General features: G+C 38.5%; 5 protein-coding genes and 1 long non-coding RNA gene across 6 annotated transcripts; 4 read left to right on the top strand and 2 right to left on the bottom strand.

Moving 5' to 3' along the window:
* The first annotated feature begins 34,214 nt into the window (after window positions 1-34,214).
* Window positions 34,215-35,165, top strand: LOC134476681 (vomeronasal type-1 receptor 4-like). Its single transcript, XM_063252278.1, has one exon. It carries the CDS (start codon window positions 34,215-34,217, stop codon window positions 35,163-35,165), a length of 951 nt encoding a protein of 316 aa, XP_063108348.1.
* A 43,927-nt stretch (window positions 35,166-79,092) lies between these two features.
* On the top strand, window positions 79,093-83,242 carry LOC134476683 (zinc finger protein 766-like). The gene is made up of 3 exons (XM_063252282.1): window positions 79,093-79,182; window positions 81,868-81,994; window positions 82,438-83,242. The coding sequence occupies exons 1-3, from the start codon at window positions 79,168-79,170 to the stop codon at window positions 82,575-82,577; spliced, it is 282 nt and encodes a 93-aa protein (XP_063108352.1). The 5' UTR covers window positions 79,093-79,167; the 3' UTR covers window positions 82,578-83,242.
* A 4,146-nt stretch (window positions 83,243-87,388) lies between these two features.
* On the top strand, window positions 87,389-88,662 carry LOC134477084 (zinc finger protein 83-like). The gene is given in 3 exon segments (XM_063254032.1): window positions 87,389-87,437; window positions 87,440-88,055; window positions 88,057-88,662. Coding segments are annotated over 3 exon segments (1,119 nt in total). The 3' UTR covers window positions 88,511-88,662.
* Window positions 88,663-90,689: 2,027 nt separating this feature from the next.
* On the bottom strand, window positions 90,690-96,521 carry LOC134476685 (uncharacterized). The gene is made up of 3 exons (XR_010048484.1): window positions 95,832-96,521; window positions 92,946-93,824; window positions 90,690-91,852 (listed from the first exon to the last, which is right to left on the bottom strand). It is a non-coding gene; the product is annotated as an uncharacterized LOC134476685 (long non-coding RNA).
* Window positions 96,522-104,515: 7,994 nt separating this feature from the next.
* LOC134476677 (zinc finger protein 347-like) lies at window positions 104,516-123,675 on the bottom strand. The gene is given in 7 exon segments (XM_063252270.1): window positions 104,516-105,971; window positions 105,973-107,455; window positions 109,370-109,498; window positions 110,047-110,173; window positions 114,377-114,450; window positions 120,737-120,827; window positions 123,382-123,675. Coding segments are annotated over 5 exon segments (2,106 nt in total). The 5' UTR covers window positions 114,428-114,450; window positions 120,737-120,827; window positions 123,382-123,675; the 3' UTR covers window positions 104,516-105,655.
* A 3,884-nt stretch (window positions 123,676-127,559) lies between these two features.
* On the top strand, window positions 127,560-138,235 carry LOC134476678 (zinc finger protein 415-like). The gene is given in 5 exon segments (XM_063252275.1): window positions 127,560-129,169; window positions 131,836-131,962; window positions 132,544-132,672; window positions 133,612-134,299; window positions 134,301-138,235. Coding segments are annotated over 3 exon segments (1,368 nt in total). The 5' UTR covers window positions 127,560-129,169; window positions 131,836-131,962; window positions 132,544-132,605; the 3' UTR covers window positions 134,914-138,235.
* The last annotated feature ends 5,944 nt before the right edge of the window (window positions 138,236-144,179 follow it).

The raw sequence follows: 144,179 nt of genomic DNA, 5'->3' as shown, positions 1-144,179 counted from the left end.
TACAATACTGGTGAGATGTTGGCAACCAACACCACTGTCCATGGGATAATTAAACTAGATTTATGTGCTCTGTTAAGCAAGATCCTAGTAAAAATTAGACAAAAGAGGATAAAAATAGGACAGTATGCCATGTAGCATGTTCGGCAGATTAAAGAAAGACAAACTGGGCCTTATAAAGTTCTAAATAGTCAAATAAAATTACAGTCCATTGGCTGGTACCTCTGCCCCCAGATACAAAAACCAGCTACTGAATTTGCCCATATTAGAGTATCCAGAGATTATCATACCTAGAGGTGTTCACAGTCCTTAGAGATAAAATACTTTCATAGATATTGGGTTGGCAGGATCGATGGGTGTAGCAGTGTCCACCTAGAAGTCCAAGACCAAAACTAGAGGCACTTAAGTGCTATTATTGACCAGGATCTAGCCACATTCAGTGACTGTCTCCAAGCTAAAATGTTGAGTTCCCTGGCTGAGATGGTTTTTTACCAAACCAATGGGGACTAGATCTCCTATTCTTAAAAGAAGGCAGTCTCTGTTTGGCTTTAGGAAAAAACTACTGTCTGTTTGTCAAGTGTTCTGGAGTCATCGGACAAAGCATCACTAACCTCAAGAAGTGATTGCAAGAACGAGAGAGAGAGCAGACAGGCAAAAAAAAAAAGCTAGTTTGAATGTTGGTTTCCTTTCTCCCCTTGGTTAACAACTTTAATAATGACAGCCTCAGGAGCTTTGTTAATCCTCATCTGTGTAACTATTGAGTGTTATATTATTAACAAATTGACAAGTTATGTTAAAGACTGAGTTCAAGCTATTAAATTAATGATCTTAAGAACACAAGGCTAAGCCAAGTGTGGTGTCTCATGCCTGTAATCCCAGCACTTGGGAGGCTAAGGTGGGAGGATCGTTGGGAGTTTGAGACCAGCCTGCACTACAAAGTGAGCACAAGGCCAGCCTGAACTGCATAGTGAGACCCTTGTCTCAAAAAAGACAAAATAAATAAATAAATAAATAAATAAATAAATAAATAAAAAAGAACACAAGGCTATGAACATACTCCTAACTGAAACCCCTTCCATAAGTCAATAATTTGACTCATGGACAAAAATCAGTGAGGAATGTTGTGCTCTAACCAAGAGGCACTGCCATTCTGTCCTGTATGCACCATCACCTTGGTAACCTGTTTGCTGTGGTAACATTTGTTCCCTTTGTGAAGGACAATTGTTCCAGACAATTGTTCCTGGAATCAGTCAACCTCGAGTTACTTATATTCCTCTCAACTTTTGTTCCCCTTTTGTGAAAGACAGTTGTTCCAGGCATTAGCTGACCACAAATCACCAAATTCCTGCAAAGGAGAAACTCACTGACCACTAGCTGCAAAAGTTCCTATAAAGGCAACTGATTAAGCAAAGAACTCTACTCCCAAACCAAATAAGAGAACAAAAACCTTCTCCACCTTTATCCCCTCCCACCCCTTCCTTGCAGTTTTTATCTTTATAAGCCTCCCAAAATCTAACCTAGTTGCACAGTTTTGCAAATTCCAATGCTACTGTGCCACTGGCGCCAGCTTAAATAAAGTGTTTCTTTTTCCTTTAAAGACACCTTGCTGCATTTTTTGGACATCTTGGTGTCTCGTTTTGAGGGTACAGCACCTTCCTGTTTACCAAGGCCAGCCATGGGAAACAGAAAGTGAATTAAGAACCCAAGCTATGCCTTTATATGAGCCAAGGCCAGCCTTGGGGGAATGGGGAAACAATCAAGAAGTTAAATAACACCTTCTCATAAACCAGGGCTAGCCATGTGGAATGGAAAGAGAATCAAGACAAACCACAAGTTCTCCTGAGCCAGAAACAGCCCTGAAGAATGGAAAGAGAATCAAGAAGCCAAACCATAACTCCCTGTGGCTGTGGGCCAGCCATTCCAAATGGAAAGAGAATCAAGTCAAATCACATCTTCCTTTGAGCCAGGGACAGCCATGTGGGATTGAAAGAGTATTAAGAATCCAAACCAGGATTGAAGTTATTGGACCCACCACTCAGCCATGAATACCTGACAGGCCCCTGCAGGGCCTAGCAGCCTGTGGACTTCCGGTGGGCCTTCCTCTCCACTCCAACACCTAGGCTGGCCTGGCAGGCCTAGATCACCTGAAACTGCAGCTTCTGTGCCCCACTGCCTCGGCTATGAACACCTGAGAAGCCCAGCAAGACCTAGCCTCCTGAAACTGCTGCTGCTGGGTCTGCCGCTCCATGGGAACATGTGGGCTGACTCTGCAGGTCTGGGTCACCTCAGACTGCTGCCTCTGGGCCCACCCATTTGCCTTGAACACCTGGGATGCCCAGCATGGCCTAGTTGCCTTGGACTGCCACAGCTGGGCCTGCCCCTCTGCTGGAACATGCTGGCTATCCCACCAGGCCTGGGTTGCCTGGGTCTGCCACAGTGGGCCCATTCCTTGGGGAACCCACTCACCTCCTGGACCTAGAATTGCAGGGGATCTTTGGATCCAACCCCTTCTCCCAGAACTTTGGACTACAGTGAGTTAGAGTGCTGGCTGGATGGGAGACTCAGGAACTCCTCAGCCAAACAGAAAACCTCAGCAGGCTTCAGTGTGGTGAGTATGCCCCTAAAATAGAGGTCTGCAATGGGTAAATAGGAGTGGAAGTGAAACTCACTCCAAATATAAGACCTTAATGAACCTGGCAAGAGAGTAGGTGTTGTCGTCAGGGGCTATGCAGAGAATAATCAGATTCAGAACATAGAGTTTATAATATTATCTATGATGGTCACCTACAGTTAACACAAGAAACTGCAGGAAATCTATCTGCAACACCAAAGACATAGACTATTTAGTGAAGAGTCTAAATCTCACAGCAATGTCCCATATAAGTCCAAATGAAAACCCAGAACTCATATCAATGCCTCCCATGAGTCCAGAGCCCACAAGAATTCATGCCATTCTCTTTTACAGATCCATGCCAGGAAGGCCCAAAGTTCAGCAGTGAAAGTCAAAAAGTCCATGCCAGCAGGGTAAAGGACCTGTGCTGGTAGGATGAGGGTTCTGTGCTGAAGCCAAAAAGCCACACTCATCACAAAGACCAGGGGTGTCCTGAAGATCACCCCAGCCATCCTCAGCTACAGGGAGGCCTTGAGCTTCTCCAATGACAATCACAGTCCAGTACATGCCAGGAAGCCAATGTGATGAGTTCATCCTAGAGACCAAGTGGCACATGTCTTCCTCTCCAGAACCAAAAAGCATTGCCCAGGGTGAGAACCAGAGCTTCTCCAGGAGAACCAATGGCTCAAATGGCAACTTGTAGGAAAACCCACAATGCCTCAGTGCAATAGCTTCTCCTCTACATCTCTATTTATGCTGTCAACTTTCCTCAGGTGGAACATCTGTGCTCAGGGCCATGCTGATGTAATCTATCCTGCATTAAGTTGACCACCAGTTCTTAATCCATAACAGTGGGTAATCACTGCTCCATACAGAGAACATCAGACAGTTTGAGGAATGCACCAATAAGGCCTCCACCAACGTGCAGAACATTAAAAGAGCTTGTGCAATCCCCAGTGACACAGTAGGGCTTCATCTGATACAGACATTGTAGACAGTAAGGGCTGGTGACCTGAAACAACAGGAAGACATAGCAACAGCAGGAATTATGAGTTGACCTACATCAATACCTCTAGGCTAGTTAGCCCAGAAATAATATAGGACTCACCCAACCGGCTGTGTAGGAGGAATTCAGGTGACTGGCTCTCCTCTACATTGTGATACACAGAAATTTAACAAACATCATCCACGCAGTAGGACCCTAAAACTCACATTATGAAGAGTTGAGACTGTTGGAATTTTAAGGCCACCCGAAAGGTGAAAATGACCCAAAAATGGCAAAATGCAATCACAAACATCTAGTCCATCAAAGTCAACAAGTACAGGTGACATTGAAATAGAGGACTATAAAAGTCATATCAGGAATCTCTGAAAAGACAGCAAACGAATTAAAGACACAATCCCATGAGGCTATAGAGGAAATAAAATAGAAATAATGTCTTAGGTAAAGGCAGAAATAACAATCTTAGTAAATAAAGTTGCTCAACATAGCTAGAGAACAAATAGATTTAAAAAAATAGAGGACTTTAAAAAAGAGCTCTAACAGATATAACAGCAAGTGTGTTTAGGGGTGTTAAATAGCTGAGTATATTAATGTTTTTGGATCATTGAACACAGCTGCTTGCAGTCTCCCTGTTTGAATGTCCACTTTGTATTCTTTGATACTGTGATTTGAGCAACTATTTTCAAGATGATAATATGTAATCTGTTAACAGGTGATTTCTTACTGTTATTTTTTTTTTGTAGTTCTGTATTACATGTACCCTTACACCGCTTTGTTTGTTTTGTGTTTTTCTCTTTTTCCTCTTAAATAAAATAAAATAAAAAATAAAAAAATAGAGGAGCATAGGAAATTGATTGAAACTTTGAATGAACAATGCAGAAAACAAGCAGAATTCATGAAACAAATTCTAAGAGATATTCAAGAAACAATAAACTCCATTGAAAGCTGGAAAAACCATTTAAATGAAGCTGAGAATGGAATTTCAGACCTTGAAGACAGGATTTCATATAGCAATCATGAAAGGGTAGAATTTATAAAAACAAGAAAGCAGCATGAAATGACAATCTCGCAGCTTCAACATGATGCCAAGAGAAACAATATAAGGCTGATAGATATCAGTAAAGATGCAAGAGTCAATGCAAATAACATAACCAAACTATTCACAGAAGTAATAACAAAAAGTTTCCCCCACATAGGGAAAAATCTGATATACAAATAAATGAGGCATACAGAATACCAAACACTCACAACCAACATAAATCTGCACCCAGACATATAATAATTAAGGTCTCAGACATACAGCATAAAAACACAATACTAAAAGCTGTTAGAGAAAAGAAACAGCTCACCAATCAAGGAAAGTCTATTAGAATCATGGCAGACTTTTCAACACAAACCTTCAAGTTAAGAAGATCTTGGAGTTAGCTCTTTCAAGCTCTGAAAGAAAACAACTTTCAACCCAGACTGATATACGCAGAAAAACTGTATTTCAAATTTAATGGAGAAACAAGATACTTCCATGACACAGAACAACTAAAGGAATTCATGTTCTTGAAACCAACCACAAAAAGAGTATTGAAAGACTTGCTAGATAGAGATAAAAATGACCAAATCTGAAGAGCAACACCAGAAATAAACCACCAGGCTGGACAAGAAAATAAACAAAGGAGAAAAGCCAGAAATCATCAATAGGAACACAACATGGTAAAGTCAAGCCAGTACATATCAGTGATATCCATAAATGTAAATGACATCAGTTCTCCTATCAAAAGAACTAGGTTGTCAGAATGGATTAAGAAACATGATTCCACATGCTTGTATATGCTATATACAAGAAATACATCTGACCCAAAAAGAAACCCATACATTAAAAGTCAAGGTATGGAAAACAGTATTCCATGCAACAGGAACCCAGAAAAAGCAGGGGGTAACTATTCTATTGGAAAGCGATGTGAATTTCAAACTTAAAATGATTAAAAGCAATAAACAAAATCACTACATACTCATTAGTGAAAAAATTCAAGAGGAAGAGATAACAATTCTAAACATATATGCACCAAATACAGGAGCACCCAACTATATAAGACAAATACTAATAGACATGAAAAACCAAATACACAAGAACACAATTATAACAGGTGACCTTAAAATTCCATTGTTTCAAAGAGATAGATCAACTATACAAAAAGTCTGCCAGGAAATAATAGAACTGACTCATACCTGTGAGCAATTGGACTTAGTAGATGTTTTCAGAGTGTTCCACCCAACCACATCACAATACACATTCTTCTCAGATAAGCATTGGACATTCTCCAAAATAGACCATATATTACCCAAAAAATTCCTTAAGTAACTGGAAAGATACTGAAATTATCCCATGTGTAATATCTGAGTATAACACACTGAAATTGGAAATTAATGGCAAAAGAACTTGCAAACTACATGTAAATTAAATAACAACCTTTTGAACAACCAGTGTGCTATGCATGAAATTAAAGAAGAAATAAATCAATACCTACAATTCAATGAAAATGCAGAAAAAACATACTGTAATATGAAGGATGCCATGAAAGTGGTCTTAAGAGTGAAACATATAGCAATAAATTGTCATATCAAGAAAACAGAACAGAACAAAGAAACAACCTAATGCTTCACCTCAGGCTTCTAGAAAAAAAAAGAGCAAGTTAACCCCAAAGTTCATAGAAGAGGGGAAATTGTAAAGATTAGAGCAGAAATCAATGCAATTGAAACTAAAATAAATACAAATATGAGGAATGAATGAATGAAAAAGCTGGATCTTTGAGAGAATAAAATTGACAATCCTCTAGTTAGTCTTGTCAAGAAAAAGAAAGAAAAGGCCCAAATTCATGCAATAAGGACTGAAAAGGGGGAAATTACTGTAGATCCATCCCACTGAAATACAAAAGTTCATGAATACGTACTCTGAAAATCTCTATTTACATAGAGTGGAAAACCCAAAGGAAATGGACAGATTTCTAGAAACATATGAACTACCAAAGCTCATTCAAGAAGATATAGCAATTTTGAATAACCCAATATCAGTGATTAAAGTTGAAAACATAATAAAAAAAAAGGACTTACAACAAAGAAAAGCCCAGGTCCTGCTGGATTCATGACTGAATTTGACAAGAAATTTAGAGAAGATTTAATGCCAATACTCCTTAAACTCTTCAATGAAATTTAAAAGGAAGCAATCTTCCCTAAATCATTCCTGAAGGCAAGTATTACTCTCATAACAAAATCAGAGAAAGCCCTAACCAAAAAGGAGAACTATAGGCCAATCTCAATAATGAAGATTGATGCAAAGATTTTAAATAAAATATTGGCAAATAGAAAGCAGCAAAGATTATACATCATGACCAAGTGGGATTCATTCCAGGAATGCAGGGATGGTTTAACATACACAAATCAATAAATGTAATACACCACATCAACAGAGCCAAAAACAAAAACCACATGATCATCTCAATAGATGCACAAAAAGCTTTTGATAAAGTCCAACACATGTTCGTGATAAAAACTCTTCAGAAACTCAGAATACATGGTGTCTACCTCAATCTTATAAAGGCCATCTATGACGAACCAACAGCCAACATTATACTAAATGGACAAAAACTGAAAGCTTTCACTTTAAAATCAGGAAGAAGACAAGGATGTCTAGTATCACTACTCTTATTCAATATAGTTCTGGAAACACTAGCCTGAGTAATCAGACAATAGAATTAAAAGGAATAAAGATAGGAAAAGAAGAACTAAAATTATCACTATTTGAAGATGAAATGATAGTCTCTATAGAAGACCCAAAGAACGACATTAAAAGACTTCCAGAGGTAATAAACAAATTCAGCAGTGTAGCTGGATACAAAGTCGAGGCTCAAAAATCCATAGCATTCCTGTACACAAACAAAACTCACTGAGAGAAATTATGGAAATATTGCCTTTCACAATAGCATCTTAAAAAAAGAAATATTTAGGAATCAACCTAACCAAGAAAGTAAAAGACCTATTTGCTGAAAATTATACTACTTTAATAAAGGAGACTGAAGAGGATATTAGAAAATGGAAGGATATTCCTTGCTCTTGGTTAGGAAGAACCAATACTATGACAATGCCTACACTCCCAAAACTATTATACAGATTCAATGAAATACCAATCAACATATGATTAACATACATTACAGATCTAAAGAAAATATTCCTAAAATTCACTTGGAAGCAGAAGAAACCTAGAATAGCAAAGGTTATTCTGGACAACAAAGGCAAGACAGAAGGAATCTCAATTCCTGAGTGGAAGCTATACTACAAAGCCACAGTGATAAAATCAGCATGGTACTGACAAAGAAACAGACCTAAGGATCAATGGAACAGATTAAAAGATGCAAATACAACTACAAAGACACTTAGCCACCTGATATGTGACAAAGGGTCTAAACATGTTAGCTGGAAAAAGTATAGCCTTTTAATAAATGATGTCGGAAAAACTAGCTCTCCATATGCCAAAGCCAAACTAGAGCCATACCTATCACAATGCACAAAACTAAATTCTAAATGGATCAAAGACTTAAATATTAAAACAAAACACTAAATCTGGAATACAAGGTAAGTAGAATTCTTGGAGACATAGGGGTAGGCAGAGAATTCATGAACAAAATGAAAACTGCATAGGAAACACTTCAAAGAATCAACAACTGAAATCTCACATTATTGAAAAGTTTCTGCACTTCAAAATAAATCACCAACAGAGTGAAAAGAAAACTCACAGAATGGGAAAGAATTTTAGTTAGTAATCCCTCAGACAAAGGACTTATATCCAGAACATATAAAAATTGAAAAACATCATGCCCCCCAGATTCAAAGACCCTTTCCAAAAATGCACATCTGAGAGGAACACAAAGTTCTCAAATGAAAATATACAAATAGCAAATAAATACATGAAGAAATGTTCACCATCACTGGTCATTTGAGAAATTCCAATTAAAACAGCATTGAAATTTCATCTCATTGCCAAAACAATAGCTGCTTTCAAGGAAACAACTGATAACAAATGTTGGCAAGGCTGTGGGGAAAAAGAAACACTGCTTCACTGTTGGTCAGAGTGTAGGCTGGTGCAACCACTGTGGAAATCAGTATGGAGAGTTTTCAGAAGAATAGGATTAGAAGTTCCATTCAACCTAGCTATTCCCTTCCTGGGTATTTTCCCACATAAATTGAAAATGTCATCTCACAGTGATATATGTGCAGTCGTGTTCATAGCAGCACAATTTGTAATAGCTAAATGTTGGAAACAACCAAGATGTCCATCAACCACAGAGTGAAGGAAAAAGATGTGGTATTCTTATGTAGTGGAATATTATTCAGCTATAAAAAGGAGGATCTTGAGGCCTTCATGGGCAAATGGAGACAATTTGAGGCCATCCTCATTAGTGAAATAGATAAGAATCATTTTTACACTTCATATTGTGTCTCTAGTATAAAAAGTAATATGAACTGTAGGAGTAATAAAACCTAAAATGTGTAATTGCTAGTATAAAAATGATGGGAAAAGAAAGTGTTCTGAAGGATATAACTGCATGTATGTTTAAGTGTGTAGGATTGATAACTGTATTACTAAGTTTTTCTTGGATAGTTGAACAGAACTGTTTGCAGTCTTGCTATTTGGATGTGCACTTTGTATGCTTTACTTTTGTAACTTAAACAACTATTTCTTTTTAAAATATTTTTATTTTAAATAGATTAAGACAAAAGAGGACATATTATTTCTTTTCTATTTTTTATTTTAAAAAGATTAAGATAAAAGAGAAATAAAAAACAGATCAAAACAGTATAATTTAAGCAACATAGTATATCACCACAAGACAACCTGACATAGCAATAGTTACCATAGAGTCTCTTTCCTTGAAATATGAGAGTATACCTTCATACACTATAATACCAAACATAACAAGGTCGTATAAAACCATTCAAGAGAATGAAAGTATTACAGGGTATTCAGAGCCAACTAACAGAAAATGAACAATGTTTACTACATTATCTCTTTGTCCAAAAAATTTTGTTTAGAATATCACATATAATAAAATCCAATAAGGTACAACATGATAAAACCAATGGAGACAGAAGAACAAAAGCTTGGTAGGACTTCACAACAAGATGATATTAAATCATCACTAGCTATTATAATGTCGTGTTTTCTTCAAAATAGCTGTTCGTACCATCACAGACAAAAAGAAATCAAAATCAAACAACCCAGAATGAAACCACTCAATCTAATGAATTAAAACAATATAAGGCTTCAAAGCAATATAAGGGGAGTCATTATTACCACATACTTTTATTTACTCTTACCATTTCTTACACTAGGGAAACTATTTGGTATTTATACATGTGAGTTTGATTTATTTCACTTATGAGTATGCTCTCAAGCTTTGTCCATTTATAAATATCTCAAAGTGATATTTCTTTATAGCTTAGTAGTACTCCATTGCATAAAAGTACCACAACTTTTTTATCCATTCCTCAGTTGATGGACATTTAGGTTGTTTCCAAGATCTGGCTATCACCAATTGTGCTGCTATAAGTATGGGTGCATCACTGTTGTATGATGTTTTCAGTTCTTCTGGGAATATGCCTAGAAGTGGAATAGCTGGAACAAATGGGACTTCCAATCCCAGCTTTTTGAGAAATCTCCAGACTGGCCTCCACAATGGTTGCAGCAGTTCACACTCCCATCAGCAGTGCAGGAGAGTGAAGACATATTATTTCTAATAAAACAATATGTTATTATCAACTAGTGACTTCTTACTATTTATTTTTTTGAAATTAAGTAATATCTAACCTTTTTCTGTTTTTTATTTCTTCAAATTAAAAAATCCAAACCAAGCCTTCCCATGAGCCAAGGCCAGCCATGCAGAAGGAAAAGATAAAAAGCCAAATCTCACCTTACGATGAAAAATTGCCAGCCATGTAGAAAAGAAAGGAATTAAGAAGCCAAACCACACCCTTCTAAGCACTAGCCAGTGCAAAAGCTGGTAGACAAGAAAAGACTCCCACCACCTGAGTAGCAACTGGCTGATTGCTAAGGAATTAATAGTGAGATGACAGCAACTGAGGTGAAAGGAGTCACTTGATGCTTATATTATTTGATTGACTTTGCAGGTCTGGGCATCTATCTGCAGAATGGCAGTGCACATTGTAGCAACTGTGGGGATTTACTTTTGTCTTCTTTTTGAAATGCAATGGGGTGTTTCATTTGACTGTTTTATTTCATTCCTGTATCTGGTAATCTGGACAACTCTTGAAGATAACAATATAAAATATAACAACACTTGCTAAATGTCTATGATCTTGTTTTGAAAATGTACATAGATATAAATTTTTTGTTGCACTTTTGCTTTAGTTGTTTTCTTTGGTTTGTTCATTTCTTAATTTTCTCTTAAAATAAAAGATAAATAAAGAAATATGGCAAGCAAATAAGAGAAGAGATTGAAGTATTTCAAATCCTGAAAGTATACAACTTCAAACCCAGATTGATGTACCCTGTGTAACAATCTTTCAGAAGTAATGAAGAAATAAAATATTCCCATGAAGAACAACTGAAGAAATTTATAACCACCAAACCAACCCTTCAAGGAGGGCAGAAGCATATTCTACACAGAGATTAAAATGACCACAATTCCAAGAACAGAAAGGAACCATTGGGTAGGGCAAGCAGTTAAACAGAGGGGTAAAGCAGGGAACCAACAGCAGAAAATAAAATAAAGATAAGCCAATGTATATGAGTTACAACCATCAATGTAAATGGCTCCAATTCAACAAGAAAATGAAACAGACTGGCAGAGTGGATCAAGAAACAAGATCCAACATGAGCTATATACAAGAAATGCATTTATTTCATAAAACAATTCATAGACTGACAATAAAAGGTTAGAAAACAATATTCCATGAAACAGGAACCCAGGAAAAATCATAGGTATTTATTCTGATTTCAGAGACTGAACTGCAAACCAAGAATCATCAAAAGAGATAAATAAGGTCACTACATACTTATTAGGGGATGACTTCAAGAGAAAGAGGTAACAATTGTAAATTTATATGCACCAAATATGAGAACACTCAACTAAATAAGACAAATTCTAATGGGCATGAAAAATCAAACATGCAATAACATAATCATAATGGGTGACCTTAACACCCCTTTGTCACAAAAAGAAAGATCAACAAGACAAAAAGTCAGCAAAGAAATAACAGAACTGAATCAAACCTGTGAACAAGTGAGTTTACTCAATGTTTACGGGGAGTTCCACCCAACAACATGACAATACACATTATTCTGAGTTGAATATGAGTCATTCTCTAAAATAGACCATATACTAGCATATAAAATATGCTTAAGTAAATTTTAAGGAATTGAAATTATCCAATGCATTTTAGCTGACCATAGTGTAATGAAATTGGAAGTTGATAGCAAAAAACCCCCACAAAAACTCCACTAAAACTTTGAAATTATATAATACTCCCCTGAACAACCAATGGGTCACAGGTAAATTACAGAACAATTAAACTACTTCTAAATCCAAGTGAAAATTCAAGCAGAATATATCAGAACTTGTGGGATGCAATGAAAGCCTTCCAAAGAGAAAAGATAACAGCAGTGAATTCTCACATGGGGAAAAGGGTGAACAGAAATAACAATCCAGTGCTACACACCTAGCCTCTAGTAAAACAAGATCAAGTCAAGCACAAAGACCATAAAAGCAAGTAAACTGTAAAGATCAGAGTGCAAATTAATGAAATGGAGACTAAATAAACAATACAAAGAATTACTGAGTTAAAGAGTTGGTATTTTGGAGGAATATACACTTGATAAATACCTAGATAACCTTATCGAGAAAAGGCCAGATAAAAATTCTAATGCATGCAATGAGAAATAAAAAGGGTAAAGTTACTACAGATCTTGTGGAAGTTCAGGAGATTGTCAAGAACCACTTCAGAAATTTTTACTCACAAAAGATAGAATGCAAGTAAATGAGACGATGCCTAGAAATACATGAATTATCAAAGCTAACAAGATGTAACACTTATGAATAACCCAATATCAGTTAGTGAATTTGAAAATGTAATTTTAAAAACCTTACTAACAAAGAAAAACCTAAGTCATTCAGGATTCTTGGCTGAATTCTACAAGAAATTTAGAGATTTAATGCTGATACCAGTAAAACTCTTTAATGGAATTGAAAAGGAAGCAATTCTCCCTAGCTAATTCCTAGAGGCAAATATTACCCTGATACCAAACTAGAAAGACCCAACCTAAAAAGAAAACTACAGGCCAATATCTCTAATGAGCTGAGATGCAAAAATCCTCAGTAAAACACTCACAAAGGGAATATAGCAACTCATCAAGAAGATTGTACACCATAATCAAGTGGCATTTATCCCAGGGATACAGGGATGTTTCCACATATGCAGATCAATAAATGTAAAACACCATATCAACAGAGTGAAAGGCAAAAATCATGTGATCATCTCAACCAAGGTTAAAAAAGCTTTTGCTAAAGTCCAAAACTTATTCACGGTAAGACCCTATAGAAAATCAGAATCAATGGTTGTTACCTGAATCTGATAAAAGCTGTGCATGGCAACCCAACAGCCAACATCATACTGCATGGAAAAAAGTCAAATTTTTCATTCTAATATCAGGAACAAGGCAAGATTGGCCATTATCAGCATTCTACTCAATATAGCTCTGGAAACATTAGCCAGAGCAATTAGATAAAAGAGAAAAATAAAAGTAATAAGGATAAAAAAGGAAGAAGTTAAATCATCATTATTTATAGATGACATGGTACTCTACATAGAAGACCCCAAGAACTTCACCAAAATTCTACTAGTTTATAATAAGCAACTTCAGCAGAATAGCTGAATGCAAAGTCAGCAGTCAAAAATAAATAACATTCTTGTACACAAAAAAAGTTACAGGGAGAGACATTAGGAAACATCACATTTCACAATAGCTTCTATTAAAATGAAATATCTAGGAATCAAACTAACAAAGAAGAAAATATTTGCATAATGAAAATTACCATTCTCTGAAAAAAGATATTGAAAAGGATCTCAGAAAATGGAAAGATATTTTCTGCTCATGGATAGCAAGAACCAATATTATGAAAATCATCATACTTCCAAAACTGTTACACATATAATGCAACTCCCATCAAAATACAATTAGCATGTCTCACAAATTTAGAGAAAGCATTGCTAAAACTCATCTAGAAACAGAAGAGACCTAGAATAGCAAAGGCAATCATGGGCAACAAAAGCAAGGTAGGAAGCATCACACTCCCTGACTAAAATTATACTATAAAGCTACCATAATAAAATCAGCATGTTACTGGCAAAAACAGACCTGAGGAGCAATGGAACAGAATAGAAGAAACAGAAGTAAAAACAGAAGAAAACAGAAGGAAAAAAGGAAGGATAAAATATATACATATATATGTGTGTGTGTGTGTGTGTGTAAATTTATATTTTTCATATATATATGAATGCATGTTAAGATAATTGTACTAATTCTATTAGTGGAAAACAGTCAGTAGTGTTCCTACTCAGCCACATTATCTTTGACAAGTGGGCAAAATATATTCACTGGAAGAATGATAGCGTTTTAAATAAAGGGCCCTAGAAAAACTGACTTGCCACATGCCCAATACTTAAAATAGACTCACAACCATCATTATGCACTAAAGTAAAAATGAATCAAGGATGTATATATTAAAACAGAAACACTAAATTGGAAGATACACTAGACAGAAAATCTAAAAAAACATAGGAGTAGCCAGAGTTCGTGAAGAAAAACTACACTGCAAGAGAAGTAATTCAACAAATCAGCAACTGGGATCTCATTAAAAAGTTTCTAAACATAAAAAAAATCACCAACAGACTAAAAAGAATTCCAAACATTGAGAAAAATTTTGCCAATAGCACTTCAGGCAAGACTTATACCTAGAATATATAAAGAATTGAAAAAAATTAAACCCCCCAATTCAAAGACCCCAATCCAAAAACAGGCATCTGACATGAATATGCAATTCTCTGATGAAGAAATACAAATAGCAAACAAATACATGAAAATATGCTCAGTATCATTGATCATTCAAAATATATGAATTAAAACAACACTGACATTCCATGTCAATCTAGAAACAATGGCCAATATTAAGAAATCAACAAATAACAAATGCTAGAGGATGTATGGTGAAAAGTAACCTTCCTCCATGGTTACTGGGAGTGTAGACTGGTCCAAAGACTGTGGAAATCAGTGTGGAAATTTCTCTAAAAGCTATGATTTGAGGTTCCATTTGACCTAGCTATTCCATTTCTGGGTATTTTCCCAGAATTAACAATATCATTCCACAGCTATATATATATATATATATCAGCCCAATTTGTAATAGCAAAATCTTAGAAACAACCCAAATACCCATCAACTGAGGAATGGATAAAATATAGGTGGTATTTTTATACAATGGAGTACTACACAGGTATAAATAATGATCATCAGCTCAAGGCATTTTTAGATTATGGTTGCAACTTAAGACCATCCTCATAAATGAAATGAATCAGGCTCACATGTCTAAATACCACATTGTCTTTCTACTATATGAAACTGAAAAATACATAAGATCAAAAAGCTATAATAGATATTGCAAAAGGGTAAGAATTTCCTCAAAGAGAAAGAACTACTGGGAGGTGAGAAAGGAGAAAAGATGGAAGGGAAAAGAAAATATATGAATTTGTATACGAATTATATTTTCTTACCTATCTTTTATATATGTACAAAATACACACACACACACACACACACACAAGATAGGTAAGATAATTATAGTACAAATTCTACTACTTCATGGAAAATAACCTTCAGTTTTGTGCTGTGTGATAACTTTTGCATGCCTATATCTGGTAATCTGAACATCTCTTTTTCAGAGATAACAATATGCACTATAATAATCATCATTACATCCCTGTCTTCCTGTTTTGAAATCCTATATCAGTATTCTATTAGGGTTTTTGTTATTGTTGTTATTGTTGTTGTCATTTCTTACATTTGTTTAATTTTGGTTTTTCTGGGTTTTTATATCATTAAAGTAAAAGAGTAAGATAAATTGAAATTAGTAAAAAGTCAGAAGATATGACAAATAAAATAAAAACTCTTTTTTTTAAATTTTATTTAAAAGGAAAAAGGGAAAAACACAAAACAAAACAAAGCAGTGTAAGGGAACAAGTAATACAGAACTACAAAAAAAAACAGTAAGAAATCACCATTTAATAGATTACATATTATCATCATAGAGACAGTAGCTCAAATCACAGTATCAAAGCATACAAAGTGGACATTCAAACAGTGAAACTGCAAAGAGTTGTGTTCAGTGATCCAACCAAAAACATTAATATGGTCAGCTATTTAACACCCCTAAACACACTTGCTGTTGTATCCTTTAGAGCTCTTTTTTCCCCTCTCTTTTTTACAACAAAATTTGCACATTTTGGGTTTTATTACTCTTTAGTTTTTATTACTTTGGGGGGGGGAATAAAGTCAACTATGGCAAAACAAAGCTGTCAGTCAAAACCAAGGACAGACATAGCACATGATGTAAAACAGAGTACAAGGTTATCAACAATGGTTATCAACAATGTCTCATAAGAGTAATTCCTAAGTATTTCATTTTTTTGCTTGCTAATGTGAACAGTGTGGTTTCTCTTATGTCCCTCTCTGTGATTTTGTTGTTCATATATAGAAATGCTATTGATTTCTGAGTACTGATTTTGTATCCAGCTACATTACTGAATGTATTTACTGTATCTAAGAGTCTTTCAATGGAGTTTAGGGGGTCTTCTATGCAGAGTGTCATGTCATCTGCAAACAATGATGATTTAACTTCTTCTTTCCCTATCTTTACCCCTTTTATTTCTCTGTCTTGCCTAATTGCTCTGGCTAGTACTTCCAGTACTATATTAAATACGAGTGGTGATAAAGGACATCCTTGTCTTGGGCATGATTTTAAAGTAAAGGCTTTCAATTTTTGGCCATATAGTATGATGCTGGCTGTTGGTTTGTCATAAATGGCCTTTATTATATTGAGGTAAAGACCATCTATTCCAATTTTCTGTAGAGTTCTTATCATGAATGAATGTTGGACCTTATCAAAGGCTTTTTCTGCATCTACAGAAATGACTCTGTGATTCTTACTTTTGGTTTTATTGATATGGTGGATTACATTTATTGATTTACGTATGTAGAACCATCCTTGCATTCCTGGGATGAATCCCACTTGGTCATGATGTATAATTTTCTTGATGATTTGCTGCATCCTATTTGCCAACATTTTATTGAGGATTTTTGCATCTGTGTTCATATGGGAGATTGGTGTATAGTTCGCTTTTTTAGTTGGGTCTTTCTCAGGTTTGGGTACTAGAGTAACATTTGCTTCCAGGAATGACTTAGGAATGATTCCTTCCCTTTCAATTTCATTGAATAGTTTGAGGAGTATCAGCATTAGGTCTTCTTTGTATTTCTTATAGAATTCTGCAATGAATCCATCTGGGCCTGGGCTCTTCTTTGTAGGTAAGGACTTAATTACATTTTCAATTTCATTAACAGAGATTGGGTTATTCAACAGTTTTACATCCTCTTGATCAAGCTTTGGTACTTCATATGCTTCTAAGAATCTGTCTATTTCTTCTGTGTTATCCAACCTTTGAGAGTAGAGGTTTTTGTAATAGGTATTGATGATCTTCTTTATTTCTATTGAGTCTGTAGTGATTTCAGCTTTTTCATTTCTTATTGCATGAATTTGAGCTTTTTCTTCCCTTTTTTTCATAAGGTTGGCTAGGGGCTTATCGATTTTATTCATTCTTTCAAAGAACCAACTCTTTGATTTGATGATTCTTTGGATTGTTTTCTTAGTCTGTATTGCATTGATTTCTGCTCTGATTTTTATAATTTCCTCTCTTTTGGCTTTGAGCTTGACTTGCTCTTCTTTTTCTAGCTGTTTGAGGTGTAGCATCAACTTATTTATTTGTATTCATTCTGATTCCCTAATGTAGGAACTCAGTGCAATAAATTTTCCTCTCAGGACGGCTTTCATTGCATTCCACAAATTCCGGTAAGTTGTATCTGCATTTTCATTTTCTTTTAGGTATTTTTTAATTTCTTCTTTAATTTCTTTTGTACCCACTGATTACTCGAGTGTGTTATTCAGTTTCCACGTGTTTGCGGGATTTTTGCAGTATCTTTTATCATTAATTTCTAATTTCAGAGCGCTATGATCCGATAACATGCAAGGGATGAGTTCAACTCTTTTGCATTTGTTTAAATATGTTCTGTGAGCTAATATATGGTCTATTTTAGAGAATGATCCATGTACTGCTGAGAAGAATGTGTATTCCGATGTTGGGTGGAACATTCTGTATATGTCTATCAAATCCATTTGTTCGCAGGTGTGATTCAGTTCTGTTATTTCTTTGCTCATTTTCTGTCTGGTTGATTTGTCCCTTGGTGTCAATGGTGTATTAAGGTCTCCTGTTACAATTATGTTACTGGTAATTTGCGTTTTCATTTATGTTAATAGTTGTTTTATATAACTGGGTGCTCTGGAGTCTGGTGCATATATATTTAAGATTTATCTCTTCCTCTTGGAGTTTTCCCCTAATGAGTATGTAGTGACCTTCTTTGTCCTTTATGGTCATTGTTGGTTTAAAGTTCACGTTGTCTGCAAACAGAATGGCTACTCCTGCTTTTTTGGATTCCTGCTGCATGAAATATTGTTTTCCATCCTTTGACTTTCAGTCTGTGAGTATCCTTCTGGGTTAGATTGGTTTCCTGTAAACAGCATATGGTTGGATTTTGTTTCTTGATCCATTCTGCTAGTCTGTTTCTTTTGATTGGTGCATTGAGACCATTTACATTGATGGTTATTACTGTTAAATGCTGGTTTATTGTTGACATGTTATCTCTGCTGTTGCATCTTTATCTTTCTGTTCTGTTTAATTATCTGCTTTGCTTTAGTGGTTTTTTCCTTTGTGTATCTAAACTGTCTTTCAGTATTTTTTGCAGGGTTTGGTTTGGTGTTCATGAAGTTCTTCAGCTGTTCTTTGTCATGGAAGTATCGTATTTCACCATCTATTTTGAATGATAGTTTTGCAGGATTCATCAGTCTAGGTTGGAAATCATTTACTTTAGGATCTGGGATACTTCACTCCATGCTCTTCTTGACTTTATTGTTTGTGCTGAGAAGTCTGCTGTGATTCTGATAGATTTTCCTTTATAGGTGATCTGTCTTTTCTCTCTGACAGTCTTTAATATTCTATTCTTTTGTTCCGTTTCTGAGATGGTCATTATTATATGTCTGGGTGTAGTTTTATTTTGGTTATGACTGTTTGGAGTTCTATATGCTTCACTGATCCTGATGTCAGTTTCTGATCTCATGCTTGGGAAATTTTCAGCTATTACTTCTCTAAATATCCTCCTGACATCCTTCATGTTGTCTCCCTCTCTTTCATTAATCCCTATCATTCTTATGTTATTCTTCTTTGCATCGTCTTGCAGTTGTTGAATTGTTGTTTCCTGATTCCTTGTTATTTTCAAAAGATCTTTCCTTTCCTGTTCACTAGCTGCAATCCTGTCTTCAAGGTCTGAAATTCTATCTTCACTTTCATTGAGGCGGTTTTTACAACTTTCAGTGGAGTTTTTTATTTCCTGTATATCTCTGTGCATCTGCATTACATGTTCTGTTTGTTTCTTATATTGCTCGTCTAGAGATTCTATCTTTTTGTTTAGTTCCTCCAATTTTTTATCTGTGTTTTCTTTAGATAGGTTCAGAATCTCTTTCATGTGTTTTATCATTTCTTCTTTTACCTGGGAGATTATTTCGAGTTTGAATTTCTTTAAAGCTTCCTGGAGTTGCTTGTTAATTTCAGTAGCTATTGTGTCTGATATTTGAGGTCAATGGCATATATTTTCTTCTATATACATTGTTCCTAGGGTTTCTTGAGACGGGTTGGAGGTTTGGGGTTGTAATTTGGTCTTTTATTTTGTCATTTTCCTATATTTCTTTTTTTTAATTAAATATTTTTTTAATGAATAAGGGAGAGGATGAGATAAAAGGGGGCATAACAACATAATAATACAGGTTATAGCATGACACTTTCAACAACCTAGTGATTCACCACCAAATAACCCTACTTAATAGTAGTTACCATAGTGTCTTTTTCTTTGAAATATTTGAATATAACTTCATATGCTGTAGCATCAAACATATCAAGACTGTGTAACACCATTCAAGAGGATGAACGCATTGTAGAATATTTAGAACCAGCTAACAGAAAAAATGATCAATGGTTTCAATATTATCTCTTTGCCTATAACAATTTTTGTTTATACTACCACATACGATAAATTCTAGCAAGTTACAACATGATAAAATCAATGGAGACAGAAGAACCATAGTTTGGTGCGGCTTTAAGACAAGATGTTATTAAATCGGCACTAGCTGTTATTATGTCTTATTTTCTTCGAAGTAGCTGTCCATAGCATCACCAGCCATAATATCAAAAAGCCCAGAATAAAGCCATTCCAATTAATGAGTGAAAATTTTATAAGGCTTCAAGGCCATATAATGGGGAATCATGGTTATCACATACTTTTATATATTTTATTCATTTCCTACACTAGGGAAACTATTTGGAGTTCACAGATGCAAGGTTGATTTAGTTCACTTATGAGTATGGTTTCAAGCTGCGCCCATTTATTGATAAATACCTCAATGTGATCCTTCTTTATAGCTGAGTAGTACTCCACTGTATAGAAGTACCACAGCTTTTTTATCCATTCCTCAGTTGATGGACATTTGGGTTGTTTCCATTATCTGGCAATTATAAATTGTGCTGCTATAAACATAAGTGCACATATATCACTTTGGTATGATGCTTTCCATTCTTCTGGGAAGATGCCTAGCAGTGGAATAGCTGGAACAAATGGGACTTCCAATCCCAGGTTTTTGAGAAATCTCCAGACTGACCTCCACAAAGGCTGTACCAGTCTACATTCCCACCAACAGTGTAGGAGAGTTCCTTTTTCCCCACCGCCTCTCCAGCAGTGGTTTTTGTTGGTTTTTTTTTTTTTTTTTTTTTTTTTTTTTTTTTTATCCTGGCCATCCTTTCAGGAGTGAGATGGAATCTCAATGTGGTTTTAATTTGCATTTCCCTAATAATCATTGATGATGAACATTTTTTCATGTATTTATTTGCCATTTATATTTCTTCCTCTGAGAAGTGTGTATTTATCTCAGAGGCCCATTTTTGGATTGGGTCTTTGAATTTTGAGGATCGGATTTTTTTTAATTCTTTATATATTTTAGACGAAAGTCCTTTGTCTGAGGGGGAGCTCACTAAGATCTTTTCCCAATTTGAGGGTTTTCTTTTCACTATGCTGGAGATTTTTTTTTTTGACTTACAGAAACTTTTTAATAAGAGGTAGTCCCAGTTATTGATTCTGGGAAGTATTTCCCGTGCAGTTTGAGTCCTGTTCATGAATTCTCTACCTACCCCTATGTCTTCAAGGTTTCTTCCTAATTTGTCTTCCAATAGATTTAGTGTTTCTGTTTTAATATTCAGATCTTTAATCCATTTAGATTTAATTTAGTACATGGTGATAGGCTTGAGTCCAGTTTTAGTTTTTGGCAAATGTAAAGCCAGTTTTTCCAACACCATTTATTAAAAAGACTGTCGTTCTTCCAGTGAACCTGCTTGGTGGTTGATTGTGTTTGTAGTTGTGGTTGTATCTTCTAATCTATTCCATTGATCCTCTGCTCTGTTTTGATTCCAGGACTGTTGTACTCTACTCAAAAAAACAGGGCCCAGTGAAGAAAAATGGGGCAAGACCCCAAAATGACAAATGGGGCAAGATGTCTTTTTTAAAAGAACCGCTTTTATTTTAGCTGGCCTAGCGACACAGTGCAGATGGAATTTGCAAAGCTGTGCAACTGAGTTAGAGTTTTGACTGATTTTTATAGTTCATTTATGATTAGCTCATTGATCATTAAGTACATAGTTATGAGAAACAGAAACAAGGTGGGCCTTTGTTCCCCTTTGCTTGAGGTCAGAGGCATTTCATAGTGGGTGGTTAGCCAATTCATAGCCCTTGGTCTGCCAATTCCAGGAACATTTGTCTCTCATAAAGGGAACAATGATTGACACAGCATCATTTGTCTCTTACAAGGGAAACAAAAGTTGACATAGCACACAGGTCACTAAGGTGGGGGGGATGACGCATTACAGAACAGCAGAATGACGTGGTCAGTTAATTTATAACTATGTGGTTGGTGCTTGGTTACTAGGGTAATGAGCTCAGTACAGAATGACAATATTACTAATAACTATCTTTTTAAGTAACGATTTTTGTTAATTATGTTTTAAACAATTATTTTAATTTTTAGCATCTTATTATAACAAGTACCATGTTGATTTTACTACTGTTGCTTTGTAGTATAACTTCATGTCACGGATTGTGATGCCTCCTGCCTTGCCTTTGTTGCTTAAAATTTCCTTTGATATTCTAGGTCTCTTCTGGTTCCAGATGAAACTTAGGAGTGATTTCTCTAGATCTATAAGGTATGTTGATGGTATTTTTATTGGGATTGCATTGAATCTGTATAACAGTTTTGGGAGAATGGCCATTTTGACAATGTTTATTCTTCCTATCCATGAACATGCGAGTCTTTCCATTTTCTGAGATCATCTTCAGTTTCTTCCTTCAGTGTATTATAATTTTCGCTGTATATGTTTTTCACTTCTTTCATAAGAGTAATTCCTAAATATTTCAATTTTTTGTTGTTGCTAGTGTGAAGAGTGTGGCTTCTCTTATTTCTCACTCTGTGATTTTGTTGTTAGTGTATAAGAATGCTATTGATTTCTGAGTATTGATTTTGTATCCAGCTACATTACTGCATTTATTTATTATATCTAAGAGTCTTTCAATGGAGTTTAGGGGGTCTTCTATGTAGAGTATCATGTCATCTGCAAATAATGACATTTTAACTTCCTCTTTTCCTATCTTTACCCCTTTTATTTTTCTCTCTTGTCTAATTGCTCTGGCTAGTACTTCCAGTACTATATTAAATAGGAGTGGTGATAAAGAACATCCTTGTCTTGTGCATGATTTTAAAGTAAAGGCTTTCAATTTTTGGCCATTTAGTATGATACTGGCTGTTGGTTTGCCATAGAAAGCCTTTATTATATTGAGGTAAAGACCATCTATTCCAATTTTCTGTAGAGTTCTTATCATGAATGAATGTTGGACCTTATCAAAGGCTTTTTCTGCATCTATGGAAATGATCATGTGATTCTTATTTTGGCTTTATTGATATGGTGGATTACATTTATTGATTTATGTATGTTGAACCATCCCTGCATACCTGGGATGAATCCCACTTGGTGTTGGTGTATAATCTTGATGATTTGCTGCATGCTATTTGCCAATATTTTATTGAGGATTTTTGCATCTGTGTTCATTAGGGAGATTGGTCTGTAGTTCTCTTTTTCAGTTGGGTCTTTCCCGGGTTTTGGTACTAGAGTAATATTTGCTTCTGGGAGTGACTTGGGAAGAATTGCTTCCCTTTCAATTTCATTGAAGAGTTTGGGGAGTGTCGGTATTGGGTCTTGTTTGTATTTCTTGTAGAATTCTGCAGTAAATCGGTCTTGGCCTGGGCTCTTCTTTGTAGGTAAGGAATTAGATACATGTACAATTTCATTGATAGAGATTGGGTTATTCAGCAGTTTTGCATCCTCTTGATCTAGCTTTGGTACTTCATATGTTTCTAAGAATCTGTCTCTTTCTTCTGTGTAATCAAACCTTTGAGAGTAGAGATTTTCCAAATAGGTGTTGATGATCTTCTGTATTTCTATTGAGCCTGTAGTGACTTCACCTTTTTCATTTCTTATTGCATGGATTTGAGCTCTTTCTTCCCTTCTTTTAATAAGGTTGGCTAGAGGCTTATCCATTTTATTTATTCTTTCAAAGAATCAACTTTTTGATTTGTTGATTCTTTGGATTGTTTTCTTAGTCTCTATTGCGTTGATTTCTGCTCTGATTTTTATAATTTCCTCTCTTCTTTTGGCTTTGGGCTTTACTTGCTCTTCTTTTTCTATCTCTTTGATGTGTAGCATCATGTTATTTATTTGTATTCGCTCTGTTTTCCTGATGTGGGAGCTCAGTGCAATAAATTTTCCTCTGAGGACAGCTTGCATTGCATCCCATAGATTTCGGTAAGTTGTATCTGTATTTTCGTTTGTTTGTAGGTATTGCTTAATTTCTTTTTAATTTCCTCTGTGACACACTGATTACTCAGGAGTGTGTTATTCAGTTTCCTTGTGTTTGTAGGATTTTTGCAATAACTTTTATCGTTGATTACTAATTTCATGGCGCTTTGGTCTGATAGCATGCAAGGGATAATTTCAATGCTTTTGCATTTATTTAAATATATTCTGTGAATTAATATATGGTCTGTTTTAGAGAATGGCCCATGTACTGCTGAGAAGAATGTGCATTCTGTTGTTGTTGGGTAGAATACTCTGTATATATCTATTAAGTCCATTTGTTCCCAGGCGCAATTCAGTTTTTTTATTCCTTTGTTGATTTTCTTTTTGGTTGATCTGTCCATTGGTGTCAATGGTGTGTTAAGATCTCCTGTCAGAATTGTATTACTACTGATTTGGTTTTTCATTTCTGTTAGTACTTGTTTTATATAACTGGGTGCTCTGGAGTTTGGTGCATATATATTTAAGATAGTTATATCTTCCTCTTGGAGTTTTCCCCTAACCAGTATGTAGTGACCTTCTTTATCCTTTCTAATCGTTACTGGCTTGAAGTTGACTTTGTCTGCAAACAGAATAGCTACCCCAGCTTTTTTTTTTTTTTTTTTTTTTTTTTTGGTTTCTGTTGCATGGAATGTTGTTTTCCATCCTTTGACTTTGAGTCTGTGAGTATCCTTTTGAGTTAATTGGGTTTCTTGTAAACAGCATATGGTTGGATTTTGTTTCTTGATCCAATCTGCCAGTCTGTTTCTTTTAATTGGTGTATTGAGACCATTTACATTAATAGTAAGAACTGTTATAAATTGGTTTATTGTTGCCATGTTATTTTTCTGGCATTACATGTTTATCTTCTGCTCTGTTCAACTGTCTGCTTTGTTTAGTGATTTTTTCCCTAAATGTATCTAGGCTGTCTTTCAGTATTCTTTGCAGGGTTGGCTTGTTGATCATGAAGTTTTTCAGCTGATCTTTGTCATGGAAGTATTGTATTTCCCCATCAAATCTGAAGGACAGTTTTGCAGGGTACATCAGTCTAGGTTGAAAATCATTTTCCTTTAGGATCTAAAATACATCACTCCATGCTCTTCTTGACTTTATTGTTTGTGCTGAGAAGTCTTCTGTAATTCTGATAGGTTTTCCTTTATAGGTGATCTGTCTTTTCTCTCTGACAGTCTTTAATATTCTATTCTTTTGTTCCGTTTCTGAGATGGTCATTATTATATGTCTGGGTGTAGATTTATTTTTGGTTGTGACTATTTGGAGATCTATATGCTTCATTGATCTTGATATCAGTTTCCAATCTTATGTTTGGGAAATTTTCAGCTATTACTTCTCTAAATATCCTCTTGATATCCTTTATATTGTCCCCTTCTTTTTCATTTATCCCTATCAATCTTATGTTGTTTCTCTTTGTGTCATCCTGTAGGTGTTGAATTGTTATTTCCTGATTTCTTGTTATTTTTATAAGATCTTTTCTTTCCTGTTCACTTGTTGCAATCTTGTCTTCAAGGTCTGAGATTCTATCTTCACATTCATTGAGGCAGTTTTTACAACTTTCAGTGGAGTTTTTGATTTCCTGTATATCTCTTTGCATCTGTTTTATGTATTCTGTTTGCTTCCTATACTTTTCCTCTAGGGATTCTATCCTTCCGTTTAGTTCCTCTGATTTTTTTAACTGTCTCTTCTTTAGCTATGTTTAGCATCTGCTTCATTTCTTTTACCAATTCTTCTTTCATCTGAGAGAATATTTCTAGTTTGAATTACTTGAGGGCTTCCCATACTTGCTTCTTTATTTCGGTTACCATTATTTCCGGTATTTCAGTCATGTAGCATGTATTTTCTTCTATGCATGTTGCTCCTGGACTTTCTTGGGATGGGCTGGATGTTTGAGATTGCATTTTAGACTTTCGTTTTGTTATTTTCCTGTATTTGGAAGCTTCAAGTGTTCCAGGTGTGGGAGAGAGATCCACCAGCGTGGGATGGGGTACCCTGCAATGGCCCCACTCACTGGACCCAGCAGGGGACTATGGCCTGCTCCTCAGGCCAGGAAGAGTGTTTCCTCAGGCTGGGTGGAGCTCCCAGCCCCTGCTGCCACAGTCTGTGATCTGGCCTTGTGCTCGGGTCTGGTGGAGAACTGGTGTGGGTCCCCAGGTCAGGTCGAAAGTTCCTGCAGGCTGGGAAGAGCTCCCAGCCACAGCTGTTACTCTTACCCTTCTGGCCTAGTCTCTGGCCTGATGGGGAGCTGGTCTGGTCCCCCAAGTCAGGGAGAAAGTTCCCGCAGGCTGGGCAGAGCTCCCAGCCACAGCTGTTATTCTTACCCTTTGGTGGGGAGCTGGTATGGTCCCCCAAGTTAGGGAGAAAGATCCCACAGGCAGTGGTACAAGCGCCTCTGTTACTGCTTTTGTTTGGGGGCCCGGATCTTGCTGGAGTTTTATTCTCTCCCCCACATAACACACCACGTCAAACTACACCTCCGCCGTGTTATTCGCCAACACTCCACTTCTCCCAGCTGCCCGGGCCACAGGCAGCAGCAGCCACCGCCCCATTTTCCTATATTTCTGTGTTTCAAGTGTTATTTGAAAGCTTCCTCAAGGTCTGTTGGAATTCCCCTTCTATGTTTGCAGCTCCTGAGACTCTGGCACCCTGTTACCCCAAACCACTTGGGCCTGTAGAACCAATGGCCCTTTTCTGCCTGTTTAGAACTCCGTAGTTCCAGATAAGCTGGGCTTCAGGGACACTGTGCACCCACCTGCTTGTTGAAAGCTCCACAGTTCTCCAAGCGCAGCTGGGATGGGGAGGCAGATGTACATGCCTCAAACCCACTTATCCACTTCACTGCACCCAGAAGCCTGGAGCGTCCTGGACAGTCTGGGCTTTGGGCAGAGTGTGCTGAGCATTTACCACAGGCCATGGGGCCTCTAGAACCTGCAATGCTCCCCTGCTTGCTGAGATATCCACAGTCCTCCAGACACATGGGGAGGTGGATGTAGGTGCCCCATATCTGCCAAGCCCCTCCTCTGCACACCGATGGTGAGGTGCAGGACTCCCAAATAGGCTGGGCTCCGGGGATAGTGTACACCTGCCTACTTGTTGGAAGCTCCACAGTTCTCCAAGCGCAGCCAGGCTGGGGAGGCGGATGTAGATGCCACAAACCCACCTATCCACTTCACTGCACCCGGAAGCCTGGAGGGTCCCGAACAGTCTGGGCTTTGGGCAGAGTGCGCTGAGCGCTTACCACAGGCCACGGGGCCTCTGGAACCTGTGATGCTCCCCTGCTTGCTGAGATATCCACCGATACACTAAATTTTAAAAAAAAGAACTACACGTGGAGTAGATCAGGAGGCAGGGTCTACAGAGATGCTATTTATAGGAAATGTAATTAACATGAAAAAGAGTATATGGACTGAAAATCAAATATGTGAAAACAATGCTCTATGTGACAGAGAACTGGAGAGTAATAGGGGCAACTAGACCAGTATTTGTGGATAGGTTGGAAAGATAGGTAAAGGAATACAACTAGAGATCAAGTCCATGAGAGAGAAGGTCCAGAACCACTTAGGTAAACAGTAGGTTCTCCCCTCCCCAATTTAAAACAAGGGTCTTGATGAAATCCAAAAGTGCACTGTGTATCCTGGGCAAGTGAAAGAGGAGGGACAGTCTTTAAAAAGATGGCAGAAGACATTGTTAATAGTGTATCAGGATTTAAAACCCACATTACTTGCACCACTCTGCTTAAATAGATTTTATTTTGTCTCAGTTTGTCTACCTGCATTAGATTTGAGGACACAGACAGCTTTATGCCAAAAACACCAGGACAGTAATCATCTTTAATTTCCTATTAACTTAATCTGGAGCCCGGTATGACTTATACTGTGATGATCTTAGTTAGATCTGGTTTCTTTGATTGCTGTTTAGTATCGACATATTTTATTCAAAACTGATATGATTGATAGTATCAAGTCTGAGAGTATAGGCAAGTACACTGAAGATGACAAGACTCTATGATACACATTCTGATTTGATTACTGCCTGTTTTTGAAGTTTTATACCACATACAAAGTTGTGTTTTTTATTAATACTGTTATGTACTGATGTATTCAATTATGCTATGTCTGATGATATAGCCAGTTCTATTGAAGATAACAAGAGACAACACAGCACTATGGTAGAACTCCTTGTACAATGGTCTTATATGTCTTTTTTGTTTCATGTGTTTGTGGGAATATGTTTTGTTTTGTCTTGCTTTGTTTTGTCTCTCCCTCTAATATAGAAAGGATAGAAATACATTTTAAGACTCATGCATGTGTAGAACCTATAAACAGTTTATGAGAATTGATCTTATGACACATGATGAAATGAACAAATACTTTGAAGAAAAAGAGACACTAAAGTACCCAGTGCTGATCCTGGAGTGTCATAATGTGACACCCATTAATCTTTGTTCAGAGTGATAATAACCTGCTTGGGTTTCTTCAATCTCAACATAATTGAAGATATGGAAAACTGCATGTATGTTTAAGTGTATAGGATTGATATCCATATTTCTAAGCTTTTGTTGGATAGTTGAACAGAACTGGTTGCAATCTTAGTGTTTGAATCCCCACTTTATATGCTCCACTTTAGTATCTTGAATAACTATTTGTACGAGGACAATCTGTAATCATCAACTAGTTATTTCTTAGTGTTTATTTTTTTTTCTTTGAACATATATATTATTTCTACCTGTTTTCTGTTTTTGTTAGTCTTTCTTTAAATATTTTTTTAAAGACTACAGTACCCAGTGCTGATCCCAGAGTGTCATGTGAAATCCAGCAATACTTTATTCTTTGTTCAAAATGATTTTAGCCTGCTTTAGTTTGTTTCATCTCAAAATAAATGAAGATATGGATAACTGTATGTATGTTTAAGTGTATATGGTTAATAATTATATTACTAAGTTTTTGTTGGATAGTTGAACAGACCTGTTTATAGTCTCACTGTTTGAATTCCCACTTTATGTATTCCACTTTTGTATCTTGAATGACTATTTGTAAAAGGACAGTATGTAAATATCAACTAGTGATTTTTTACTGTTTACTTTTTCTTTGAATGTACGTATTATTTCTACCCATTTTCTGTTTTCTTTAGTCTTTCTCTAAATAATTTTTTAAAAAATATGTCTCCAATACCTTTCATTTACATTAGTTGACTCAAATATGTTGGTTTGTATAAGTTCTTTATTCTTTTCTACTTGTGCATCTCTCTGCTTATGCTAGCATTACACTGTTTTAAGTGTCTTTTACAGTGCAACATCTTTTATAGTGAAAAAATCTACAGGTTCAGTTATTATGCTCAAAATTTGTTACTTACAGTCTCCTGCACATCTACATATATTTTAAGACAATTTTTGTCCAGTACTTCCAAGATTTTGAAGCTGCTACTGGGGCACCTGGCATTCTCCTGTAGAGGAATAAAGATCTCTTTCTAACTGTTCCTGTGAAATATGGGCCTCTGGAGGCACTGGTTATGAGCTCTGAAGCATCAACTTAATGTAGTTCTTTCGTCTGGAAGATACAAAACTAATCAGCAGATTACAGATACTGGTAGTACAATTACTGCAGAATGGCATTAGTGGAGCTTCCTTTCTACCTGTGCTATCACAATTTGAGCTTCTGCAGCATCAAGTATCTGCCCTTCCTAGTGCATCTGGCTGCTTTGGTAAGGATAAGCTATTGACTATAACACCCATAGTCTGAGATCTTTCACCAACATCCTTTCCTGCCTGGCAATGTTCTTATGTTACAGAAATTAGTCCTCAGACATGCCTCTACTGCCATACCACACTGATATACCTGATCTCATCTGATCTTGAAAGGTAAGCAACATCAATTCTGCTTAGCACTTCCGTGGAAGGCTTAGCTTGGGATAGACTAATTGTTCCTCAATCCATCATGAAGATTCCTGTGCACCGCTCCCAATCCATAAGTCACCCAGTCCTACTCTAAGCCCCAGTTTCCCCTGAGTTGAGTTTCTCCAATTTGAAGCTACTTTAATTTTTATTTCCCACCAAATGGAGCTCAGAGTAGATACAGTGAGGCTCAGAAATACATTCAGTCTGGATATCTTCTTCCACATGTCCACTAGCATGCACAGACTGTGAGCACCTCAAAATCCAACATTCCTCTCTGGCTACAATGTTTCTTCAGTTCTTTTCCCAGCTTTTTTTTGAACTACTGTGTTGTCTTTTTCTTGATTATATGAGATGTCATAAAAATATGTGATGAGTTTTCAAATTAAATTATATTTTTTGTTGTAAAGACTTTGTCATTAACGTCCCTCAAAATACTCCAGACTATTACTATCTCATTTTTTGGACCATATACTTGTTATTTTATTTTATTTATTATCAAGAGTGAATTTTATTTTTCAGTCAACATCCAGAATTTTCTACCTATTGTTTGTGAACTTCTAGAAACCATTTACAGAAAGATTTTACTTCTGTTAGATTTCCTGACAGAACTTCAATATTAATTGCCATTCAACTGCATCACAAAGCTAGAATTAATGGAGGTACTTCTGCAGCTTAGTCCCCTGTTGTTGACATTTGTAGAATTATGTTCTCATTTTTACTAGTGTCTCTTAAAATCCTTCCCAGGTATTTTTGTCTCCCTCCATTGCTCTTCTAATAACATAAATGTTGAAACAATGCAGTGAGATAACGAATAAGATGTAACTAGATTTAGGCAAAAAAAATTAAGGAAAGCAGGGATACAATGAGATTGGTTCACTACATTCTCTCATGTAGGACTCTGCATTTCTTTTTTTTTTTAATTTTATTTAAGAGGAAAAAGAGAAAAACACAAAACAAAACAAAGTGGTGTAAGGGTACACATAATACAGAACTTCAAAAAAAAAACCATAACAGTAAGAAATCACCTGTTAATAGATTACATATTATCATCTTGGAAATAGTTGCTCAAATCACAGTATCAAAGATTACAAAGTGGACATTCAAACAGAGAGACTGCAAACAGCTGTGTTCAATGATCCAAAAACATTGATATAGTCAGCTATTTAACACCCCTAAACACACTTGCTGTTATATCCGTTAGAGCTCTTTTTTTTCCCCTCTCTTTTTTACAACAAAATTTACACATTTTGGATTTTATTACTCCTTAGTTCTTATTACTTTTTGACTTTGCATTTCTTGCCCGACTTTACGAGTCTCCCTGCAGTTGTCAGGGAGAAATAATAGTCTCTCCAAAAGTTTAGTATTCTCTTAAGAGATCCTAAAAAGAAACTTGTATATGCTGTTGACGTTCACCCCCTAGGAAAAAATAGCTGTCAAAATTGGCCTCAACTCCCCAAGCTGACACACTCATTGCCACCACAGATGAAGTGATAATTACAGGTCTGAGGGGAGGTAAATTCACAGAGTCTCAGACCCATATATCAGGCACTAGCTACCTCCCTACAGCATTAATCTCGGGCATGGAGAGAGGAGAGTGTCACACTGTGATCTCCAACCTGGGAAAATGAGGCATCCTGGTGAGTACTTTCCATCGCAATCAGCAAGGCAGAGTTAATAAAGGAAAATTTATATGCAGACTGTGGCTAAAGGCCCCAGAGTAAAGGATTCTGGATTAAGCCTGACTGAATGCCAAAGCTAAACAAGAAGCAGACACTTTCCTAAGTAATGGGCTCAGAAAGTAAAAAGACATGAGGTTTCTAGAACTTCTGCTAATCCTTGATAGTGTCTAAATTAATGTGATCTTCACTGGCAGTGATTTTGTGGTGTGGTCTATGTGACCTTGCAGCCTGATATTTAACATGCTTACTGAAATTGTTCTAATTGATATAAACTTTAAATTACAGTTAGAAATAACAAGGCAATCTAATATATAGAAGAAGGATGACGTCAGTAAGGCTCTATTATTTACCTGAAAGTTTTAAAGGGCAGTTTTTAAATATCTTTTCAATACACCCATCAGCATGCACACACAAAGACAAATTTCAAATATGTGTGATGGATGTTTCATGAATTTGTGTTACTAATATGTAATCTTTGCATAATCATGCTATTACATCATTATATAACATTGAGGTGTATCATTTTTACCTGTTAAGCACTGGAATATGTACCACACAATATAAAATAGGTAACAGAAGGAAATACCTGTGCCATTACCTAAAAGGAAAAAATTTAAAAATTATTTTTCAGTCTAAGAAATCATAAATACACATTTTAGCAGTACAACACTGAGTCTCTGATTTCTCCACATCTATAAAGAGTATGATCAATTCACAAGAAAAAATCATCCTACACAGGAAGTGCATTCAGTGAATGGACAAATAGAAAGATTTTTCTTTAAGGATGCAACATGTAATTTATGTAAACATTAATTGTATCTCTTCTAAAAGTGTTCAGCATGTTGATTGTCTTCTGAGTGTTTTCTTTCTTAAATTTAGGGTAGCAATAGATAAGAAAAACTTAGGATAATCATTACTGCTTTCCATAATTTTCTGGCAGTTATAATTAATATAATTTTCACATATTTAAAAATCTGCTCATGAATTGTAACAAGCCATCCCAGAATTGCAATCTCATTGAAGATACACATATAGAAGGAATCTCTGTATTGTCCATTAAAATTAGCTTTGAACAGAAAACTTTCTTAAACAACAAAATGCATTAAACTTTACATTGCACTATGAAGCCCAAAACGAACCCAAATGCACTCCTTTAACATTTACATAAGTAAGTTTCTATGTCTTGCATTACCATTTTACATCTTCATATTCTGGAACACAGACCTTATTTCATTGGTAGTAGTTTCAGTTATCTCAAGGATCCAATAGCAAATAAGAAAATCACATGAAATGAATAACCAGTTTGTCACTATCCTACACTCTTGCAGAATGTATTGGAGTTACATCCCAAAATTTAGTATATGACATGGTTATTGAACAATTCCTGTAACAGTAATTAATGCACTTGGTTCAGAACCGGAGGGCAATTGAGTTATTCAGCAGCTTTCCTGGCATTCTCTTTTTTCCTTATTGCACACAGGTTATCAGGAATCTGCTTCTTGCCACAGTAATGTCCCTCAGTGCACCTATGTTTTTTAAGCATTCAGATGTTCACTCATAATTGATGCTGACCAGTAGTATAAATGTGCAAAGGTATATGGAAATGTAACATCAAATATTATAAAAGAAGATAGCAGGGACATATTAAAAAGTCATATGTAATGCTTGATTCCTTTTAGAACCCAGGGATACAGCTTTTAAGAAAGCATGGCGGTTCTCCATGTTATCACTCAGCCAGGATCAAGGCCATCCCTTGCTCTAACTGAGATGTTAATTTAGACACATACTTAATCTGTTTGTGCTTAAGATTGCCTTATATTTGTAGTTCCTCATCTTACTCATGGCTGCATCATAGATGATGAAGAATGAATTAGTCATCATGACTGTCCACTTCCCAACAGGAATTTATACATAAAAAGAGCTCCATAAATGTGTAAATCACTAAAAGGAAAACATTCAGCACATTGTTCTCAATGGGAACCAGTGGCAGGTGGGTACTGATGCTTCATGTGATATCAGGTCCTGACCTTGATCCCCAATCTCCCAAACAAGTGAAGTTTTAGATAAATGAGACAAGTAGTATGATATTTGGGATACAGGAGGATCAAACCCTTTAGCCAAGTTTAAGACTCTGAAGGCTAAGATAATGACCACTCATATTTATTCGGTCCAAAACAAAGAACAGGGAAACTGAAGAAAGTATGAGCAATGAGCAGGACTTTAGGAGTCACTTCAAAGACTTCTCCAAGTGGAAAATTATTCCAATTTAGGAGAACCATCTTATCTCCATGATGATACTTATGGTAGAAGTGAGACTGCAGGAGTGAGATTTCTGCAGCTGCAGTCCCTACTTAATTAGTTCTACAGACAATGTATCCTCAGCTGTGGCCTTACGGTGCCTTTTGAAGTGTCTCTGGCCTCACAGGCCACTACAGGTCTCAACCAGGACCAGTGATTCATAAAGCTTCACTTACTATGACCCACTATGCAAGGGGCCTAGGCCAAGGATAGACTCACAGATAAACAGAGAAAGCCAGTTAATTTTTAAAATGCTTCTCAGAGCTGCTTCATAGTGATCACCAAAAACATGACTTGGTACATGCAGCCCATGCCTCATCTTGCCTTGCAGGGTACTCAGCACAGACAACAGGAATGGGTAGGATGGCAGCCCTTGAAGTGGTCATAGGAGTGATCCTCTTTTCACAGACTGTGATGGGGGTTTTGGGCAATTCCTCTCTTCTCTACCAGTATCTATTCCTTTACTTCATTGGGTGCAGGTTAAAGTGCACAGACCTGATTCTTAATCACTTGATTTTTGCCAACCTCTTAACCCTCCTGTGTAGAGGAGTACCCCACACCATGGAAGCTTTTGGCTGGCAAGTTTCCCTTGGTAATGTGGGGTGCAAAATACTCTGCTACCTACAAAGAGTGGGCAGGGGAGGGTCCATCTGCACCATCTGTTTCCTGAGTGTCTTCCAGGCCATCAGCATCAGCCCCAGGAATTCCAAATGGGCAGAGCTTAAAATGAAGGCTTCCAAGTATGTTGACTTCACCTTGTGCCTTATCTGGGTCCTGTACAGCCTTATAAATGTTAGTTTTCTTAAGTATGTAACTGGAAATTGGAAAAACGAAAATCACACAAGCCTCAAATATCATGGGTACTGTTCTAGTATTCGTCATGACAAAATTGCAGAGTCATTATATGCAGCCCTGCTGTCCCTCCCTGATGCTTTGTGTGTGGGGCTCATGCTCTGCTCCAGCATCTCCATGGTTTCCATGCTGTACAGGCACAGGCGGCAGATGAGACAGATCCACAGGACTAATGCTAGCCCCAGATCTTGTCCTGAATCCAGAGCAACCAAACACATCCTTCTCCTGGTCATCTCCTATGTCTGTTTTTACACACTCTCCTGCATCTTTCAAGTTTGGTTGTCTTTTACATATAATCCCACCTTTTTCCTGTTGAAAATATCTGCAATAGTTTCTGGGTGTTTCCCAGCTATCAGCCCTCTTCTGCTCTTGAGGTGTGAATCCAGAGCATCCAGGTTCTGTTTTGCCTGTATAAGGAATGGAAAAGCACCTATTTACATGACAAATGGGTAAATTTTTAAAGTTTTTACATTATTGGAGTTTGTCTCCATCATCCTACAGAATTATTTACACTTACACATTCATATTACATGAGGATACAGATTTACACAACTGCACTTGTGTATTAGATACTTCTGTGTTTATATGTTGTTCTTTATCATTTATCCAGCAATAATTCCAGAAAATTTTCTTTAACAATGATGTATTCCATAAATACTAGTTACAAGAAAGGCAAGCTGATTTAACATGCAGTAAATCTTTTATATATTTATGTATTCTGAGTGTTTAACTTGATAAAATACAAGATATGTATTTTTCATTTATCCACTTTTATGTTTGTATCTTGGCTATGTCTGGTGTAAGAAAGATCCAGTGATTGTAGTCAAACATTATTTCACTTTAGCAACTGTAATTAGCCTTACATTTTTCATATAACACTGGACTTATTTGGGCACTAATCATCAACCTATTTTTGCCACTATTACCCTGGTTACATTTTCTTGGCTGATTTCAACTATCTTAATTGATTTCCTTAATGCTACATTTCATCATGGGAGATTAAATGCATGCCATTATTTGTTGATATTGGCACATTTTCTAGCACTAAAACACACTCCTAGATGCTTTATTTCTTCTTTTTAAAAGCTAGTAAGTACAAGCTGATAACCTTTTCTTAAACATTCACAATTCCATTGTGTACTCATATATTTCCCTTTCAAAAATTTATTTTAAAGGGAATGAAACAAAATAATAAAATGGAACAAAACACTGGTATCATTTGAACAATTGAAAGCAGATGTCTTGTGCTCTGGGTGAATGATTTGGGGATGAAAATGCACAATGTATGTACCAATGTATGTACCCTGATTGATGCGCTTTGAAATTTCATTGTAGATTTTCCTCTTATTTTTCTTCTCTTCCTCCTACTTCTTGTTTCTTTCTTTGTTTATTTTCGTCTTTGAATAAAATGGATTTTTTAAAAATGGACCAAAACTAAACAGTAAGAACAATATTGGATTTCAAAAACTGGACAGAAGGAAATGCCCCATAGTTGCAATATTGCATATTGTTATTCTCTAAATAGATAATCAGACTATCAGCTTTAGGCCTGCAATATCAATCAAATAATTCTAACATTTTTTTTTACATCACTTGCTATCATCTCAGACTGTGTTCCTCTGAATCAGCCAGGTGCTTATGTGGGTGGTGGCAGGCAGCTTTTCTTGTCTCCCAGCCTATACATCAGCTGGATCACAGGAGTGCATAGCTTGGCTTCTTGGTTCTCCTACCAGCCCACCACTGAAACTGGCTCATGAGAAGTTGCAGCTCAGCTTCTTGCTTCTCCTCCTGGCCTGAATGGCGACCACTGGCTCACGGGAAGGTATAGCTTCTTCATTTTCTTCTAAGCCCACAACTCCCACTGGCACATGGGAAGCCACAGTTTGGCCTCTTCATTCCCCTCCTGGCCCTCATGGCTGTCTCTGACACATGTGTCTCTGGCACATCTTGGATCTTGGCTGTTTACCTGGTCCATGACTGTCACTGGCTCATAGGAGGGCAGCTTATATTTCCCTCTTAACTGATGACTAGTAACTTACTCTACTGTATCTTTAAAACATTTTTACATATAAGTCATACATGCTGTGCTCAATGTTAGTTTTCCAAAAGGCTTTTGTAAATTGCACCTTGAGATGTTCTGATTTTCCCCAAAATACCTTTTGCGTTTTCCCCCTTTATGACTAATTAAAATCATTTTTGTATATAAGAATCTGTGATAATGTCTTTCATTTTTATCTAAAGCATCAAACTGTATTCTGAAGTTTTCATCCACAATCCACTCATAACCAGTTTGTTAGGTACTAGTGGTGATATGATCCTGTCATTTAAACCTAGTAATAAATTTCAACTCATTTTGAAAATATAGCATATGGTTTCTTTTGCCTCTCAATGTCCACTAACTAACCTTGGTTAATGTCACTTCTCCTCTGGCTTGGCTTTCATGAAAAGTCTCCTGCTCATTGTATCTGTTTTTTCTTCTTATTTCTTATGAGACAGTGAAGCATACAGTCAAGACCAGTCCTGATGTTAAAACTCTACAGTGGATGAGAATCAGGCAAGATTATGAAATTGAAATTATGATGATTCTTTCAGCCCCTTTCCAGGAACTACACTGTCAGAACCTGTCTACGGAGAGCACCGTGGAACTCCAGAGCACTAAGGTCTGAAACTTCCAAAACAAATCCGGACTGGTAAATTATTGCCAATTTCTGGTATTTGGATCTCTTAGCACTGTAGCATCTACCCAAACTCTCTTAATGGCATAGGGCCACCTGTATGTGCTCCTGGAGCAGCCTGCCTACATCTAAAATCATGGGGGCTTAAGACCTGTGTGGTTCAATTCATACAACACTGTATTCTGGGTGCACTTGTAGACCTGGAAATATTGTCCCAGAGCCTGAGAGACACACCTAGAAGTCTCCTCTCACCATTACAAGCCACTCCTCTTTTCTGGGATTTAAAAGGCCAGTGTCTCTCTCTTCAACTTTTACTATTTCTTTCTGCTTGCTTTACCACTCATGTCAGGGAGCCATTTATGATCTCTAATATTTAAAAGTACTTGCATATTTAGGGAAATTGAGAGCATAGTTATGCATGAAACTCAAGAAAAAACACTGTAAGGACCTCAGAAGGCCTTTAATTTACACCTCACTTTGATAACCATGGGGTACAAAGCATAAACTAAAAATCCAAACAATAACCAATTAAACAAAAATGCAATTTGGGAGGGATAAGATAGGTGATTTCCAGAATTCCATTTTTCTTATAATATTCATAAGTCTAGTTTCCACTCAAATAAAAAAAATTGAAAAGACAAGGAAACAAAACAATCAAAACTCATATAGGGAAACAAGAAACTGGTCCATTAAAAGGCCAAAAAAAAATTTCACTGTGGTGTAGCAAAAATTACCATGGAAAGAGAGCCCCAAAGTATCCAACAGGGCAGTCAGAGGCCAGATGGGTACAGTGGTAGAGAAATTGAAATAGAACTTGAGCAAGATAGCGATAAGGTAACATAGAGAAAACAAATAGCAACAGGAAGAATTGAAGCTGTGAATAAGGTCAGGTTCTAAACAAATATAATCTGAAGTCACTGTGGTTAACATCCTCATGGTATCAAGTGTCCTCTCCACCATGACACTGCACAGAATCTGTGATAATGACAGCAGGCAGGTACTGGGGTCACAAGGGTAATGCTCAGCACCAATCTAGAAACCTAGACACCCAAGAAAGGCAAACATTTTTCAGAGCAAGAAACCAGGAGGGCAACCACAATTGGACACTCACACAGGTGCCATTGTCCACAATGCAAGCAGAGTGACTGTCAATGGTTTCTACTGCCACCAGGTAATTTTCAATCACAACTCTTGTGAATATCACAAAATATCATCCACACTTAGCAAAACATTGAAATACTCATGATTTTTAAACCTTAGAAGAGAGCTCTTAATGCACTAAACGAAGAGTGCACATTACTCTATCACAAATTGCCATTAATAAAATGAGACCCATTAATAATTTTATTTAAAAAGGGGGGTAATTCATTGGGAAATATAACTATCTGTAAAAGATGTAATAGTCCAATATGGGAGTTGTGGCACATACTTGTAATCCCAATACTTGGAAAGTTGAGGTAGGAGGAATGCTGAGAGTTTGAGGCTTGTCTGTCTACAATTGAGTTCTAAGCTATCTTGAAATGCATAGTGAGACCCTATCTACAAAAGTTCAAAAGAAAATCATAGTTGAGAGAATTTCATTCATAAGTGGAGAAATTAAATAAATCTCATTTTACCTAACTTTTAATAATATACTAACACAACATCCCCTCATCATTTCAATTTTACATAAAATTTAGAAATCCATTGTTTATGGTATGATAATGAAAGACATGAAAATTGCCATGTGCCAATCAATATTTAAACATGTTTTATAATTCATTTAACCCTAACAATAACTCCAAACTTAAGCTATTATCCCTACAAATTCTGGGAGAACATGGCAGACAAATAACAGCAGCCATGGAGGCTCTCTGAGATTACCAGTTTAGAATCCAGGAGTAGTGCTGTGTGAGGAGTCCTACACGAGGGGAGAGGTACCCTGCCAACCCAGGAAAAAACTAAGCTGAGAGAAACCGTCTGGAAATGCAATCCTGATGCTGTAACAAGAACAGATAAAATCTCAGTGCAGAAGCTGGATCCCGCGCCACTGGAAGCTGTGATTTGAATTTCCTGCTGCTGCTACTGTGTCCCAATCCACACGGCAGGGAGAGAGACACGAGAGAGCTCTGAGAGCTGGAATCAGTGAACCAAATGATGTTGAGAGTGGGACTGGCAGGGAACCCTGCATCGACCTGTGGTGAGTGAGGGAAATGGGGACCCTTTCATAGACTAGGAGGCTCCAACAGAGGATATTCTGGGAACAAGGAGACTAGCTGGAACAGGGCCCTGCAGTGACTTTAGTCGCATATTCCCCTCTCAAGCAGGAGTGGTGGGGAGCACTTGGCCTGGTGACGCCACAGACTAAAATCCAGTAGGCTAACCCAAATCAGGTCCCTGCACCTAGCGGTGCACCCTAGCAGTGAAGCATTCAGTAGGTTGACCTGGAGGGGTGGGCCCAGCAGAGGCTTCCCAGGTCTGTGTCTCCCTAGTACACTGCAATGGGTGGGAACACCTAGCGGGCAAATTCAAACAAACTGTAACAGACAAAGAGAAAAAAAAAAAAACGGCCTCCTACATACGCTTGTATGGAACGAACAAAATGTATGGGAAAAGGGAGCAACAAGAAAGGGTCCTCAGTCCCCAATCCTGAGAACACTGATCCAGGAAAGGTAAATGCAAAAGAGAATGAAGACAGAAAACAGGCAATATCCGACATGGCACCTATAGACATAAAGCAGTATCTCCAGAGCCTCATAGACGAGTTCAAAAATGAAGTAATGAAATAAAGCAAGAAATAAGTAGAATAGTTAGAGAAATGCTAAGCACTGCACAAGAAAAAAACAGATGGTGCAATGAAAGAACAGAAAAAAAGGGGAGAATTGTTTGATGGAGAAAATAGAGAAAACATAGAATACGTGAAGCAGGTTCAAAGAGATTACCAGGAAACTAAAAACTCTATTGAAAGCTGGTATAACAGCTTGAAAGAAACTAAGGATAGATTATCAGAAGTGGAGGACAGATGTGTAAGGTGGGAGCATGAAATGAAAAACATTAAAAATAACAAGAAAACAAACAGCAATAATGCAAAGAGTAGAAGATGATAAGAGGATCTATAACTTAAGAATTAAGAACATAAAAGAAGAAGTAGGTACTCAAACAAATGAACTACAAAAGCTATTCACAGAAATAATCCAGGAGAATTTCCCTAATTTAGCAAAAGGTAAAGATACCCAGATGTATGAGGCGTACAGGACCCCACCCACCTACAACCCAAACAGAGCTACACCCAGGCATATACTAATCAAAATTCAAGAAATCCAATATAAGAACAGAATATTAAAAGCCGTCAAAGACAAGAAACAGATCACTTTCAAGGGAACACTCATCAGAATTATAGCAGACTTCTCGGCACAAACCATCAAATCACGTAGAGCTTGGGGGGAAATAATTCAAGCTTTGAAAGATAATAACCTCCAGCCAAGATTGATATATCCTGCACAACTGTCCCTAGAAATTGATGGAAAAACAAGGTGCTTCCAGGATAAAGAACAACTAGGGGAATTTGCAGCAACCAGTTCAACTGTACAGAGACTACTGCAGGATATTCTAAAAATGAAAAATACCAAGATTCCAGAAACAGTGGCAGAGCGGCCACAATGAATGGAGCAGAAAGTGAAATGAAGAGGACAAACTGACAACTGATAACAGAAAAAGAGCTCAACAGAAATGAGGCAGAGAAGTTTGGATGGTAGGAGCAGCCATTTAGGAGAAAACAAGACATCATAATAGGTAGTGCTGATTTAATATCCTCTTGTTTTGAAGTCCCATCAAGCTTTTGTTCTTCGGTCTCCATCGGTTTTAACCTGTTGTATCTTATTGGATTTTATTATATGTGATAATATAAACAAAAACGTTTATAGACATGGACATGATACAGAAACCATTGTTCATTTTCCGTTAGTTGATTCTAAATACCCTGTAATATTGTCATTCTCTTGAACGGTTTTACATTGTCTTGATATGTTTGATGCTACAGTATACAAAGTTATACTCAAAGATTTTAAGGTAAGAGACACTATGGTAACTACTATTATGTCGAGATTATCTTGTGGTGAAACACTATTTTGCTTAAATGGCTATGTTTTGACCTGCAATGTTTTGTTGTTATGCCCTCTTTTTTTTTATCTCAATCTCCTTTTTATTATCTACTTTTTCATTTTTATCCTTTTAATTAGGGGAAAAATAAAAATATAGCAGGATATATTATGGTAATCCACTTTGATTTCCTGTTAATTTGATTTGAAACTCTGTATTGCTCTCACCATCTTGTTTTGATTGATTTTCCTCTATTCTGTTATGCTTGATAGTACCAAGTTTGAAAGTATAGGCAACAACTATGAAGACAATAAGATTCGTTGTGACCCCCATTCTGGTTGACTATTATCTTCTTTTGAAGTCCTCTAATGTCTCCAGTGTTTTGGTTTTATTGGTCTTATTCTTTACTGTTTTGTACAATTTTATTATAACTGATGATATAGGCAATTCTTTTTAAGATAACAACAGGCATTATGGTAGCCATTGTTGATCACCTTGTATTTTGTTTTTACATTATGTATTATGTCCATCCTTTTAATTTGACTGACTCTATCCTGGTATGTCACATTTGGTTTTACTTTCTTCAAAAAAAAATGTAGTAAGAACTGTGGGTGTAATAAAACCCAAAATGTGTAATTGTCATTGTACAAAAGAAAGGAAAAGAAAGTTCTCTAAAAGATATAACTGCATATATATTTAAGTGTATAAGATAGATAACCATATTGCTTAGTTTTTTTGGATCATTGAACAAAACTGTTTGCAGTCTCACTGTTTGAAAGTCCCCTCCATATGCTTTAATTTTGTAACTTCAACAACTATTTCTAAGATGACAATATGTAATTAACTAGTGATTTCCTACTGTTTACTTTTTCTGAAATTCTGTATAACTTGTACCCTTTTTCTGTTTTTTTTTTCTTTTTTCTCCTTAGATAAATTTTTTTAAAAAGACAAACAAAAAAGATATTATCCCTACACACAAATAAGTGGAGACACAGTTATCTCCATGGAATTCAATACTCAACGAGACTCTTTAAATGAAATTTTTCTAGACTCTGGAATCATTTACAGTGTATGGAGATGAAACATGACAATGTTGAGGACCAACTAGATATGGTGCAGAGCAGGCAGTGATTGATATTGTTTAATAGACTAACATAAAAATATGTTGAGTGGAGTGTTCTTGGCCTAAGTGAGTTATGGGAAAGTTCTTGACTTGCATAGGAATGAAATTAATACACAGGCTAAAGCCAGGGACAAAACCAGCAAACAGTCTGTGAAGTTCTGAGTCCTCAAAGCAAAAGAAATCCTACAGCTGAGGACTTTGACTAACTAAGATTCCATCCAACTCAGTGGTGTGGGTTAACAGATATTCAGGTTGATAGTTAACCATGAATGGTTCACATGTACCTTTCCTAAAATGCTTTGTTCATTGAATCTCTGAGCCTTGCCTACATCAGCAGTTCACCCCCATCATTACCGGCTTCCCACCATCTCACCCCCTAGTCTAGCTGCACACCTAACACAGATCAGGACACGGTGACTCAAGTTCTTAAACTTCCATGAAATCTGATTATTATTAATACAAGGGGCACCATCTGGGTGCCCACTGTAACTTAAAAACATATCCTGTCTCTGTTTTGGTCTGTCCTTTTATCACTGAGCAGGAGATTGGTGATCCTAGGCCAGGGCTCTGATATATATATATATTTGAGTGAACTCACCCAAAAGCCCAGATGCTAGAGAAATTTTCCTTATATCTTTAAGGTTATGAGATAATGCAATTTAAAACATTTCCACTTAATAAAAATTCTAGATTCCCAAGAAAAAATCTGTCCGTGATATACAGAGTTCTGCATGTCCCTGACAATAGACAAACTTCAGTAGCCTGACTGGTTGGTTGGTTGGCTGGTTGGTTGGTTTTTCTTACTGGGGATTCAGACCCAGGTCTTCACACTGAGAAGCATCTCCAGAATTCTTTCATTTTGTTTAGATATACGCCTTTGTTAAGGCCTACATTGCTCAGGATGGGCTCAAACTTGAGGTCCTTTTGCTACATTAATCCCCAGAAATGGGATTGCAAAACTTTGCCACTACTCCTGGATTAGATGTGTCCTTTCCTAGTGGAATCCACATTTCACTCATTTCTCAGGAACTTGTGAACTTTACAGGTTTCTATTTACATTATACTTAAAATGTTATTTTCTTATGTTCACCCAGTTTCACATATAATTATTTCTAACATTCAAAGAACTCTATAAGACAGTCTCACAAGAACCATTTTAAACACAACTCAATTCATGAAATTTCAATAGGGAGTGTGTGTTCATTTATCTCTAATTTTATTGGCAATTCCCCATAGTCTGGGAAGCAGTGACATATGGGAAACAGTTGTTGACAGCCCCTTTTACTCTTTGGTCTCTGTCACATACCAGTCACATAAGGCTTGACAATGAGTCTCCCCCACAGGTCAGGAGATCTTATTTCCAGTCACTGTCCACAAATGAGGAGAAAACCAGAAGGTCTTTTTAGAGAACAATAAGAATTGGGCCTTCATTTAATATGTGAGGACTCTTGTCTGTAGGGGTATGCTTCACAGTTAGGTTTTGAGTAAGAATTCTCTGGTTTCTGGAGTTCTGGCAGCTCTTGTCATATCTCATGGAGCCAGTTTTCTTGGGTTTGACAAGGCTTTGGCTAGAATTCAGACACTGAACATGGCACAGACCAGGGTGCAGGGCATAGGGTGGCTCAGGCCAGAGGAGTAGGGCAGTAACTGGAACTGGACACTGTACTGTAAGCTTGGGGTTTTTCAGGCAATGGAGGAAGCTACAGTACCCCAGGTCAAGTAGCTGATTCTTTAGCTGGGAAGTTTTAGAAAAGCTGGGTCTTGCTTTCTTTGAATGACTCAGGATGGGCCTTGGGAAGAGGTCTTGGTTGATGCCTGGACTCTGATTCTGGAGTCCTGGCTGTGCTTTTGCTTCACGGACTGTAGACCATGCTTTCAATTCCTATGAAGTTGTTTGATGTGTGCATGATGTCAGAGGAATGACCCAGGGCAGGCTTCTGGAAGGCTAAGGGACATCTCCTGAGCATCTAACACACTTCTTGGCAATTGGTATTGAACTCAGAATAGGGCCTGGCAGAAGTTCTTTGAAACATAATTTGAAAAGTCAGGGTGATTCACCTCATGTCCTTTGTCTGGTTCAAAAATGTCCTTCTCAGGTCTTTCATAAGACTGTGAAGGACAGAACAACTTTACATCAGATGTCTTGATAGGGGCTGCCCTCTTGGGAACAGAGACCAGAGTCAACTTCTTTTTGGGGACATAGACAAGTATTGGCCTAGTAGGCTGATGGGGGAGATGAAACCTCACTTTAGTCAGCTCCTGAAGAGGTCATCTCACTGCACACAGAGCTGGTTTATTCAACCACATCTAAATGTAAAATACAACAAACATATAACAAGACAAAAAATCACAGACAAATATAACAAATAATCCTAAGACTTCATTCAAATTAGGATTTTTAAAAACAGCAAGGGTGTGCATTGGCAAAGTCCGCATGGAATTTATATTTCACACAAAACTCATTATGGTGCCTGCCAATACTTCCGCCACTCTGGGAGGCTGAGACAGGACTATAGTGATTTTGATCACAGCCTGGGCACCTTAGCACCTTAGCACAACCTTATCTCCAAATGAAATACAAAATTTAAAAAAGACAAAATGTAGCCTAGCACAAAGTCCATGGTTCAATCCCCAGTACTGACAACAAGAAGTCACAGTACATCAGGAGAGATTCCAATTCCAGTGGTGGCCATGGGGGAAAAACAGTATTAATCTGATTTTTTACTAATAATGTGTGTATCAATGAGATGTTCACCAATGAAAACTTTCATTGCATCATTTTCTATTCAGGTAAAGGGAACAAAATATTTCTCGAGAATGTGTAAAGGACAAACACATTTCAAAGGGCAAGTTGGGCAAGTTTGCATGTCTGGTTATAAGATCTGAGATACATTATATAACATTTCACAAATGGGCAAAATGTTTCACTAGTGTTTGCTGGCCAACTACTCAAAAATGGCATAATTTTTTTCCAAAGAAGGTTTGTCAAAGAGGAAAACGACTCCTGTGGGACAGATCACATATCAGGAGCACAAAAATCTGGCTCATCATGGAATCCAGGGGAAAAAATCACAGCAGGGAAGCCCAGAGCCACTCACCCTCAGAAAGGCACAGGATTCCCATAATTCCCTGCATCTTCTGGACGTTATCTTGTGAGAATAGCCAGGCAAGGTCTGCAGCTCAGCTTCTCTCTACAGCCCCTCTCTTCTGCAGATTGTTAATTATTAACATGATGTTAATTATTAGGAAGCGCTTGATCTCCTGTATACACAGGTGACAGGAAGCAGCAAAAATGCTGAAGCCATGTTATAGCACTCACAAGGGACCTAGGAAGAAGCTCAAGCCCCCGTGGACATGGCCTGTCTTTTTGTGTGCTCCATGGCCTGCTTTGCACAGCATTCCAAGATATTCCACAGCTCTTACCCATTAGTGATTCTCAGCACCAAAACAGGTGAGGGCCCTGAGAAGTCGGGCTGCTGTCTACCCCAAGAAGTTCCTTTCACTGTGCCAGGGATGTGTGTACGGAGTAGACATGGAGGCACTGGCTCCTCAGGTGCCATGGCAACGACACAGTGTGATGCTGCAGGATCCTATCCTCCGATTTTGTTTCTTCATTCTGCCTGTATTGCCATTGAGTCCAGGAGTCCAAAGCTGCTGAGGCTTCACTGGATGTATGTTCTCATTCTCAGTATTGGAGCCCTAAAGCAGGAAAGGAAGGATCCAAACCTAGTCCTTTATAGGGCACCTTTTTCTCTTTGCTATGTGACTGAAGGCTCCAGAGTTCTTGCATTTTACCTGTGGGTAATAAAGGGGATGTTTAGTGGGTTGGTTATAATCAGTGGAAACTTTCATAAACACAGGTTTTGGCACTTGGATATCCTGTTGGCAGAATTAGCTAGACCATGGTCTGTGAGCTGCCAGGAAGTTCAAGATTTTTTGTTCCTCTCAGAGCCACATTTACAAAGATTCAAGGACAAAGAACTTTGATGAGCAAAGGTAACAAGGGTAAAAAAGAGTTTGAGTATGGAACCAACCTGAGTCCCAACACAACACGAAATAAGGATGGATCCTGAAATCTCTGAATGGGAGTCAGCTAGCAGAGCATATCACAAGCAACAGGGCTTTGGATTCAAGATAACTACCAATTTACACATGGGGGCTACATCTAAACCCACATGCAAGGCAATCTTTCTGCTCTGCACACTCCCAAGCATCCACTCACTGCGGTTCCCTCCCACTCTGCTGGAAGAACTTTGGGCCTCACAGGTCTCCTTTGCTGCTTCTTCAGGTCTTTGTTCTCTGGAGGTGCTTTATGCTGCTGAGGAGCATGAAGACCTGACCTCTGCTCCATAAGTTGGGCTTCTGCCAGCCCTGCAGACTGGATGATGGTTGGATTGCCTATTCATAATAAAGAACACACATTGTATAGACACAAGCTAAGTCCTTTCATGTGCTCAGTTGCCCAAGCAGAAATGACAAATTCTCACTGAACATTCAGTCACAATCAATAGAATCTGGAATTCTCAGTGCTGATAATTGAACCCATCATCCTCTCTCATCATCTACCCACTCACAGCAAATGACTCTGCCTGAGAAAATGCCATCTGTTTTATACAAGCAAAATTAGATTTATATCCTTGCATGAAAATACATTTGCTTCTTCAATAACTGGGATCACCTCTTATTAAAAAGTTTCTGCATGTCAAAAGGAATCTCCAGCATAGTGAACAGAAAACCCACAAACTGGGAAAAACTGTTAATGAATTGCCCCTCAGACAAAGGACTTCTGTCTAAAACATATAAAGAATTTTTAAAAATTTTAAAAAATTTTTAAAAATTTTAAAAATTCAAAGACACAATCCAAAAATGGGCATATGAGACGGAGACACAATTCTCAGATTGAAGAAATACAAACGGCAAATAAATACATGAAAAAATGTTCATCATTAGTCATTAGAGAAATGGAAATTAAAACCACACTGAGATTTCACCTCACTCCTGAAAGAATGGCCAAGATCAAGATAACCAAATAAATGCTGGAGAAGCTGTGGGGAAGAAGGAACTCTCCTGCACTGTTGGTGAGAGTGTAGACTGGTACAACCATTGTGAAGGTCAGCCTGGAAATTTCTCAGAAAACTGGGACTGGAAGCCCCATTTGGCCCAGCTATTCCACTTCTAGGCATATTCCCAGAAGAACTGAAAGCATCATACCACAGTGATACATGTGCATTCATGTTTATAGCAGCACAATTTATAATAACCAGACCTTGAAAACAACCTAAATGTCCATCAACTGAGGAATGGATAAAGAGCTGTTGTATTTTTATACAATGGAGTACTACTCAGCTGTAAAGAAGGATCACATTGAGATATCTATAAATAAGTGGGCGCAGCTTGAGACCATACTCATAAGTGAAATAAATCAAACTCACATGTATAAATACCGAATAATTTCCCTAGTGTAAGAAATGATAAGAATACATAAAAGTATGTGGTAATCATGATTCCAAATTATATTGGTTTGAAACCATATAATGTTTTCACTCATTAATTGGAATGGTTTTAATCTGGGTTGTTTGATTTTATTGTCTGTGATAGTACAAATAGCTATTTTGAAGAAAACAAGACATATAATAGCTAGTGCTGATTTAATATTATCTTGTTTTGAAGTTCCCTCAAGCTGTTGTTAATCTGTTTCCATTGGTTTTAACATGTTGTATCTTACTGTATTTTAGTATATGTAATAGTATAAACAAAATTTTTATAGGCAAAGAGATAGTATAGAAACCATTGTTCATTCTGTTAGCTGGTTATAAATACCCTGTAATACTTTCATTCTCTTAAATGGTTTCACACTGTCTTGATATGTTTGATGCTATAGTATATGAAGTTATACTCAAATATTTCAAGGAAGGAGACATTATGGTAACTACTATTATGTCATGTTATCTGGTGGTGAAACACTATGATACTTAAATTGTTCTTTTCTGACCTGTGTTGTTTTGTTGTTATGTCCTCTTTTATCTCAATCTCCCCCTTTTTTTCAAATTTATTTTTTATTATTTTTTTAATTAAGGGAAAAATAAATTTAAAAATAGCGGGATATATTATAGTAACTTTTTTGTTTTCCTTTTAACTTGATTTGAACCCCTGTATTGCTCTCCCCATCTTGTTTTGACTGATTTTACTCTATTATGTTTTGTTTGATAGTATCAAGTTTGAGGGCAACCACTTTGAAGGCAATAAGATTCACTATGATGTCCATTATGGTTTGACTACTATCTTCTTTTGAAGTCCTGTAAGCTTTCCAAAGCTTAGGTTTTATTGGTTTTGTTCTATATTGTTTTGTTCAATGTTCTATACTGCTTTGTTTGATGATATAGGCAACTCTTTTTAAGATAGTAAGAGGCATGATAACCATTGTTGATCACCTGGTATTCTGTTTTTACATCATGTACTATGTCCATCCTTCTGCTCTAACTGACTATGTTCTACTCTGTCACATTTGGTTTTATTCTCTTCAAAAAAAAAGTAATACGAACTGTGGGAGTAATAAAACCCAAAATGTGCAATTTTTTGTTGTAAAAAAGAGAGGAAAAGAAAGTGATCTAAAGGATATAACTGCATGTATATTTAAGTGTGTAAGATAGAAAACCATATTACTAAGTTTTTGTTGGATTATTGAACAGAACTGTTTGCAATCTCACTGTTTGAATGTCTACTTTGTATGCTTTAATTTTATAATTTGAACAACTATTTCTAAGATGACAATATGTAATCTATTAACTAGTGATTTCTTACTGTTTATTTTCTTTTCTTGAAATTCTGTATTACTTGTACCCTTTTACTGTTTTGTTTTGTTTCTCTTTAAATAAAAAAAAGATAAAAAAAGAAAATACATTTGATTCTCAATTTCGCACTACCCATTCTCTTCAGGCTCACCAATTCTGTCTAACAATATTTATAAAAGCCATATGTAAATGCCAACAACTATTCCTTTTACCACCTATTATCAAAATCATTTTTTTGCAAAATATCTTGTGGTTCAGGAAACCAGCCACATACTCTGAAGCACTGCAAAGCTGTAACATTTAAACTAATAATCACAGATGGTATTTCATATGAGACCTTTATAGTCACATGTCAGTTTCCACACAGGCAAGCCCAAACCCTAAGCAGTAGGCTAATCCTGTATACAAGCCCACCCCAGACATCTCACTCCTAAATGTCAGCTTGACAGTGATATACAGAGGAGGCAGAAGCTTCCAGACATGTTCAGATGAAAATCTACGGTCCATCCTCGTCCTGTGGAGAAAACCTCCAGACCATATTCATAGAGCTCCCTGATATGCACTATTTTTGCTCTCCAAGTCACGGGGAGGTTGTGCAAGGCTGCTCCACTGAAGACTGACATGTTTTATTCGTGGCATCTTTCCTTGCATCAATGGAAACCTCAGAAGAATTTCCATGGAGGCAACAACCTCCCATTTCTCTGTTATCATATCAATCTGAGGGAAAAAAGAGACAGAAGCCACAGTTGCAATTCTGTAGGTGAGAAGAGAGCTAGAGATAAAAAATTACTAATTTACTTTATTCCATGTATGTAAATTATGTTAGATGCAGTGAACAAACTTTTATTTGACTGATGTCCTTATTGCTCATTCACAGTGGTATGGCTACTGGTATAAGGATACCTGCATAGATTTCTCAGGAAAGGGTATTAAATGAGATTTTGAGCACAGAGAGGGAACGGGGCTTTCATGGAAGATTTCATCCAAACCAAGAGTCCTTGGTATCATTCCCAAATTCTGCAGGGAAACAGAACCACATGGACAGGACTAACAGTGATAGAACTCAACACTCTGTCAATGGATAAGGGGAAACTTCTTAAAAAAGTGTGGGGTCACATAGTATGATGCAAGTGTGGTAGATGAGGGAGAAAGGAGGCAGAGTCAGCCTGGGGTCAACTCTGAGGTAGACTTTCCTCCCATGGCAAGATAAACATTTAAAACAACCTCAAAACCAGACACTTATTAGTTAAGATGGGCATGAACTCCATCAGGGTGCACAGAGCTTGGTATAACTTTTGAAAATTCCTAAATACATAGAAGCACTGCTTTATCCCCTGTGCTTCCAGCTTGCACTCTTTGCCACATCTGGAGGTTTTCAGCAGTCTTTTGGTGGGCCTGGAGCAAGCAAGTTAGTGATTGATCACTATGGCATCATACCAATCATGAGATTGGAAATCAAGAAGCCTTATCAAGAAACCTTTACTATATCCTGTGAAAGTTTTGGAAAAGTTCATCCTTTACCTAGGTTCAAAAAAAGCGCCTATATAGACTGTCTCAAACTTATCATGTCTCTCCACCTTCCTTGAAGGCTGCTTCCTGGCTACAACACCATGAGTCATTTCGCTTCTGCCATAACATGCACTTGAGATGGTGAGCTGTGGACTGAAAGCTCTACAAATTTGTGAGACAAAGTAAACCTCTCCTCATTTAACTTATTGGTTATTTTGCCCCAAGAATGGGAAAGTAACTAAGACAGAGACTGACCCAATATAAAGACAGAGACGTCAAAAATTTTAATCCATTTTTATCACCAATAGATATCTGTAAGCCCAAGTAGATTCCACCAAAAGCAGCTTTCAGGTCCCTGGCTCATAACTTAGGTAACTGTACTTTCCATATGAGGGGTGTAACTCACAGACTGGGGGCAGAGAAAACAAAGCCATACCTGAAAGCAAGCTCAGTATGGGAACCAGCGCAATGCAAGGGCAACTGGCAAACTGGGAACAGCAAGACTCCAGCCCCCACTGGTATGTGTCTGAGCAAACAAGAAGTACCAAGCACCCCATACACACACACCTGTGAGTGACCTGGTTATCTTCAGAAACATAGGCTGTGATGGTAGCTATCAAGATGAAATGCAATTGGATGTTTATGGTATTTCACTGACATTGCAGGTTGAAAGCCAGAGGTCTGATCATAAGTTCACAGGATAAGGGTTAACAGTGTGGCATCTAGAGGAGATCACCTTCTGAGGGTTGTAGCTATTGTCGATTTCCTATGGTCTTGATTTGAAGTCCTATATTATTTCCAAATTTTGTTGGATTGAGTTTTATTCCCTTTTGTTTGATTATATCAAATCCAATGGCAGGAGCAGCTGTTTCAAAGACAGCAAGATATACTATGACAGCAAATTTAGATTTACTTTTGGCTTGTTTTGAAGTCCTTTATTGCATTCATTGTCTTGATTTCATTGTTTCTATTCATTTCTGTTTGAAATTTATTATGTCCTAAGTTATCTGCAGCTACTTTGAGGATATTAAAAGGCATAATGTTAGCTATTGTCAATTTCATAATGCTTTGAATTCCTTTATCACTTATACTGGTTTGTTTTGATTGGCTTTATTTTGTTTTATCCCTTTAAAATAAAAAAAAAACTATTAGAGGTATATCTATTTAGCGCTACTGGGATAGTTACTAATAATACATGGCCAGCAGAGTGACTGAAAATTTAGTAATTTTTAAATTGATTTAGAAAAATGAGCTTAGATGATTCAGCTTTTTTTCTTGGTGAATTTTTCCCATTTTATCCAAACATTCTACTTCTGTGATTTGATCAGTCTCTTAATGAGTTGCCACAGTACACAGTAAAACTTACTGCACTTGGGAGGTTATGCTGTCAGCCCAGCCTTCTAATGCATCTCTGTCTCATCGTGTGGGTACATACATGTTTTATTTGGAAACTAACCTGTTTATTAGTTACATTGCAACAAAGAAAGAAAATCAGAATTATTCTTGGGTTTGTTTCTTTGTTTTGTTTTGTTTTTCGAGACAGAGTCACAGTATGTAGTTCAAGCTGACCTTAAACTCACTATGTAGCCCAATCTGGCCTCAACCTCACAGTAATCTGCCTGCTTCAGCATCCTCAGTACTGGAACAACAGTCATGCACCACCATACCTGGCAAAGTTATTCTTAAATGGGTGAAAATTACTACAGAAAATAACACATCACGTCTGTATTATCAAAAGAAAAATTGCAAATAGAACTTTTGGATAAAGAAAAATTTTAATTTTACTTAAATTCAAAGGTAATACAAAGCATATAAGTGTAAATCATTTTTATTTGCCTGTGTTTTGTTTTGCATCAATTTGAAGGTATGAGGTATCTAAGGAAATAACTGAGCTCACCTGATTTTTACTGTAGTCAGGTGAAGATAGCACAGTGAAAAAGGCCAAATTTCTTGACTTACACAGAGCTGATTATCATAAACCAGTAGAGCAGAATTACAAGTGAGACTAGTTCATTGAGGTTAATTATACAGTTAAAATCAACACACTCCTGAATGAATTATAAATAAGTGATTATTCAAACGGAACCAGAACATAAGAACATAAATAGTAAGAAGGTACTTTGTATTTAGATACAGGATCTCCTTGTGGTCCAGATTGGCCTCAAATTGTAAATCATCTTCTTCCTTAGCTTGCTGAGTGCTGAGACTACAGCTATGTGCCTGCATGCTCTAAGAGGGGAATCCTGAAAAAGAGATTTTAAAAGTAATACAAATATAATGAGATCCCATTGTTAACCTTGGGAAGCAATGTTGAATAAAGGAAATATAACTAAAAATGTACCAGTCTTCTGGGTAGCACATGCCTAGCACTTCCAAGGCTGAGGCAAGAGGATCACCATGAGAGCAAGGCCAGCCTGGGTTATAATGTGAGTGCAAGGCTAGCCTGAACTGCACAGTGAAATCCTGTCTCAAAAAGACAAAAAGCAAACAAAAATACACCAGTCAATTTTTCACAAGTTAATCCATGGCAACAAAGATTCCTAATTTCTCAGAAGCTCACACTTACTTCTATTTCATATCTATTATCATTCAACTATTGCTGCTATAAGTCCAGGGTAAAATTTTACTGTCTAGGACATACCATCCTTTCTGCTATTTTATATGGTTTGGTTTTTTTTTGTGTGTGTGTTGAAACAGGGTCTCAGTAGATAGTGCAGGCTGGCTTTGAACTCACTATTTATCCCAGACTCACCTTGAGTTTGAAGTGATCCTTCAACCTCACCTCCAAACCAGGCAGAACAAACCAGTCTTTGTAGAGCAAGGTTAAACAAGCAAATGGAAAATTAAAAAGCAATTTTAATTTAAAATTCCATTTAAATTAAAACAAGCAATTTACTATCACCAAGCTTCTGGAGCATGACCCAGAGCTTTTGAAGGTTTGTTGGTAAAACAACTTCCCATAGGGTTCTACTGATGGCTGAGTCAATGACTGCCTAAGCCTCTGGGTACACAGCAGCCCACAGTGCCTGTGATTTGCTGTTATTCTGCTTCTTGGGGCGCTAATTCTGCTTTCTTGGGTGAAAGAGTAAGTTAAGGCCAGAGATTTAGCTTGATGGTGTAACACCTGCCTGGAAAGCATTAGTTCCTGAGTTCCATTTGCTGTACCAACAACAAAAAAAGAGTAAGTTAGATCTGGCCTACCTTGGTATATGGTTCCTGATTATGAGATGTTAAAGGAGTTTTTAAAAGTCCTGATGTTGATGTCTGGACCTGACATGGCCTGGGACTGCACATTTTACAAGGAGTTCCTAGTATTCTGACACTTCTAGGGAATCAAATGCCTTTCAGTAGGAGCTTTAATGTCTATGGAAAGAAGAATTTTGTGTTACCTTTGTTTTCCTCCATTTTTGGTTACAATAGCAAAATGCCTGAGACTAGGTCACTTATAAATGAATTTTGTTGAGTTATGAATTTGGAGGATGAGACATCCAATGTAATTGTGCTGGCATCTGTGCTTTGTGCCAAGTCCTAATGCAGGGCTAGTTCCAGCTGGGGTGGTTGAAGAGAGGCTAAACAAAACTCCATGACTAAACCTGGATAGACTGTGTTTTTTCTCTAAAACTGGTCATGTTGTATGTTTCACTGAGAGAGTTCCCTCAAGTTCAGAAAAAGAAACATTTTCAGGAAAAGTCAGTATCACCAGTTTGAGTAGTATACCAAGCAAGCTGAAGAAAAATGCTACAGTTATTTCTACAGTGTAATGTATATATCACCAGGCATGGAGGAACATGTCTATAAACTAAGTACTCTCAGAAGTTAAGTCAAGAGGATCACAACGTTGAGCCCATCATGGATATTTTAAAACAGTAAGAAGTACTCTGTCACAAAAAAAAGATTAAAAATGGACGGTTTGAAGAATGGGGAGCAGTCAGATATAAGGGCCCTGAGTTCAATCCCTGTAAAGCTTTATATACAGTGCTTTGCAAGTAGTTAATCAACTTAACTCTCCGTGGTTCTGGCCAAATTGCATAAACTTTTTTTGTAAAAAAATGTTTTGGATGGACTGATATGTTTTCAAATTAGAATGTGGAAATGGTTTTACAATTCTGCAAGTGTATTGAGTTTCTGAACTGTACCTTTTTTTTTTTTGTCTTTTTCTTTTTTATTGGTACTGGGGATCGAACTCATGACTGCCTGCTTGTGAGGCAGGCGCTTATGCTGCTGAGCTAAATCCCCAGCCCCAAACTGTACACTTAAAATAAGCAAGTTTCAGTTTCATAGTATGTAAATTATATCTCACAAACTTTTTGGTACCAGGGATTGACTCACGTCCTTGCACTTGCCAGGCAGATGCCTACACCACTGAGCTAAATCCACAAAATAATATTTAAAAATTCCAGTTTCACTTCTAGTTTCAATGCAAATCAATTTTAATTTAGTATATATTACTGCACAATTTAGATGCACACTATGTCTTCATGTCAAGTCTACTTATTAGTAAAGTTTAATAGTCATCCATTAATAAACCTATACTGTAATCAATAATTCATCCATTACACATATTTTCTATTGATACTTTGGGTTCTATCTATTAGCTTGCCACAATATTGTCCAGTTATTTTAATAGTTGACATTATTTCACTCTTGCTCTTGGCTTGAAAGGGGAATCTGTCTTCTGTCACCACAAGTCAATCATTCTTGCCTCAATAAGTCCTGTGTCATCCGGGACTAATTTGCTTATGGGACTTTGTAGTTATTAACATATCTACACTTTATTGAACTGTTTATTCATAGTCATGTGGATGATAAAAGTATATACATAATACTACAATCATAATTATGTATAAAAATGGCAAAGATGATCAAAGCCTGCCTTGGCAACTTCGTGATAGAAAGCTACTGTCTCAAAATAAACAAACAAGTAAATAAATAAAGCCATTAAAATGGCAAGAAATATCAAAATTAGCTAGAAATATCAGTAAATAAAGGACAAAACTAGCCTTGTGGTGTGTCATGGTAAAGCCTCACCTTTGCCCTAGATAACACGAATCCGATTTAGCTGCTTACTGGAAGGTGACCAGATGAATCTTCAAATTCTTTGTCCTGTTTCACTTTTAAAATGCTAGTAACAGCACTACTTCAGATCTGAAAATTCAACTACCACAAGCAAAGTATTACGTGACTCTTACTTGTAGTGTGATATAAAGGACAATACACCCATGAAGTTAAGAAATCACTTGTTAAAAGAAAATATATTATTGTTGTAAGTGAACAAACCCAAGGGGAGAAAATTTTCTATGGTCTGTCACATAAATGTTGTTTGTCAACTTCATTTTCATGTATGATCATCTGGGTCTGGATAGGACTCTGTCACTATGAAGTGGAATAATAGTCTCCAGGCATTTGGCAGGGAAGATCATCACCTTGTCACAAATTTTAGCTGAAATGTTGGTGACTATTAGTTCATTTTGCTGATTGCTGCTTATTACCCACACACTTAATTTTCAAGCACCCAAACTAAACAACACCTACACTATGAGATTTCACCTATCTTGCATCATTTCACCTCATTGCTGATATAGACTCAATTCTTTTGTATATACATCTGGTACCTACACTGTACTTATCATTACCTTGAATACATATGTCTGAAAATCACCACATATTTATGTATCTCCTGGAGAGCAACAGGGGAAAGGTATATTAAATACATCTGCAAAAATAGGAAGGAAAGTTGTATTTTAAAAAATTAAAAATAAAAAGGAACCTGGGATTTTGTGGCACACACCTGTAACCTCAGCACTTGGGAGGCTGAGATTGGAAGGTCACCACAAATTGGAGGGCAACTTCATATATCAAGATCTTTCTTCAAAAAACTAAAACCCAGACCCTTTAAAGCATATTCCAACACTGAAGTCTGTTCTATAATTGAAAACAAACCATGTAATATATAGCTGAATATAGAATTAAAATTAGCCTTTTATACTCTCTGGAAAATCTTCTACTAAAGCTCTTTACTCATGTAATAAATATTTCAACATACTACCTTAAAAATATTTTACAGAGCACACCTAAATAGCAACTTATAATCAGTTATTTGGTCTTTTGTTTTGCTTTGGCAGTACTGGGATTGAACACAGAACCTTCACATAATGTTACATTCCTACTCCCACCCTCTGCCTTTTTGTCTTTTTCCAAATTTGAGACAGGGTCTCACTACTTCTCTATTTTGCTCAGGCTGGACTCAAACTTGAGATCCTTTTCCCTCAGCCTCCTGGAGTGCTAGGCTTGCTGATGTGTGCCTGCACTCTGATGGTGTATTTGTAACATTCATATTGTGCAACAGTAAAGTCAGTATAGTTAGTAGCATGTGGGAAATTATCATCTTTCCTAACCAAGAAGTCAAGAATCCCAAGATTAAAATTCAGATTGCACTGAGTCTAACTTTATGTCTGCTACAGACACTTTCAAATTTGTCTTCTTATTCTGTCTGGGTCCCAAGCTGATTTAAACCTTGAATGCTTTTTGGCATCAGCTGAAAGTTCATGCTGCATGGGGTTATCCTCACCCCAGCCTACCCATAACCATGTAACACTAAGCCAGTCCTCACCAAATTCCTCTAGTTATTTATGGACAAATTGGAAAGTCTACCCTCCTCTCTCCCAAAGAGCTTCATTCTCTTAATACTTGAGCATTGGGCATTATCAGTCTCAATATCTGAACCAAGCTCTGGGCAGAGTTCCATGAGTGGAGTGGTCACAAACACACATTAACAAAAAATAATTTTTGCTAGGCTCAATGATAACATGGTTTCCTAGAGTGCATGTGGTTCAAGTTTAATCTGCCAAGAAGAAAACAATGTATTTGTAGTGAAATATGAGTTTTTAAAAAGTTAACACTGTGTACATTATTTTTCCTGAACTTATTTCACATATGCTTACCATACTTTTATTTTTATTACATGTAAATCAAGGTACAAAACACAACAAAATTCATTCAGGATTATATAAAAATATAAAATTTAGTTGAAGTGTAAGACTTATCATGCATTCTAAATAAAAATATGCTTGTTAATGTGAATTTACATATGTATTTGCTACTTGAGTTTTGATTAAACTTTGTGACACTTGCTTACTTTCAAGATTAACACTAACTTTTTATTAATCTTTGGTACTCAACAATTATTACCATCATTTTCTCTGCATTATTCCTACCAATAATACTAGGCTTCTTGTTCTCTTTCCCTATAGTCTACCAAGAACCGAATATTAAAATATATTAGAGAAATGAAACCCATCACCTCTAAAGGAAAGCTCAACAAAATCATGTCAAACTTCTTAGCAAAAACCCTGAAGGCAAGAAGAATTTGGAGGTGAGATATGGTCCTCCATGGGGAACTGAAAGAGAATCAAGAAGCCAAACCACACCTTCCTGTGAGCCAGGGACAGCATTGTGGAACAGGAAGTGAATGAAGAACCCATACCATACCTGCTTATGAGCCAAGGCTAGCCTTGGGGGAATGGCAAGACAATCAAGAAGCCAAATAACACCTTCTTGTGAACCAGGGCTAGCTATGTGGAATGGAAAGAGAGTCAAGCCAAACCACACTTTCCTTTGAGCCAGGGCCAGCAATGTGGGATTGAAAGAGCATTAAGAATCCAAACCAGGCCTTCCCGTGAGCCAACGCCAGCCATGTGGAACAGAAAGAGAATTAAGAAGCCAAACCATACCCTCCCATGCACTAGCTAGTGCACAGGATGGCAGACAAAAAGAGACACCCATCCCCTGAGAAGCAACTGCCTTATTTTCAGGAATTAATGGTGAGATGACAGCAACTGAAGTAAAAGGAATAGCTTGATGATTATATTGAAAGATTGACCTTACATGTCTAGGCATCTACTTGGATAATGGCAGTGCGCATTATAGCAACAGTAGGGGATTTACTTTTGTCTTGTTTTTGAAATGCCATGGCATGTTGCATTTTACTGTTTTATTTCATTCCTGTACCTGGTAACCTGGGTAACTCTTGAAGATAACAATATGCAATAAAACAACACTTGTTAAATGCCTATCATTTTGTTTTTAAAAAGGTATATAATCATAGCTCTTTTTCTTGTTGCTGTTGTTTTATTTTTGTTGGGTTTTTTATTTGTTCATTTCTTGATTTTTCTATTTTTTCTCTTTAAAATAAAAGATAAATAAAAATATATATGGCAAGTAAAAAATAAGAAATTAGAATGAAGTATTTCAAATCCTGAAAAAAAATTTCAAAACCATATTTGTTGGGAGCCGCAGCCCCGAGCCCGGTCGCCTCACTTGGCGGACGTGAGGCCTGTAGTAAAGAGTAAAGCCTGAGGTAGATTACCCCTCCCATCGAGCACATTAGTTTCCTGCTTACCGCGTAAGCAACCCGCTCAACAATATAGTCTGCCTGGCAACTGATGATGTTAGCCAATCAGCTTGCCTTGCTTACTTTAACATGATTGGACACTGTATCCGTATATATACTGGTGCCACCCCTGGGGGGGAAGAAGAAGCCCGGAAGTAGAAGCCCAGAAGGAGCCGCGGGGAGCGGACCAAAGGAGGCTTCGGCTGGGAGCGATCCCAGGGCAGGCTGTACGGAGAAGGAAAATAAAAGAAAAGGTTGTCCACTGCCAGACTTTGTCGTGTGTCCTTCCTGCCGGCCAGGAGCGACATCGACATTTGGTGGCCCGCACGGGGACTGATCACCCCCGAGACGTGACAGCGGACAACGCTCCAGTACAGAGCTGCGAGACAGGTGAGTTGGGGATAAGCCTGGGCTCTGGGTGGCGCGCACCTACAGGGCTTTTAGACTCCCCTCAGGCTCACGCGTAAGTGGCGGATTCCTTGGGCCTCACGCGGTGAGTAACATATTAAAAGATGGGAAACATGCTAGGTAGCAACACTAAGAGCGAGGGTGGTTGTGGAGAAAGCTCTCAAGAGCTTACAAAAGTACGCAGGGTATTTGAGCAGGCCCAGTCGGGGAGCTCCCGAGAGGGGCCCGTCAAGGGGAACAAAGATGCTAAGGAGAAGGACGGGGCTCTAGCCTCGGAGTCGTCTGACTCCGAGGACGAGGGAAAGTTGAATGGCAAGGAGGCCAAAGAGACCAGCTGTCAGGAGCCTAAGTCGCTCGATAAGGAGTCGCAGGGTTCTTTCCCAGTGTTGCGCCGTGAATTGCGCTCCGCTCAACTTGGTCTGCGGAGGAGTGGAGAGCTCCTGAGCGCTCCCCGGCGCGAGAGGGAGGCGAAGCCTTCCGCCCCACCTTGGGGGCTGTTCCTGGAGGCGATCCCTCGCCGCGAGGCGGCCGCCCGGGAGCTCCCTTCCCCTTCGCCAGAACAGGAAGTGATGCACGGGCCCCCATTTTCCGCCCAATCATGGCCGCCGTCTTATGCTCCGCCGCCGGCGGGTCGGTATTTTTACAGCCGGCTTTGGCAGGGGGGACGTTTGTCTCATGAGGTACATCCACCACCTGGGATAGATAGTGGCCCCTACGGGATATTTCCTGTACAAGTAGCTATGGGCCAGGGACGTAATGCATGGGAGCCTTTTGAGATAAAGCAGATTAGAGAACTTAAAAATGCAGTTACAACCTTTGGGCCGACTGCGCCTTACACCATTGCCATGCTGGAGAACCTGTCTTCTGGGCCCCTCACCCCCGCGGACTGGATTCAGCTGGCAAAGGCGTGTCTGCCCTCGGGTAGTTACCTGGATTGGCGAGCCTGGTACGCAGAGTTCTCTGCAGAGCAGGCTGAGAGAAACGCCAGTCGGGGAAACCGGGGGTGGAACAAGGAAATGCTTATGGGAGAAGGTCGGCACGCTGATGATCAGACTCAGTTCCCCGGCGCTGTCTATGAACAAATCAACGCCATAGGGCTCCGCGCCTGGAAGCAGGTAAGTGGTGCCGGAACAGCCTCCTTGTGTCTTTCAAAAATAATTCAGGGTACCACAGAGCCATTTGTTGACTTTGTGGCCCGAATGCAAGATGCTGCCGATAAGATATTTTCTGATCCGGGAGTGGCTCGACCGCTGGTAAGGCAGCTGATTTTTGAGCAATGTACAAAGGAGTGCAAGGCAGCGATAGCTCCTCATAAGAACAAGGACCTCAACGCCTGGATTAGGATATGTAGAGAGATAGGGGGGCCGCTCTCCAACTCGGGAGTGGCTGCTCTCCTGGCCGCGGCTGTACAGCAGAGGGGACCTCGCGGGTTAGAAGGGGAATGTAAGGCTAAAGGGTGTTTTGCCTGCGGGGAGCCAGGACACATTAAACGTCATTGCCCAAACAATGCAGATGCTAGGCCTCGCCCTAGGAATGAAGAACCATATGTTTGTGGGCGATGCAAGAGGGGATCACACAAAGCTGAGGAGTGTAGGTCGGTCTTTGATGCTCAGGGCAACCGTATTTGTGGACGAGATGCTAGAGGGCCAAAAAACGGCCAGAGGGGGCCCCCTTCACAGGCGGGCCCCCACTCCAGAGACAGGACAGCTCAGGATGGCAGCCTTCAACAAGGGCCACCCCTGGGTCAGCAGGTGTGGACCTCAGTGTCGCCTCCAGACTTATATTAGTGCCTGATATGGGTGTTCGAGTGGTTGAAGCCACCTTTAAGGGACCGTTACCCGAAAATTCCGTGGGTCTGGTGATCGGGAGATCCTCCACGGCCCTTCGGGGTCTCATAGTAGTCCCGGGGGTCATAGACTCAGACTACACAGGACACATTAAAATTATGGTTCAATCTCTTGTGGGTACTATGGTAATCAATAAAGGAGACAAGATAGCGCAGCTCTTGCTGCTCCCCAGTCTCCACAAGAGATTCCCCTCAAAGCAGAAAATTAGAGAAAGTCAAGGTTTCGGTTCCTCAGGGGAAGTCTTCGAGGGACTCCATATAATACTTGATAAAAGGCCCATGCTCTCACTTAAGGTCAATGGCAAGAATATAACAGGGCTCCTAGACACAGGAGCTGACCGTTCCATTATCTCTAGAAAGGATTGGCCCTCCAACTGGCCCACCAACACTGCAGATAACACGCTGCAGGGCCTGGGGATGGTGTCAGCTCCTCAGGTTAGTGCTTCAACCCTGTTCTGGTGCGATGAGGAGGGTCATCAGGGCCATTTCCAACCATTTGTGTTGCAGTTGCCAGTGTCTCTATGGGGAAGGGACATCCTCACTCAGATGGATGTCACGCTTACGTCAAACTGCTCCCCCCAGGCTAAGGATATACTCAGGAACCAGGGATATACCCCCGGCAAAGGCTTGGGCAATGCCCTACAGGGTCGGACATCCCCAATACCAGTAGAGAACAAAAAAGGTAGGCAAGGGCTGGGTTTTTCTTAGGGGCCGCTGAAGAAGCTCTCCTACCCACTTCGATCAAAATCACCTGGAGGTCAAATGATCCGGTTTGGGTACCTCAGTGGCCCCTGCCTAAGGAGAAGCTATTAGCCTTGTCAGAAATAGTCAGTACACAACTTAGATTAGGACACATTAAGCCGTCAACCTCCCCATGGAACACCCCCATTTTTATAATTAAGAAAAAGTCTGGCAAATGGAGGCTGCTCCATGATCTAAGGGCGGTCAACGCGCAGATGCAGTCCCTGGGGGCAGTCCAGAGGGGGCTGCCAGCTCTCTCAGCCATCCCTCAGTCCTGGCCAGTTTATGTTATAGATCTTAGAGACTGTTTCTTCTCAATCCCCCTGCATCCAGAGGACACTCATAGGTTCGCCTTTACTTTACCCACCATTAACCAAGAAAGCCCTGATCTCAGATACGAGTGGATAACGCTGCCCTAAGGTATGGCCAACAGTCCCACTATGTGTCAGATTTACCTTGATTCCCTACTGGCCCCCCTACGGAAATCCTTTCCCAAGATAAGATGTGTGCATTACATGGACGACCTTTTGCTCAGCGGCAGGGACCCAGACATGCTAAATAATATGCTCGGCCAGTTGGTCGAGGCCCTGAGACAAGCTAATCTGCATGTTGCCCCCGACAAGATTCAGGGAGGAGAAATGGTGACCTACTTAGGCGCGAAAATCTCCCCTATGCTAGTCTCTCCACAGAAGGTCACCATTAGGATGGATGGCGTTAGGACCCTAAATGACATGCAAAAGCTATTGGGAGACATTAATTGGATTAGGCCATATTTACATATACCAAATTCAGATCTCAAACCCCTGTTCGACCTTCTAAAGGGAGACCCAGATATAGCCTCCCACAGGAGGCTCACTCCTGAGGCAAGAGCTGCCTTACAGAGAGTGGAAAAAGCCTTAGGTGGGGCTACCTTACACAGAATTGAACCAGGGCGACCCTTTGATGTCTGTTTGCTACAGACTAGTCTACAGCCCACAGCGGTGATTTGGCAGAAAGGACCATTACTGTGGATACACCCTAAGGTCTCACCTGCAAAAGTCATAGAGCATTACCCGGAGGCAGTTGCTTCATTGGCCCTTGAGGCGCATGATAGAGCTGTCCAACATTTTGGCTCAGGACCACAAGCCATCCGAGTACCCTATACCGCCAGCCAGATCAAGACCCTGGCTGCCTGCATAGATACATGGGCCATTCTGAGATGTGTTTTCCATGGGGATATAAACAATCAATACCCTAAAGACCCTATCTTGTCATTTGTCACTCAGCACCCTATAATTTTTCCAAAGGTTACTGCCTCTGAGCCATTAGTCCCAGCAACTACAATATACACAGATGGCTCCAAGACGGGGATAGGCGCCTATGTGATCCTAGGCAAGCCCCCGGTTACCATACAATTTGAACCTGATCAGCCTCAGGTGGTGGAACTGCAGATCGTTAAAATGATTCTTGAACGGTTCTCAGAAGCCATTAATATTGTCTCCGATTCTAGGTATGTGGTCAATGCTATGCAAGTGCTTGAGACTGCCGGTTTAATTAGATCCACTTCCACAGTGGCTGGGCTGTTCCTGTCTATCCAGACATTGCTTCAGAACAGACACCATAAGGTCTTCACCACCCACATAAGAGCACATACATCCCTGCCGGGGCCCATGGCACAGGGGAATGCGGCTGCTGATACTGCCACTCGCCCGTTATGGATTTTTACCTTACTAACACCAATCGAGCGAGCCCGTGCCTTCCATGATAAGTTTCATGTCAATGCCAGGACACTAGCAAACCATTTCCATGTTTCCAGAGCAGATGCACGAGATATCGTGCGACTATGTGACTCCTGTGCCACATACAAACCTGCCATACCGATGGGAGTAAACCCTCGAGGTTTGATCCCTGGTGATGTTTGGCAGATGGACATCACACATATACAGGAGTTTGGGACTCTTAAATATGTTCATGTTTCCACAGACACCTGTTCTCACGTCATATTCGCAACAGCAGAAACAGGTGAAAAAGTGTCTAATGTGATCAATCATTGCCTGGCGGCTTGGGCCGCATGGGGCAAACCAAAAATATTAAAAACTGATAATGGACCAGCCTATATAGGCAAAGCCTTCAATGAGTTCTGCAAAATGATGGAGGTTCAATTAAAACATGGTATCCCATACAATCCCCAAGGTCAAGGAATCATTGAGAGGGCTCATAGAAGCCTCAAAGAAATTTTACAAAAACAAAAAGGGGGAGTAGGCCAAGGCCTGGCCCCAAAGGCACGATTATCCATGGCACTATTCACACACAATTTTTTAAATTTAAATAATGATAATTGCTCCCCAGCCGTGGAGCACTGCAACCCTTCCCCCAACCATAAAGGGTGGGTGAAGTGGAAAGATGTCCTGACAGGACAATGGATGGGCCCGGATCCAGTGGTCAGCTGGAACCGAGGCGCGGTTTGTGTTTTCCCACAGGAATCGGGACGAGAACCACTGTGGGTACCGGAGAGACTGACACGGGCGACAAAGCCCTCGACTGAAGATCAGACCTGCCCTACCGGAGATCCATCACAGACCAACCAACAAGATGAATAGAAATAGCGGTAGCTCGAAATGGACAAGAAGATCCTCAGGCATATGCATGGCTCGCTTGCCTAGCCTACGACCGAGTCTAGGGGTGGTGAGCTTCCCACACTCCTCCTCTAAAAAATTATGACATAGCTGGGTAGGAGAGTCAATGACGGGTAAGAGCGTACTCCCCCGGTGCGACTCAACCTAAGCCAGGCCCTACCCCATCCTGCACGTAAGCCGCTGGACTGTTAGATGCTGCCCAGGTCTAAATTTCTCTCCGAGGGGATTTCTTTACGGAGAGGAAATGAGTGCAAGCTTGTGTGCATCCAGGTTCCGTCCAGTTTGTGCCTGGCCCTAGAAAAAGGACGAGGGCCTCAGGGCCTTGGCAGACCATGGGACGGCCGACCAGGGTCTAAGCCAAGGAACTACGGTGGGCCTACGCATAGGGCATAAGCCTCTGCACCCAGTCCAGGAGGGGCTACGATGCGCACATTTATAAAAAAAATAAAAAAGGGGGAGATGTTGGGAGCCGCAGCCCCGAGCCCGGTCGCCTCACTTGGCGGACGTGAGGCCTGTAGTAAAGAGTAAAGCCTGAGGTAGATTACCCCTCCCATCGAGCACGTTAGTTTCCTGCTTACCGCGTAAGCAACCCGCTCAACAATATAGTCTGCCTGGCAACTGATGATGTTAGCCAATCAGCTTGCCTTGCTTACTTTAACATGATTGGACACTGTATCCGTATATATACTGGTGCCACCCCTGGGGGGGAAGAAGAAGCCCGGAAGTAGAAGCCCAGAAGGAGCCGCGGGGAGCGGACCAAAGGAGGCTTCGGCTGGGAGCGATCCCAGGGCAGGCTGTACGGAGAAGGAAAATAAAAGAAAAGGTTGTCCACTGCCAGACCTTGTCGTGTGTCCTTCCTGCCGGCCAGGAGCGACATCGACACATATTGATGTACCCTGCATAATAATCTTTCAAAATAAAAGGAGAAATAAAATATTTCCATGAAGAACAACTGAAAAGACTTATAACCAACAAACCAACCCTTCAAAGAAGATGGAAACATATTCTACACAGAGATAAAAATGACCACATTTCCAAGAACAACAATAGAAAGAAACCACAGGGCAGGGCAAGCAATTAAACAGAGGGGTAAAGCAGGCAACCAACAGGTGAAAATAAGATAAAGATAAGCCAATGCGTATGAGTTATAAGCATCAATGTAAATGGTCCCAATCCAACAATCAAAAGAAACAGACTGGCAGAATGGATCAAGAAATAAGATCCAACAATATGCTACATACAAAAAAATTAACTCATAAAATAATTCACAGACTGACAGTAAAAAGTTAGAAAAAATATTCCATGAAACAGGAGCTCAGGAAAAAACAGAGGTATTTATTCTGTTTGCAGACACTGTGAACTGCAACCCAAAAATCATCAAAAGAGATAAAGAAGGTCACTACATACTTGTTAGGGGATAACTTCAAGAGGAAGAGATAACAATCATAAATATATGTGCATCAAATATGGGAGCACCCAACTATATAAGATAATTATTTAAAGATATGAAAAATCAAACAGTCAATAACACAATTGTAACAGGGAACCTCAGTACCCTAGATCATGTAAAGAAAAAAAATTCAGCGAAGAAATATAACTAAACCAAACCTGTGAATGAATGGATTTATTAAATGTTTTGTAAGGGTTTCATCAAATGTCAACATAATATACATTCTTCTCAGCTCAAAAAGGAACATTTTCTAAAATAGACCATATACTACTCCACAGAACATGCTTAAGTCAATGCAAAGTATTTGAAATTATGCATGCACATTATCTGACCCTAGTGCAATGAAACTGGAAATTAATGGCAAAAGACACCACAAAAACTCCATAAACACATGGAAATTAAATAACACCCTCCTAAACAAACAATGGGTCACAGATTAAATTAAAGAAGAATTTAAGTAATATTTACAACTAAGCAAGAATGAAGATACAACATATTGGAACCTGGGGGATGCAAGTAAAGCAGTCCTAAGAGGGAAACTTGTGGTAGCGAACTCTCACATCAGGAAGACAGAATGAACACGTATCAACAACCTAAGGTTACATCTCAAGTTTTAGAACAGGAAGAGCAAAACAAGTCCAAAGCCCATAAAAGGGAGGAAATTATAAAGATCAAAGCAGAAATTAATGTAATGGAGTCTAAGAAAACAAAAGATTAACAAATTTAAGAGTTTTTTCTTTTAAAGAATAAATAAAATCGATAGACCCTAGCAAACCTTATCAAAAAAAAAAGACTCAAATTCATGCATTGAGGAATGAAGAGATTGAGAAGACCATCAATACCTACTTCAAAACTATTTGCACAGGATGAAAAACAGAAGAAATGGACTTATTCCTAGATATGTATCAATTAACAAAGTTGAATCAAGGAGAGATAAAAATTCTTAATCAGCAAATATCAGTTAATGAGATTGAAGCTCTAATTAAAAACCCACCAACAAAGAAATGCCCAGTCCTAATTAATTCACTGCTGAATTCTACAAGATATTAAGAGAATACTTAATACCTATATTGACCAAACTCTTTAATAAATTTGAAAGGGAAGCATTATTCCCTAAAACAAAAACTACATAATCATCTCAACAGAGTCAGAAAAAACTTAACAAAGCCCAGCATTCATTCATGATAAAATTCTTACAGAAAACTGGAGTAGATGCTCTTTATCTCAGTCTGATAAATAAGTCATCTATGACAAATAAACAATCAACAGCATACCAAATGGATGAAAACTGAAAATTTTCACTCTAAAATCAGAAACAAGGAGCAGATGTCAACTATCACCACTCCTACTCAATATACTTCACAGAACATTAGCTACAATGATTAGTCAAGAGAGCAAAATAAAAGAATAAGGATAGGAAACGGAAAAGTTAAATTATCATTATTTGCAAATGATATGGTACTCTACATAGAAGAACCCGAAACCTCCACCAAAGACTATTAGATTTAATAACCAAATTCAACAGCATAACTGGTTACAAAGTCAACACTAGAAAATCAATAGCATTCCTGTGCATTAACAACAAAGTCACTGAGAGAAATTAGGGAAACCACACCTTTACAATAGAATCCAATGAAATTCTTAGGAATCAATCTAACAAAATAAGTAAAAGATTTATACACTTAAAATAACAGTATTCTGAAAAAGGATATTGAAGAGGATATCAGAAAGTATAAAGCTATCCTTGTCTCTTGGATACCAAAAACCAAAATTGTAAAAATATCCATAATCCCAAAAACGTTACACAGTTTTAATGCAACTCAAGGCAAAATACCATAAGCATACCTCATAGAAATGCAGAAAACACTCCTGAAATTCATTTGAAACCAGAGAGATCTAGAATAGCAACAGTAATTCTGGGTAACAAAGGCAAGGCAGGAGAGTTTAGAATCCCTGACTTGAAATTATACTACAAAGCTACTGTCATACAGTGATCATGGTACTGGCCAAAAAACAGACCTGAGGATCAGTGGAGCAGAATAAAAGAGGCAGGCACAACTACAAACACACTCAGCCACCGTATCTTTGACAAAGGGTCTATACATGTTCACTGAAAGAATGATATGCTCTTTAATAAATGGTGTTGGAAAAACAGACTCTCCACATAGCAAATAATAAAACCAGACCCATGTGTATCACCAGGATCCAAACTAAAGACAAAATGATTCAAAGATCTAAATATTAAAACAGAAACACAAAATCTACAGGGAGGAAAAAACAGGTAGAAATCTTGAAGTCATAGATGTAGTCATAGATTTCATGAACAAACCCCAAACTTCATGGAAAATACTTCAAAGAACCAACAACTGAAGTCTCATCTTATTAAAAAGCTTGTGCAATCAAAAGAAATCACCAACGGAGTGAAAACACAACCCAAAGAATGGAAAATACCTTTAGCCAAGTGTCCCTAAGACAAATCACTTCCATCTAGAACATATAAAGAATTGAAAAAAAATCAAATCCCCTAACTTCAAAGACCCAATCACAAATGAGCATCTAAGATGAATACATACTTCTCAGATGCAGAAATACAAATAGCAAATAAATATATGGAATAATATTCAATATTTTTGATAATTTGAGAGATGCAAATTAAAAAAACACTGAGATTCCATCTCAATCCAGGGAAATGGCTATCATTAAGAAATCAACCAATAATAAATACTGAAAGGGCTGTGGGAAAAAAGGAACTCTTCTCCACTATTTGCATGAAAGTAGACTGGTGTAACCACTGTGGAAATCAGTGTGGAGATTCCTCAGAAATTTAGGATCAGATGTCCCATTAATATCAGCTATTCTCCTTCTAGGTATTTTCCCAGAAGAATTAAAAACATCATACTTCAGCAATACATGTACTTATGTGTACAGTAGCACAGTTTGTTAAAACATAATCTTGGAAACAACTCAAATGCCCATCAACTGAGAAATGGTTAAAAAAAAGATGTGGTATTTTTATACAATGTACTACTATTCAGCTATAAAGAAGAACAAATTTGAGACTTTTATAGCTTAATGAAGGCAACTTGAGACCATATTCATAAGTAAAATAAATTGGGCTCACATCAATATCATATTTTCTCCCTAGCATAAGGAGCTAAAAGAGTAAGATTCAAAATATACAATAGATATTGGCAAATGGGAAGATGTTGCTCAAAAGAACAGAGAAACTAGGATATGGAAAAGAGAAAAGAAGGAAGAGAAAAGGAAATGTGTGTGTGTGTGTGTGTGTGTGTGTGTGTGTGTGTAATAGTTAAGATAATTATACTACTAATTTCTATTACTTCACTAAAAGGAAATGTTTGTATTTGTATTGTTTGATCTATTTTTGATGCCTATATCTTGTAATCTGAGCAATTAGCTTGAAGATAATTGTATGCAATGTATTAACCATTATTATTCTCCTAGTGGCTTGTTTGGAAACTTTGTAACACTTTTATTGTTTTTTTCTCTTTAAAATAAAAGGTACAAAGTCATAGACTAAAAGTCAAAGATTGGAAAACAATACCCCATGCTGTCAGTAATGCAGAAAAAAAAGCAGGTTGATGTACTATTCACAGTCAATATGAACCTCGGGCCAAGAGTAATCAAAAGAGATAAAGAAGTTTTCTATGCCCTTGGTAAGGGAAAACTCCAAGAAGAAGAGATAACAAACAAACACACATATCCCATATAGAGGTGCACCCAACTATATAAAACAAATATTAACAAACATTAACAATCAAATAAGCAGACATAATTGCAACGGGGATCTGAACAGCCACTATCACAAATAGACAGATCAACTAGACAAAAATAGACAAAGAAATAGCAAATTGGAAACAAGTGAACTTAGTAGCTGTCTAGAGTTTTTCACCCAAAGAAATCAGAATACACATTCTCCTCAACTGCACATCGGATATTCTCAAAAGTATACCACATACTAGTCCATAGAACATAATTAAATGCAAAGGAACTGAAATTATCCCACGAATAATATCTGACCATAGTATAATTAAACTGTGTATCACTGACAAAAGACCACAAAAACTCCATAAATATATGGAAATTACATAACATCCTCCTGAACAATCAGTAAGTCACAGATGAAATAAAAGAATAAACAGTATTTGCAATTAAATAATAATACTGATACAACATAAGGGAATTAGGAGGCACAATGAAAGTAGTCGAAGAGGGAAACTTATACTAGTGAATTCTCACAGCAGCAAAACAGAATGACGTCAAATAAACAAACTAATGTTAAACTTCGAGCATTTTAAAAAGAAAAAGAGCAAGTCAAGCCTAAAGCTCATATAAGGGAGGAAATTATACACTTGAAGGCAGGAATTAATATAGTTGAAACTAAGAAAACAATACAAAGAATCAATGACTCAAACAATCTCTTTTGATCCATCTTGTTTTGTGCTTCATATTGTCTACAGAACAGTTGGTTCTTTAGAGGTTAAGTAAAATAAAAAATCCTTAGCCAAACTTTTCAAAAAAAGTAAAGATTCAAATTCACACAATTAAGGATGTAAAGAGTAAAATCACAATGGTTCCCATGGGAATCCAGATGATCAAGAATACCTTCTTCGAGAAACTTTACTCTAACAAGATAGAAAATACAGAAGAAATGGACAGATTCTTCAATACATATGAATTGTCAGACTGACTCAAAAGGATATAAAACGATATCAGCCAATGAATTGAGTATGTAATTAAAAACTTATGAAACAAGAAAAGCCCAGATGGATTCACTGCTGAATTCTATAAGAAATCTAGAGAAGATCTAAAACTCATACTCCTCAAACCCTTCAGTGAAATTGAAGGGGAAAAATAGTCTTAAAGTCATTTCTGAAAGCAAGTACTATCGTTATACCAAAACCCTAAGAAAACTGTAATACATAGTCTTTATCTGAATCTGATAAAAGTCATTTATAACAAACCAACAGTTAACGGCATACTAAATGAACAAAATGTGAAAACTTTCACTCTAAAGTCAGGAATAAGAAAAGGATAACCACTATCACTACTCTTATTCAATATAGTTCTCAAAATATTAGCCAGGGTAATTAGACAAGAGAGAAAAACAAAAGGAGTAAGGAGGAAGGGAAAAAGTGAAATTATTATTATTAGCAGATGACATGATTTTCTACATAGAAGAACCCCAAAACTTCACAAAAGATTTCTAGATTTAATATTTGATTAAATAGTTTGATACAAAGCCAGCAATCAATAATCAATAACATTCCTCTACATAAGTAACAAACTCACTCAGAAAGAAATTAGGGGGGGAAACACCTTTCAAACTACCATACAATAAACAAATCAATGAATCTAACAAAGGTAGTAAAAGTTCTCTACAATGAAAACTACAGCACTCAGAAAAAGGAGACTGAAGAGTAGGTCAGAAAATAGAAACACATCACTGGCTCTTGGGTAGGAAATACCAACATAGTGAAAATGGGCATACTCCCAAAATGTTTATACATATTTAATGTAACCCCAATCAAAATACCATTGACATGCCTCAAACAACTAGAGACACCATTCCTAAAACTAATTTGGAGCCTATAACAGCAAAAAAGCTGAGACCTAAAGACCTAGAACATATCTAGGCAATAAATGCAAGGCAGGAGGCATCAAAATCCCTGATTTGAAATTATACGACTGAGCTGTGATAAAAACAGAATGATACTGGCAAATATAGTAAGTCTGAGGATCAAAGGAACAGATTAGAAGAAGACTCTTAACACACTGAGCCATCTGATCTTTGACTAAGAGGCCACATACCTTCACTACAATAAAGATAGCATCTCTAATAAGCGGTTCTAGAAAAACTGGCTATGTTCATGCTGAAGACTAAAACTAGACCCATGTTTATCACCATGCACTAAACTAAAATCAAAATGGACACACATCTATCACTATGCGCTATATTAAAATCAAAATGGATTAAAGATCTAAATATTAAGACAGAACACTAAACCTGCTGGACAACTTGGCTGTAGTGGCACATGCCTGTTAAACCTAGCACTCTGGAGGCTGAGGCAGGAGGAATGCCATAAGTTCCTGGCCAGCCTGAGCTACACAGTGATTTTGGGGGCAGCTTGAACCATACAATGAGACCCTGTCTCAAAAACACAAAGAAAATATGTTCTTGAAGAGGGAATAGGTGAAACTTGAAGAAAAACATGTAGGCAAAGACCTCATGAACAAAAACCTGACTGCTTGTGAACAGGAGTCTGAGACAACTGAGATCTCATCTGATTGAAAAGATGTTGCACAGCAAAATAAATCACCAAGAGTGAAAAGACAATCCAAAAACTGGGAAAAATTTTAGCCATATGTTCCTCAAAGGACTAATTTCTAGAACATAGAAGGAACTGAAAAAAATTAGAACCCCCATGGACTCAATTCAAAAATGGGCCTCTGAGATGAATAGACACTTCTTGGAATAAATACAAATGGCAAATAAATACACAAAAAATATATCCAACATCACAGGTCATTTGAGACATTCAAATGAAAACAATGGCGATATTCCATCTAGTTCCAGAAGAATGATTATTATCAAGAAAATAACCAATAAATAACAAGGCTGTGGTGAAAAAGGAACCCTTTTCCACTGTTGGTGGTAGAGCAGACTGGAGCAATGTGCACATTCAACAAAAACTAGGATTAGCAGTACCATTTGACCCAGCTCTTCTCCTTTTGAGTATCTTCCCAAGAGAATTTAAAAGAATTTAAAGCGTCGTACCACAGCAGTACCTGCACACATTTTGCAGTGGCTAAATCTTGGACACAACCTAAATGCTCATTAACAAATAAATGGATAAAACAAGATGTGTTTTTTATACAATGGAATAATACTGTGCATAAATAGGGATCAGTTGAGAGATTTCTAGCTAAATAGATACACCTTGAGTCCATCCTGTTAAGCTCAACAAATTGGACACACGTGTGAATATCACATTATCTCTGGTGTGCAAACCTGAAAATGTAAATAAGAACAAAAATTGTACAATAGATTTGTGAATAGAAAAAAATTGTTCAAAAGGAAAAAGAAACTAAAGAGGGAGGAACTAGAGGAGGAAAGAAAGGAAAAGTTAAAAAGAGAAAAGTACAAAATGGAATAAAACTTTGTGAATAAGAAAGGGAAAGGGGTTGAAGGCAAGGGAAGAGAGTTGGGGGAAAAAGAGCAATTGGAAGATATATTGTGTTCAATTCCCTGTACCCCCCAAAAAAGATATATCATGTACAGGTACAAATTTTCTATAATGCATGTGTTCATTATGTGTTCCTAAACTGTACCAATAAAGTTAATCAAATTTTAAAATATTTCTCAGATGAAAATGAGGTATCAGGGGCAAATGTGATGTACAAATCTAGTTTCAAAGTGACATTAAAAATTGAGTTACCGATCCTATACATTACACCTTTAGGGTATGAGAGTCAAGGCTGCTTAGGAAGCTGAGGTAGGGCAACACAAATTTGAGTCTAGTCTGCCTGCACAACTTAACTAGATGCTGCTGTTTTAATATGAAAAATATGAAGAACTGCGGATGTAGCTCAGTGGTACACTTGGTTGGTCCCTAGCAGTATAAATAAATACATTCATACATATACAAGGAAATAAACATGAGTCTGGTGTAGTTCTGTGGTAGAGTGCTTGCCTATTACATAAGAAGACCTAATGTAGATTCTCAATCTCTCAAAGAAGAAAACAATAAAAGTTAAAATTTCATATGGAAAGATTCCAGTTATTTAATACATTGTCGTTTAGAGATCATTAGCATGAACTATAATAATGCAAAGGAGAGTATGAAGTATTCTTCCATTGACTCTTTTTTTTACAAAAATTAGATGATTCTTTATAATTTTAAAAAATGGGAAAACAAAAAAGTTACTATAATATATGCTGCTATTTTTAAATTTATTTTCCCTTAATTAAAAAAATGAAAAAATTAATTTAATAAACAAGGGAAAAAGGGAGATTGAGATAAAAGATGACATAACAACATAGGTCAGAACGGAACAATTTAAGCAACATAGTGTTTCACTTGATTTGAACCCCTATATTGCTCTCACAAACTTGTTTTGACTGATTTTACTCTATTCTGTTTTGTTTGAGAGTATAGGCAACTACTTTGAAGGCAATAAAATTCACTATGATGCCCATTCTGGTTTGACTATTATCTTCTTTTGAAGTCGTGTAAGGTCTCCAATGTTTAGGTCTTATTGCTTTTGTTCTGTACTATTTTGTTCAATTTTATTATACCTGATGATACAGGCAACTCTTTTTAAGATAGTAAGAGGCATTATGGTAACCGTTGTTGATCACCTGGTATTCTGTTTTTACATCATGTCCTATGTCCATCCTTTTGTTTTGACTGACTCCGTTTTGTTTTGTCACAGTTGGTTTTATTCTCTTCAAAAAAAGTAATAACTGTGGGAGTAATAAAACCCAAAATGTGTAATTGTTACTGAAAAAAAGAGAGCTAAAGAAAGTGCTCTAAAGGATATAACTGCACGTATATTTAAGTATGTAAGGTAGAAAACCATATTACTAAGTTTTTGTTGGATCATTGAACACAACTGTTGGCAGTCTCACTGTTTGAATGTCCACTTTGTATGCTTTAATTTTGTTACTTGAACAATATTTCTAAGATGATAATATGTAATCTGGTAACTAGTGATTTCTTACTGTTTATTTTTTTGAAATTATGTATTACTTGTACCTTTTTACAGTTTTGTTTTGGTTTTTTTCTCTTTAAATAAAATTAAAAAAAAAATATATATATATATATATGAGATTTTTTTGGTTTGTGCATCTGTAGAACATGGATATTTTTTCTTCTTCATAATGTGATGATTTCAATCAATCATGTTGGAATAAAGAGACTGGGGAATGAACACTGTCATGATGAAGTGTGTGAAAGCCTTCGTTTTATTGACATTTATTGGAGACAACAAAGAACTAGTCCGTCGGAGGGAAAAGTTATAAATCCATTCTACTTATGTAGAGATGGTGACAATATATTTCGAAAGAAGTAAAATGGTTATTTTGCAAGTATACAAAACATTTCAACATACTTGCCTACATGTACATATAAATGTGATAAAAATTATTAAAGATTCAGTGGCTTTAAAAACAAAATCATTAGTTTGATCATAGGTATATATTTAAATCCCAATGGGCTATTGGGAAGTCATAGCACCTTTGGAAAGTGTGCTTGATGGGAAGTCCTTAGGTTTCTGAGGCGTCAAGTTGTTCATGTGTGACCACTGGTCATTCGCATATTACCTTTTGAGTATTCACAAAAGGACTGTTTTAAGAACATGGCCTCCATTGCCCTCTCCTGCTCTCTTCGTGGCTCAACAGTGATTACTCAGCTTACAGGCACTTTAGCATGATGCGTAGTCGTCTGCTGTTTTCACCAGAGCCCACACTAATGAGGCCATTTGATCACGAATTCTGAGCCACAAAACTCAGATGATAATAAACCTCTTTTTCTTTGTAAGGGTATTTAATTATAATGATGAAAAGCTAGCACATTTTCTTTGTTTTGTCTTTAATAAAAACGAATCTCACAGTAGCACTGATCTCCAAATCAAGGGAAAGATTACCTAAGCAACACAATAAATGTAATACCTCCTCTGGGGCAAAGCTTGGGCAGATTTGATTGCTGCCCACTTTGGAAAATGGGGATTTTTAAGCTGTACATTTTTAGCTGTGATGCAAATCTGTCTGTGCATCATCCCCTCTGGTCATTTAGAGCATCTCTATGGAACTGGCAGAACATATAAGTGGAACCTGGGATATCATCAAAGGCCTTTGAGACAAAGGCTTGATCTGCAACTCACCACTTTTGGAAAGTAGTGGATATTCTAAAAGGTGGACCCTTAAGGTCATAAGGTGACTGAAGACATGCCTCAAAGGAGACTGCAGGACTTCAGTTTTTTCCTTTTAACACTGCTTTACTGTGGCACACACTCCATGCCACTCTAACCCTAACCCAAATCCCCAAAAACCTTTATGTCAGTAGTTTTGTCCTCAATCCATAATATTCATGGGAAATATGAAAAGTTTAGGACGTGTGGCCTAGATGGAAGGTGTTATCAGAGGTGTGCCCTTAAAGGAGACGTAGGGATCCCTAGTTGCTTCCTATTACTTTACTTTCTGACCACCATGAATTAATAACTTTCTCTGCTATGTGTTCCCCCATGATGTGCTGTGTTACCATGGGTTCCAAATCCACAGACTAAAGGACCAACTGACTGTAGAATGTAATCTCCATACCTGTGAGTAAAAATAAACCTTGCCTCCTTGGAACTTGATTATTTTGGAGCTTTCATTTCAGTGATGTAAGCATGGTAAGTTAATAAACTAACCTAAATGTCAATAAATGTATATAGAAAGATGGATATCTATCTGTAAGTAGATAAATTGGTGTATATATTATATGCATTTGTGTATAATGAGATACAGATACATAGCTCCATATATATTTGGCCTTTAAAAGAAGGAAATTTTGTCATTTGAAACAATGTGGATGAATCTGGAGGATATTATGTTAGTTGAAATAAGCCCTGTACAGAAACACAAATACTGCATGTTCCTACTTACACGTGGATCAAAACTAGCAGGACACTTTAAAGTAGAAAGTAGAACAATGGTTAGCAGATACTGGGGTTGTAAGGAATAGGAAGATGTTGGTGAAATGGTACAAAGCTTCAGCTGAATAGGACACATACGATTTTTGAGATCTATTATACAACCTGGTGACTATGTTCGTATAATGTGATATACATTTCAAAATTGCTAATTTAAATGTTTTCATCGCTCAATGCAATTGTGAAAATGGGTATTGCATTAGCTTAATCATTTGACACTGTTTACGAGGGCTGATCAAAAACAAAGGTGCTGAAATTTTTAATTTATTACATTAAAAGACACATTGCCATTTGTCTCCTTCCGAGTCCTCCCCCTCACTTCGAGTATACTTTTCTCATTGTTTTTGCCTCTTTCCTAAGCAATTCTTGAAGGGCTCTTTTATGAACAGAGTAAGCACTATTTCTGTTCTTTTTCCAAGAGAAATTTATCCTCTAAAGTGTAAATCTATTTGAGATTATGAATTTGTTTTAAAGACTAAAACCTCAGAGAAATTTTAGGAGGAAAAAAAATCTTCAAATTCTGAGAACTATCCTTTATTGGAAATCTCTGGGTATGTGTTCTAGTGATCAAGTACAGTGAGATTCCAACAGCATTCAGTTCATTATTTCCTAGAAACAGGAAATGAGTTACTAACCCACATTTTAAATTAAAAATAATAGTGTACATTAAAATTAAATTAAGACTATGAGATACTCTTGAAAAATTTTAAGAACTAGTTTTACTATTCACTTCTATTGCTCAAAGGAATAGTCATCTCTATTGAATATTTGCAAATATTTCAAGTGTTTTTAATTAAAATGAAAACCAACTGCCATAAGCCTCATTATCTGCACTTGACACAAAACACTTGGAAAGAGAAAAAAGGTAGCTTAAAATATGCAGCTAACATAATTTTCAAAGTAAAAACACACTTCCGAACAACTGAGAAGACTTTAAACAGTGGAAGATGGAGGCCACAGACTTGTCTCAAATAAAAAAAAAAAAAAAAAAAAAAAGTACCAAAATCACATCTTTATATCAGGTGAGTGGTGAAATGCCATCATTTCCAAAATACATTTGACAAGTGGGAGAGAAATATTAGATCTCATCTACACCTGCTGTGCTTCTAGAAGCCCTTCCCTCCCTTCGTTGCCTGCAGTATCCTCCTTCCTTTTCACTCTGCTTCAGCCACACAAGCCTCCTGCCATTTCCTGGGGCCACTGTAACTCCTGGCTCAGAACCTTCCCTGGGTTCTGTCTTTGCTTAGAACTCACAGGGCCATCAGCTACAGGTATCAGACACCTACCTTCCCTGGTCTTTGTTCTGCTATCTGCATCTCCATGGAAAAGTCCATGGCCTCCACCTTCCACTAACATCCTAACCACACCCTCACCCCCACCTGGGTCCATGCTCCCTGCTCTATAGTTATTTTCTGATCCTTCCCAGTCCACTGTATGGATCCTCGGACAACAGGGCTTCAAAGAAAGTGGAACCAAAAGGTGGGAGGTGGACTGGGTTTGCCTCCCTGGGTGGTGCTTAACCTTGGGTTCCCATTGGAGTGCTGAGATGTTTTGCAAATAATTCTACTTTGGCTCCTAATGGGAGAGTCCAGTTCCCATGATCAGCCTGGAACTAAGCCTTCATAATACTAAAGTAGATTTTATTAGATGTGCAGTCTGGACACCAGACTGGGTCTTGCATTTCTGAGAGCTATGATCAGTTTGTACTCCATGGAGGAAAGAGTGGGAAATGGTATGCATGGGTTTGGTCAGGGCCAGGACTATGTTCTGAAGGAGAACTCACTGTTGCCAGGCTCCCCACTGCTGCTGAGTGCAGGGGATTCACCAGGAGGACAGTGTACTCCAAAGAAGTGTGGAGAAAGTCTCTGCTTGGGCTTCCTGAAGGAGTTTCATATCCCTGGATCGCCACCTCACTGCAGTGGGCAGCAGTGGACCCACCTTTCCACACTGTGAGTTTTTCTGTTTTGTGTATATAGCTGTGTGACCAGAAGGGGATGTGTTCTTTCTGAGCATTTAACTGTTATGTTTTTGATATTCAGGATTAACCTTTAAATATTCCTGTTACATAAGGAGAAAGTCTCAAAGAGAAGAAAAAAGAAAGAAAAAGAGTCAAAAATGGCTGTTATTCAGGTAAAGCAGTGTTCTCATTTGTTTTCTGTCTTGTAAAGGTGGTTTTTGCTGTATTGTTATTAAATTCTTGTTTCTGTGAGATAGGGAACACCTGGAGCTTCTTGCTCAACTACAGCTATGCATCAGTCCTTCAGAACAGTTATGTAATTTCTTTTCTCTTTTCATGGATCAGGCAATGTCTTTTGCTTAAGTGACCTGGTATAATTGCTAATGGAGATGTAAGATGTTTCATATGTAAATGTGCATGTGTGCTTAATGAGAGCCACTAAGGGAGGAAGGTAATTTTAAGTTTTTACTTCCTATATTTAAATACCATTCTTTTTTCAGGATGTAGTCATGTAATCTATTAGCTGTTAACAAATTCAGCTTTTTTTTAATCTTCTTTGCCTCTTGTTTTCTACCTTTTTGTTCCTTACTGATCCTTGCTCAGGCGTCCTGTATAGTAGTGACAGGCTGATACCCGACCAGCACCCTTTTATCCTTCACTACGAGGAAATGCACCCCGTGTTTACTGCCAGGCATGGTTTGATGAAATATGTTTGGTAAATATCAGGCTTGGTAGTTTTACATTTTCAAGTTACATTTTTTGGCTGCTTTTTAATTTTTTAATAATTCTTTTCATTATGTATTTCTATAATATGTAATCTTTTTCTGCTGATCTGTTAAATTAATGTTATTAAAAAGTTTCTCAGATGGAGATGTTGCTCCAAGATAGTGTTTGCTTTTCATATGTGAAGCCTTCTGTCTGATCCCAGCACTACACATTTTCAAAAAATTCCTAATCATATAGTTTTATTAAACTAATAAATTCCATTGGAACTCTGGTAATGCCTAGATATCTTAATTTAAATGGGTGAAGTTATAAATACAGTTTTAGTATACATGTTTGGTAGACTGGAGTTCAAGTTCCATTACATAAATTTTTGTGTTGTCCATTTTAAGAATCCTAGTAAACACTAGTGTTTTATAACCTCAAGTATGTGTTTTACATTTTCATTGTCCATGCATGTTGAAATATACATTAACATGAGTGGTGATTAAAAACATTTAAAAAATCATTCAGAGAGATTCTTTTAAATTTGATTTAAGTGTGATGTGTATGCACGAGTATGTGTATGTGCAATTCCATGTTTTTTTATCAAGGTCACATTATTCTAAATATATATACATATTTCCTTGGAATGTGATTTTTTTGTTTTGCTTTTCTTTTTTGTTTGTTTGTTTGTTTGGAATGCTAGAGTCCAAGCCTAGGGTCTTGTGCATACTAGCAAGTACTCTACCCTGAGCTACATCGCCATCCCAAACTTAAGTTTTCTAACAGTAGAAACTGTATCTTAGATAATTTCCTTTGCCTTAAATTTATACTACTCTATCCTGTTAATGTATTGGTAGCAGTGAGAAAAATAAAATATGTGTGCACATAAATAATGAACTTTCATGCACATTCATGATGTTATCTTGAGCTTGTTTCTAGTTTTCTCATATAGGAAACCTAAGGTCAGTCTATTTTTGATACTACATCGATTGCTGAATTGTTTGATTCTTTAGCTTTAATTCTTATTCCCAGCCACCTAGCTTCAGGTGTGTGCTCTGCCATTTTTAGCTCTGACATAAGGGGAATCCCAAAATGTCTGTGACACAGTTTTCTCAATATTAAGAGGGAAACATTTCTCCTGAGGACTAGTACATTATCTGTGAATTACACAAGTAAACCAGTTAGAAAGTATGCAGTACCTAGAAGTGTCCTGAAGCTTTAGCCATTATGTTGCTTTCATTATTGTGTTTCTGATCTTTCTTTAAAGCTGATATGCACTGTGTCATTTCTTAACATGCCTTATCTAGCTCATGTAAATACTGTCACTTTTCATAGAGAAAAGCCTATGCTGATTTTTCATTTGAGCATTTCTTTCTTTGTACAGAGAATGAGAAATCTATCCTTGATGTAGAGTATTACAACCTCTTATTTAAAGATGTAATGAAACACAATTGTAGAGCTACAACATGCTCACAAATACCTTACTGTGTGTGAATATATATTAAAAAAATATGCTTCCTCCTATATATTTACCACACAAGCAGCTGTGACTCAGGATGTGTGAGGATTTTTATCCACACCCCAAGCAAGCAGTTCACAAAAGCCAGCAAAAACACTCACCCTTAGCATTTCTTGTAAAGCTTGTTAAAAAGATGGACACCTAGATGGAAAAGATGCATAGCATGAGCTATGGGATAATTAACATGGTGTGCCTCTGCCTTCTGTGGATGCTTCACCTTTCAGAAACCTCTAGACACTCATCCATCTGACATTTGCTTTGAAACCTGTTCTCTTGAGTTTATGGAGTCTTTACTCCATAAGTGCGATTAATTATATCATTGATATTGCTGATCAGTTCTAACATCCACTTCCCATCCCTTCCTGGAGGTCAAGGGCTACAGTGAATGTCATAACCATCTAGAAGCCCCTCTCCTTAGGCTACATGGGAATCTCTGGTCACAAGTTAGCTTATTAGCCTTTGTGATTCCAGAGATTGAAAGTGACCTGTATTGGGAAAGTCCTGACATAACAGTATGAATTTTGCTTGTTCACTTCAATTGAATCAGCGCTTACATTTCTCTCCTTTTCATTTTATATGTATATTACAGCACTCCCCATGTCCCCATGGTGATACATGTTTTTCATTTCAGGATCTGTTGACATTCAGGGATGTGGCCATAGAATTCTCTCGAGAGGAGTGGGAATGCCTGGACCCTGCTCAGAGGACTCTGTACAGGGAGGTGATGCTGGAGAACTATAGGAACCTGATCTCCCTGGGTGAGGATGACTTCCTTTCAAAAGTCAGGTCTACTCTGTGTCTTTTTGCATTTTCCCTTGTGTCTTCATGGAGTCTTCTGTATTGTTTGCCTGAGACAAATGTCCTGTTGTCTCTGAAACTTGTAGCTTCATAGTGTGTCATCTGGATTTTAATAGTGCTCTTTCTTCAGGTATTATGCCCTGTTTGTGGTTGATATGCCAGTGGTGGTTCTAGAGATGAAATGTGAATGAAAACTTATTGGAGACTGTTGAAGTATGCAGTTTCGTTTTTGAGCCTAGTGCCTTTGAATAATTGGTTCTTGGGAGAGAGTTAGATATATCTGATATCTGAGATATAACAGAGAAATACTTGTCTACATCACTCTGTAATCTCTTCTTCAAGTAAACAGGACTGGAGTGTGGAAAAGCCACAGCACATCACCTGCCTTTCTTTTTGCAAGCAGGAATCTCTCCTTTTGAACTGAGTATTGTCTCTGTGTTGAAGCAAGGAGCAGAACCCTGGAATGTGGATGGCCAAGTGAAAATATCTAGAAATCCAAGTCAGTGGAAATATATCAAAGCTGTAAACATAGATAAGAGTTGAGATGGGTAGAGAGGAAGTTAACACAGGTAAGAGCTGAGATGAGTAGAGAGGAAACTGCACCATTAGGAATGTAACACTAATTTTGCCATAAAGGCACAAAAATGTGGGTGTGTAGGACCTACATTTATGTTTTAAAATATATCTATTGATGAATTATTCATTTGAAATTCATGAGTTTTGTTATATTAAATAGTGAATACTTACCAGGAAAAAAAATTACTAAAATACTGAAATTTTAATACTTTATTGAGTGTTTATAAAACATCAAAATGTTCAATGTCAACTATTTTTTGGTGTGCAAGGTCTAAAATAGAACAACACAGATAAATTCTTGTATGAACTAAAATGAAAACACCAATAGCACTTACAAAAAAAAATCTTTAATCAATTATTACACTTAAGTCTGTACATATGTTCCATGCACACATATCATATTGATGGCACATGCATTTTGTTTTCCTGACCTTTTTGTAGGACATACTTGACAGTTCATAGGGCTTGCTGTTTCGTCAGGAGGTTCTTATTCTCTTATACAGTGTGTAGTTAACAGGAACAGAAAACATCATGAATACATTTCATTTGAGATTTCTGCTTTATTCCTGTGTACAGTTCCTGCTGGCAACTTGTGTTCTGTTAGCAAATATAACAGCAGTTGGAAACTGAAAAACCAGTAATTGAATGTTACGTTCTTCTTAGTTTGGGAGATGGGAGATGTTCACAACATAATTCATATATTCTACAAATAAGGACCTGACAGTTGAGTTCTAGCATAAATAGCTAAATTGAAAGCATAGTAAAACTTCATATATACAAGGTTATAAGTCTTTATGCCTTATTTTGAGCCATCTCTTTTCCATAAGTCTGTTTCATTCCTGTGACAATAATGAGAAATCCCTGCTAAGTACATCAGACATATGAATGCTTTCAGTTCAATTAGTGAGGGATCATAATAAATATATTTTTTAATATGGCTTTTGGTATACTTGGAACCTTTTACTTGCATTTCAGCCTCTGTGTATTTCACGGCATCCTGTAGCATTTGATCTGTTACGGCTTCGAACGCACAATAGCACTGCTGGCATTTTGTCCAATATATTTCACCCCTACCAAGAGCCTCACCGTGTTTTTAGACCTACTTCTAACATTGGATCATTCCTTTTGGTTGTTATGCCATTTTGCAACATTTCTTTTTTTTTCCCCCAAATCCATTTTATTTCAAGGAGGAAAAAAAAGAAGAAAAAAAAACCCTAAAAATCTCAAAGTGTCAAGTATCCATGCTACTCCCACATTTGTCTCAGGCAACAATGATACATATATTGTGCATTGTCATCCCCCAGTCATTCACCCAGAGCATAAGACATCTGCATTCAGTTGTCTACACAATACGAGCACAAATCTTTCTCTTCAGTGAACTCAAGAGAAATCAGTAGTATAACTATCGTAACTGTCTGTTTTTATACACATACATATACATATGGTGTTTCTTTTAGCTTCTCTAATGAGACAATACAGTGTTTCTACATTTGTGTCATATTTCACTAATGAGCATGGTCCCAAGTTGAATCCATTTACCTATAAAAGTCTCCAGTTTATCCTTCTTTGTGGCTGAGTAGTACTGCATTATATAAAAATACTACATATGTTTTCCATTCTTCAGTCAGTGAGCATTTAGGTTGTTTTCAAGAGCTGGCTATTGCAAACCGTGTTACTATAAACATGGGTGCACATATATTGCTGTGGTATGATGTTTTTCATTCTTTGGGGGAAATACCCAGAAGGGGAATAGCTGAGTTAAATGGACCCTCCAAGTCATAGCTTTTTGAGGAATGTCCACACTGTTTTCCACAGTGGTTGTACCAGTCTGGATTTCCACCAACAATGGAGAAGGGTTCCTTTTTCCCCACAACCCCTCTAGCATTTATTATTGGTTGATTTCTTAATAACAGCATTTTTTCTGGAGTGAAGTAAAATCTCAGTGTTATTTTAATTTGTATCTCTCAAATCCAGGGATGTTAAACATTTTTCACATATTTATTTGCAGTTCATATTTCTTCATCTGACAAGTGTACATTCGTCTCAGATGCCAATTTTTGGATTGGATCTTTAAATGTAGGAGGACTGATTTTTTTTAAGATCTTTGTATGTTCTCAATAGTGATCTTATGTGTAAGGCACAGCCGGCAAACATTTTATCTCACATTTTGGTTGTCTCTTCACTCTCTTGGTGGTTTCTCTTGCTGTGCAAAGCTTTTTGGTAGGGTAAGAACCCAGTGGTTGATTCTTTGTGATAGTTCCTGTGCAGTCGAAGTTTTATTCTTTAAGTCTTTGCCTACACTAGTGTCTTAAAGAATTTTACCTACTCTAGCTTCCAGCAGCTTTAATTTTTCTGTTTTAATGTTAAGATCTTTGTTCCATTCTCAGTTTTTCTTAGTATATGTCACAAGATATGGGTCCAGTTTAAATCTTCAGCATATGTAGAGCCAGTTTTTCCAGTACCATTTATTAAAGAGGCTATCTTTCTTCCAATGAATGTGTATAGCACCTTTGTCAAATATAAGGTAGTTTAGTGTGTCTGAAGTTGTTCTTGCCTCTTCTAATCTGTTCCATTTGATCTTTGGATCTGTTTTTTTTTGTTTGTTTTTGTTTTTTGTTTTTTTGTTTTTGCCAATGACCCACTGTTTTTTTTTTTTTTATCGCAGTAGCTTTTTAGTATAATTTCAAGTCAGAGATTGTGATACCCCCATCTTGTCTTTGTTGCTCAGGATTACCTTTGCTATTCTAGGTCTCTTCCATTTCCAGATGAATTTTAGGACTGTTTTCTGTGATTCTATGAGATATGCTACTTGAATTTTTATTAGGACTGCATTGAATCTGTGTAATAGTTTTGGAAGTATGGCCATTTTCACTATTTTGGGCCTTCCTACCCAGCAGCACAGAATATCTTTCCATTTTGTAGTATTCTCTTCAGTCTCCTTTTTTCAGAGTACTGTAGTTTTCAATGCAGAGGTCTTTTCATCATTTGTTAGATTGATTCCTATGTATTGTTTCTTTTATTTTTTTTTGGATGCTATTGTAAAAGGTACTATTTTCGTGATTTCTTTCTAAGTGAGTTTGTTATTTGTGTATAGGAAGGCTATTGATTTTTTGAGTGTTGACTTGTATTCAGCTACGTTACTGAATTAGCTTGTTAAATCTAGCAGTCTTTTGGTGGAGTTTTTGGGGTCTTCTGAGTACCTTGTCATCTGCAAATAACAATAGTTTAACTTCTTCCTTTCCTACCTTTATTATTTTTCTTTCTCTTGTCTATTGCTCCCACTAAGGTTTCCAGGACTATGTTGAATAGGAGAGGTGACAGTAGACATCCTTGTCTTGTTCCAGATTTTAGAGTGAATGTTTTTGTCCATTTAGTTTGATGTTGGCTATTGGTTTGTTGTAGATGGCTTTTATCAGATTGAGATGAAGACCATCTATTCGAATTTTCTGTAGAGTTTTTATCATGAATGGGTACTAGACTCTGTCAAAAGCTTTTTCCCATTCTTAAATATGGGAATGAGAGTTTTGTGCCACTTGCTGTATCTGTTTCTCTTTTTCACAGTAGTAGGAATACTAACTACCCTTGTGCAATTCCAGCCCTACAAACTCAGCAGCTCAGGCTGCTTTCTCTCAGCTCTTACTGCTGCCTTGCATGCTTGCCTTTCCCCAGGCTGGCTTTCTTTTGTGTGGTTCCTTGATCTGCATGCAGCCTACTGCTGCTTCTTAGTTTATGTCTGTTCTTCTGTACACTCGAATTTGCAAGGACTCCCACACTAACCTCACAGGATAATGAAAGACACCTACTCATCCTTTAGATGTTCTCAGGACACTACCTAAGTTATCATATACAGTGTTGATCACTTAACATAACATTTTCTGTGAGTGATAACTGAGTGACACTATCACAACACAGCGCTGCTTTTCTGTTTATCATTGAAATATTATTTTCTGTGCTCTTGTTTTCTGTGCCTTCTGGCATTGTGTTTTGCCTCTGTAAATAGGTGTGAAACTGAGCATTTCTGCAGTTAATTTGAATTCCATGTAATCAGACTTTCCACATCAAAAGATTTGTACCTTTCATTTTCCTAAAAATTAAAAATCATGGATGTCACAACTCTTTAATATATGTATTATTTCTTTTGGTGTAATGTCATGTGTTTCTGTAACAGCATTTATTTATTATCTATAATTAATCAGAACCTGGTGATTTCTTCTACTTCATAGATAACCCTCCTAAATGTGTCATTAAGGAATTTACATAAGAAAGGAAAAGTGATACAGGAGAAATGTTATAGACAGTAATTTCAGAAAGTCGTAAAATCCATGAAGAATTGTGCTTCAAAGAAATCCAGAAAAATATACATAACATTCATTGTCACTGCAGAGAGGATGGAAGACTTGACACAGGATTCTGTGTGACTCACAAGGAACATCTCACTGATAGAAGAGATGAACATGGTAGAAAGGATACAGGAAAGGAATATATTAAAAATTGGCTTGAATTAAGCTTTCAGTCACATCTGCCTGAACTGCAGCTATATGCAAGAGAAAGAAACATTTTTGAATGGAATTACATTAAACAATCTGTCAAAAATGATTCCACAGTTTCATTCCACAAAAAATAATAATTTTAGTGTTACAACAAATATTTCTCATAAACATGAAAAAGATTTTTTTGATTCTTTATTTTTCACAAAAGAACAGGACATGTACATTAGTACAAAACCTTACAGATGGAATTCTTGCAGCAGATCTTTTAATTAAGCCCCACACTTTACTATGCATCAAACAGTCTGTGCTAGAGAGGAGCAATTTACATGTGGTCTATATAGAAAGCCTTCAATCAGAAATCAAATCTTGTAAGTCACCAGAGAACTCATACAGGTGAGAAACAATATAAGTGTAATGAATGTGGAAAAGTTTGCAATCATATTTCTCACCTTGCACAACATCAGCAAATTCATATTGGAGAAAAACCTTTCAAATATAATACATGTGGCAAAGTGTTCAGCCATAAATCAGACATAGCAAATCATCAGAAAATCCGCATTGGAGAGAAACAACACAAATGTAATGTATGTGGCAAAGTCTTCAAAAGGATTGCATACCTTGCAAATCATCATAGAATTCACACTGGAGAAAAACCATATAAATGTCATGAGTGTGGAAAAGTATTCCATCAAATTTCACGCCTTGCCCGACATGGAACAGTTCACACTAGAGAGAAACCTTTCAAATGTAATAAATGTGGCAAGGTCTTTAGTAACAATTCCTACCTTGCACAACATTTGATAATTCATACTGGAGAAAAACCTTATAAATGTAATGAATGTGGCAAGGTCTTCAACCATATTTCACACCTTGCACAGCATCGTAGAATTCATACTGGGGAGAAACCTTACAAATGTAGTGAATGTGGCAATGTTTTTAGTCATAAGTCTTCCCTATCATCAAAGACTCCATACTGGAGAGAAACCTTACAAATGTAAAGAATGTGGTAAAGGGTTTAGCCATAAGTCATATCTTGCAGAACATTTGCTATTTCACAGTGGAAAGAAACCTTTCAAATGTAATAAATGTGACAAGGTGTTCAGTTGCAATTCCCATCTTGTATGTCATCGTAGAATTCATACTGGAGAGAAACCTTCCAAATGTGATGAATGTGACAAGGCGTTCAATCGCAATTCCCATCTCATATGTCACCATAGAATTTGTACTGGAGAGAAACCTTACAAATGTGATGAAAGTGGAAAGGTCTTCACTCAAAATTCATACCTTGCATATCATCGTAGAGTTCATACTGGAGAGAAACCTTACAAATGTAATGAATATGACAAAGTATTCAGTCTGAACTCATCTTTAACACATCATCAAAAAATTCATACTGAAGAGAAACCTTAAAAATGCAATGAATGTGGCAAAGTATTCAGTCTAAACTCATCTCTAGCACATCATTGGAAAATTCATACTTGACCAAATCCTTTGAAATGTAATGAATGCGCCCAAATCTTTAGTCAAATTTGACAGCTTGTGTACCACAGCACTCACTGGGAAGGGAAATGTTACAAGTTTAATGCATGTAGTAAAGCTGTTAGTATATGCTTAAGCCTAACTAAGCAAGCATGTAGGCCATACCAAAAAAAAAAAAATCTCAAGGACATCTCTGATGATTTTTAACTTGGAATGAAATGGAGAATTTCATCCCAGAGAGAAAGCTGACAAATAAATGAGACTGGAGTCATTAATGTTTGAACCTTACAAAGCTTTGGAAAGTTCCTGCTGGAAAGATAATTTCCATGTGTAATGATATAGACTTTGAGTTACTTAACAGATAATTAACTGTAAGCTAAAACCTTACCAATGTAACAATGCCTTAAGGTGAAAATCTGACATTATTATTCACCAAAAATTTCAAAGTGGAAAGAAACCTCACAAATGGAGTGAGAGTCACAAATGCATGAGTATGCAGTAAAGCCTCAGTACACATCACAAAATACATCCTAGACAAAGTCCTTAAAGAATGTAATCTGTTTGGCAAACCCTATTTCCAGTGCTCACACCTGAGTACACATAATCATCCTGGAGAGAAGCTATAGCAATGTAACAAATGTGCACATTCACACCTTGCATAACACTGGACAATTTGTACATGACTGATATTTCACAGATGCAGTAGAGTGGCAAACCTTCATGATGAGTTCAATAACCAGTATCTCAATTCATACTAAAGAGTAACAGTTAAAAATACCATAATGCATATATAACAAAGACCTTCAAGCCTCAAACTTCAGTAGGTACCAAATGGTATCTTTTGACGAAGCCACACAAAGGTAAAGAGCATATTAAGGCTTTTATCCAAGCATCAAAACTATAGAATAGTTGAACTGGGGAGCAGCCTTACAGATATAATGAGTGTAGTGAATCTTGTCAAATGTTTATTTTGTTGTCATAAAAGGGTTTGTTCTGGAGTGAAACCAGACAAACACTGTGAAGCGTGCCTGTAATCCCAGGTCTTGGAAAACTTAAGCAGGAGGATAGCCACTACTTTGAGGCCAGCCTGAACTGATCCTTTCAAAATGAACAAAGAGTTCATTCTTCAAGGCTATCTCCTCAGGATTCACCAATGAATTAGTACTACAAAGAACTACAAGTATAATGCTATGGTAAATTATTTAACTGATTCTCTATGTTCTCCATATCACAGCATTTGTTTGAAGAATAGATCTAGCCAAGATGAAACGTCTCTTGCATACTACAGAATAATTACAAGTTAAACTATATTAACATTCATGATGCATGTCAAAGATGGAAGGATATTTGTAAATGGCTAAATATTTCTGTTATTATTTACTTCATTCCTCAGACTTTTGGGGGGAAGGACTATATTTGGATATTAATCCAACCTTTGAAACCTGTTAGAAAACTTTTCTTACAAGCTTTTCATAGTTGTGTTTAAGAAGGCATCAGTAAAATAAAGGTCTTACCTCATAAAGTGAGGAAGGGTGTCTATGTTCCTTTGGAACAAGGACATTGCCTTTTAAAATTATGATTTACATTAAAGAGTATTTGGGCCTGATGTCATAGTGCATGCTTAAACTTTAGCCATGTGGCAGAAGGAGCACATTTAATGCCAGCTAGGCAACTAGTGAGGCCCCGTGAAACAAAAATACTATTGTGTGAAACAAAAATATAAAGGATTGAGGATATAGTTCAGTGATAAAGCACTTCTGCACCATGTCAAAGGCCCTGTGTTCAATCTCTAGTACTACATATATATATATACCCACTCCACAGTGGTACCTCATTTTATGAACTTAGTTCCTTACATAATTCTGGAAATGGTGGCCACATTTGTGTTTGTGTGGGGAAGATGGCTCTGCTCATGTTTGTTAGCACAGAAGAGCTTCAAAACAAAAAATTATGCCAAACACTTCTATTTGAAACCAAATGGTTGAGGAAAAAAACCATGAACCAGGATGCCAATATATATATATATATATATATATATATATATACATAAATATATATGGAAGAGCCAATAGCGACTTAAAATTATACCAGTCATCTGCTGACCCATTCATTGATAGAAAGATATAAAAGAAACATTTGCCTCCAAACTGAGAAGGCACACAGCATGACACAGACAACTACAACTTAGTGACTGAGTTTATGAGGGGTTGCTTACATAGTGAAGGACAATGTGTATGCTGCCTCACTCCTGCTGTTTCTAATCATCTTTGAGAAGCTGTTGAACTTATAAGACTGTGGCAATCATCCAGAAACTAAGAGAAAAAGACTGAAGCCCTTGTGATAAAATTACCTGCACTCCATTCCCGTTCCATCCTGAGGAGCTCTGAGGGTCTCAACACTTAGGCCACAGTGTCTGCGGACCTTGTGCTGCAGCATGGCAGTCTCTGGGCCCTAATGAAGGCCCACTGAACAGCTAAGCAGTGATGCCAGGTCATCGCCTTCTCCATTTACACTTGCAGACGAATTCTCTGCATTATGATGGTGGGCCCTGATTTAGCCCTTTACCCCTAGAATAAGGTTTTTCTTGCAGTGAATACCAAGATCCAGATTATTTAACGGCAGGTTTGTTAATTGAGGAATAAAATAGACTCAGAATAAATAGGATTTTAGGAGAGTCCTTTGCAGCAGTTACCATCAGTCTTTGATACCTAAGAAGCTTTCCTTTACAAGCCAGTTCTGTTTTCCTTTACAAGCCAGTTCTGTTTACCCCCCCAAAGAAAGTAATAAGCACTAAGGAGTAATAAAATCCAAGATGTGTAAATTTTGTTGTAAAAAAGAGAGGGAAAAAAAAAAAAAGAAAAGGAGCTCTAACGGATATAACAGCAAGTGTGTTTGGGGGTGTTAAATAGCTGACTTTATCAATGTTTTTGGAACATTGAACACAGCTGTTTGCAGTCTCCCTGTTTGAATGTCCACCTTGTGTTCTTTGATACTGTGATTTGAGGAACTATTTTCAAGAAAATAGTGTGTAATCTACTAGCAGGTAATTTCTTACTGTTATGGTTTTTTGTTTTGTTTTGTTTTGTTTTGTTTTGTTTTGTAGTTCTGTATTGCGTGTACCCTTACGCCGCTTTGGTTTGTTTTGTGTTTTTCTCTTTTTCCTCTTAAATAAAAAAAAAAAAAAAGAAAGTATCACTGATTATTCACAATGATTATTATTTCCACTGAGGATCATTACTTGAATGCTGTTCCAGTTGTTGGTCTTCTCCAGTCCTATATTAGAGGGGAAGTGGAGATTGAGATAGTTGTTTGGCCACATTGTCTGTAAGAAGTAAGTGCTAAGCTTCACAAAACCAACAGGAACAGAGACAAAACAGCTGAACGTATTTCCCTTTGAAAGGCTCATCATTCACAACCTATTGTGTACTTAATGTTACAATTTTTCTTCCCATCTTTTTTCAGTCTGGTGGGGCAAAATCTTAGCATACAAAATCCCTTCTTACCAAAGTATATCTTCACACTCAACACTTACATCCCTTTTTCTGTCCTATTTAATGACTTGATCACATGTCCTATGATGATGTAGATTTTAAACCCCTCTGGTACTTTCCTATCTGTTTTTTGATCTAAGAGCTGGCTCACCAATACTTGCACCACAGGCAGAACTGGTTTAATAACAGATTTCCACGTAAACTGAACAGCAGAATAATTTTAGCACAAGCACAAAGCAGCTGAAAAGCAACAATCCTGTTACAGCTTCACAACTATCTAAAAGCTACTCACATGAAATGCTTTAGGCATGCCATTTAGACAAACTGGACTCCAAAAGTTGACCCCCAGAATGTGCCACACTGAGCTCATTAGCTCCTTCAGTGTCATCAGGAAGGCTCATTCTCCTTCACTTGATAGCTAGAGATGACTCAATCCCAGTTTCACTACTAGCCCCTATATGGTCTGAGGGTTAGTTATCAGAAAAGAGATTAATCAAAGAACTACAATTATAACTGACCTGTCTCCTCCAAACATAAAGCTTCTAACAAAATCAAAACCCAAAACGCACTTCACATGTTTCCCTAATACCCACTACATATAAAAACAATTTCTCATTCAGAAAACCAGCCACTTGCTCTGACAAACACTGCAAACCTGTACTATTTAAACTAGTGGGTACTCATAGCATTTCATGTGAGCACCCTGTAACCACACCACAGGTTCCACACAGGCATCTGTAAGGCCGCACTAAGGCAAGCCACCTAGAGCACATGTGGAGAACAATGTGAAACCAGCTTCAGGCCACTTACAATAAGAGACAGAGAAAACAGAACCCTGCAGGCACATCCAGACATGTCTGCAGCCCACAACCCACCTTCAAGCTACAGAAAGCATCAAGGCCATACCCATATTGCTCCCTGATGTTTATCACACCTCCCGTTTGGTCTCCAAGTGTTCAGGAGGTAGTGTGAGGCCTCTCCTTCAGAGGATGACTTTGTGTGGTTTTTTTTTTTTTTTTTTGACACAGTGGGCTGCTGGCGTGTCTCCCAGCACCAGAGGAAATCACAGCAAAATTTTCACAGAGGTAAAAACTGTTCATTTCTCTGGCATTTTATCTATCTAAAAAAGAAAGGAGAATGGAGATAAAGTGTGAATGCTGTCACTTGGATGAGGCCTTAAGAGAAGATAAATCATTTCCCAAACTCTTGAACCACTTAATACCATAGTAACCAACAGTTCCTCTGCTCACAGCCCACAAAACATAAGCTGATGACCTCCAAATGGTGCAAATGGAGAGAGGTGAAGAGTGATGAGAATGCTGTTTTCCCAGGAAGTTAGACTGAGTTGTCTCCAATGCATTTGGCTCTGTCCATCCTGATGGATACCAGGCCCATTTTAACTAGTCACTGCCAGTATTTTAATGTTTTGTGAAGTATTCTCCTAGCAATGGAAGAAGGACCTGCACAACATTAACTCCAGGTTGACTCTACCTCCTTACTCCTTCATCTCCCACACTTTACATCTCATTGTAGAATCCCATACTGCATATTGCAGTGAGAGAGTGTTGGGCTTCACCTGCATTGGTCACATCCAAGGGGTTCTGTTTCCTGGTAGAAGAAAGATTATGACTCCATAGACTCGCCACGTGGCTGCAATCTCCCATATGTAGTATGCAGTTGACCCCATTGTTCCTGTGTATCCATCATCTGACCTAATACCTTTTGATGAAAAGTCCATGTAGCTGTCTTTATACCTGTCATAGTACCAATATGAATGAAAAGTAAAGCCATCAGTCAAAATCAAGCTTTTTATTATACCTAAAGTGGTTGATATACAAAGAATATTGTTGAGAGACTCTGCTGATATGCCATTAAAACATTGGAAAAGTTTAACCAAAGAAAAAGGAGGGGGAAGAGAAGAAGATTACATACCTGTAATCCCAGCACTCAATAGGCTGAGGCAAGAAATTCATCTTATGTTTGAGGCCACACTGAGCAACATAGTGAGCATAAGACTAGCCTGAACTAGACATCAAGACCCTGTCTCAAAAGGACAGAAGAAGGACGAGGAGGAGGGAGAGAGAGAAAGAAGGGGAGGGAGGAGGAAGGGTAGGAGAAAGGAGAAGGGAAAGAATGAGAAGAGGGAGGAGGAAGGAAAAAGGAAGATGAGGAAGAAGGAAAAGGAGAAGGAAAAGCGGAAGAAAAAGCTGATCATTTGCTTGGATTCAAAGAAAACGTATAGACTGACTCAAAGTTACCATTTGAATTTAAATTTTTCTCTGTACCTAGGCTAATGACAGATAGTATGATAATCTCCCATGGTGCTATGCAGCAGCAAAGCCCAGCTCTGTGTGGGCCATGACAGACAATGAGGGTAAACCACACAAGCACTACAGTGCATTGTGTTCTGGTATCATGAATATAAATATTCAGTAAATTACATAAGAGTTTTGACACTTTTTTGGAAAACAGACTTTGCCCACCTCTATGCTAATATAAGTATTCTGTTCAGTTTAAAGTAGACTAAGTTAAGGCGTGATGCTCAATAAGTTAAGTGTATTTGATGAATTTTTGATGTACAGTAGTTTCGATTTACAGTAGGCTTATCAGAATGTAACCACACTGTAGGTCAAGTATCATCTATGAGTCTACCAAAAATGTAGTCTGTTCTTTTTCACAACTTCACAAAATTAGGTATAGCTGTTTCTGTAACTTCTTTATAAATTTAACCATGTTTTAAACACACTTCATAATATTTCTGAAAAATATCTTGAAATAAAAATATTGTAATACAAATCAATATTTGTTGATAAAATAAATGATAAACCATTTTATACCCAAACTTAAAAGTGAAGCAAATCCTATGAGGAGATTCTGACTCTAAGCAACCATATTGCTGCAAAATATAAAGTATACAGAGGTGCACATTTTAAGACATTAGACACAAAAAACCACAATCTTGCCTAAAAGGCAAAAAAGATGACATTTGTTAATAAAATAAAACTATAAGTCAGGTGGAGTGACATGTGCATAATCTCAGTATATTTTAGCAACTTAGTGATAATTTGTGTCAAAATAAAAAAAATAGCTGAAGCCCAACTCAGCATAAAGGCCCTGGGTTCAATCCCAGTACCAGATACATAAAAAGAATGACTATAATAAAAATAAATAAATAGAACATGACAAAAATAGTTTCTTGAAAACTAGCAATATCATATGTTACTATAGGTTACCATAAAAATGTAATAAAATTTTCATAATGGATCGTATTAGGAAAATACAAAAACAATGCTACAAACAAAAAAGGAAATAAATTTTCAGGAAATACTATATTTAACCCTAAAACAGAAAAAAGGACACTTTCTTCTTAAGAATTCAGATTACCAAAATAAATGAAAGACTATTTTCCAAGTACAAAAGTATAGACTGTATTTTGCCTCTAACACTGTACCAGGAGCTCACAGTGAAAATACTCTGTGGACTCATCCACAAGTTATACTCACAGCCCTACCTGTTACCACCTCCTACCAACTGCTTCCTAATATTGAAATCAAATGTTAGTGAGCAAAAATGATGACACTTTTTCAATTCCTCCCATCAAAAGCACCGGGGCTCCAAAAATGCTCACCCACCTAGATCAAACTCTGTGATGGAAATTCTATTAAACACATATTCCTGATCTCAGCACTGAGCCCACCCAATGCAGATTTCTTCCCCTTTTCCAGTGAAATAAACCAAGGTCCCAAATGATGGATACTAACCTGCTGTCCTTCTGGATGTGCACAGCTGACTCCATAATTGGGCAAAGTTTGAATTCCACTCTACTGCGGATCTCCAAAGGTGAAGTCTCTATATAGGGTTGAGGATGTTCAGAATCTCTGTCCACATACAGCAAATAGCACACTGCCTCTATGACTGGATTATTTCTGGATCTTCTGCTGGGATTGGTGAGTCATTTTTTCTGGGGTTTCTGTTTCTCTCACATTCATTTCACTACAGAACTGTACAATTTATTGTTCACCATTTCCAGAATTAAAAAGTTTAACATGTGCTATATACTTCTAGCAATAGACAGACAACCTACTGTAAGTTAAAATATAAAACATCTCACCAAGTAATACAATTTAGCAACAAAGCATTCTAGATTAAGGGTTCTTCTCCTGAAGGAACACCAGGCCTGTGCCCACCATCAAGAGAGAATGTGGAGTGGCACATTGCCCAAAAACAGTAAAATACAAATTTTTCCCAAAACAAGTAAAACTCAAAATTTGGCAGAGGTCTGTGGGGCAAACTTATTTCCATTTATTCAGGAGACTGAGGCATAAGAATCCTAAATTTGAGCCCAGGCTGGGCAACTAACCCAGGTCCTACCCTTAAATAAAAATCAAGTGTTAGTGGTAATGGTGGAGCACTTCTGGGTCCTATCCTCAGTAATGAAAACAAGCGAAGGAGAGAAGACGAAAGGGAGTGATGATGAAAGGGAGAGAGAGAAGGAAGGAAGGGAGGGAGAGAGGCAGGGAGGAAGGAAGGAAGGAAGGAAGGAAGGAAGGAAGGAAGGAAGGAAGGAAGGAAGGAAAGGAAGGAAGGAAGGAAGGGAGGGAGGGAGGGAGGGAGGGAGGAAGGAAGGAAGGAAGGAAGGAAGGAAGGGAGGGAGGGAAGGAAGGAAAGGAAGGGCAGAAAGAAAATAGTCCTGCTTTGTCACAGTTCAGTAATAGACTAGGTAGTGTGTTATGCCTGAGGAGGGACTCATCAAACTCTTCATTTACTTGCAGGATCACAGACACATCTGTGTGCTAGCTGGATCTTTTTGTTTTGTTTTGGTTTTTAGTGCATGTTTGCAGCACATGAAGTTCACATTCTAGGGAGTGATAACTCATTATACAGCTTTTTTCCTTCTTAATCCCCTTCCCACCCCCCTCCTTCCTCTAAATCCTTTTTCCCAGTTTCGTTCTTGTTGATACTAAACTTAGTTCATGTTTATGACATGTATTATGAAATTATTAGCCTTTCGACATAGCTATTACACATTTAGCGCAGATAGCACAAGGACACTCAGCTTTGGAAAGGACAAGTGGGCGAGGACTGGAATTCTCATCTATCCAATGTGTGCCTATGTGCATGTCCTTGAAAATCCTTTCCTGGCATTTTCATTTCATCTGTTTCAATAGGTGTAAGGTAGTGGTGCCGTACGTCCGTGGTATAAAGATTAGAAAGGAACTCACTTTGCTGTAAAACATTAAAGCACTTGGAAACATGAGCTTCTCATCAAGTCTCCTGTGTGTCAGAGGTCTGATTCCTGGATCTCTCTGTGGGAGGCCAGTCTGTAGGTTCACGTCATAGAAAGAGCTTCCCAGTTTCCTGGTGGTCTCTTAAGACACGCTGGCCAGAGAGCTTTTTTCCTCACATAGCAATTGGGGAAATGTTTCTCAGAAGACATCTCTGTTCCCCAAGCCAGCATGGTCCATGTCAATACCAGTGAAAAGAGAAGTGCACTCTGTGAGTGCTGGCCAGTATGAGAGTACTAATAATAGGTGCCTAATCTCACCCATTACTTGGGCCTGAATCTTGACATTTATCATAAATCAAAAAAGTTTATTACATGTTAATTGGAGGTACCTGGCCCTTCATCATTATTAAAGATGCAGGCTAAGGCTTGCATAAATTATACCCGTTTCACCTACCCTGCATTGTGTATAGAATGCAATACAATCCAATTATTACCTTCCTGGAGGTGCCCCAAATTGCCTGATATATAATTATGATCAGTTAATCCTTTTGATCCTTGTTTTAATTCATGTAATGGTACAGTTCAGGCTCTGACAGCTATCATAGCAATGAACATATTTTGGTGCCACCATGCTCATTCCCTCTCCATACCAATGAAAGCAGAGAAGGAGAAGTTACTTCTCTGTTACATGGCTCCACCACTGGCCTGCCAGTGGCACTTCGTTCCTCCTGGCACAGGTCCCATGCCACTGCCTCTGTCACCTGAAGAAGACTGCAGATTTCCGGGATAACATGGCGGACAGATAACAGCAACTACTGGAGGCTCTCTGAAAGGCTCGGCTCAGAAGTCAGGAATGATGCGGACTAAGGAGACATAAGCCGGTAGAGATATGCTCTGCTGACTCAGGAATGAACTGGGCTGAGAGAAACCAACTTGGAATGCAGTCCTGGTGCTAAAATAGGAACAGAAAAGACTCGATGTGGAGGCTGGACCCCGCGCCATTGGAAGCCGCGATTTGGGTTTCCAGCCGCTCAGCGGCTGGCTGCCTCTACATCTGCTCGGCAAGGAGAGAGACGCGCAGAAGCTCTGTGAACAGGAGTCTGTGAACAGAGTAGAAAACAGGACAGACAAGGAGGTGTACACTGACTTGTGGCGAGGTGAGTGAGAGAAACTGACACTCTACCACAGTTTGACTCCAACGGAGGACTTTCTGGGCTCAGGCAGTCCTGCGAGAGCAGGGCGCGGTGGCGACTCCAGCCACACATTCCCCTCTCAGACGGGATTGACGAGATTGGCGAAAAGTGCCTGGCCTGCTTGATGCTGCTGGTGGACTCAGTAGGCTGGCCCAACCCAGATCCCAGAGCCTGACGGTGGCCCAGAAGGGCGACTCTCACATAGGCTGCCTAGTCCATAACTCCCTGGTGTGCAGAGGTGGGCAGGAACACCTAGCCAGCGCAATTTGATCAGGCTGTGGCTGACAGGCAGGGAAGCTGGGCCTCCTATGTAAGCTGGCATACATATAAGGAACAGAGAATATGGGGAAAGGCAGCAACAAGAAAGGCTCCTTGGCCCAATTCTGAGAAACAGGCAATAGCGGACACCGCACCAATAGACATTAAGCGCCATATAGAGAGCCTCATAGACCAATTCAGGAATGAATTTATTAACGACCTGAAGCTAGAAGTATGCAGAATAGTTAGAGAAATGCTAAGCACCACCCAGAAAAAAACAGATGGTGGAATGGAAGAACAGAAAAAGAGGGGAGAATTGTTTGATGGAGAAAACAGAGAAAGCATAGAGTACGTGAAGCAGGTTCAAAGGAACTATCAAGAAATTAAGAAGTCTATCCAAGACTGGCATAACAGCTTGAAAGAAACTAAGGACAGACTATCTGAACTGGAGGGCAGACTTGTAATATGGGAGAATGAAATGAAAAAATTCTTAAAAATAACAAAGAAACAAACAGCAATAATACAAAGACAAGAAGATGATAAGAGGAGCCATAACTTAAGGATTAAGAACATAAAAGAAGAAGTAGGGACACAAACAAGTGAACTACAAAAGCTACTCACAGAAATAATCCAGGAGAATTTTCCTAATTCAGCAAAAGGTGAAGATACTCAGATGTATGAGGCATACAGGACCCCAGCTACCTACAACCCTAACAGAGAAACACCCAGGCATATAATAATAAAAATTCCAGAAATTCAATACAAGAACAGAATATTAAAAGCTGTAAGAGACAAGAAACAGACCACTTACAAGGGAACACCCATCAGAATTACAGCAGACTTCTTGACACAAACCATCAAATCACGAAGAGCGTGGGGGGAAATAATTCAAGCTTTGAAAAATAATAATCTCCAGCCAAGATTGAGATATCCTGCACAACTGTCCCTGGAAATTGATGGAAAAACAAGGTGCTCCCAGGATAAAGAGGAACTGGGGGAATTTGCAACCACCAATTCAACCCTACAGAAAGTATTGCAGGATATTTTAAAAAAAGAAAAATACAAAGAACCCAGAAATACTGGCAGGGAGGCCACAACGAATGGAGCAGAGAACAAAATTAAGAAGACAAACTGACAGCTACTCACAGAAAAAGAGCTCAACAGAAATGAGACAGAGAAGATTGGATGATAGGAACACCTATTTTGGAGAAAATGACATCTTAATAGGTAATACTGATTTAGTATCATCTTGCTTTGAAGTCTCATATAGCTTTTGTTCTTCTGTCTCCAATGGTCTAAATAGGTTGTATCTTATTGGATTTTATTATGTACAATAGTATAAGCAAAAACCTTTTAAAGACAAGGAGATTATATAGAAACCATTGTTCATTTTCTGTTAGTCGATTCTAAATACTCTGTAATGCTGTCATTCTCTTAAATGGTTTCACATTGTTTTGATATACTTAATGCTACAGTATACGACGTTGTACTCAAGGACTTCAAGGAAAGAGTCAATATGGTAACTACTTTTGGGTCGGAATTATCTGGTGGTGAAACACTATTCTGCTTAAATAGTTATGTTTTGATCTGCGCTGTTTCGCTGTTATGCCCTCTTTTTTCTCAATCTCCACTCCATTATTTACTTTTTTATTTTTATCCGTTTAATTAAAGGGAAAAAATAGCAGGATATAATATAGTAACCCACTTTGACTTTCTATTATCTCGATTTGAAGCCCTGTATTACTCTCACCATCTTGTTTTTGAATGATGTTCCCCTATTCTGTTTTGCTGGATAGTATCAGGTTCGAAAGTTTAGGCATCAGCTGTGAAGATAATGAGATTCATTATAACGCCCATTCCCGTTGACTTTCATCTACTTTTGAAGACCTACAATGTCTCCAATGTTTTGGTTTTGTTCTTTACTGATTTGTTCAATTGTATTATAACTAATGATATAGGGAATTCTATTAGAGATAGCGGGAGGCATTATGGTAAACATTATTGATCACCTTGTATTATGTTTTTATATTATCTATTATGTCCACCCTTTTGACTTGACCGATTCTGTTCTGTTATGTCACATTTGGCTTTACTCTCTTCCAAAAAAGCAGTAAGAACCGTGGGAGCAATGAAACCCAAAATGTGTAATAGTCATTGTACAAAAGAGAGGAAAAGAAAGTGCTCTAAACTATATAACTGCATGTATATTTAAGTGTATAAGATAGAAAATGATATCACAGAGTTTTATTGGATCATTGAACAGAAATGTTTGCAGTATCATTGTTGGAATGTCCACTCTACAAGCTTTAATTTTGTGACTTGAACAACTATTTCTAAGATGAAAATATGTAATCCATTAACTAGTGATTTCCTACTGTTCGTTTTTTTCTTCTGTAAATCTGTATAACTTGTACCCTTTCACTGTTTTTTTTTTCTTTTCTCCTTAAAAAAAAAAAAAAAGACTGCAGTGCTGCAGTGCCCTCGTTGGCCCACTGTGTCACCCTCTAAAAATTCTGGAGGTGCAGGCCAATGAAGAGTTTCCCCATTAAGCCTCATCCAACTCTGGGTCTGCACCAGGAGCTGGCCATGCAGAAGGTGGTTTCTCCTTTTCATTTTTCTCCCTTGTCCTGCTCTAAAACAGGAACTTTGGTAGTGCTAGTACTTTGTAAGTGCTGGCCCTCTGAGCATGTAGGCACAATTTCAGTAACAGACCTGAAAGAGATTTTACCAGGCCCCTAGATGAAAAGGCCCCAGGAAAAAGTTTATCCTCTGCCAGGATCTCAATTGTCTCCGTTTGCCCCAATTATATTGAGCAATTTCTTGTAACATTCTTGTCAGTTTGCAGGTACTGATTTGAGCTGTGGCCTGCTTTAGCAACGTACATAATAACTGTGCATATCTTTGTCCTTTTACTAACAAATTCTGCTCCATCATCACAGCTAACTAAAATCTTTCCATGGAACCACGTTCTTGCTTTTCTTTCACTCAGGACTCTTTGTTCTGCAGCATCCTCTCACCATCTCGTGCCCTCTTCTTTCCATTTGGGTGCCTCTTATAGGCCTAATCAGGAGAATGTCCCTGTTGGGACATTGGGGTCCCAGTTGCCAGTGACTTGGCCAAGATCTCCAACTGCCACTTTGCTGGATATTTTCAAATAAAAGATAGACAATTTGGTAATATGTAAAGGGGGCTGGGAGGTCAGTGCTTTAAGGTAAGCAAAACAAGGCTGTCCCTCTGTTTATTGAGCATGTAGGCACAATTTCATAGGGGTAGTGTATTTTTCCTGTAAGAAGGTGGTGATGATTGTAAAAAATTTAAAAAAGCATTCCTGCAAGGATGAGGCAAAGGTCAGTAAAGAAACTATTTTTTACCAGAGGAAACTTTTATTATTGCTACTGCATTGAAGATCCTTGTCATTCTCAGCAGCTCCTATCTTGCCCTATGAGTGCCATGAGTGCCACTAGCCATAGAGCTTCAGCTAAGACTAAGTGGGGAGTTTTCACATTGCAGTCCAGCTTATGGGGCAGGAAAAAAAACAGCCTGGGACATTCTCTACACTAGGTTTATAATTCATGGTTCCCAACATGAGAAGGGAGGTCACCACTTCATAGTACCATGACTCGGGTCTGGCTGCTTAATTCCTACACAGCATTAGCTGCTTCATTCTCTGTTCATTGTCCCTGCAAAAGGATAAATGTGACTCTCAGAGGCACAGCCAATAAGGAAGGACACCTATCAGGAGTCATGGATAAGTTTTCATAGCAGAAACGGGGGTCGTTCAGGACTAAAGAGAGACTGAAGAAGAAAACTGGAAAAACAGTGAGGCATGTGGTGATTTAGTAGAAAGCGATGGGCTCCTAGACACAATACCAACCTCTAGTGGTTCCTGAGGTAATTTAGTGTAGACCACAGTAACTTTGATAACTGGTATACAATTTAAGCAGTAGGGTTGGGGTAAGTGTAGACTGCTTGCCTAGCACACATGAGGCCAAGTTCAAATGCCAACACAGAAAATAATCATAATATTCCAAGTAATAAGGAAATCTCATTATAGTTCTTAAGGACCATGGTTCTGAAATCAACGTGCTACTCAGGCTACCATATAACAAAATAAACTAAGCTTTCAGGATTAATTGAAATGTGCCTAGGAGATTTCCAATCTTGAAATACACAACAGGCTAAATTGTAAGAATACGAAAATCCATGACAGAAAGTCTATCCAAATGGAATTGTGAGAAATTTCTCCCAAGAGCGAGAGCATAAGAAGTGCTTGATGAAGACATTACGTCTTTGAAGAAAACATCCAAGATCTGCTGATTGTGATTAGATGACCCAATCTTTCTCTCCCACCCCTCCTTAGCCTCCTCTCCCTCTCTGAGTACTGGGGGGTGAACCCAGAGCCCAGCTCTACTGATGAACTATGTCAGCATTCCATTTATTTGTTTATTCCATTTTTATTTTAAATTGAAAGTTTCTACAAAATCAGAATCATTTTTGGACCAAAATGGAGGGCTATCAATAGACAGTCTTCTGCATGTTTAAAACACTAACAGCTATCTCAACACACTGAAGATTCACTCTCTGCAGCTTGGGGTACTTGAGGAAGTTCAGAGGCAACCAAGTCCTCATTTACTGAATTCTGCAAAATCAATGACTGGTGTTTAAAAACAGCCCTGGCCAACTTGGCATGGTGGCACACATCTGAAAACAAACCAAACTATTGTGTTTTCAAAGTTTCTTAGAAACCAAGGCTGGGCTTTGTTTCTGGCTTGGTTTTATATAATTTGGGGGAGGGAAAAGAGAGGGGATTGAAAGGGGAAAAATGATGAAAATAGAGCTTTCCCAAATCGGAAAGGAACCAAAAGTTGAAAGGAGCAGGGAAGAGAGATAAGGATAGGACATCATGTCAAAAAAAAAGGAAAAAAAAAAAAAGATGTATTAGGTATATGCAGCAACTCCCTGCAACCGTTGTAATCTGTATGTATTGAAAACATTTACTAGTAAAAAGAAGAAAACAGTCTTGTCCTGAGTTCATGGACACAGTAGGATACGCTGAGTGCCTAATCAAAGCAAGCGGGATGGACTCCAAAGTCTTCATTTAGCTGCAAAATCAGTCTAGTGCAGTGTGTAGCGATCTTGTGGCATAACTGTTGTATGTCTGGCATGGACAGCACACAGCCTGACATCTTCAAAGTGGCCAACCAGGCTAGGAGGAAAGAATCTTGCACCAAGCCCTGATTGACCAGTACGAAGGGAAAAAAGATAAAAGGTTTTAATTGCGATCCCAGAAACTTCCTGGAAAACACTAATAGGTGTGCAATAGGAAAACAGATCTGTTTTGAAGTCCTTAAATTTCTTTCCCCAGATGCTGAGAGTGTACAAATCAGTGAACCTATAAAGAGTTAATGCCCACGGCCAGTAAACACACTTTTCTCCACCTAACCAGCAGAAGGTGCTCTTGCACAGTGGCTCTTTCATTCTCTTTGCCACCAGCAGCTTTGCAGGTGGTGGGCTTTGTCAGAACCCTCTTAGGAAAAGTTCACTTACCCTTCCTCTACCTCAGCTGGCACCCAACAGATAGGCAGGCTTGTGCTAAGACAATAGAAAGGCAGCTACAAGCACTCCACTCTCGTGTTTTCAGAACTTGTAAACCCCTCTACCTGTGATAATCTACCTTTAATGAACTTGTTTTAAACTATATACTGTTACTGTTACTGTCTGTAAAGTATTGCACTGAGAAGAAATAAAACCATGTGGACAAAAAAAGGAACAGTCATACTAAAAGATTAATTTTATTAAAACATCAGACCAATAATATACTCTGAATAAAGCAATTGCAAGCTGTTAACACCAGCGGTTAAATGCAATGATCCTCAAGAAAATGCTATTTTTAAAATTACTCATCTTTGTGGTACTGAGGATTGAACTCTGGGTCTTGTGCATGCTAGACAAATGTTCTATCACTGAGCTACACCCCTCCCAGTCTTTCAATTACACTCTACAGTATAATTGATCTTTCTTCAACTTGAAAAATGACATCATTCATTCATGATTTGCTCTATAACATTTACTGTCACTCAACATAGAAGGTGGTCATTTTTCTATATTATTTCTTCCATACTCAGTCCCTACCAGTTTATCATTCCTAGCCCATTAAACTCCCCAGGGCCTAATTTCCTGGCTTGCTATACTGCACAACCATTTGGTAGCATGTTTATTCCTATCAACCATGGTGCTCTTTTGCAGATGCAATGTACACAAATAAATGTGATGATTTGTCAGTTTTACCTTATTGTCTTTTCCAGTTGCGAATTTAGACAATATTTAAACTTCAAGGCAAACTCCTTCTCAGACATTACACAGAAATGACCCTTACCTACCAAAGCCTCTCTGTCTTACTAGTTCTTTCTCAGAGGCCACAATAAAAGGCTGGTAGGAAGACAGAGTATGAACATGTTTTAAAATTCAAGTTCAGAGTCAAAAATAGCAAAGAAACCTCAAATAACTGGGTAAAATAATTTATAACTGGAAGCTAATGAGTATTTCCAAAATCCTTGTACCTTTCATGTATTTAAGGTCATGGGTTTTCACATATTTTTAATTGGAAATATTCTGCAGAATACAACAGAGAGCTACAGACTGAACTGGTTTTGGAATAAATCCTCATCTAGAGTTATGATCATCTCTTAATAGCCTAACTACACAAGTACCGTCCATTTGTATGGTTTCATCAAAGACATATATTTTGGCATCTAGTGTAGGACTTGAATTAATGCTTGTGCTGTGTAATTTGTAAGATTTCTTTTCAGTATGAACTCTTATGTCCATTAATGTTTTAACTATTGACAAATGGCTTTTAACACTCATTGCATTTATAAAGATTCTCCTAAAAATGAAATATCTGATGTTATACAAGAAGTTGTGACCAACTACATTCACTTACAAGGTTTCTGTCCAGCATGAATTCTCTGATGGCTTGCAAGGTTGGAACTTCGACTAAAGACCTTGCCACAGTCTTTACATGTATAAGGTTTTCCTCCAGTATGAATTGCCTGATGGGTAATAAGGCTTGACCGCACACTAAAGGCTTTGCCACACTTATCACACATGAATGGTTTCTCTCCTGTATGAGTCCTACGGTGACTTGCAAGGTGTGAGTTCTGCGTGAAAACCTTGCCACACTCGTCACATTTGTAAGGTTTCTCTCCAGAATGGATGACCTGATGAGTGGTCAGGCTTGAGTACACACTAAAGGCTTTACCACACTCATTACACTTGTAAGGTTTCTCTCCAGTATGGATTCTCCGATGATTTGCAAGGTGTGAATTTTGAGTGAAGACCTTGCCACACTCAGAACATTTGTAGGGTTTTTCTCCAGTATGGATCACCTGATGGGTGTTTAGGTTAGAATGTGAATTAAAGGCTTTTCCACACTGATTGCACTTGTAAGGTTTCTCTCCAGTGTGAATTCTCTGGTGAATTGCAAGGCTTGACATCTGTCTGAAGACCTTACCACATTCATTACACTTGTAAGGTTTTTCTCCAGTGTGGATAACCTGATGGGAAGTTAAGGTAAAACGCACGCTGAAGGCTTTGCCACATTCATTACATTTGTAAGGTTTCTCTCCTGTATGAACTCTCCAGTGCCTTGCAAGATTTGATGTCTGACTGAAAACTTTGCCACACTCATTACACTTGTATGGTTTCTCTCCAGTATGAACCCCTCGATGACTGGCAAGGTGTGAGTTCTGGATGAAGACCTTGCCACACTCATCACATTTGTAAGGTTTCTCTCCAGTATGGATGGTTCTCCGATGAAATGCAAGGCCTGAAGCGTGACTGAAGACCTTGCCACATTCATTGCACTTGTAAGGTTTTTCTCCTGTGTGGATAACCTGATGCTTAGTGAGGTTTGAACGCACGCTGAAGGCTTTGCCACAGTCATTACACTTGTAAGGTTTCTCCCCAGTATGAATTCTCCGGTGACTTGTAAGGTAGGAATTCTGAGTGAAGACTTTGCCGCATTCATTACATTTGTAAGGCTTAGCTCCAGTATGACGTCTCTCATGTACCAAAAGGTATGAACGCCTGAAAAATGCCTTGCCACATTCAATACATTTGTATAGTTTCTCTCCCGTATGAATTCTCCGATGATGTGCTAGAGATGAGGTGTAACCAAAGACCTTGCCACACTCGTTACATTGGTAAGATTTCTCTCTAACATGAGCTTTCTGTCTTGTGAGTAATGAAGAATAAATAAAGTCATTTCCATATTCCTGAGAAATATGTGCTTTGACAGAAGCAATTCTTTGTGGTGGTGAAACTGAGGAAGCATTGTTGATGGACCCGTCACCTTCATGACTGTCAGTTTTTCCTTTAGACTGAAGTGCTTGCAGTTCAGGCAGATGTGCCTGAAAGCTTAAGTCAAGCCAACTTTTCATAAGTTTATTTTCTGTGTCCCTTTTACCACCTTGACCTCTTCTACCAATGAGACTTTCCTTCTGAACCACAAGCATGCTGTTGTAATTTCTTTCAGTATCTTTCCAGTGCAACTCAAAGCCATGTCTATTCTTATGGACATCCTTGAATGAAAAGCCTTTAATGTTATTCCTTTCATGTCTTTCTAGTGTCACTCTTTTAAATATTTCTCCTGTACTGCTCTTCCCTTTTGGTGATGAACCCTTTATTACACATTTAGGAGAGATATCTACAAGATACAAAGTAACATATATTTCTAATTAATTAGACAAATTCACAGTGAAAAAGACAGCCCAAAACTATACTCTTAATTAATGAAAGATAATTAATTACATACAATTCCAATTAATAGGAAGAAAATATACTTTCAAACTATCATCAAAATGTTAGCCCTGAAAGTTATTTTTCTACCATGGCCCTGAAGCACACACTAACTGCAAAAAACATGGCCATCTCATAAATGAAGAGAAAAAATACATATTTATTAAGCATAAATAAATCCTAAAATACCACATGATATACTCTAACGGTAAATTATCCATAGCAAATTTATGTAACAAGTTGATGAATGGTAATCTTTAATTCCAAAGCAATAAAAACAATGGGTAAAGAGGAAGAATTCAATAAAACGATATCAGAAAAAAAGCGTGTTTTGGAATTTCTGTTATAAAACTACCCATACCTACACACAGCAAGAGTTTTGTAACAAGTTAGTATGAGATAATTTTTGCATTTTTCATGCTGAAAAATCATCATCTATAAATCATCATAAAAACCACAAAATATTCTAGTAAGCCATGATAAAATAACCAGGCAAATAGAGTATGTATATTTATATGAAGTTATAAACTATAATTATGAGTAATGTTCTCTTAAGAAAAAGCAAGATTTGCCAGGCATAGTGGTGCAAGCCTATAATGCCAGCACTCAGGTGGCTGAGGCAAGAGAATTGGTGTGAATTCAAGGCCAGCCTGAAATACATAGTGAGGCACTGTCTCAAAAACAAAAAGCAAGGCTTTCTAAGAAACAGTACACTAGAAATGGAATAGTTTTCTAAATGTTTCACTGAATCCCTGACATTATAAATATATACATATATACTTATAGGGAACAAATTAATGTCATGATAAATGTTTACAACATGGAAATGATGACTAAAAACTTATTACATATCTACCACCTCAAAAATTTGTTAAGTTACTCTTCTTTATTTAAAAAACATATTTTACCAACAACTTAGTGTTACACTTATCTAGCAGCTACCATTCTTTCTGCTTCTAGGAGTCCAATTGGTTTAGACTGTTTAAGTGAGAACACAGTATTGTACTTCTCTGCCTGACTTCTTTCACTTAATAAAATGTTTATCAGGTAAACACACACTGCTGCCAACAGAGCTGCCCTCCCAGCTGTCTGTATACATGTTCTCTATCCAGTATTGGCTGATGGACATGCAAGTCAGTTACATACCTTGACTACGGTGAATAATGCTGCAGAAAACATGCACTGTGGATTATTTCCTTGATCCCCTGATCTTGAATTTTTTGTATATGTGCCTAGAAGCTAGACTGCTGGATTACACAGTAATTCTATTTTTAGCTTTAAGATTTATTTTTTTTTTTTTGCATGCTGGAGATCAAGCCACAGCCTGTGTGCCAGGTGAGCTCTCTGGCACACAGGCTGTGTTCTCCATTATGAATTCATTACTTTACATTTCCATCAACAGTGGACAATAGTTTTTTCTCCACATCCTGTCCACATTACCTTTTATCTTTCTGATAAAAGCTATTCTGATAAGTAGAAAATGGTAACTTATTTAGACTTAAACTTCTATTTCCATTGTTAGTGATATTGATCATCTTTTTGTATATCTGTTACTCATTTCTATCAAGAAATGTCTATTAAATTCTTTTTGTGTTAATGCTAAGACTTTCCATGCTTTATACATTTTTATATATTAATGCTCCCTCAGATGCACAGGTTATAAATATTTTCTCAATGCTGTGATCTGAGGCACAGCAATATTTTCTTTTTATGCAATACATTTTCCTATTTTTGCTTCTGCTGCCTGAGCTTTACAGATCAAACCCCAAACAACTGCCCTGACCAATGGCATTAAGCAGCTCCTCTGTCTACATTGTCTTACCTGTATTCAGTCCTTTACAACATTCCCACCTACTTGAGTTTCTTGCTATTTTCATTTCATTCTCCACAGTCCAGGGCTCTTTCCCTTGCTCCAATATAGAAATAACACTCACGTTAGGAAGAAAGATTCCTGTTATAAAAAGAAAGGAAAACAGCATTCTGTGGCTTTTTAAGAATCCAGTGCTATGTTCATATGAAGACAGAAAATATTCTAGATGGATCTACAAACACTGCACAAAATCACACACTGGTTTATTCCTTTAGGCTTGGGAAATGCTTTAACATGCAGACATCCAGTTATTTCCCAAGAACTACTCAATCAAATGAACAGGGAAAGAAGAAAAAAGAACTGGATATTTTAAGTCTGCTGTAAGAGCTGAGGATGTGACTCAGTGTTAATGCACTGGCCTAGCATATGCAAGCCCAAGTTTGAGCCCCAGCACTGTTGAGAAAGGAAAATAATAACAGCCATAAGACTGGATGCGTACTTAGTTCTATAGCCACCCAATGATGCTTCAAAAGGAGGCAGAAAATCTAAAGAAAGGAGATGGCTGAAGTGCAGAGGATACATTGGAAAGCGTTTCAATTCTACATCAATAAAACTTCAGGTTCAGCTAGAGGTACGAACAGGGAAACTATACAGAAGGCAGACCAAATTTCGAGAGGAGCCATCCTTACCTAGGGAGACCAGGTTCCTGTAGTTCTCCAGCATCACCTCCCTATATAGAGTCCTCTGAGCAGCATCCAGGCATTTCCATTCCTCTGGGGAGAATTCTATGGCCACATCCCTGAATGTTAAGCATCCCTGCAATGAAAAATGGATGTCACTGGGGGCCACGTGGATAGTTACGATTATGACATAAAGTAAAGAACAGAGCTGTAAAGAGTTTTAATTGGAGAGAGTGAGCTAAATCCATGTTTAAATATTATGAAATACACATCTGATCTCTGTGAATGTTTCCAGATGCATAGTTCACTTGAAATCTCTAGGTGCTTTTATATGCTAACAAGATGTCAGTTGTCAAGAGAACCCTGTGCAGTTTCAGAAAGGGGACTAGTCACCAGAAAGACTACGACAGAGCCAGGTGGAGTGGGCACACACTTATAATTCCAGGATTCTGGGAGAGTAAGGAAGGATTGCAAGTTTGAATCCAGTTTGGGTAATGCAGTTATTTAACAACTATTTCAAAGATCCTATTTCAAAATAAAGTATAAAAAGTGTTGCGGATATAGCTCAGTGCAAAGGCCCTGCATTGGATCCCCAGTAGAAACAGAGAGAGAGAGGGAGAGAGGGAGAGAGGGAGAGAGAGAGAGAGGGAGAGAGAGGGAGAGAGAGAGAGAGAGAGAGAGAGAGAGGAAGAGGAAAAAATATATACAAATAATCATACAGATAAATTTATCTCTATAGCACTGTTAGATATAATGTTTAACCTACTAAGTAATACCACATTCAATAGCATGTGTGGTGACTTTAAAGATGAGGGCCCATAGGGGACTTTTTAAAAAATCAGAATCTTAAAACCATGATGATAGCAACAGAATAGCTAAAGCTTGGGAACACTTCCAAGTACTGAGCATTTCGCCTGCTCTATACTAGCTGCTGCAGTGACATGACATCTAAGAGAGAAAGACAGGTACAGGTCCACACCTGAGAACGAGCTGTTACAGACACCAAGTGGTTTCTGCTCAGGTAAAGGAACTCAAATTGGGAGAGGAAGTACCTGCCCCCAGGTGTCTGAGACCGAAACTGAACCTTAAGAATCAGTGAGGCAACAGCACATCCGAAGAAAATAAACCACAGATGACTTAAGGGAGGAAAGCGTAGGAAGTTCAAAAACAATACAGAGCTTCTCACAAGGTCATTATACAGCCACACATGCACACATGGGATATGCGGTATTTTTAATATAGTATTAACATATTAACATGACAGTGCACAGCAATTTAAGGCTGCAGAACATTTTAACAGAAAATTTAATTGCAGATACAATTTTAACTAAAAAAAACATACAAACTGTTCTTTATTTAAAAAAAAAAAAAAAAAACATGGGCCAGGGATACAGCTCAGCAGCACAGCCTGGCAAACACAAGGTCCTAAATTCAATTTCTGGTACCAAAAAAAACAAAACAAAATATCACATGCTGGTGAGGCACCATGGCACATATCATAATCCTGGTATCTGTCAGTGTGAGTCCAGCTTGGAGTGCATAGGAAGACCTGAACACATAACAAATGAAGACAACAAACAAAGCCTACCATGGGGGACTGCAAATTCAAGTTCAGCCTGGGGAACTGAATGACTTAGTCCTTGTTTCAAAATAAAAAATAAAAATAAAAAAAGGACTGGGAATAAAAGTTGGAGTAGAGGCCCTAGGTTCAGTCCCAGTATCACATTAAAAAATGCACAGATGAGCCAGTCATGGTGGCATATGCATATAATTGCAGCACTCAAGAGGCTGAGGCAGGAGGATAGCCATGTGTTTGAGGCCAGCTTGGGCCACATAATGAATTCAAGGCCAGCTTGAACTACAAAGCAAGATACTGTCTCAGGAACAAAAATTACTGTATATGTGACATAATCACATACACACACTTAGGTGAAACAAGAGATGGTGTCTCTCAATGATATAATTTTCATCACCAATTTTTCATACTTGCAAAAGCAGAGCAGTTACCTTCATTGTGAGCAGCTGGTACAGGTACATGATACATTTAAATTTCTGTGTGTCCCCTTCCCCTCCACTCTCCTCCCACCCTCTTGTACTGTATCTATAAAATCTCATGCAGTCATAGGTGGGGCTTTTTAGAGGTGTATATCTAGAGTGTGTGATGCCAGGAATATGGCTGTGATAGTGAGTATATGGTTACTAAATTACTCCACGGTTTGTTTAACACAGCTCTGGGTGTGGATAATGGGAAGGCCCACCCTGGGTGTGAGTGGCACCACCCCAAAGACCAGTAGCCTGGAAGGAGTGAAAGGCAGAGGTAGGCTTGCTGCTTGCTGCCTTCCATCTGCCCTGCCCTGCCACACCATGCACTGGTCCCCCTCTGCAATGCCCCTCTACCATGACATCCTGCCTTGGAGCCAGCCATTATGGACTGAAACCTCTACAAACTGTGAGCTGAAATAAACCTTTTCTCCTTAAACTTAACAAGAAAAGTAACAGAGACAATCCTTCCCCATTTGTAAATGAGACTGCAATTGTTTTTCTTTCTTCCTTTCTTTCTTTTCTTTTTTTTTTTTTTTTTTTTTTTTTTTTTTTTTTTTGAGACAGGGTCTTGCTATGCAGTGCAGGCTGGCCTTGAGCTCACTTTGTAGCCCAGGCTAGGTTAGTCTCAAACTCACAACAATCCTACCACCTCAGCCTCCTGAGTGCTGGGATTACAGGTGTGAGCCACCATGTCCAGCTCTGAGAGTGCAATTCTTAATGCAAGCCTGAAGGGTCAACTTGTGGCACCTTCTTGCCAGAATCCCTACTCTGAGAGAGGACAGCCCACTCCCAATCTCTCAAGGCAGGAAAGCACAGTATGAGAACCTCATCTAACATCATGACTCTGCAGAGAAGGAACACTGAACTGCTTGAATAGGCAAGGGCATCAGGCAGGGCAGGGCACAGACACAAAGGCAACTGATAGAAACCAGTGTCTGCAGCAACAAGGGCACCATCTAGGCTCAAATCCACATCCTAAATTCCTGCAGCTGCAGAAAGACAGTGGGAGAGCTGAGTAGAAACTGGCAGGGGTCTTCAGTTAGAAATTACAAGCAAAATGTCAGAAAAGTCAAATCCCGGCAGAGGCCTGAGAACTCTCCAGAATCTCTAGCAGGAAGGAATGGAAAGCCTCCCTAAAGGAAGCCGAACATCCAGAACTGAGCGAGGCAGCTGATTTTCTGTCGGTTCACGGGCATGCAGCACCAAACCTGCTTGCCTGCTTGCTTTTCTTTGGTGACACTGGGGACAGAGCCCAAGGCCTTGTATGTGCTAGGCATGTCATTTACCGCTGAGCCACATTCTAGCCCTGGTTTCAAACTGCTGCAAAAAAAAAAAAAAAAAAAAAAAAGCTAAATGAAAGAAAGAAAGAAAACAAGCTGCACAAAGAGAAAAAAAACAAATGTGATGTGATCATTCAAATCAGAAAACTAAACAGTCACAAACCAACACTAAAGAATCAGACATAGGCAAGGGATGATGGCACACATCTATAATTCCAGCAGTCAGGAAGCTGAGGATTGTGTGTTCAAGGCCAGCCTGGAAATACAGATGTATAAACCACCAAAGAACTGAAAATGAGAGATTCAATCATTCATTACTGAATGATTTAAGACAGCAAACAAATTCAACTTTAGGAAATCAGAAAAACAATGAACACAGAAACTATGAGGAAAAAAACTACAAAGAAATTTTAGAACCAAAAAATAAAATAACTAAAATTAAACTCAAGAGAAGCTGAAAAGCAGACCTGACCAGGCAAAAGGAAAGAAAAATGGATTTGAAAAAGGAGGAGGTCAGGTGTGCACACCTATCAGCCCAGCACTGAGGAAGCTGAGGCAGGAAGATTGCCACAAGTTTGAGGCCAGCCTAAGCTATTTAGTGGTTCAAGGCCAGCCTTAACAATTGAGTGCGACCCTATCTCAAAAAATGCAGGAAGAGTAAAGATGGCTTAGAGACTTATGGGATAACATCACATGTACCTCAAATGAAGAAGAAAGAAAGGATAAGTGTGCATAAACCAATGCCAGCACTTAGCCATGCACCAGTGTGTCCTTGGGCTAGAGCACAGGACATCTGGCTTCTAAAAAGGAATCTTTCTTGTGGTAATGATGAAAGACTGACTTAAAAATGAATGATGCTGGAAAGGTAGAAGATTTTTGTACAGATATGTCCTCAATGCCACACTGGAGAAAGGAAGCAACCGAAAAACTGGGCCATATCTCCAGGGTCTGTCTGAGTGGGAGACAAGTCAGGCTGTTGGATTCTTACACAGACACCAACAAGGAAAAGGCATTACCTGGGGAGAGGGCACACTGATGGCGGCCTTGGAGAATCCCAAGAAGCACATCCCTCGAACAAAAATGCTCCTCCCTGGCATTTAAGAAGAAGGAAGAAAGGGCACATTTAATAGCTTACCTCAGAAAAGCTACTAATGAGTAAGTCACTGCCTTATTTATTATGGAACAGAAATGTCTCATGGCTTTTTTATGCACACCATAATTTAACATACCTCTTTTGCCAGAATTCAGATCATTAACAGCTGATAGAATATTTTTGTTAGACATTCTTGATTTCAGTAAAATTGGCCTGCAGTTAAATGGTTATCTTTTTTTTCAAGTTTTGATAGTAATTCTAGTTCAATAAATACTGTCACATTTCTAAATATATGGTTGGCCTTGATTAGTAGTGATTGGCTTTTCACAAAAATGGAGAATATCATCTCAAAACCTATCAAACAGTGGTTCTGTATTTAGATTTATATAACTGGCTGCATGAGTATGTTTAAGTAGTGGGGAATCCTGCACTGTCTCAGAATCAAGCAAGACTCCCCTGTTTCAATTTGTATTTACTGGCCTGTTAAACAGTGGCTACAGACAAGGAAGTAATGTCTATATTTTTGGTCTTAACTATGCCAATTTAATCAGAATTTCCTGAATCTAAAAAGTGCTACCTTTTACTGACTGAAAGGCTTTTTAGTGTAGTGGATGTGTAATACCAAATCAAGAATATTTACCATTTCTCACATTTTATAGTTGATCTGTGAGTTCAGATCCTTTTAAAAGCATGACTCAATAGCAAGTTAGACTTTACTTTTGAATTCTTTAAGTTAGACTGAGTTATTATTCAGGATAGTATCTAAAAACCCAAGACTGAAACTACTGTTGTACAGAGTGACTGGCAGTGATCGGCAGTAGTCCTTTGTCAGCTCATTAGAAGGATTAAAGTGGGGAAGGTACAACATCAGCACAAAGTTAGCTGTGGCTATAATAATTAGGAACAAAATCAGATTTCATTAAAAACTAAAAATCAAACAAAAGAAGAGAGAAAGGGATACAGAAATGATCTGATCATAAGGAAGGCCCAAAACGTTCCAAGTGTGAGACACACACATAAATTCAAGAAGCTTAAAGAAATCCAAATGAGATAAATGTGACATATACTGCAAAACACATGATAATCAAACCACCGAAAGTTAGACACATAGGCTGCAGATAAAGCCAATTGGTACAATCCTTGCCTAACATGTAATACTCTAAGTTCCATGTCCAACACATGGGACAGAGGACAGAAACCTTGAGAATCAGACAAGAAACATGATACAGCGACAAGCTCCTTTGAACATCAAATTTCTCAGTAGAACCTTTGCATGCTACAAAGGAACTATGTATGTTCAAAATGCTACAAGAAAAACACCACCAACTAAAAACACTGCATCCAGCTAAAGTGTCCACAAAGACTGAGGAGACAGAGAGCCTTCCAGGAATGACTGGAAGGCGTTTATCACCAGACCTGCCCTTTAAGAACTGCTGAAAGAGACCTTCAAATTGAAATGAAAGGGTGATAAATGGAGAAAGAAAAACATAATAAAATTTACAGATCACTTTGAACTCCAGCAGAGAATCTTCCTAAAAGCATAAAAAGGATTCTACATCTTTAATAAAGGATGTACAATACAGAAAGAGATCATTTGTGTTATGAATAACGTAAGGGGGTATGTGAGACAGAAATGTAATGGTGTAGACTTTTTATATGTGATTAATTCAAACTTTTTCATTTAAAATTATGTGAAAGTGACAACGTGCTCTATATAATGAAATAACCACAAAGGTGGCTATACAACATACACAAGGAAAAATGACAAGACAATGAAAAGTAGCCATTTCACAAAACCAAGGAAACACAAAGAAGACAGCAAAAATATGACAGATGCAATCAAAGCAAAAGACATACAACAGTTAAAAAAAAAACAACAGTAAGTCCTTTTGTATGACTAATTAGATATAAACACCCTAATTAAAAGAAAAAGACTGGCTGAAAGAAGAAACACGTAAAATATAACTATATTCTAAACAACAGTTTTAGTTTATTTCTGAAGGCACACACAGGCTAAAAAGGGAAAGACTCAAAGATACTCCATGCAACCCGAAACCTACAGAGCGCAGAGGTAGCTACTCTTATATTTTTAAAACACAGCTTTTAAAAACTGTTACAAGTGATCAAAGGATAAAAGACGACTTTCCATAATTACTAAAGGGGCAGCTCCCCAGGACATATGATAATTACAAGCATAAAACCAACATCAGTCCTCTCCAACATATGAAGCAAATGCTGAGAGATTTAGCACAATAACTGGGGGACACTCTATGCTTCATATCACTTATGGAAAAAATAACCAGCGGACCAAGAAATATACAGAGGGCTTCAACAACAGTACATAGCATATGTACCTCACAGACCTGTAGAGAATATTCTACCCAACAACAGCAGAAACTCCTACCTCTAACACACACAGGGAACATCTACACAACAGATAAGAGGTATCAAAAACTTTGGTATCATTCAATTTTTTTTCTCTATTCCAAATGGAATAAATGTATCATAATCAGAGTGAATAAGGCAAGCAAAAGTTAAAAAACATCCAGAGACAAAGACAGAAAAGCACAGTGCATCAAAGCTCATGGATGCAATCAAAGCAGTAAAGGGAAAAGGTCTGGCAATAAAAGCTTCTGTTCAAAAATAAAAATTAACTCAAACACAACCTAACTTTGCATTTCAGCAAAAAAGCACAAACCAAAAACAATAGACACAAAAAAAGGAAATAATGAACACTGCAGCAGAAATAAATGAAAGCACAGAATCTAAAGAAACTTTTTACAAATATCAACAAAAATGGCAAATGCTTAGACAGAAAATCTTTGAAAAAAGACCCAAATATATATAAGCAGGTATATTTCAACTCATATCATGGAAGAAAAGAGAAAAATAAGTAGCTATAATCATGTAACAGGCTAATCACTGAATGAGATAACCTGGAAGAAAAGGATAAATCATTAGCAATATACAAATTCCCTTGATGAAATCAGGGAGATTTTTAAACATCTGAACATATATATATATAAGTAGTAAGGGAAATGAAGCAATAACCAATAACCTCCCCGCAAAGACACAAGGACAGAGGGCTTCGTCACTCCATTCTGCCCTACACTTAAATTAGGGCTAACATCAATTCTCCTCAAATTCTTCTAATAACCTGAAGAAAAGGAAACATTAAAAGCATTCTAAACTAGGCATTGGGTCACACTCCTGTAATCCCAATACTCAGAAGGCTGAGGCAGGAGAAGTACAAGTTAAGTTCAAAACCAGCCCAAGTCATTTATCTCGAAAACTTTAAAAAGGTCTGGGGAATATAACAGTGCAGAGTACTTGACCAGCAGGTTCGAGGCCCCACACTTAAGAACATATCATTCTGTGAGACCATCACTATTCTGATACCAACACAGGAAAAAAGGCCAGTGATAGCAAACCTCTAAGAGCTTTCAATAACAAACAGCCTGCTGTAGCATGTGCCACAGCTTTGCCAGCACTGGACAGAACAGTAGCCCTGAAGAATATTGAAAAATTCTTCAAAGCAGTAACTAGCGAACCAGAATTTACAGTCTATTCAGAGGACACAAACCCTGACAGGCAGGACTCGATTTTAGAAGACAAAGCTAGACCAACTGAACAAAGTCAGTCCCTGCAATGCACAACACTGACATAGAGGAAGCTAAAAGGTGGATTCCCTCATCGTGTTCATCGGTTCAGAAAATGTGCTAGACAAATGTGCTAGTCGTGGCAAAAACACACAAATTACACACAAAAAGGGAAGGATATTGGAGATGGTAAGATGTCTTGTATATGACACAAAAATACAAGTGAGAAAGGCAAAACCAGACCAATGGAACTATATCTGATTGGAAAAAGGAACCGAAGAATTTTATTGAGTGAAAAAGGTGAAAAGAAAACTAACAGAAATTTGAAAAGAAAAAATAGAGTGTTCTCATAAACTACATATAAATCTTGTATGATATATATTATCTTTTGCTTTTACTTTAAACCCAGGGGCTCAGTGATGTAGTGATGTCACTGGTGATGTAGCTCAGTCACTGTTTGCCTACCACGCATAAGGCCCTGACTTTGATCTCTAGCCAGCCTTGAAATAAAGTAAAATAACATCCAATAAATAAATAAAATGAAGAAAAGCATGTGCACAAACATGCAAATGAAAGAGATATAAACAAATGATTAAACAATGAAACATTAGATGCAGCCAGGTATGGTGGTACCTACCTGCAATCTCAGGGCTTTGGGAGGCTGAGACCTCTCAAAGTTTAGGTTCAGCCTGAATAATTCAATGACTTAGCAAGAATCTTGGTCGTAAAAAGATTTTTAAATTAAATTTAAACATGAAAAAATAAACAGTAAAACACAAAATCTAAGAGAAATATAGTACTTCATAATCTTGTACTAAGAGAAATTCTACATGAAGAAGCAAGCTAACAGCCAGGCACAGTAGACCATATTTACAATCTCAGCTACTTGAAGACTGAGATAAAACGGTTACAAGTTAGGGTGTGAGGAACTCACACCCTGTCTCCACCACTGAGCATACAGGTTAGTGCAATGGCCCGGGTTCAATATCTAGTACTGCAGAAAAAAAAAAGTAAAGTAGAACATAAAAAAATAAAACTTCAGAACAGATAATACTGGCACACACTTATAATAATCCCAGCACTCTGGGAAACTGAGGCAGGAGAATTCCAATTGTGATCCTAGCTTGAGCAACTTGGTGAGACCCTGTCTCAAAATTCAGAAAAATAAAAAAAAAAGGGACAAGAGGGAGCCACTTAGTATGAAGGCCTTGGGTCCAATCCCCAGTGGAGACAAAAAAAAAAAAAAAAAAAGAGGGAGGGAACAAGAAGGTATATGTAAGTAAGTATATACTACAGATTATAAATAGGTCCTAAACTACAAATTCTCTTTTTATATACATATCCACAAACCATGAAACCTACTTGGAATCACAAGGAACTGGCATACAAACAGTCTGGTTTTTCTCCAGGCTGTAAAACATAAAGGACCTTAGTGACAAGTTTTACTTGATAAGGAATGATTATCCATAGGAGAGAGCATCTTTGCAAGGGGAGGAAAAGAATGACCTTCATAGAACTAATAAAACACGAAATCGCCCTAAGAGAAACTGCCCTTTCCAAAAGGAACTCTCTGCAGAGGGCAGAGATGCCTGTGAACTGCTGAGTTCATAGGCAGTTCACTTCTCTTTGTAGTAAAGGAAAGGTAAGAAATACAGGTCTTCATTCCCAGAATACTTCAAGAAGAATGCAAAAGCGTCCTAAGTGGTCTCTGTTCCTCCTCATTTACTGAAGAATCTTCTCTAAAGCCTTACAGTGATACGCAAACACACTTATCCCACACACGATCAGACTTCTGCCACAGACCACAAAATTGACAGCAGTGGCCTCCTGCTCACATGTGACAGAGGGAGAAGATGAGGAAAGGACAAGCTTTACACCTTGGTGCCCAAGACTGGTGATGGTCTATGGCTTCACTGTAAGAGAAACGTACATATCACGTGTTGCTATGTTTCTTGTTGAGTATTTAATACTAACTGCTGAGTTGAGACTATAGTTCCATCCCCTCTGATGCCAAAAAAGTTCTGCTATGATGTCGAAGTGAAAATATGATCATTTTCCCCCTAAATACTTGTTGCTTAAGAGCCCTGCAAGGACATCACTGTCTCCCACAGATGAAAGTGGTGAAAACAGTTTAAAGAGTGCCTGGCTGTTAGACACAGAGGCAGTCACATATTTAAAACTGGCAGAGTTAAACATCCCTCATTGTTGTGTCTAACTTTCCATTCCGTTTCCAATCACTGAGATTTCAGTCAGAAACACTGACTAACTTGATTACGTGTAAATGTAGTATATAGTGTCAGGCAGAACACATTTCTCCCATACGTCTCCTTTTTCAGAGCTTAGAAGAATTTGTTTATATTAGTAAGTGACTTCCATGAACAGCTTCTACATCCAGATGTGCCCTAAACAATCCTGCTGCCCACAAAACTGACATATGGGGTCCACATCTGTCTCTAGTCCCTACCTGGCAGGAAGCCCTACCCAGGACCATGATTAATACAGCCTCCTCACATGATACGTGTCACTGGTTACCGTGAGTCCTAGGGAATGTGAGGAGGGCCCAGGGCAGCCCAGGGGAGACTCAGAGAGTATGCCAGGTGACAGAATCCGAAGATGCAGTGCCCATGCAAATCACTTCAGGAAGGAAGGCAATGTGGAACACGCAAATAACAACATCACTTTACCCAAGTAAGAGCCATGTCCGACTCCTTTTCTTCCTGCCTCCTCCTCTTCCCAGCTCCTTCGGCAGATAACATGAGTTTTGGGGAGTGAAACCTGAATGTTGAAAACACATTGGTGAATACTCAGAACAGACACACGTTCTTCCTATATCATAGCCCACACACAAGGAGTACCAGCCATGAGGAAAGACCGTTTTCTGCTGCCCACCGCACAGGGAGGGGCCAAGAGGGACAGGTTGGGGCTGGGGACCAAAGAGGCAGGAACAGACTCCTAAAGGAAGACCAACAGAAGACTTCCTGACACTTCTTCAGAGCTCTCTCTCTCCCTGGGGCTTTATGAGGGAACACACCAAGGCCTATCTAGAGCCAAACACAGCACACTCCCTTCACTCCACCATGGATCACAAGCTGATCTTGGCCTTGATAAACACAGGACAGTCTAGGTGCCCAAGGCTGTGCACCAAATACAATCAACTTTAATAATATGAAGACTGGGTCTCAGGCTGATGATGGGAAAGGGAGAATTAGCTACAAAACACCTCAGCCTGCCAATGGGAAGCCAGAGTTGAACAAGCCCAGCCCCCCTCCCACCTTCTGACTCAGCTCTCCCTTTGCAACCCTGTGGTCTCCAGAATCCACACTGTGGACTGGGGAGATCAGAAATTGCAGAGCAGGCAACACAGACCAAGGAAGGGATAGGGTTAGGGTTAGGATGTTAGTGAAAGCCACAGAATTCTCCATGGAATCACTGATATCAGACCACAGACCTGGGAAAGTGTTTATCACCTGCAGGTGAGGGGCCAATAAGTTCAGGCAGAGACAGAACCAAGGGAAAGCCCTGAGGCAGGCACTATAGCAGTAGCAGGAAAAGGCAGGAGGCCTGTGTGGCGGGACCAGAGTGGGCAGAAGGATACTGCAGGAGATGACCACAGGAGGACTTTCAGAAGCAGATTAAAATGGGCCAAAACTGTCAAAATTTTTCTGTCCCTCAAAGGAATTTTAAAACACGATTCCTTGCCTGATACAAGGAAATACGTAATTTTTCTTTATTTTATAAATGAAACAATATTTTATCTTCTGTATTATAAATAGTACAGGCAGAGGGATGGACATGTAGGTCAGTGATAGAGCACTTGTCTAGTATGCATGAGGCTGGGGGTTCAATGCCTACACCACGTAACAAAAACAATGGAATTCAATAATTAACTAACTAACTGATTTAAATAAATATAGGCAGAGATACTGAGCTAAACTCAAGGCAGTACAAAGTCATCCAAACTGTGACACTGAGGATTGCAAAGGGTCTATGTACCTATTCATCTGCATCCTTTTAACAACAGGCAAATGTCAGTGATGTTTTCCTGAACGCTGGGAGACAATCTGACAAACTAACCTGAGCAGCTGAGTCAGGAGGATCCCTTATTTATAGCCAGTGGATGGCAGTTTACCTGCAAATCTGAAGTGAGGGCAATGTGGGTCTAAGGCCTCACCCTGTGGGCTCAGACGCCATTTCCAGGGAGTGAGTGCCAGATCTAAATTAATTTACAGAACACCACGTTGGGGTCTCAGGGACAAGTGCCTCCTCAATCATCACAAATCCTAACACAATTTCTTTTTCTTTCCTAACACAATTTCTTGACTAGAAGTGAAGACTGTGCTGTGGTCACTATCAAGCGTGACTAGGAAAACCACTCTTGGTTTCCTTTATCTCACACACTTCCCAAACCACAATCCATTCCAGGAAAACAGGGTAACCCACAGGTAAAATGAGTCAGAACTCCACCTTCACATTGAGTAGTGACCAAAAAGGGAAAGGGTATCCTCTAGGACCCAAAATTGCACAATACACAGAGCTTATAGGCAGAATCACAAGTCTTACCCTTGTTCATATGATTTAAATAAATTTTAAATCCATTGAATTATCAACACAGAAATCAATACAGCACAATTTAAGGATGCATACCTAATTGACCATCCTGGGCTAGACACAGGGTCCACTCCTCCCGGCTTTTCTCCCTTCCTGTTTTTCTCTGTCACTCTGTACAGTCTCACTGTAACCTCTCTCCAGCTCTTTTCTCTTCCCTCCACCACCATTTATGGCCACTGTTTCTCACTCTCCATTGATTTCCTCCCTAAGTTCCTGCCCCTATACCTATTCTGCCTCATTCTTGTACTGGGTTCACCTCTGGGTCCCTGTCAACTTAGTCGTTTGATTATCCCCAATTTTCACCTATTTCTGCCTCGTTCTTCCCCCATGGATGCTCTTCCTCCCCCTGCCTGGTGCAGCCCCTGGGTCCTGCTCTCTGAACCTCACAGTCCTAGGCGTCCTTCCTTTGCTCCCCTTGTCACCCACCACCTTCTCCTCTTGTCCCAACACCACGCTGCTGTTTGCCAAGGGCTCTCTTCCTATTTCACTATTTTTCATTTCTCTGGAGACACAGATCTTTAAATGTCTCTATTTGTTTTTCTCCTCCGCTACCATCTTAGCTGCTTCTTTCATTCTCATCACTTCTGCCAATTCCTCACCCATCCACTACTTTGCCATGTTTACAGGTCTATCTCTCCCACCCCTCACTGGGAGGGCATGGATGAGAAGCCGCCTCTGGAGGAGCATAGCTAACCCTGGGACACAAGAATCCTGAACTCACAGGCCAGGTCCAGGTCACCTCCCCTGGCCTGGCGGGGAGGTTAGAGGGGGAGGCCTGGGAGGCAACCCGGCCCGGGAGGCGCGGACGAGCCCGGGTTCCCCCGTGGTGAGGACGCCGCCGGCCGCGGAGAGGGCAGCAGGCGAGGCGGTCGAGGGTGGAGGCGTCAGCGGCCCGGGTTGGACTGGCAGGACCGGCCTCAAGCGCCTCCGCCCCGCAGGGCCAAGCGACCTTCACAGCGCCGTCCGAATTTACTGGGGCGCAGGGGGCGGGGCAGGGCCTTGACGTTCCCCAGACACTCACAACCTGACAAGGAGGCGCTGGGGACAGCGGAGCGCAGACAACCTAAAGAGAGGGAAACTCACACCGGCCGCTGCGACCTTCACTTCACCGATGCACTTCCGGATCTGAAGGAAACCGCGCACAGCAGGGAAGGCGAGGGGGCGGGGCCCTGCCAGGATGTGAGTGGGCGGGATAGGGGCGGGGACAGGGGCGGGGACAGGGGCGGGCAGGGAGGAAAGTGTGAAAGGATTGGCCCGGCGGACGATTGGGAGCGGGGCTACGCGGCAGCAAGACCCGAGATGGGCGGGGCTGGGGGCGGAAGCCGCGTCTCCATTGCCTGGTCCTTGGGCGTCCCCAGGGGATGCTGTGACAACAACTTGATCTGGAAACCAAGATAGCGTGGGACTGGGGCCATCAATGTAGGATGATAATTATACCTATGAAGGTTCCTACTATTAAAGTGAATTTCAGCCCCTCAATAAATATCTCGCTATTGCTTTTGAAGGAGATGCAAACTAGACCGCGAAATGCGGAGCAGTCTCTGCTGAAGGTGCACATTCACGCTGATGTCCAAGAACACAGAACAAGCATTCTTCGCGTTTCTATTCACTTTCTCTTTGAGGGAGGACGGCTGGAGTGTTGGCATGAGGGCACTAGGGGTTCTGATAAAGATAGATCACCGACAGTTGCTTTAAGAAAATAGGAGAGAAGTTATATTTAAATTTAAAACTAGATTTTTTTTTTTTTTTTTTTTTGAGGCAAGGTCTCACTAAATCACTAAATTGCCAGGCTGAGCGCAAACTTGGCACCCTGTCAGAGTGCTGGGATTACAGTTATAAGTCAAAATGCCCCATTTGGATGTATTTTTCTGTAAAGAATATCTTGAGATATTTCTAAAGATATATGGCAAGCACATTGTTCTCTTTTATGTGAACTCGGAAAACAGTAAAACCATGTTATCATTTTAAATAGCCATTTCTACTGCCATAAACTTTATGGCAATAAATGAGGGAACATCTATTGTGAAATCTGTTTTTCTCACACCTTTATTTGTGAAGAAGTTTCATTCATTGGGAATGGTAACCAGTTGAAACATGATAATGTTTAGATAGGAAATTGGCACGTATAAAATATTTTTAGTTTAAAATAAGCAGAAGGACTTGGGATTTAGCTCAGCGGCATAAACACCTGCCTGGAAGTGTGAAGTTGTGAATTTGATCCGCAGTACCAAAAATAAAATAAAATAAGCAGAACATCCAGCAGGTCATGTAGATGAATACAAGAATCTATCTCAGCATAACTTTCTTTTCCTCCTTGCTCCCTTTTGTCCTGCCATCTTTCCTCCTCCTTTCCCTTTCATTTTTCTTCCTTCTTTCCTTTTCAGTGGTGCTGGGGATCAAACTCAGGATATTAGGCCTGGCAGCAAATGCTTTGCCCCTGAGCTGTGAGCCGTCTTATCAGCATGTACTTCTGTGATCCCAAGTTGAGGAGGAATCAATTGTACTCTTTCAATACAGTAGATAAAAGGTAATTCTAGTTAAGAGCCACGGATCTAGTCTGTGTATGGGGACTTTTCTTGCTTCTAAACTTTTCAATGGAGAGACACATCTATAGTCACAAGAAATGAAAAAAAGATATTTTTCTGTTACACAGAGATTTTGATAATTTCTTCCAGGTGATATCATCATTAAAGCTGAAAATTACTAAAGATTCAAAATTTTATGTTTAACACCAGTAACTATTTCTACATATTGACTGTTGAGGATCTATTATAACCTATGATGAAACAGACAATATATATAGTACATATGTGAATACAGATAATGAAAATATTTACTACTGAAAAAATTGTAAGAAAAAGAAAGGGAGAAAAATACCACTGAAAAAGAACAAATTCAAGATAGGGGAGATTTTATTCAAAAATTAATGGTAATAGGATAAATCCTCCAAACACAAGTTCTGCAAATGTTCAAGAGTTACTCAGAGTTATCTGTTCTTCTATTTGGAGAGGGAAAATGCTAGAAAGTACCATGGGTCTGAGCAGAGGACAAGTTAAAAGCCCCTACAGTTTAGGGAACATGTCTACTGTCAACACTCTCTCAGGACATTGTTACCAATGAGATGTTGTCTTGCATTACAATGCACAAGGGTGATCCACAGTTCCACCGTGTGGGAGAACTGAGGCTTAACTGAAGATTGAGTTATCAGATTAACAAGCATTGTTCCCCATTGATCATCAAGGACAAACAACACCAGGATTCAGTGTATCCAGTGTAGTACTCACAAACTCAACTCAGTTCTCCAAGAAATACTCTTTATTTCACTTTAAGAAAATTAGGGAAATAATCTTGATATGGCGTCACAAATCTGTAATGCAAGCTCTCTGTAGTCTGAGGCAGGAGGATCATGATTTTAAGGCCAGCATGAACTATACAGCCAGACCCTGATTGAAATAGAAAGAAAAAGAGAAAGAAAGAAAGAACCAACAAGGTGGGGATATAATAGCTTAGTGATAGAGCACTCCTGGGTAAGATTCCCAAAAGTATAAACATAAAATAAAATTTAGGAAAAATACAACTGAAAACAAAAACTATCTTCTCTGAGTCCAGAAATTCTCTCCACCATGGAAATAGAGAAGGAAAGCACTTTTTAAAAATAAAATGAAAATGTTAGATCAGAATATGATGAGCAATAGAAACAATCTGCTAAGTGATTGAAAACAGAGGGAAAATAATTTCTTCCCTTGGCTAAGAATTGAACCCTATGCCTTTGCACTAAGTGAACTCCCAGCCCTTTTTATTTTTATTTTATTTTATTTTATCTTTATTTCTCTAGCTTTTTATTTTGTATTTGATTCTGATACAAGGCCTTACTGATTTCCTCAGGCTGAATTAGAACCTGCCTCAGGCTCCCAGAATGCTGAAATTACATACACGTGCCACTATTTTCAGTTAAAACTTTTTATGTAATTCATTCCATACTCATTCAGGGAAAAACTCAAATTTGCTATTCTTCTAGTTATAAAGATAAGTGAATATGTAGCAGTTTATGCTAAGCTACTTGGTAAATTTGGTGACCACCTTTGTGTACTTAAGTAGCTATCTAGAGGTAGCAGATAAAAACCCAAAGACATCCTCAGGTTATTAAACTGACAAAAATTTCATTGTTTCTAAAAGTACATTTCAGTCTGGGTGTAGTGGTATACACTACCTGTAGCCCCAGTTACTCCGGAGGCCGCAGCAGGAAGATCACAAGTTCGAAGCCAGACTGGGCAATTTAAAGGAGAATTTGTCTCAAAAAATAAAAAGGACAGACAAGTTTCTCACTGATACCACACAGGCGTACATGTTTCTATAAAGTAAGTAGTCACCGAAATGGTAATGGTTACAGCAGTGCCTATCAATATCTAGGTAAACGGATTAAATTGCAAATCTGAAGACAGAGTGGCTCAATGATTAAAAAAACAACAGGACTGGGAATGTAATTCAATAGTAGGAGCTTGCCTACCCCTGGGTAAAGTTCAATCTCCAGTGCCACCAAATAACTAGAAAATCAACAGTAACCAGGAAAAGCCCCAAAATAGGACACAGCATTTGAGCTGCTAAAGCAGCTTAAGACAACTTTTTGAAGCCCAGTTCCCAGCCATTACCTGTGACTCCACCCACTCCCCCGCCTACTGCCTATCACACCCCGCCCATTTTCTGCCTTTTTAGGCCTTCCCCTCGCCCCGCCCCTGATTTTTTGCGGCCCCTTTAGCCCCGCCCCATTGTTTTGCGCAATGGGCACAGACCTCTTCCCTCCACGCCCCGCCTCTCATCGGTTGCGCAATCATCCCCCGCCCACTCCCTTTTCCAGAGGCGCGGTGCAGGTGGGTATTTTTGGCTGCGCGTGCGCAGTTTCCTGCACACCAAACGTGGTTCCTGCAGAGTGAAGGCCGCAGCGCGGATAGTTTCTTTCTGACTGGTTTGGGTTTGCGCTTCGCGGTCTCCTACTGTTTCTACCTTCTCAGTCTGGGTCCCTTGGGATCTTTAGGTGCCCGCCACGCATCCTCCACCCGGGGCGCTGGAGGCCGGTCCTGCACTTCCCTCCCCGACAGCGGACCCCTTCCTCCGCTCCCGCCTTGCCCGCTGCCCTCTTCGAGGCCAACGCAGTCCACACCTCGGGGGGACACGACCTCTCCCGTGCCTCCCCTCCTGGTGTCGCGTCGCCGCCCAGGCCTCCCCTGGAAGTCTCCCTGCCGGGCCAGGGGAGGTGACTTGGACCTGTCCTGTGGGCAGGGTTCAGGGTTAGGCTTCTTGAGTTCCTAGTTCTCCCCGGTGGGTGATGTGCTGGTCTCCTGGCAGATCTCTTGGCTCTACATTGCTTGGTTCCCCACTGCGTCCAGTCCTCTCCCTTGCACTCCAGGAGCCTCTGTCCAGTTTTCTCCTGGACTTCTGTGCTGGGAAGTGTAACCAGCATCTCCATTTTCGAGTGTCCAAAAGTGATTTGATTTGATTTTCTGTGAGATCACGAAAAAATATTGTACAGTATTGCCAAGTTGCTCAGACTAGGCTGGAACTTGTGATCCTCTTGCCTCAGCCTCTCAAAGTGATGGGAGGTTGGGTGTGTGGTGCCCCACCCAGTTCCAAAAGTGGCTTTCTGAGTTTGCCTACACATATCCCCGCTATAGCCCTCCACATCGCAGCCAAGAGTGACACCCTCGGATTAAGGTGACCATTTCAGCGTGTCCTTAAAATACATTTTGTTATTTGTAAGGGTTTTAATTTTTTTTGTTTAAATTACCATGCTGGTTGTCATGTAAGTGATCTCCCAGTGAGCCACACTCCCAGTCATTGTAAGTTAAAAATAAATGAATAAATAAATGTTTGTTTTTAACGGTGAAGGAATATGTAGTTCCCAAAATTCTTTACACGTTTTGGAAAATAATGTTGGAAACCTCGATCCTACCTGTGTTGCTTCCCCGGGCTCTGTTCACATCTCTTTCAATGTTCTCACAGCACTCTGCTCCAGTTATATGGGCCTCTCTGCTTTTCCTCAGGACCAAGTTTGTTCCTGACTCAGGCTTTCATTTCTGCTGTCTCACTGCCTAGAACTCTGACACCTCAGCTGTGAGTGGCAAGTGCTCTCCCTTTCTTAAGTCTTGGTACTACTATCACCTCTCCACAGAGATCTGAGATTTGACAAACTGCATTCCTGGTAGTATGTAGGCCACCTTCTCAAACCCACTTTGGTCCATAACCTGCTCTCTGTTTTATCCTGGGCCTTCCTCTTTTTATGGTCTGGCTCCTGCTCTAGGTAGGGAGCGAAAAAAAGTTTTCTTCTGTTACATTTTCAGTACAACTTCGAAAACTTATGATGCCAAATGTATGGGCTTTTCCCCGTAGACACTGAGCACTTCTCCAGCGAACACCACTTGGGCTCCTGTAATTCAGTTCATGTGTGTACGTGGAGTTAAAGCCAGGTCCCACGGGTTAAGGACTGCCTCCTGCAAGACAGCTGCACCCAGCAGGTATCAATCACAGATAATAGGTTGCTGTCTGTGTTTCTGATCTATTGCCTGTAACTCCCTGCTCAGATTTGATTAATTTGTAAGGACATTTCACACAAATGGAATGCTGGAATTTACCAGTTTATTGTATTATTAAGGCTCTGATAAATGATTCAGATAAATGGCTAGATATGAGATACATAGGGTGAGGACAGGGATGGTTCTTAGAGGTGGAGCATCTGTTCACCTAGGTTTAATGCACTACCCTCCTAGCAGTTGAAGGTGCTCATTACCCAGGAAGGACTTCGAGCTCTATAGATAGAGGTTTGTATGAAGTTTTGATCACAAAGGCATGATAAATTAGTAATTTGGTCTCCAGCTCTTCACCTCATATGATGGGCTACAGGTAAAGCACATGTGAACAAAAATGGATGAAATTACCTTCAGGCTGTTTTTATAAGACTTATTTGAAATATGTTTAGCCTTGGGTCCTACCCCCAAGATATCTCATTATATAGTTTTCCAAATTGTGAAATCTGGAAAATGTACACAATCTGAAAACTTTTGGTCCTGAACATTTTGAATATGATAATGTGTATGTATGTATTTTTAAATTTCATGCCCTCATAGTGCTAAACTTAGCTTCTCATTAAAGATCTGAAGCATTTTGTGCATGCATCTTATCTGCTTACTTACTAGAGATTGTCATTCATAAAGCAGGGTTAGAGCCCACCCTTAATACCATTTGCTGCCTCACTTGATTCTAAACTGCACTCACCATTGGGTACCCAGGCTGTGTGTCCTCCATTTCTGAGGGCTGAGATCAATCTGTGATCCATAGGTGGTTGAGGGGAGCTATGTTCTGTATTTACTCAGGGCTGAGTCTGTGACTTGAAGGCTGAGTTCAGCTCAGATTCCTAGTGCTGCAGTATATTCATGGGTTTCTTTAGAAGGAAATGAGTGCTGGAAATTCAGTCTCTGAAGAGTTGTTCTTGGTGCATGGGCAGTGGAGGATCACCATTCTGCATGTCTTTCCTATATTGTAGCTCTAGAAGAGGGTATGTGGGGGAATTATAAAGCACTAAGTAACTTATTTTAACGATTCCAGATTGACTGCTAAAAACTTACATTGTCTGAGGAAGTTGACCAGAAGTGAAGGAAAAGGAGTCAGTAATGGCTTTCGCTCCAGTAAAGTAGACCTTGTTGTTGGTTGATCTTTCTCTCCTTTCTGATGTGTTGGGTATGGCAGCACCCAGTCCCCTCTGACCCTGGAGTCTCCTGCCTCACACATTTGCTTTTGCTCACTTGTCCTCCCTAAGCCCTGTCAGCTCCACATAGGGTGATCCAGTGACATTGATCATGTGAGGAGGCTCTGGTGGGTGTGGTCCTAAGAAACTATATAAAATTTGATATTACTACAGCTTCAGGCAACTCTAAGAGTCTTGGAACAATCCTTATGGACCAGTTTTATGTAATTTTTTTCTTTATGTATAGGTGCAGATAGGTTTTATGTTTCTAAGAATATACTCATTTCTTCTAGGTTCTCTAATTTACTGGCTTACAGTTGTTTATGGGAGTCTTATTATTTCTGGAACATCAATTATAATGTCCCTTCTTTCCTGTCAAATTTGAATTGGGCCTTTTTCTTAAGTAGTCCAGTTAAGGGTTTATAAGTTATATTGATTTTTTCCAAAACCCAACTCTTGTTACTTAGATTTTTCTATTATTTTTCAGTTTTCTACTTCCCTTGCCTCTGCTCTAATCTTTGTTCTCTCCTGCTAACAGTGTGTTTAGTTTTTCTTTTTCTACATTCTTCAGATAAAACATTAGGTGAGATTACAGGCACATACCAGCATACCCAGCTAGGCTTTTTTAAACTGTTGAAATAACATCTAACATATTTTCTACCATCTTAAAAATTTCCTTGCCCTATCACATGGGTAAATTAAATAATAGTAAGAATACTAACATATTACATATGTGACTCCATGTCACTAGGTTTGAACTTGTTTCAGGTCTCCTGGGAGCTATCAAAGTACTTTTGATGGCTGTGTGTGTCATATAACTTTCTATTTGTTTCATTTTAAAGCCCAGCCACCTGAGTTCAGGTGTTTACTGCTATTTCTTATCTGTTTGAGCTGAGATGAGTTTGTGTCTGTGACACAGTTATCTCCTAGTAAGATAGCAACATTTCTTTGCCTTATTGGCTATTACGTTGTTATATGAATTAGTATATGTGAAGCATTTGGAATAATTCCTAGTATATAGGAAGTATTCAAACACTTCAGTTATTGCTGTTGGTGTCACCATCATATTTTTTTAGATTCTGACCTTTTTCTTTAAAGCCCTTATACACTGTCATCTCTGAATTCAGCACATGTGCTGTAGCTGTAGATACTATTACTTAGTGTGTGGAACATATCTAACACGGTAAAGATAACCATGTGTTAATTTTTCCTGTATAAGTTCCTTGTATTTTCTACAAATATTTGAAGTCACTGATTTAGAGGATACTATAGCCTCTTGTAGAAAAGTATAAGATTAGCAACAAATAATTTGCTTAAAGTTACCTTTACATGAATCTCAATTAAAACAATTAAATCTTTGGACCACTGTCTTGTAGGCATTTCATTTGGAGATGATAATTCTTCCTGTCTGCTCTTGTTGCAGTATGATTTTTTTTTCAGGTGCTAGTGACCTTCAAGGATGTAGCTGTAGAATTCTCCCAAGAGGAATGGGAATCCTTGGATCTTACTCAGAGGGCTCTGTACAAGGAGGTGATACTAGAGAACTCTAAGAATCTGGTCTCACTGGGTGAGGATGACTTCCTTCCAGAAGTCAGGATTTATCCTATGACTCTCGGTATTTCCCTGATGTGTCTCTACGGAGGCTCTGAACTGCTTGATATGTCATTTGTGAATCTGGAGAGGAAGTATGCATATAGCCTACAGCATACCATTTTTTTTTCTTTCAGTTTTTAGGTTCTTTTTTTATTTTCTTTCTTTGTGTTTTTTTTTTTTTTTTTAAGATAGAGTGTCACTGCGTAGCTCAAGGTGGCCTTGAACTCACTATGTAGCCCAGGGTGCCTTCAAACTCATGATCCTCCTGCTTCAGTTTCTCGAATGCTCAGTGCTGGCTTATCGCAAACTTTTACAATGTCTAGTTTTTTTATTATTATTATTTTATATCTCTCCTTTGATTCAGTAGATCTTGGGAGAGAAGCAGATGCATATTACAGTATACGCTAAGCAATCAGAACAAGGAAGTCAGTAGTTGAATTTGTGAAATATTTCTTTAGTGTCATCTGTAATATCCATGTCCTTGCCTAAACAAAGAAGTAGAATTATATTCTGGAAAAGCCATAGGACATTGTATTTTTTTTCTTTTATGAGCAGGAATCTGTCTTCCTAACCTGAGTGTTATCTCTATGTTGGAGCATGGGAAAGAGCCCTAGACTATGAAGAATGAATTAAAAATAGCACAAACCCCAAGTAGATGGAAATGTGTCAAAGCTATGAGCACAGGTAAGCGCTTGGATAGACAACCAGGAAGCTGTACCGTTAAACAATGTTTGGGAAACTCTTCCCAAATTGAAGAATCTTTTTTGTGAAACCAAAGTTAATTTCCTTGGAGTTCTTTAAAAAAAGAGAAAATTTCCTTCTTCTCATTATCACTGCATTCTTCAGCTGTACAAACGTTTATCCTTTGGTCATCCAATGTTGCTGTAGCTCAAGAGATTAAGGCAAAGTCTCTGTCATGATGAGCAACACTAACACCAGCTTCTGTGATCTCTGGTTTCTTGACTATGCTACACAAGAAGGGAACTCTTTTGTTTTAGACATTCCTGTTCTTCATTTTACCCAGTGCTTGGTTCTTTGTCCATGTGCATCAGAGCTGAAACCTCCATAGTCCTGTTGCCTAGACCTAACAGTATATACCACATAGCTCAGATGAGCAGAAAGCCCTATCAAGTTACTATACATTCTTCAGGTGCACTCTGTAATGTTTGCACAGTAATCAGATCATCTAGCAGTGCATCTCACAATGTATCCTCATTATTAGGTGACAGTATACTATATTTTGGAACCATATGACTTGTTTCAAAGTTTCTTGCTTAGAGAGAAATTTTGCTTTGGATAAATGGTACTTTCAGCCTCATCCCTGCCTGAATAGAATGAGTCTTTGAACTTTAGTTTTAGAGTTTTGCTGGAAAAACTATGCTTTTTGAGATCATTGGGATGAAACAAATATATTTGATGTGTGAGAATGGTATAAATTTTGGGGACCAAGAGCAGCATGTATACTAATTATAGGATATATGCTAATTAAGGGCTAGGGATATAGTTCTATAGTAGAGTGCTTTCCTAGCATGCATGAGCCCCTGGGTTCAACCCCCAATATCTCAAAAAAAAAAGAAAGAAAAAAAGAAACCACTAATTGCCTGTATTCTTTGTACCTTGTAGATACATCTTCTACATGTGTGATCCAGGAATTACCACCTACAGAGAAGAAGAACATCAGAGAAATATCTCAAAATATGACATTGGAAAGACATGAATTTCACCACATCCAAGACTTCTACTTTAGGGTAATCTGGGAAAAGATGCATAATGTTGACTGTCAAGGGAGAAACAATGAAAGAAATTATAAAGGAGCACCTGTAATGCAAAGAAATGAGTTCACTGGCAAAGGAGATCAGTATAGAAAGCCTACAGAAAAGAAGTCTGTTGAAAATCAGTTTCAATTAAGCTGTTGGACACATCTAACTGAGATTCAGGGATTTCAGAGTAAAAGTAAAATTTATAAATGTAGTCAATTTGAGAAATCTAGCAATGCTGGTTCTTCATTTTTACCACTTCCACCAGTTCTTCCCAGAGTCAACTGTAACATTGCAGAGATACATGAGAATAATCCCCTCCAATGTTTATTACACTCACAAGACTGGAAAGTACACAGAGAGAAACCTTACAAATGTAGTGAGTGTGGCAAGGCCTTTAATCAGGGCTCCCATCTTAACAGACATCTGATGATCCATACTGGAGAGAAGCCATATAAATGGGATATATGTGGCAAAATGTTCAGTCAGAAGTCAAACCTAGCAAGTCATTATAGAATCTACATTGGAGAGAGACCATATAAATGTAATCAGTGTCTCAACATTCAGTCAACATTCACATCTTGAAAATCATCAGAGAGTTCATACTGGAGAGAAGCCTTATAAATGTAATGAATGTGGCAAAGCTTTTAAGGTGCGTGCAAGCCTAATTAACCATCAAATGATCCATAATGGAGAGAAACCTTACAAATGTGAATGTGGCAAGGCATTTTCCCAAAAGTTACAACTCCTGAAGCATCACAGAACTCATACTGGAGAGAAACCACACAAATGTAATAAATGTGGTAAAATGTTTATCCAAAATTCAAGTTTAGTGGACCATCAAAGTATTCATTTTGGAGAGAAACCACATAAATATTACGAGCGTGGTAAAGCATTTTTTGTACGTTCAAGCCTGACTAACCATCTGATAATTCACGCTGGGGAGAATCCTTACAAATGTAATGAGTGTAAAAAGGCTTTTATCAATCGTTCAAATCTTAAGGGTCATGTGAATATTCATTCTGGAGAAAAGCCATCAAATGTAATGAATGTGGGAAAGCCTTTAGGCAGTGGTCTGACATTAGGATTCAACAAAGAATTCATGCTGGAGAGAAACCATACAAATGCAATGAGTGTGGCAAAGCCTCTTCTTAAGTTTCCCATCTGAGTAAACACCAGATAATCCATATTGGAAAGAAACCATATAAATGTGATCTGTGTGATAAAGTCTTTAGTCCAAATTGCCATCTTTCAAGCCATCATAGAATTCACACTGGAGAGAAACCTTACAAATGTAATGAATGTGGCAAAGCCTTTAGGCATTGGTCTGAAGTTAGGATTCACTTAAGAATTCATGCTTTTCAAAGCCTTTACTCAGGGTTCACACCTCAGTAAATACCAATTAATCCACACTGGAGAGAAACCATATAAATGTGATCTTTGTGACGAGTTTTTCAGTCAGAATTCCCATCTTTCAAGTCACCAGAAAATTCATACTGGGGAGAAACCTTACAAATGTAAAGAGTGTGCAAAAGCCTTTAGGCAGTGGACTGACATCAGGATTCACTTAAGGATTCATGCTGGAGAGAAACCATACAAATGCAATGAGTGTGGCAAATTCTTTACTCAGGGTTCTCAATTCAGTAAACATCAGATAATCCATACTGGAAAGAAACCATATAAATGTGAACTGTGTGACAGTCTTTAGTCAGAATTCCCATCTTTCAAGTCACCAGAGAATTCATACTGGGGAGAAACTTTATGTCTTAGTTACTTTTTACTCGTCGCTGAGACAAAATACCTGAAGCCCAAAGTTGGGAAAGGAAAGGTTTATTTCTTACAGTTTTTGGAGGTTTCAGTCCACACTCAGTTGTCTCCAAGACAGGCAGGCATGGCTGGGCTGCAGTTTATGGTGGCCACCAGCAGCAAACTCAAATCAGCAAAGAGAAAAATACACCTTCTTCCTGCCATTACATCACATCCTGGCTCCACCCCTATATGGGTGGAGCACTGACACCATCAATCCAAGCACTATACAATGAACCATCACAAATGAACAATGCAAACTCATGTTTGTGGGGGACACAAACATAAACCATGACATTCCACCCCTGGCCCCCAGGACTCATGTACATCCTTTATACAAAAGACATTTAGTCCACCTCCAAGAGTTGCCAAAGTCCTAACAGCTTCAACATTGCTGAAAAGTCCAAGTCCCAAGTCTCCTCCAAGACCTATGGCAAACTCTTAACTGTAAGCCCCTGTACCAAAGAAACAAGGTTAAACATTTCTGAAATGCAAAGGCACAAGATAAATATTACCATTCCAAAAGTTACAAACGGGAATACAAAGCATTGGAATCAAAGCAAGTCCAACATCCAGCAGGACGAACATTAAGTCCTAGAGTTCCAAGCTCAGCATCTGAAGCAGCTCTGGTTGCAAGTTCCAAAAGCCTTGGGTGATTCCACCCCCAGGGCACCTCTGGTGATTTCAACTCCTGCAGCTTTTCTCTTAAATCTTCTCTGCTCGCTTTTTGCAGCTTCCCTTGGATCATCCACATTCCTGGCTTTTCCAAACTTCTGGGGTCCCCACTGCACCTTCGGCTTCAGCTTTACATCTTCACAAATTGCCCTCTCAGGGGCACACTGCTTGACCTCCCAGGCCCTTTGCAATAGAGGTGGAAGCCGTCTTACCCTCAGAATTCATGCATTTTCCTTGCACCTAAAATTAGCACCTTGTGGATGCCGCCAAGGTTTGCTGTTAGCTGAAGCAGTAGCCAGGCTTTTCTCTCTCTTGGCTGTAGGGGTCAGTTGCCTGGATCGCAGGGCTCTGTCTACCTGATTGTGATGAAAAGCTTCTCTGTGTTGCCGCCATTCTGGAACCTCACGTGGCCTCTGTCACCATTCTGGAAACTCACGTGGCCTCTGTCGCCATTCTGGAGCATGGCAATCTTCATCTTTGCTGTGAGGCTGCACAGGGTGAGGACCTGCTTCCTGGGATGCCCCGGGGCCATCTTTCTTATCTCTCTGTTTCTCCTCAGGAATCAAAATCTCAACTCTGTCTTTACAATCCACACCCTTCCTGGAATCTTCCTTCGGGCCAAACTCACAGTATTGGAAATTATCTTGCTGGGCTCTTTGCTCCTGATTTGAAACATAAAGCTGGCTAAAAGCCTCCAACAATAGCCATGCCACAGCCTCAATGTTCGATTGCTTTTTAATTTCTTTTTCAAGATTAATCAGTTCATTGCCCTTTGTGTCAGTCTCAGGCAAAGTCTCTGGGCAGGAGCAAAATGCAGAAAAACTTTCTGCCAAGCCATAACACACATCATGTGGAGTCCAACAACCAATGCAGTCCTTTCCAGGAGAAACCTCCCAAGCCTGGTCTTTACCATCAGGCTTTCTATCAGCTTTCTGGTCTCTTGAGCTCTGACCAGAATCTCCTCTACAGAACAGCCTAAGCTGCTCCAACTCTATGCATCCAGGTGACATGTCCAAACCTTTCCAAACTCCGCCCATAAGTCATTTCCAAAGCCTCTTGAAAAAACATGGCCAGGTATAGTCACAGCAAACGACCCCACTCCTCGATACCAAATTTCTGTCTTAGTCACTTTGCACTCGTCGCTGAGACAAAATACCTGAAGCCCAAAGTTGGGAAAGGAAAGGTTTATTTCTTACAGTTTTTGGAGGTTTCAGTCCACACTCAGTTGTCTCCAAGACAGGCAAGCATGGCTGGGCTGCAGTTCATGGCGGCTGCCAGCAGCAAACTCAAACCAGCAAAGAGAAAAACACACCTTTTTCCTGCCATTACATCACATCCTGGCTCCACCCCTATTTGGGTGGAGCACTGACACCATCAATCCAAGCACTCTACAATGAACCATCACAAATGAACAATGCAAACTCATGAGGCCTGGGGGACACAAACATAAACCATGACACCTTACAAATGTAAAGAGTGTGGGAAAGCCTTCTGTGTACATTCTAGCCTAACTTACCATCAGGTAATTCATAGTGAAGAAAAACCTTCCAAGTGTAGGGAGTGTAGCAAGACTTTTATGAAGCTGCTCCACCTTAGACATCATGAAAAAGTACACTCTGAAATGAAGCCTTATAGATGCATAGAATGTGGCAAGTCCTATAGATAGTGGTCTGACAGTGCTCAAAGAATTTCTTGTGGCAAGAAACTTTAAGGATGTGATGAGTGTGACAAGACCTTTAACCAGGGCTCCCATCTCAATACATAACATAATGTACTGGAGAAAAACCAGTGCAATGCGTGTAGCAAGGTTTTCAGTCACAGTTCACACCTTCTGAATCATAGAATTCATACTGGAGAGAAGCCTTAGAAATGTAATCAGTGTGGTAAAGCCTTTAATGTGCATTAATGTATAACTAAACAGCTGTTTCATAGTGGAGAAAGCTTACAAATGCAGTGAATGTAGTAAGGCTTTGAACAGGATCACACCATAAACTTATGAGAAAATTCATATTGGGGAGAAGTCACGTAAATGTATTGAACATAGCAAGATGTTTAGGTGGTTTAACTGCAGGGTTCACCAAAGAATTCATTCTGAGGAGAAACCTTACAGATGCAGTGAGCTTGATAAAGCCTTTACTCAGGCCCCACAACTCACTAATCAGATAATCTATACTGGAGAGAATGTTACAAATGCACTGAACATAGCAGAACTCTTTAAGTATGGCCCTAAACTCAAAGTTCACCAGGTCCAAATGGCAACTAATATCCCAAAGTTTTAACATTGTGCTCACTACTCGTTTGGTATAAGAATATACATCCTGGGGAAAAATCAGTAACTGTATTGTGTATGGCAAAAAATTTTTATCTCAAGATCTAAATTTGAGGAATTTCAAAGAATTTGTACTGGAAGTAAACCTTGTGAATGCAATGACAAAACCTTTACCATGAATAACATGCAATGTGACATCATGGAGTCTTAAAGAGAAACCATGTAAGTGTATGTGACAGAGACTTTACATAGCTCTCACACTATACTAGACATCAGAGTGTAGATCTGAGAAAGATCTCACAAAAGTTATTCACACATTAGTGTATTCAGCTGATAACACCATAGCATGAAGAGAGTCATCCTAGAGATCAAACTATCAACTGCAATAAAATTGGAAAAGCTTTTCTAAACAAACATCCAGACTGGGGATTTAGCTCAGAGGCATAAGTACCTGCCTGGCTAGCACAGGTACTGTGCTGAGTTCGATCACTAGTACCAAAATAAAACAAAAAAAACCAATCCCTTTGTTATGAGAGAATTTATACAAGGCAACCCATAAACACGCTTAACATGGACAGTAACGTAGTGTAGCTAACGGTAAAATTTTAAACCAATTCTCACAACTGACTACAGATTGTAGAATTCATATGAAAAATAACAAGGACATAACACATTCATATTCTTATGGTGGAAGAATAAGGATAGTAAATTTTAAATTCCTGTATTGCATCTTACTATTATGAGTTAGCAGAAATTGATGTAGACCTCTAGACCATCAACAATGTCAGATAGGGCCACCGTGTGTCATACAAAAGGATTTTTCTACCAGTTGAATGTAATAGCTATGCCTATGCAGGACATTAAGACAGCTATTTATGATAGAATAGATTACTAGAATATGATTATTGATAGAAGTAATGCAGGGAAAATAATGGTCACCCATTTTTCAGTGGTAATAGTTGTTGAATCCCAAGGATTAATGAAAAGTTAGTGTTAATCATGAAAATTAAGGAAGTGTCAAAAGTTTAATCTAAAATAGCACATACATATGTAAATTCACATTAACAAGCATATTTTGGCCATAGGTCTGCAGAGGAGGAGCTGGGCAGATCTGGGGTGCCCTCACTGGCCTCTCTGCGTGTCTGGAGGACTCTGGATATCTGCGCCCAGACTGCTGGAGTTCCCTCAGGCTTCCAGGTGCAGTGAAGGGGAGAGGTGGGTTTGAGGCTTCCACATCAGCCTCCCCATTCCCGGCTTCACTTGGAGACCTGCTGAGCTCCCCATAGGTGGGCTGGCCCACACTACCAGCCTAGCCCAGCCTGTTTAGCTGCCGCGCCTGGCCATTGGTCTGCAGAGGAGGAGCTGGGCAGATCTGGGGTGCCTGCATCAGCCTCTCCATGTGTCTGGAGGACTGTGGATATCTCTGCAACCAGGGAGGGTCCACAGGTTCCTGAAGCACTGCGGCCTGTGGTGAGTACCCTAAACCGGCTGCGATTGAAGAACTGTGGAGTTTCCAAGGGGCAGGTGGGCGCACAGTGTCCTTGAGGCCCAGCTTGTCTGTAACTGCGGAGTTCTGAGCAGGCAGAGGAGGGCCACTGGTTCTGTAGGCCTAATGGCTTGGGGTAGCGCGGCGCCAGAGTCTCAGTAGCTCCAAACATAGAAGGGGATTTTCAACAGATCCTGAGGAAGCTTTCAAATAACACTTGAAACACAGAAATATAGGAAAATGACAAAACGAAAGACCAAATTACAACCTCAAACCTCCAGCCCATCTCAAGAAACCCTAGGAGCGATGTATATAGAAGAAAATATATCCCATCCACCTCATATATCGGACACAATAGCCACTGAAATTGACAAGCAACTCCAGGAAGCTTTAAAGAAATTCAAACTCGAAATAATTTCCCAGATAAAAGAAGAAATGATAAAAGAAATGAAAGAGATTCTAAATATATCTAAAGAAAACACAGATAAAAAATTGGAGGAACTAAACAAAAAGATAGAATCCCTAGACGAGCAATATAAGAAACAAACAGAATACATAATGCAGATGCACAGAGATATACAGGAAATAAAAAACTCCACTGAAAGTTGTAAAAACCGCCTTAATGAAAGTGAAGATAGAATTTCAGACCTTGAAGACAGGATTGCAGTTAGTGAAAAGGAAAGGAAAGATCTTTTGAAAATAACAAGGAACCAGGAAACAACAATTCAACAACTGCAAGACGATGCAAAGAAGAATAACATAAGAATGATAGGGATTAATGAAAGAGAGGGAGAAAACATGAAGGATGTCAGGAGGATATTTAGAGAAGTAATAGCTGAAAATTTCCCAAGCATGAGATCAGAAACTGACATCAGGATCAGTGAAGCATATAGAACTCCAAACAGTCATAACCAAAATAAAACTACACCCAGACATATAATAATCACCATCCCAGAAATCCAACACAAGAATAGATTATTAAAAGCTGTCAGAGAGAAAAGACAAATCACTTATAAAGGAAAACCTATCAGAATCACAGCAGACTTCTCAGCACAAACGATAAAGTCAAGAAGAGCATGGAGTGAAGTATTCCAGATCCTAAAGCAAAATGATTTCCAACCAAGACTGATATATCCTGCAAAACTATCATTCAAAATAGATGGTGCAATACGATACTTCCATGACAAAGAACAGCTGAAGAACTTCATGAACACCAAACCAACCCTGCAAAAAATATTGAAAGACAGTTTAGATACACAAAGGAAAAAACCACTAAGCAAAGCAAATAATTAAACAGAACCGAAAGATAAAGATGCAACAGCAGAGAGATAACATTCCTACAATTAACCAGCATTTAACAGTAATAACCATTAATGTAAATGGTCTCAATGCACCAATCAAAAGAAACAGTCTAGCAGAATGGATCAAGAAACAAAATCCAACCATATGCTGTTTACAGGAAACCCATCTAACCCAGAAAGATACTCACGGACTGAAAGTCAAAGGATGGAAAACAATTCTTCATGCAGCAGGAATCCAAAAAAAGGCAGGAGTAGCCATTCTGTTTGCAGACAACGTGAACTTTAAACCAACAATGACCATAAAGGACAAAGAAGGTCACTACACACTCGTAAGGGGAAAACTCCAAGAGGAAGAGATAACTATCTTAAATATATACGCACCAAACTCCAGAGCACCCAGTTATATAAAACAATTATTAACAGAAATGAAAACTCAAATTATCAGTAAGACAATTGTAACAGGAGACCTTAATACACCACTGACACCAAGGGACAGATCAACCAGACAGAAAATGAGCAAAGAAATAACAGAACTGAATCACACCTGTGAACAAATGGGTTTGATAGACATATACAGAATGTTCCACCCAACAACATCAGAATACACATTCTTCTCAGCAGTACATGGATCATTTTCTAAAATAGACCATATATTAGCTCACAGAACATATTTAAGCAAATGCAAAAGAGTTGAAATCATCCCTTGCATATTATCGGATCATAGCGCTCTGAAATTAGAAATTAATGACAAAGGATACTGCAAAAATTCCGCAAACACATGGAAACTAAATAACACACTCTTGAGTAATCAGTGGGTCACAGAAGAAATTAAAGAAGAAATTAAACAATACCTAAAAGAAAATGAAAATGCAGATACAACTTACCGGAATCTGTGGGATGCAATGAAAGCCGTTCTGAGAGGAAAATTTATTGCACTGAGTTCCCACATCAGGAAAACAGAACGAATACAAATAAATAACTTGATGCTACACCTCAAACAGCTAGAAAAAGAAGAGCAAGTCAAGACCAAAGCCAAAAGAAGAGAGGAAATTATAAAAATCAGAGCAGAAATCAATGCAATAGAGACTAAGAAAACAATCCAAAGAATCAACGAATCAAAGAGTTGGTTCTTTGAAAGAATAAATAAAATCGATAAGCCCCTAGCCAACCTTATTAAAAAAAGGAAAGAAAAAGCTCAAATTCATGCAATAAGAAATGAAAAAGGAGAAATCACTACAGACCCAATAGAAATACAGAGGATCATCAACACCTATTTCGAAAACCTCTACTCTCAAAAGTTTGATAACACAGAAGAAATAGACAGATTCTTAGAAGCATATGAAGTACCAAAGCTAGATCAAGAGGATATAAAACTGTTGAATAACCCAATCTCTGCTAATGAAATTGAGAATGTAATTGGGTCCTTGCCCACCAAGAAGAGCCCAGGCCCAGATGGATTCACTGCAGAATTCTACAAGAAATATAAAGAAGACCTAATGCCGACACTCCTCAAACTATTCAATGAAATTGAAAGGGAAGCAATCCTTCCTAAGTCATTCCTGGAAGCAAATATTACTATAGTACCAAAACCTGAGAAAGACCCAACTATAAAAGAGAACTATAGACCGATCTCCCTAATGAACACAGATGCAAAAATCCTCAATAAAATATTGGCAAATAGGATCCAGCAAATCATCAAGAAGATTATACACCATGACCAAGTGGGATTCATCCCAGGAATGCAAGGATGGTTCAACATACGCAAATCAATAAATGTAATCCACCATATCAATAAAGCCAAAAATAAGAATCACATGATCATCTCTATAGATGCAGAAAAAGCCTTCGATAAGGTCCAACACTTATTCATGATAAGAACTTTACAGAAAATTGGAATAAATGGTCTTTACCTCGATATAATAAAGGCCATTTATGACAAACCAACAGCCAGCATCATACTAAATGGCCAAAAATTGAAAGCCTTTACTTTAAAATCGGGTACAAGACAAGGATGTCCTTTATCACCACTCCTATTTAATATAGTACTGGAAGTACTAGCCAGAGCAATTAGGCAAGAAAGAGAAATAAAAGGGGTAAAGATAGGAAAAGAAGAAGTTAAATTATCATTGTTTGCAGATGACATGATACTCTACATAGAAGACCCCCTAAACTCCATTGAAATACTCTTAGATACAATAAATAAATTCAGTAATGTGGCTGGATACCAAATCAATACTCAGAAATCAATAGCATTCCTATACACGAACAACAAATTTACAGAGAGGGAAATAAGAGAAACTGGACTATTCACATTAGCAAGCAAAAAAATGAAATATTTAGGAATTACTCTTACGAAAGAAATGAAAGACTTATACAGTGAAAATTATAATACACTGAAAAAGGAAATTGAAGATGATCTCAGAAAATGGAAAGACATCCCTTGCTCATGGATAGGAAGAACAAACATTGTGAAAATGGCCATTCTCCCAAAACTGTTATACAGATTCAATGCAACCCCAATAGAAATACCATCAACATACCTTATAGATCTAGAGAAATCACTCCTAAATTTCATCTGGAACCAGAAGAGACCTAGAATCGCAAAGGCAATTCTAAGCAGCAAAGACAAAGCAGGAGGCATCACAATCCCTGACTTGAAGTTATACTACAAAGCAACAGTAGTAAAATCAACATGGTATTGGAATCAAAACAGAGCCGAAGATCAGTGGAATAGATTAGAAGATACAACCACAACTACGAACACACTCAACCACCTTATTTTTGATAAAGGAGCCAAGCAGGTTCACTGGAAGAACCACAGTCTCTTTAATAAATGGTGCTGGAAAAACTGGCTCTCCATTTGCCGAAAACTAAAGCTAGACCCATGTCTATCACCA

The sequence above is a fragment of the Cavia porcellus genome, unplaced genomic scaffold (genome assembly GCF_034190915.1).
Source record: "Cavia porcellus strain 051 isolate PalLab524CR breed Dunkin Hartley unplaced genomic scaffold, mCavPor4.1 scaffold_7, whole genome shotgun sequence".
Classification (NCBI taxonomy): domain Eukaryota; kingdom Metazoa; phylum Chordata; class Mammalia; order Rodentia; family Caviidae; genus Cavia; species Cavia porcellus.
Note: the sequence above shows the minus strand (reverse complement) of the source record. Positions and strands in the feature narration are given on the sequence as shown.

Excerpts from the sequence above, each read along its gene's own strand:
- LOC134476681 (XM_063252278.1), top strand. The coding sequence starts at position 34,215 with ATGGGTAGGATGGCAGCCCTTGAAGTGGTCATAGGAGTGATCCTCTTT.
- LOC134476683 (XM_063252282.1), top strand. Across the intron at positions 81,995-82,437 it reads TAGGAACCTGATCTCCCTGG|GAATCTCTCCTTTTGAACTG; the intron begins GTGAGGATGACT and ends TTTTGCAAGCAG.